This window comes from Mytilus trossulus, chromosome 6 (genome assembly GCF_036588685.1).
Source record: "Mytilus trossulus isolate FHL-02 chromosome 6, PNRI_Mtr1.1.1.hap1, whole genome shotgun sequence".
In the NCBI taxonomy this organism is placed as follows: domain Eukaryota; kingdom Metazoa; phylum Mollusca; class Bivalvia; order Mytilida; family Mytilidae; genus Mytilus; species Mytilus trossulus.
The window spans coordinates 43,090,836-43,224,552 of record NC_086378.1 but is presented as its reverse complement, the minus strand read 5'-3'; the positions used below and the strand labels follow the sequence as shown (position 1 = coordinate 43,224,552).

The 133,717-nt window shown below is 32.2% G+C and overlaps 2 protein-coding genes across 6 annotated transcripts; both read right to left on the bottom strand.

The window, feature by feature from the left end:
- Positions 1-10,540: 10,540 nt before the first annotated feature.
- LOC134721389 (uncharacterized) lies at positions 10,541-27,943 on the bottom strand. 4 transcript variants are annotated; one of them, XM_063584360.1, is made up of 8 exons: positions 27,761-27,943; positions 17,406-18,424; positions 16,706-16,832; positions 15,991-16,156; positions 13,845-14,823; positions 13,457-13,571; positions 12,471-12,625; positions 10,541-11,721 (listed from the first exon to the last, which is right to left on the bottom strand). In XM_063584360.1, exons 2-8 carry the CDS (start codon positions 18,356-18,358, stop codon positions 11,616-11,618), a joined length of 2,601 nt encoding a protein of 866 aa, XP_063440430.1. In that variant the 5' UTR covers positions 18,359-18,424; positions 27,761-27,943; the 3' UTR covers positions 10,541-11,615. The 4 variants fall into 4 exon arrangements, with proteins under 4 accessions (XP_063440430.1, XP_063440428.1, XP_063440426.1 ...); XM_063584358.1 differs by lacking the exon at positions 27,761-27,943 and adding an exon at positions 27,088-27,324; XM_063584356.1 differs by lacking the exon at positions 27,761-27,943 and adding an exon at positions 26,447-26,579.
- Positions 27,944-60,408: 32,465 nt separating this feature from the next.
- LOC134721388 (Fanconi anemia group A protein homolog) lies at positions 60,409-117,341 on the bottom strand. Of its 2 annotated transcripts, XM_063584354.1 has the most exons (40): positions 117,211-117,341; positions 112,560-112,672; positions 106,233-106,299; positions 105,235-105,371; positions 102,781-102,873; positions 101,337-101,410; positions 100,398-100,486; positions 99,862-99,929; positions 99,428-99,461; positions 97,732-97,878; positions 97,536-97,612; positions 96,561-96,702; positions 94,816-94,949; positions 94,213-94,419; positions 93,829-93,885; positions 93,560-93,642; positions 92,960-93,020; positions 87,163-87,212; positions 86,351-86,427; positions 85,130-85,258; positions 84,814-84,941; positions 84,024-84,188; positions 83,551-83,747; positions 82,624-82,726; positions 82,073-82,207; positions 81,087-81,160; positions 78,534-78,662; positions 75,478-75,568; positions 75,066-75,202; positions 72,264-72,363; positions 71,552-71,611; positions 71,026-71,103; positions 68,407-68,492; positions 67,908-67,991; positions 66,296-66,356; positions 64,632-64,685; positions 63,615-63,754; positions 62,808-62,925; positions 61,895-61,987; positions 60,409-60,909 (listed from the first exon to the last, which is right to left on the bottom strand). In XM_063584354.1, the coding sequence occupies exons 1-40, from the start codon at positions 117,236-117,238 to the stop codon at positions 60,850-60,852; spliced, it is 3,960 nt and encodes a 1,319-aa protein (XP_063440424.1). In that variant the 5' UTR covers positions 117,239-117,341; the 3' UTR covers positions 60,409-60,849. The 2 variants fall into 2 exon arrangements, with proteins under 2 accessions (XP_063440424.1, XP_063440425.1); XM_063584355.1 differs by lacking the exon at positions 71,552-71,611.
- Between the last annotated feature and the right edge of the window lie 16,376 nt (positions 117,342-133,717).

The following is a 133,717-nucleotide window of genomic DNA, read 5'->3' as shown; positions in this document are numbered from 1 at the left end:
TGTCCAGGCAGAATCAGTCGACATAGCTGATGACACAGATGAAATAACATGATAATAGGCCTTGTAATATTTGGTAACTTTATTTTAATTTGCTATGATTTTTTCGACGTTTCATTTGGTATGAAAATAAACTCATTTTAGATATCAAAACAGTCATGTCGCAGTTTTTGAATTTGTTCTACAACACGCTTGCACACATTGAGTTATATATATCACTCCAATATATGAAAAGGTATCTTGTACTGATTTTAAGAAAACTCAGTGACATGTCGAATCCTTGAAAACTGAGAGGAAATTTAACTTGACTTCACATTTTGTTTCAGTTATCAACTATGCATTTCGGATACTCTTTTGAAAACTTTTATCATAAAGTATTCAAGAAGTGCTATTAGTCGAGGTCAAATATCTAGGTTATTCTGTTACTGTGTTTTTTATTAGGCTTTATAATTTGTATACCAGTAAACACGGACTACCTTCAAAAAAAGTTAAATAAAACGTTATTCTGACGTTATGTGCATATATGAAAAAGATTTTGTATGAACTAACGCATTTCTACATAATACCGTATAGCGGGTTTTTTTCGCGGGTGGAAAATTTCGCGATTTTCATTGAAAAAGGTATATGAAATATTTTGGCGGTTATTATTTTGGCGGATTAAAAACTTTAATTAATACCTTTGTATGTACACCTTTAATTTGGTGGAATTTATTTTGGCGATTGAGTTCTGTCCGCGAAAATAAGCGAAAATTTGCACCCCGCGAAAATAACCCGCTATACGGTATTACTCATATTATTTATTGAATGGATTATTTTTTTTTAGAAATATCAATGGTATTGTTTTTCCAGATGAAAATAGTATTTTTTTAGTGATGACCTTTGACCTTGATTTTCGGTATAATTGTACCAGAGTTTATATTTATGACACGTCTCCTCAAAAACAACACGATTTCAGCTTTCTAATGAGCTATTAAAATCCCATGAGATGTTTAGGTAATATAAATTTCTAAAATTGTCCTCTCCGCAGCTCCATTAAAATGTAATACAGATCGTTGATAAAAAAAAAACATAATAGAAAACTACCGCCATTAGCGTTACTTGACGAAGCCTGCTAATTGTGTACTACTTTGGGTTCATCCAATGTTACTAAAACCCTCTTCTAAAATCTCTAAAAAAAACTAATTTGCGTAAATATTAAGAAAAAGAGTCTAATGTGCGTGATTTTTCATTCGTTGTTATTGGCTTTAAATTACTGTGGATTCATTAATTTTCTATTGGTACCACTGTTACACTGTCCCCATGTTAAGAGTAGGTACATGTATTCTCTTATTTGTATATAAAAAAAAGTGTACTTGTTTGTGTAAAAACTTGTAATAATCCTATTAACTATTTTGCAATTTGAATAAAACATCTGACCCACAAATGATCATTATGTGAAAAAGATTACTTTTTGACAAATAGCTTAAAAAGTATTTTTGAAGGCTATGCATTTTATGTGTTGTAATTGATGATGTGTGCTGCCTTGAATGCATTAACTTTATTTCTTTTTCATTTATAAGCTTTCATTTTATGGTAATTTTGTTTAAATAGTCAATAAAATGGCAAAACAGAGCATTAAATTTCAATACATCTGTATCAGTAAATCGTTTAGACACCTTATGTAACGATACACCATTCATTCAACAATGAAAAACAATACCGTGCGTGATATAAAGTTACAGCAGTAATTCATGAAATGAGAACTAGATCAAGGCTTCTTCAGGGATACATATTGAAACATATAAATCATTTGTTTGATAGTAAAGGATGCTATAAATGCGTTAAATATTGTCATAATCTTAAATGAACGATATGTTCTGGTACGTTGGTGAATAATAATATATCACTGGGGTAAAGCTGATTACCGTAACTGTATTCACGGTCATCCCAAGATGTCGGACGAAAAATTATATCAATATTTGTTTTGTTTGTTTACGTGTTTCTTTATCATGTTATTTACAAAGCATACATTAGAACGATGTAAATTCATAAAAGATTAACATGGAAATTACAAATAACCACCGAGAAATGAGTATGAAACTGGAAATTTGATTCGAAAAATTCGCTAAGATGACCGTAAATCATGATTAAAATAAGAATTTTCAAGATGACCGTAACATATAACAAGGATGACCGTGATTAGTAAATAAATGACCGTGATTGGTAAATAGATGGCCGTAATTTGTGAAGGATGACCGTAACATTTAAAGGATGACCTTCAATTCTAAGAAATATCTGTATTTGTATTACCCTTTTTTGTATCAAATAGTAAATCGTGTTGGTATTAAACGTATTTATTAAACTGCATTATCTCATAGGATAAAAAAATACATAATAGTTCACCATATGTAGCCTCCAAGTACAAGTCAAAAGATTTTTTTTATTTCTGGGATTCCTATATCATAAATACATACACCTTTAAAAATGCCAATGCATGTTCACCCATTGACATTATCTTTTCAACTACCATTTCAAAATAATGTTCTTTATTTCAGATAGGTACATATTTTATCAATATACCACCTGAAAATTCACGTCATTTAATGTAGACAGCATTTTAATACACACTATATACAATCATGTTTGCCCACAAACATTTAGTTTTAGAAATAATGTTTTCGATGAAAACACTGGTCATTCTGCATATCGGTCTGTACATTTCGGAGTTGAAGTAACTAAACTTAAAATAATACAAGGAAAAGGTTAAAGGCCAAACAAAAAAACTATATCAAAAAGTCAGTGGCAATTATGTAAAAGAAGAGTGTCAAGCGGAATTAGAAAATGAACTTTATTAGGTCGTAAGCTTTTTTTGTTTTGAATTGTTTTACATTGTTATTTAGGGGGTCTTCTATAACTGACTCTGCAGTATGGTGTTTGCTCAATGTGAATGCCGTAAGGTGACCGACCTAGAGTTGTTAAATTCCGTGACATTTTGGTCTCTTATGGAGAGCTGTCTCATCGGCAATCATACCACACCTTCTTCTTTTTATATTTATAAACTATTGCCAAATATTGAAACAAAACTAAAAGAGATAGGGCGATACGATGACTTTATTTCCGTTTTGAAATCCATAAGATATGTTCCAGAAACCCTGGCATTCTGGATCACTATAAATAAACTGTTCAAGGGTAAGGGAGTTAAATTTTTAGGGGTTATAAAGCATAAGGACTATCAGCTGAAAACATACCAGTAAAACCAACTGAATGCAAAAAAAAATTTGCAGGTCCTTCGGATCCAGTGTTTTCAAGGGAATGTGTCATTTTTTGGCAGATGTTTTAAAAATTTTAATGTGCTTCCTCTGAAACCGTACACATGGGCTCGATTACTGGATATTCATATGTTTAATGAACCGGGTTTTTGTTTCTTCAACTTCTCGACGTATTGCTGTCAATCTGTATTCAAATGTTAATGTCGTTATCAATATATATTTAATTATTTACGAGAAATATGCAATTTACTATCATTATAATAAACTGAATATACGGCAAATAGTTAAAGAAATTGATTAAATATATGTATATCCGGTAATCGGGCCCCTTTTGAGACAAACTTAACAAAAAGTTATGAATACAATTATAGATATTTCTTAGAATAGACGGTCATCCTTTGAAAGTTACGGTCATACTTTATATATTACTGTCATCTTTTAACCAATTACGGTCACCCTTGTTATGAATCGCTGATCCTGTTACGGTCATCTCGATTATAATTTACGGTCATCCTAGCGATTTTTTCAAATCCAATTTCCTGTTTAATACACATTTCTGGTTGGTAATTTGTGGTTTCCGTGTGAATCTTTTTTAAATTTACATCGTACCAATGTATGCTTTGTAAAGAAAATGATATAGAAACACTTTAAAACAGACAATAGAAATACTGACCTGATTTTTCATCCGACATCTTTGGATGACCGTGAATGCAGTTTCGGTCATCAGCTTTACCCCAGTGATATATGATAATTAAGAATCAAACGATAGGGGATTTTTAAATTTCTTTGCAAAATCAAAGCATTTATAAATCATCGATGCAAATACTTTCTCTAGTGTTAAAACAATTTACTGGCTGTAAAAGTTTGGCAAGAAATTATGGCTTTTCATGACCACGGTATGCCAAATTGTTTCAAACAATAATTACATTAAACAATCAAACAGACCGTAATATAATACCGAAAAGTAATGTATAAGCACTATCTTCAAATACGCAGTTTTCTGTTCACTTATGTCACCTGTCATGATAGTCAATCAAAGAAAGTTCAGTTGACTTGCCTTATTCGGGAATTACAATCGAGACAAAGGAGGGCATGGACAGGTTGCATTGTCATTGACATTCGTGACAAAAATATTTCATAACGATCAACCAAATCATGATGTCGTCCGTATAATTCAACATTATAGATGTGTGTCCCAAAGACGCATACCAATATTTACTTTAGCTCACATTCATCATAAGTGTAAATAACTAACTCATTTTAAATAGTCCAATGGTGGGACCAATAATTCCAATACTTTACACCTTTGTTGTCAATCAATTCAAAAATATTCATATTATATCTGTTTGTCTTTGTTGCATACTGTTGTCAATATAATGGAATTCTATGAGACTGTCAAACACATTAGAAATGAAGCTAGCTATGAAACTAGAGGAGGTGTTCTGGAAAGTATCCTAAGATTCTTCATAAGACACCTCCTAAGACCAATTTCAGGATGGACTTAGAATCATCATAGGACACTCTTAAGTTGCATCTCGAAACTATATCATACGCATCTTCTATAAAGACGTCCTAAACATATCCTATGTGCGAAATCTTAAATCGTAAAAGGATTTTTTTTAATAAAACATTTATCAATGACGGAATCAATTACCCAAAATGTTTTCGAATTTTATGATAACATTTATATAATTAAATATCTTATTTCAAATGTTATTATAAAATACATGTAACATAAAAAAAGGATTGCTAATCAAACTGGAAAACAATTTGTTTTGAAATAAGAATAATATATGTTGTGTCATCGTCTAATGAAACAAGAATTTCAAAATTTAAAATTATTTACAATTTCTTTATATACGAGTTAATATCCGTTGGTGTTTATAAATAATTGTCTGAGACGTCTCTTAAAGTTAGGATGAAGATTTGATGCCTTAATTTCGAATGAAAAATACGATATATCCTTAGTTCAGAAAGCATAAAGAAAACGAATTATGACAAAGACGTGTCATATGATGGTCTCCGGACTCGTCATTGTCCTAAGATAGCTGTGAGAACATCCTCAAAGGATATTTACAACCATTTTCTTCATAAGGAAACGCCTGTTCCAAGTCAGAAATATGATAGTTTGTTTTCCATTCGTTTGATGAGTTTGAGCTTTTTTATTTGCAATTTGATGAAGAACTTTCCGTTTTGAAATTTTCTTGGAGTTCAGCATTTCTTAAGGTCTACTTTTAAATTAATATTAGAAATAACTCCCTTGTTATAAGTCGATCATAGATTGAAATGATTGCAACTATTTATGACGTCGTGTTATTTCACCTCCGAAATAGAGGTGATAGCGACATCGTCCATACTTATGTTTACTTTTAGGTCAGTGAGTAAACCCTGAACATATTTTGTCAAGGGAACCTCAAAATAATTGAAAATGTAACGCTTTTTAACCTAATAGATATATTATCTCAGCAAGAACGAACTTGAGAAAAACTTATCTGAAGTACTTTGGTTATTCTTATGATTCATTAAAATCCGTAAAGGCGATTAAATAATCGCAAGGCACTTTAATATCAAATTTTATATCCATATAAAACACAGTACCTATCACTGCACGTGCTATCTGTTACAATGTATAGAAAAGCTTGTTGTAGCATCAATATGTAATATTAAGAACTGAATGGTTATATTTTTTTTAGTTTTAAAAGCATTGATCGTGCGCTCATTTTGAATACGAATTGATTCCGCGTTTCATACAAAATGTGCTTCGGTCAAGTCTTTTACACCCCAATAAACTATTATAAAAAGAAGCTTTCAATTCTTAATTGTGTACTTACCTAAAACGTCTGAATTTTTACAAAGATATAAAATCTAAACCCTTGTCATTATGTGCATCTATAGAATAGATTGAATGCATCTAACAATAAGTTTGGAAGGAGGTCAGACAGTTGCTGCATGTTACGTAACATTCAATACTCTTTCGCCATATGCACGACAATAATGCAGTTATAACAATTAGTTTCTACTTAACTGCCCTCGGAATCGTCTTGTTCTCAATGTTTTACATGTAATATATTTCAAACAATCTAATTGTTACTGCTTATTATTATAGCTGGTAGCATTTGGAAACCGACAGAGTAGTTTCCTCGTTTATAAAAACAGTTGTATTTCTTATCCGCTCCGATTTTAGAATGTTTAACATGCCTCAAAAATAATTAGATTATATTATATCAAAATCAGTGGCAGAAATTATTCAGTCGAGATAATTCTAACGCATTTTGTGCTTATGTGAATATTAGCGAAAATTACATTTGATGTGAAGACATGTTCATATATAGGTTACCGAATCCGTGTATAAGTATCTTGTACTTGTGATCATATGAAATATCAGCAAATATGCTTACATTTTTTGTTAATCCTCTCAACTTCGACATCATAATTTCTTAATTTCAACAGCTATGACGACAGATTTGAATCTATAAATACTTGTAACTACTGAAATAGTATATTATTTAAGTATGTAAAATTGTATGTATAATACTAACAAAACTAACAGCTAAATAAGTATGTTTTATTCTTATTTAACCGGTGCGGGACAAGGTACCAACTAACAAATGTACAGATATCAATAAAATGATATAAAATGAGTGACAAAAATTTCTAACTAAAATTCAACTTGAAGAGTTCAGTTTAATACACATATGTTCTGTTTTGAGTAACTATAAACGGTGAAAAAAATAAACATAGTTATGATTGAAATTTTCATCATTACCAAAGTAAGTGTTTTAGCGTGATTTCCATGCAGACGCATCCTATTATGTTGTGTAAATTCCAAGATGCAAAAATAATAGTATTTTCCATAAAAATATAATGTTTTCAGTAGTTCAGGACCTCTTTCGTGTAAAAAGGCGCGTCGATGGTCTCCTTGTTTCTGAAGTCGTTTCCCATAACAAAAGAATTGTCGAGTGCGAAGCATAATGGATATTGCCTATGTTACTTCGTTTTATCGAGTTCCACTATTTTACAGGTTTGCTTACAAATAGGAGATAGCAAATTTTGACCGAGGCAAAAAGAATATGATGTTATTTTGACTGTTCAGGTTTTCTTTGGTTTTGATACTGTTTTAAGAATGTTCAATAAATATGCTCCCCAACATTAGAGGTTTTGGTTGTTCAAGGTACATGTTTCTTATGCACTAAATCGGAATCGTATATTGCACATAAGACAACAAACACTTGGGATACTAGTAAACATATCAAAGTTCTCTTTGTTCATCCTTTTCTTTAAAGCACTCTCATGAAGACTTACATGGACATTTGCCCCGATGTCCTTCGCTAAGTGTTCGACACAATGTCAATTTCGTTGACCAATTGCCATCAATGACGGTAATAGGTATATCAAACACATTTAATTATAATAACTGAGTGATAAGGTATACGTCAATTGGACATTATCCGAACGATTCTTATGACAAATTAGAGATCCAAATGTATTGAAAATGCTATGTAAGTACATTATAAGGATCTTTCGGAGTGTTTTGTATATTGTATATAAGTTCATTTTCACTCGTACACTGTTAACTCAATATTCGCTTGTATCTTAATGATTGAATCTAGCGTACATAATATGTCAATTACAATGCTAGTTGCATAGCTTTATGTCATAAGGAATGCAATCAAACTTATCTTTGCCAATCTACTATTGAGTTGTAGGGAATCCAAAGGTCTTTGATAAAGGATATATCGATAAGGGTCACAGCGTCAAATAAGTTATTCAGTAAGTTTAACCAAACTTTTGATGCTAATTTAGTATTTGTACAAACATTACACGTAGTTATCTGTTCTTCTATAAAATATAAATGGATTTGATCAATATAACAGATGATATAAGTAAACGTAAAAATATACATTAATTTGCAAACAAACTTAAACAAGAGACACACTATAAAATCCTGCTACGGAATCATTGTTGTCTAACTATGTTTATCGAAATCTATTCTTTAACTTATTCCGATGGTTATTGTCATCAAGCGAACAAGTACAAGTCGATGTCATAACACTTCAATTTCATCTATGTGCTTGTATGGAGTCACAGTTATAATATTAACATGTACATTATGCTTAGTACTAAGTTTACTTTACATCAGTTGGGTCGATGCCACTGCTGGTGGACTTTTCGTCTCTTAGTTTATCACCAGCCAAGAAGTCAGCACTTTGGTGTTGACATGATTATCAGATTTATGGTCATTTTTATAAATTTCCTGTTAACAAAAGTATGAATTTTTCAAAAAACTTAGGATGCTTGGCTTTATAACTATTTCAATCTGATCGCCACAGGTTCAACCCACCATTTTTATCTTTAAAATTGGCCTGTACCAAGTCATGAAAATGGCCATTGTTATATCATACTGTGAAAGTACTTTTATTCGTGGGGTACCAATTTTCGTGGTTTTCGAGGATGACTTTATCCACGAATTTAAGTGTCCAACGAAATAAAATGTTTATGGCCTAATTAAGACCTTTGGTGGTCTTTAATCTGTTGATCACTTTATCATGGGTTAATTATTGTTATAACTACGATTTACACGGGTCAATGTTTACTTTGCAATTTCCTTCAATCCATACTATTTGTAACCTTCGTTTCTAAAGGCTTTATCTACGGATTTAAAAACACACGAACATGTAAATATAGCTCAAACCACGAAAATTGATACCCACGAATTAAAGTACTTTCACTTTCAACGTTGTGTTTCCGTTGTGTCGTTTGTTTTCTCTTATATTTGAGTAAGAATTCACATTACTATAAGACGTGTCACGGTATTGTTCTATCCCAAATTCATATATTTGGTTTTGGTGTTATATTTGTTATTTTCATCGGATTTTGTCTAACGCTTAGTCCGTTTCTGTGTGTGTTACATTTTAATGTTGTGTCGTAGTTCTCCTTTTATATTTAATGCGTTTCCCTCAGTTTTAGTTTGTTACCCCAATTTTGTTTTTGTCACTAGATTTACGAGTTTTGAACAGCGGTATACTACTGTTGCCTTTATTTATGAGTCACATGTAAATGCATATTTTGATACAAACTATTGTGATGAGTGTTGGAAAAAATACATGAAGGCTTGGTTGTTGTTGGACATGGAAGTGAACACAAAACAACCAGTACTGATATCGGTACAGGTCTTCTATCATGTTTTATAATAAAAATAAATATGTAATGAAAATAAGTTTAAAGGATTTTAACAACATTTCTAAACAACCAGACTGTTTTTTAAAGATTTTTTGTAATGTTAATTTCTCTCATATTATGAGTTATAGAATAACTGTATTTGGTATGTGCGTACATTGTCCGTCAGACACTTGACATTAAGTGCATTTCATGGATCAGTGAACAAGGTTAAGTTTTTGTGATCAACTTCATATCCCAGATATTATAAGCAACAGATCTTGTATATTCGGTATACGGAAGGACTGTATATGTCCAACTGGCAGGTGTTATCTGACCTTGACCTCATTTTCATGATTCAATAGTCAAAGTAAAGTTTTTGAATTTTAGTCTTTTCTTCTAATACTATATGCAATGTGTCAACTATATTTGGTGTATGGAAATATTTTAATATGTATATGTCAGTCTCGCAGGTTTTATTTCACTATAACCTCATTTTCACAGTTCATTGCTCAGTGTTAAGTTTTGTGTTTTAGTCTGTTTTTCTAAAACTATAAGCTATGTGTGTTGTATTGAGGGCTTGTCAGCTGTGCATGTCGGCCTAGCATGGTTCGTCTGATCTTGACCTCATTTCATGGTCCATTGATCAATTTTAAGTTTTCTTGGTTGAGTCTGCTTCTTAGAAACTATAAGCAATAGGTAATCTTTATTTAGTGTATTGAATGATTAAAAGGTAATTTTCATTTAGTTTTTATTTCTTGTTCGGTTTTTATGACCTTGACCTTTATCTCCTTTTCTTGGATCATATGATAGTTGTAGTAAAGCTTTATATTTAGGACTATCCACATAATAGCAATTATTAGTAAAGAAGTCGATGCATGTCAGAGTTTGCAAATCTTGTTTTTATTAAGCTGTATTTTAACAGAGTTAAAATTTGAATAAATGATAACAAATCTGGTAGTGTATTCAATTTTCTAATTGATGTTTTTTAATTGTCAAATTTTTTTGATTACAGGTAAAAGGTAATGAAGTTGATGCTTATGTGACGTTGTAATTTGAAATATGTATTTTTTTTCTTCAAATCAATCTCCAAACCCTTTAATCTGCAGATCATAGAAATGAAATAAGAAGAAACAAAATTGAGTGTACGTGTTTAATCATTTAGATAAAAACTTGAAGATAATAGAAAAATATATATATATTCTCCAAATATTGGAATTCTCCTCTCATCTCGATATTTGTTTATATACCTTACAGTATAGACATCGATTATCACTTGTATGTTATATTATTTAACCAAAAGTGCATTCTCATGTTTAATTAATCAATTGATATGAATTTATAATTGATATCAACTGCTAATATGTTCATGCAATGATTTATTTTAACATAATAAAACAATGTGAGACAATTAGAAATCCGAAAAATGGGACCATCGGGAATAAACCCTGGAATGATGTTCGATTTCTGACAATAATAATTCAATTAATACAAATCTTAACATGCGATAAGTTGACATTTGAAAAGTCCAGTTGCCATTAGGAAGATATTGGTCAAAACTGGAAACGATAACAAAAACACCCAACTTTTTCTCATTCCAATAAATTAAATTTACAAAAATGAGATTCATAAAAATGGATTTCAAGTCAATGTAAAAAATATAAATATAAAATTTAAAAATAAGTAATTCAATAATACAACAACATAGCACTGTTACAGTCACGTTCTCTCTTGATTAATACAGTTTGCTGTAATAATACTACTTGGATGGATTTCATATATTCAATGTGTTATGATAACATAATTGATTCAGAGTTGTCTTTATAAGACCCTATCAGTCTCCATTTGAGTTACAGGTATATGATCGTTGATTCATCAACCAAAAAGGCATGAATTCATCAATTTTATGTTCGAAGAATTCGCTATGACTGAAAACGTTTTTTGTTCTACTAAGTAGATGAACAAGTGATTATACTTCTATAATGTACACAATCCAATATCAATTGCAGAAATTAAGAATGATGATGCATTGATTACTTCAAAAAAACTAACTTGAATCAATCTTCATAAATTGTCAAAATTGATTTTGAATCAGATGATAAATGCACATTAGTAGATACAACAGTTTGCATCTCCTCTTCATATACATTATAAATGAAAAATGTTCTCGTGTATATCTTTTGTAACGGATGATACATATATGAGTTTTACTGTTTATCTTGACATCATTAATGCCACAAGCATCCCTATTAATACTGAAAAGTAATTCACAGCAACTGCACTGGCGCCTCCTTGTACTCGACATACTAGGGAATCAAACCTACAAAGAGTAAGAGAAGTTTAGAACTTGTTTTTTTATGAAAAGTTTTCTATGCACTGTTTTTTGTCTATTGATCGTTTTTCGTTTTTGCCATGGCATTGTTCAATCCCCCCCTTTTTTTTAGCTGATCATTCGCCTCTCTTCAACTAATTTTATTGTTAATTTTTGAAATAATGCTTTTCATCAAAGGCATGTCACATCGTTTTTGGTGTCTGATGGTAGTGCGTCTATTTCAAATTGATCATTTTGCAAGCTAAGACCACTGCTAGCAAATAAATCGAAATTGTTCAGTCTAATTAAAAGTAAAATCACTGAAATTCAGAACTCCGATGAAATTAAAAACCGAAAGTCCCTCAGCAATTGCAAATTCAAAAGCTCAAACACATCAAACAAAGGGATAAAAATGTATGAAATGTATTTTTCCATTCATAAACCTTTAATAGAAATGTCATATTCATTTGATATGCATCATATATAGTTCAACAACAGTTTAGTTTTGTTTAATACTCTTCTTAATGCAAACTTAACTGAATATTTAATACAAGACGCGAGAACAAATAATACCAACATTGAACATAGATGCCTACTTAAGTAAACAAATGTTACTACTATTCCGACAAAGAAAATCTAACAAAGTCATTGAACAAGCTTTTACAAATGAAAAAAAAAATGAAAAAAATAATAAGGACAAGACTGTATAAAAAGACTATGCTTTAATTCATTTATCAATTTATTTTAAAATGACTTACCGACTGAACAGTCCCTTGACTTTCTTTTCATATTCCAGCTCGACTAAACTTCCTTCTATAAAGTTCTTTCCATCAGCAAACTGGTACTCGTATCCTTGTTTACAATCACATCGGTATGCTCCTCGTGAGTATTTATACCCAGGAATCATTTTACACTGGAAATAAAGTAAATATTAATGAAGATACTTCAAAGGAAGATAAAAAGTGGTGCTACTTGAGGAGATTTTTGTATATCGTATACAAAACGAAGGAGATGAAATGAGTTAGATACGGAATGGAAAAGATACAATTTGTATTACCAAAGTGGAAATCACAAATCAAATGTAGAACTAAAGGGACATATAGTTACAAAAGATACTAAAAGTCTTAAAAATAACGATAGTGACATCCGCTGAAACGTTACACAAAAGAGTAGAGAATGATATGAAAGATGGTGATTTTGTGTCCTTCAATAACATGAGTATTTCAAATCAATGGGCATGTTTTTTTTTTTAAATATGAATTATTAAATTCTCATTGTCAAAATGATTTGTTTCAGAAGGGAATTCAAACGTTTTGCTCCAAATGAAAAATTAGAGTAAAAAGCATACAAAATTGTATCATCTATGTGGATTTTTTTTTAAGATATCATATCCCTGTATGTTATTTCACTTGTGATATCGAAATATTTTCTAAATTTCAAAGTCTGAAAAATTATACCACCACAAAAGATGAAAACTTGGTACCTAAGTAATGATAACGCTTTGATCCTGACAGTGTCTCTGTATATCTACCGATCGATCAATGAATGTGTATTACTAATCTGTATATGAAACTTCTTGTCTATTTCCCATTTACTTTGCAAATAGTGATATTTCTAATTATGTCTTGCTTCGTGAATTATCTTCATCAGTGATGCCCCACTGGACGTCAAGCAACCAACAATCAATCAATCGATTATCAGTAATGCTCGGGACCTTAGAGTGTGTAGATGATTAACAACTTACCTTAGTAGACTTATGACATCTTGCTGTATTTTTGAATGCATTAGCAACACTAAATGCCATTGGACATTGGTTTATTTCCAAATTATCAAGAGGTACATCGACAGTTACAACTCCTCTAAAAAAAATTAAGGAAGACATATAATTATTTCTGTGTTCATAACTATTTGAGAACTTTTAAAAATATGCACTTATGAAATTGCAAAAAAAGTACAAGCTATTTAAAATAAAATGGTTATATACATGTTATTTAAATAAATTGTTGATCGTGGTAAAAAATTATGATATCAAATTGTTTAGATATGTTTTTTCATACATTTCGTCGTTCATTTGAAACTAACATTATCTAGAACTTGGCAAAAAAACCAATGCCATTGTATTTTATACTTACGCGAATTTGTTTTTCTTTGCAACATAGTCTCTTCTGAAGAAAGGAATACTGTATGTCATCACCCACTTATCTGTCATTCCATCGCACTTAAACTTAGGATGAGACCAAAGACCATCTTCATATTTAGGAGCATAGTATCCTATTGGGTAATATTCAAATTTTATTGAGCTGGTCCCTTTTGCGTCTGAGCGAACCAGTTGATTCATTTTATGTTTCTTGAGTTTAGCTGTATTAGTTTCCCAGCTCTGTTTGATATTCTGGTACCAGTCTTCAAATATATATTTTCTTGGTAAACCTGCCATATCTATAGCCTTAGCAACGCCTCGGTCTTTAAAGGCATAAGGACCAAAAAGTTCTTTAGGAGTTCCATCCTGGTTTTCAAAGATGTATGGTTCGAAGAAAATGCCACTTGATAAAATTCTGTGATCTCCCATTACGTTAGCTAAGACTTCTCCAAATAAGTGATCCTGATGAAGTCTACCACCTCCTCTTAGATTACCAAAGTTATCAGTTATCTGAACAGTTTCTAGGAAAATTGATAGAAAATGCGATAGTCTCAGGGCCGTTGCTCCTTGGTATTTAAATTGATTTTCAACGTCAAAAGCAGCGTCTCCTGGCAGATTGAGAGAACTTGCAGGGACACTCTTGCAATTGTCTTTGTTTATACTGACTTTCTGTCTGAAAATCCTGATCATTCTATCAAAGCGCATTTGATCAAATTCTGATCTATCTCCGTAATCCGTGGTTCTCTTTCTTCTCTTTTTCTTCTCCTTTTTCCTCTGATTCTGTTCAAACTCAACCTTGGTAGTTTCCTTTACAGTTTCTCTTTCAACTTTTCCATGTTTTTCACTTCCATAGTGTATGAAATCCGTTTCATTTATTGACAGAAGTGACCTCTTCTTACGAGTATTGATATTAGCCACTCCAAATTCAACTGTGACGTCAGCATTTTGGTCAACAATGGGAAGAACGCGGTAATCTATGAAAAAATAAAAAAAATAAAGCATAAAATTCATTGGCTCGAGTGTAAAACACACTATATTATTAATTGTAGTTCTGTTAATTTTGGAATTCATTGTTTTGACAAAGACATACCGTAAAAATATAGTATAAATGTATTTATGTGAATTGAATATATTAAATAGGAAAATAATTCACGTACAGGGAGTATAGCGTCGTGTATTCATTTGGGGGTTAACATCTATCGTTTTCGTACTGTGACTGGAATGGCTGCTTTTTTAATTATAAATTTGACTTTATTTCTACTGAAGCGCGTATGCTCATTTGAACTAAAAACACAGAGCAATCCGTTCTGATAGAATTGCTAAAATATAATACAAATACATGTTCTTGAAGAACTCTGACAACCAATTTAGGTCAGATTGGTTGAAATACGTTTTAAAAATACCTTAGATAAATGTGGATATAGCAATATATGGTGGTCACAAGGAAATTTTAATTCTAAGTGGTTGTGTATTAGTTTAAAACAAAAGTTATTTGATCAGTTTCAACAGAAATGGAGGGCTGATATTGACTGTTCATCAAAAGGTTTGGCCTACAAATTGTATAAACAAAGTTTTGAATTTGAGGAATATCTGAATATTTTAAGCGATAAAGATAGAATAACATATTGTAGATTTCGAACGGGTAAGCATAAGTTACCCATCGAAACTGGTAAATGGAATAAGATTGAGCGAAACCTTAGATATTGTAACTTATGTCATTGTAACGAGATTGGTGATGAATTTCATTATACTTTGCAGTGTAGTTCTTTGGCAAATTTTCGAGCACAATATTTGGATTCTTTTTTCTTGCACAGATGTAACATACTAAAATTTGAAAAACTATTACAGTTAAAAATTAAAAATAAGTGAAAAAGCTGTGCAAATTTATCAGGGTTATAACTTTTCAAGTGAGTCTTCTTGGTTAATCACCACTCTTCGCTACTAGACTGTTTCTTTTATTTTATTTCATATTTTCATCTCATCTTGTCATGTGTGTTTGTGTTATGTTATATAACTTTTGATGAACTTCTTTGTACCATTGTAACTTTATGGTGTTTGAGAAATAAAGAATCTTGATAGAACATGATAAAATCTAAGTGTTCAATTAACGCATTTCCAATAAAACACAATTTTAAACTTACGGTCGCCACGTATGCAATTAAAACTGTTTGCCCGTTCCTCATTGGTTGACATTTCTATCAGTTTTCCATCGTATGGTCCTTGGATATCCATAGGATATACGTATTTACCCTTACAGTGACAGATGTATCCTCCACGCCCATATCCTTTACCGCTTTTAGCTTTGCACTAAAAAAATTTTAGAAGAAATAAGTAAATATTAAACAATAAAAGATCGGTATAGTCCATCATTATAAACAGGAATCTCCATGTGAGAATAAAATCATGTATTATTACTGTTACAGTGCATGCTTTTATGGTTTGTTTTACTTATGTGACAAATGGTCCAGAAATGTCTTTCGTTTGTACATGTGCATTTGGTGTGGTTCTAAACAACGGCTACAATCGTTAGTATTTATTTGTTCCATCCTCAGTTCTATCCATGTCGAATTTCGTAGATATGAAACATGTGTTAAGATCAATAATAAGTTCTGATTTGAAATCAATTTATTGGCTACATTACATACGCATCTAACACCATATTTTTCTTGACTATTCTCAATACGTTTCAAGCATTTATTCATATCAACAACTACAAAGACATTAACAATGAAACGAAAATCGAATAACGTTTAAAAAAGGGTCGTTATGGTTCTAAGTCATGACATGGTCAGCGACACTTTTGTGTTTTGTATTACATAAACTTTTTCTATCTGTCCCAATTAAGAAATAACTTACTCCAGTGTGATCTTTACACCTTGCTACTCCTGCAAGGTAGCTTGGTCCCGGATTTCCAGCGCTGACTCCACATGGGTTAAAGTCAATTTTCAAAAAATCCGTATCCATCGTTATCACTCCAACAAACCTAAAAAAAGCAAATACTTTCTTAGAACGGATAAAGTAATTGTGTCAATTGTAATATTCAGTGAAAGAAAAATATTCATGAGCCCTTGATATAAATATGAGAAATTAACTCTAAATGTTTAATTGAATCTTGAATAAACACAGCTCAGTCAAAATTTTTTTTTTTAAGGGAGGTCTTACTAGCGCTTATATCGGTGGTACAAAATCAAAACGATTCCTACCTTTCTTCTTTTAATCATTGGACAACATGTATATTGTGAATGTTAATCAGAAATCATTATGATATTCAAATATTGATAACCTTAACTACAAACAAAATGAATTTGACCTTTGCTAAGATGCGTTTAAAAATACCATCTACAGTATGTTTAAAAATTGACATTTCTAACTTTAGAATCTTATCATGCATGAAGTAAGAAATTGAGCTGTGCTCCATCATGTGTCAATCAAAATTTAGCAGAAGAACAATAAACCAACACATATAAAACCCGTACGCACTTTCAGTTATAATAGATATTGAAGTTTAAATGGTATTTTTAAACGCTGAGTATTTTGATGGATGACGTGTACTTACCTCTGTCGTCTCATGTGTGTATAATTTGAATATCTTGGAAAGAAATCAACGATTGGAGCTACGGCGCTTACTTTCCATGTGTCAGATTTTCCACAATCAAAATATGGTACTGTAAATCTGACTGGCATTTTCCCAATGTCTTTTTCGCTCTGACTAGGTAGATTTGGACCAAAAAAATTGAAAACATCAAAATCTTCTTTGATGAATTTTCCCGTTACGTTTGAATATCGAATTCCTACGCTATATGTAAATTTATTAGATTTGTCTTCCTGTCCATCTAGATCCGGTAACCAAAAGTCATACCAAGGGTTCATCTTATATCCGTCATGGGTATAATTTTTATTGTTTCCTGCTCCTATATCTTGGCATTGAACAACTCGTCTGTTAGGTTCTCGAATAAAGTTTCCTTGTGCAAAAGTATTGTCTTTCCGCCAGCCTTTTACACCGAACAATGGAATAGTTTTATTAAAATCCAAATTTGTCAACCAATTCGGATAATAGACATCTTGGTCAAAAATGATGGATGATCCGTTTATGGCATATGGATTAGCATTGATATCTGCCGTTACTGACATATAGAGATAATGAAGATTAGGTTGTATAGAGTAGTCTTCGGTACTATTCATTCGTTGTAATATATAACTCATGAAGAATGCCCTATTAAGAGCCATATTATGCATATGTACTAGCACAGATCTATTTGAATAGAAAACTTTACTGAGAAGCTCGTTTGCCTTCGGAATTTGTGTAACAATATCATCCCTCATCATCATATCAGCTTTCGATCTTGGTGCACAGTTGTGTCCCTTTATAGCATTGATGTATTTTCCTACAACTTCATCAAATCTATCCCTCTGAAGCCAAGTAAACTTTCCTCCAGCTTCCATTCCACTTAAACACACTAGGATAATAAAGCAAGGCGCAACAATGGTGTATAATTGAAATTTTGCCATTGTCTAGTCTTTTTGATTGTCAAGTCTTTTGGTTTGGCTACCAACACATTAAAATATTAAATCGTCCTGAAAAGGAAATTGTAATTTTCAGTTTGAATTTAAAGGATATTTTTTAAAAGTTCACGGTTTCCTGTTTGTTTGATTTTTTTGTGTGTGAATTATAAGACACTTTTATTATTGGAAGTAGTTACATCTGAAAATGAAACGTCATCTGATGTACCGTTACACACTGCATGTAAGTTGGCATTAAAGATACGCCACTTTTGTTTGTTACGTATTATAAACATAATCAAGGAGATGTAGTATGATTGCAGACAACTATCCACCACAGTTCAAATGAAGTCGATGTAAGCAATTATAAACCTATGACCTTCAACAACGAGAAAAATCAATACCGTGGCACTATTTAAACAAAATGAAAGCATTAAGCAACAAAACAGAATTCACCTCTACAAGATAACATAATATTAAACTTATGTTTCATAAAACACACAACTCACATTATTTGAGAAGTCTTGAAATCTATGGCCGATGTGAGCCTCTTTTTTTTGCATTTTGATTTTGTAATAATTATTATTATAGTGTCAAAAAATGAGTTTTAGAAGTGGCAGTATAGCCCCAAAAAAACAGATGCGCAAGTTTGCTAATTAAGAAGATATGGTGTATTAATAATAAAATACAATGGGATGATTGTCGTTGATTTCTTAGTGCTAGAAAAAAAAAAAAAAATTTATGTTACATTGTTAATTAGAAAATCCTGGTATTAGACAAAACCGTGGAAATGTTGGGTAGGCGGACAACAGGACTTGTGGATAAAATGGGTACCAGTTTTTTTCTTCAACTCTTACTTTTTGTATCCTAGATCCTTGAAACTTCACAGGAATATTGCACATATCAAAACATGTGCAACTTGTATTACAGAATTGCTTCAGGAATTTTTATTATTATAACAAACTTAAAAACTAAGTCATTTTCGCAACATTTATGAAACAGGGTACAATTTTTGGTTAATTAACTCTTCCCACAGGTCCCCGAAACTTCACAGGAAGATTGCATATTTATAATTGTGCACCTGATTTTATGAAATATTCTCAAGAACTTTTGAGAATTTGTTTATTCCTATATTCAAATGTTTCGTATAGATAATGATTCAATGTTTAAGAAACGGCCATTTGAGTCTATGGTATCGGCCGTTCATAATCTGAGAAATCTATAGCTCTAAGTAGCAGAAAATGTCTCCTCCAAGAGTGTACATATCTATCCCTGGTTGTGATTGAAAAATCTCCACCAAAAGTGAAAAATATTGGCAGTCTGACATTTTTTAAGTACAGCTGTTCTCATCTACAGGTCAATGAACGTATACGGCCTTTAACACCTTCTTTGTGTTATCAGTCTAGTTTATTTCACACAATGAAGCATGAATTAGCTATTCGTGACTTCATCTGAAATATGAAACCAAGTATGCTATGATTGTGGACACAAAAGCCTTTTATTACAAATATGAAAATCATACAATGGGTTTACCTTACATATAAACATAGCCTATCATTTAGAAAAAATCGTTTAAAAAATCAAAACAACACTTTATAATTTCAATGCTTCAGAAACGCTTTTCTTGATTCATCTTTAACGGGTTTGCTCAAAGCAGAACATTTGATGGCCAAAAATGTGAAAGAACCATAACAGTTAAAGAACTATATGACCAAAAAAGAACTCTAATCTTGCATTTCGGCATTCGGTTCTTGTATATCAAAATGTTACCGCTGTCTGAAATAGGTGGCAATGTCTAAAATAGGTGGCAATTATGGTGTAACTAAAAATAACCACGATATACATGTGACACAAGGTGAAAATACAGATATTTTTTTTATCTAAATTTGCCGTGATAATTTTTTTTTAGAGTATTTTAAATTTAGGAACATATCTTCCTCATGGATTTGGCTATAATTTATGTCCTTTTTTGGTTTGATCCTCTCTTTTATACATTTGTATTAAATTTTGAATATTTAATTTGTTTTGCCTCGAGCATCACTTAAGAGACATTAATTGTTGTAAAGCCCATCTGGTGCATTAAAATTGGTACCGTTTATGATAATTAAGTTGCCTGCAATGAAAAATGGACAAGCACATGTCTTCGGATAATTTCAAAATAAGACATAAAACTTGAGCTTCTACGGCACTTGGTATCTGGTGGAGAGTTGTCTCATTTTGGCAATCATACTACATCTTCTTACTTTCATATTGGGTATTTCTGTATTCTTTAGTGTATATTCGTTTAATACATAACAATTGGTTTTTTTCGTACACCGACAAACACTCTATGTTAATTGAAAAATTGTAGCAGAAAACAGACTGGGGCGCTTGCAGCAAATTCTTTTTACTGAATATCTGAATAACTGAAATTGTGTGAATCTTTTCAGTTGATACATGTTAAAAGCACACATATAATTACCTCTGAAATGACACATTTTCTGCAAACATTTTGTTGTTGAAAATTAAATTAAATGTTTTGAAAATCAAATATAAAAGGCCTTGTAGAAGTGGTTTCAAATTTAAGAGGGGGTTAAAATGATATTTTGATACTTTTCTTTGAAGTGTTGGGTTACTTTTTTCATAATTCAAGTGGTTGTCAATTTCATTCAATCATCTTGTATTTATTCTCTACGTGATATGCATGCATCTAGTTATGAAAATCCTGCTGAGAAAACCTAATAAATCAGTGGGTTTCCGCATGAAAAAGTGCAGCTAAATATTTAAGACATTTGATCAAAAACTTTCATGCAATTTTAAATGTGTTTTGAATCTAATTTTAAACCATTTACCAAGGATTACAAGTTGTAATTTAGATATGTATGAGAAATAAAATGTAATACTTATGATCATCAATAACTAATTATTTTTTTTTCTTTGCGTATAAATTTCCTTTTTGTAGATAGAAGGATAACAACGACCAAGAGTGTAGGCGATATGGTATTATGTTGGAAAAAAAGTGCATAATTTATGTAACACCATAATCTAAAAATACCTGGTAAATGTTTTAATATACAGGAGTTTACCAAGCGCAAAATGAAAAATAAACCTAATGCATTTGAAATAGGAAAGTTGAACAAGTTTATAATTAAAAAAACCTTGAATGACAAAGTGAAATAAATACGACATAATAATATGATAGAATGAACTACGCAACAAGTAAAAACTGGAAAATTGGTGTTACTGTCTCATTTGGTTATTACTGATGTAGTTTGAGTATAAAAAGTACTATATCAAAAATAAAGATACGAAATTTCAGTGAACTTGGCTGATTTCTTAAATCTTTTGTAAATCTTAATACAAATAAAGTTTAAATTTTACAATGATATCAATTACGCCCCTCTAACGAATGTGATTTTTACGACTCAAAGTAAACCAGACTTATGAAATCCACTCCGAATTCCGGTATATTACATTACAATGTTAATCCTGGTACCTTTGATAACTATTAATATGAGCATGCAATATTTCAAAATATAAATAACTTTTTAATAACGAGTTAGGCTATTGAATATAGTGATTAAACCGTAATACCACCTTTTCTTTGGAAACAAAAACTAATTTGACTAACTACGTATTTGAAAAGGAGATTTTAACCAACATGATTCTTTCTGTGAATTTGGATTTTGGAGTTTCTATTTCAGTTTAAGTTCAAATGACCAGTTAAAAGGCATCACTTCCTTTGCAGCTCGTAACTTTATCGAAGATAGAAACAAAAAAACATTTTAAAAAAGTTAATCCTGGTTTTTTTCCCATTTTTTTCGGATGATGTACTTGATGACACAGCTGTAATTTATCTTTTTTACTTTAATTTGATCATTTTTTTTGTCGTGTGTGAAGAAGGCAAATCGTATAAGCATTAACTCGTTTGCTTACTTGAGTTTTCTTAAAAGGGATAATCTTTTGTGTCGTTTGTATTCAAAAGGTCATTTAAAACTAAACAGCGTAAAATCACACTGACCATTCGCACGTAGAACATGGTAGCCTCCAAGGTCAAATGAATGTGTTCAAAGCGGCGTTTTACGTTTCCGCAAATTGGCATTACTTTTCCGCGAAAAAAAGATGACGTTTCCGAAAAAAAAAGTTTACGTTTCCGCAAATAAATATCTTACTTTTCCGCCAAAAATGTAACTATTTCGGAAAAAATAAATTATTACTTTCCCACGAATATTTAAGGAATACCTATTGATCGAAAGCAAAGCTATAATACAAAATAAATATGTATTAAGTTAAAGGTCATCATAACATGTAAGTAAAATACATCATTAAAATTTATGAAAACGTATGTTCAAAAATATCTTGATATGAGTTCATAAGTCAGTTCTGGCAGAATATTTGTAGCCAACACGTCGTACAGAGTCCATAGTAGCACATTCATCGTTTACAAATTTTGTATTTTGTTCAGGAAGGAAGTCCATCTTCTCCTTTTCATATTTCCGAACGGGTGCTTTAACAGTTAGAGTTCTCATCTTTTTTCCTCGGGGTCAGGGGTGATGCCCAAATGGTTGGTGGAAATCTCAATTGCCATCTATATAAAATTCCAATATGTAATCGGCAGACCGCATGCATTTATCGTCAGATGGAGCATCGGCAATTAATTCAACAAAGCATTCATCAATCATGTCAGTTGGCAAGTAAGCGAAACCAAAGATTTCTCAATGAAGTTTAACTCATCCTTACCCGAGTCAGTAGTTTTATCTAGTAAATTGTAGCTATACTGAAATCAGAACATTTTCTTATTAAAAAGAAAAAAAATATAATTTATCATATATGTTCATTCAAATCTTTATAATTTACCAGGTAAATTTGCGGAAAAGTAATAAATACAAATTGCGGAAACGTATATTTTGAATTTGCGGAAACGTAGTATTGGGACTTTGAAAAATTAGCGGAAATGCAATACGCCCGTTCAAAGATCAGTCCCAATCAGTAAAACAACGTGTTGAACTAACGGATTCAGATTTGAATAAAATAGTTGTTTTTTTTTAAACACAGACAGAAACACATGTGTGTGCACTACTATACGACAGTCACATTTAGTTGTGACCACAGAAACACATGTGTGTGCACTACTATACGACAGTCACATTTAGTTGTGACCAGAGAAACACATGTGTGTGCACTACTATACGACAGTCACACTTAGTTGTGACCACAGATACACATGTGTGTGCACTACTATACGACAGTCACATTTAGTTGTGACCACAGAAACACATGTGTGTGCACTACTATACGACAGTCCCATTTAGTTGTGACCACAGAAACACATGTATGTGCACTACTATACGACAGTCACATTTAGTTGTGACCACAGAAACACATGTGTGTGCACTACTATACGACAGTCACATTTAGTTGTGACCAGAGAAACACATGTGTGTGCACTACTATACGACAGTCACATTTAGTTGTGACCACAGAAACACATGTGTGTGCACTACTATACGACAGTCCCATTTAGTTGTGACCACAGAAACACATGTATGTGCACTACTATACGACAGTCACATTTAGTTGTGACCACAGAAACACATGTGTGTGCACTACTATACGACAGTCACATTTAGTTGTGACCACAGAAACACATGTGTGTGCACTACTATACGACAGTCACATTTAGTTGTGACCACAAAAACACATGTGTGTGCACTACCACATTTAGTTGTGACCATTGTAAGACCAACTTTCAACACTTTATGACTTCTGAGTATGAATATAAGAAAGATGTGTAATATGTTTCAAAAAGGCACCAACCAACCAAACAACACAACAAAAAAGAGGTCTAGAGGTCTACACATATAAAATCATCTTATAAACTACCGACGATTTCTATCCAATTAGTTTATAATTTCGATAAATAAACTGCCGCATTCAGGACTTTTTCGAATTTCTTTTATCACTTAAAAAAGATACAAATGATATCAATATATATGCATCTATATCTTATTTATATGTTGTTTTAATATTATTATTGCTTGTATTTGGATCACGCCTCTATTCTGCTCTTTCCAATAAAATACTGAATTGAATATTCTTTGAAGGTGATGACTAATTTTTCTTTTCAACTTGATAATTAGTTTGTTTCTCATGTGTGAAGAAGAAAAACGAAAACGTATATGCATTCGCTCGTATGCTTATATGAGTTTTCTTAAAAGAGATAATTGCAAGTTCACTGTGTCTCTCTGTTATTTTGTTATAGGTCTTTATATGTCATATAATGTCATTTGTGATTTAAATTGATCCCTTTATAGCTTTTATTTATATTGTTAATATCTGAGACTACTATAACACATAGTAGTCTCAGATAATATTGACATTTAAACTCGAATTAGGGATTAATTTCATAACATTTTTTCGAATGATGAACTAAATGATACAGTTGTAAATACGTTTTCAAAATTTTAAAATTAATACAATGCTTATTTGCCAAATGACCTTCGAATGTTTGTAACTAATTTATTTACATACTTAAATAACACTTTGAATAGCCTATAAGATCAATATCTCTTTTGTATCGTTTGTATTCACAAGGTCGTTAAAACCAAACAGCGTAAAATTACTGACCATTCGCACGTAGGACATGGTGGCCTCCAACTTGACCAAGATCAAATTGATTTGCTCAAAGATATCAGTCCCAATCAGTAAAACAACATGTTCAACTAACAAATTTAGATTTGAAGCATGATAAAAAAATCATTCATGGTAAAATTGTAATAAATGCACGGAGCAATACAAGTTTGATCGAAATATCATTGCTACTTTATAAAGCAATTAGGAAAGGATTTTCTAGTCCGTTTGCCACATAACATGTCTGAAATGGTTATGTAATGTAAACAATGTTATTGCTAAATATCTTATTGTTATAAAAGGTGAAAGCCCTTTCAAGTAAAAGACTACTTATTCAAATGGTCTGGGATATATTTATTTCGCCATTTACTCGATATTTAATATGTTTCTTTGTTGTTAGTGTAATCCCCTTGTTATTACAAAAGTCATACCATGTGCAAGATGTTGTCATTATGCATTTTGAAAAAAAAACTTAAATTAAAAAAAGTCAACCATTGGTAACTCACTTCAACGATATAAGTATGAGAAACAAGAGGAAGGGTAAACAATATGCGTATGAGAAAAAAGGGGGGGATTAAGACAAACTTTTAGTAAGAAAAAAATCTATTGAGAACATAATGAAAAGTGAATATACACTTTATAAATTTTGTAAGTTCAAAATGGTTCCTGAATTTGACTTCATCAGGAACGTTTATTCAAAAGCAACACATATTTAGAGCAAAGGAAGGATAAATAATTGAATACTAAGTTTTGGAGATCGCCTTAGTTATGACCGAAAACTACCACTAAGGTCCAGCTAACGTCAACCTTTCCAGGGGGAGTTACAACCTTACTCTCGTTTTAATCATTTCTAAATGCATAAACGGAGAATATGTGTAAGTGTTACTTTTTCCTCACAAATTGAAATTGTTTTCTCGAGCGGCATATTTACTACGATTGAACAAAATATGAAAATTTTCTAATCATGAGTTTTTGGTTTTTACTTTAACAATTAAAACAAGTTTACGCTTATTATTTACAAACTATAGGTAATTCTTTCGTTTGGATAATATTTTGCCGCATTACTTCTAACCGTTAACATAAGCAGCACTTAAGGCATTCTTCTCTTGCAAGGTATATGCAGATGAAAACATAAGAAGTTTTCTTTCGTCCTGATTAGTTTTTGTATAAATATACCATTTCTAAAGACAACGTTGAACATGATTTTTTTTAAATATTGTAAAACGTATATTTTAAAAGATAAAGCTTTCTTAATAAACATGTTTCCAAACCTTTGATTTCCTCAAATAATGGCTACCATACTTGTTCCTCCGTTTTCATTGGTGGACACAAAAATGTCTACGCTGCAACTTGATAGCATTGCCATTTTTTTTCAGAAGTGAAAAACTATTTATCAAAAAATATATCGGAAAATATCACTAGAATTTGAAATTTGTTATTAGAAAAATGATGAAAAAATATTTTAAGATATATAATTTTAAAACTAACCTTTGTCTGGATTTTGTCTGATTGGCGTGTTTTTAAAATAGGTCAAGATTTTCAGACTATGTCCACATAATTAAAATAAAATAACGATTTAAACTTTTATATAGCATGCTAGGAATTGTCATTGTTTGCTCTGGAGGTGTCAACTGTTATGTCATCGGTTTTAATTTCTTTAAAGTTAATTGAATGACGCCTTGGACTTGATAAATCATAATTTAATTATTAAGAAACATATTTTTTAACATTAATATAAGATTAGTTAATTAAATCATTTGGTAGGAAAAGTGCATCAGATGTCAATTAAACAATGTTAACCTGTCATGTGAATCTCGTAAATATTAAAGATCAGTGGTCATATATTTATTTTTTATTTATTTTTACCTATAATTTTTTTGAATTAAATTCTTATTTTTTTATTAACATGCATCGTAACAAAAAAAAAGCGGTATAGGTACTTTACAAGAACATTATCGTAAAATTACAACAACGTTGATTTTTTTATACTTTGAAACCCTTGGCACACATTTTTTTCGTTTTCCCCCTCTCATTTCATTTTTTTTCTTTCTTTCATTTCATTTTTCATTCCTTTTAATTTAATTTTCATCTTTAATCATTTATCTTAATTTATATAGTAAAAATCTTACCTGATCTTCATTTTTTTTAAACATTGTTATACTCCATATGTATTAAAAAGAAAAAATCCAATAAAACAATAAGTATATCATTTCCTTGTGTACAAAAAAATTTAATCCTGATCCACAGCGGTATAACAATGTATTACAAGGTAGAGGTGCTTTAGTGATCCGTAGCGGCGAGTCTCCACTATACACCCGACAGTCACCGTAATTGGACACGACCTTTTGTACTGAAACATTTAAACCCAACTATAGACACGACCTTTTGTACTAAAAAAATTAAAAACCAACCATATTGAATGAAGTCACAATTACGTGATTTATTTATGTAAGATATTTTGGCAATAGCTTTTGCAAAACACATTGCATAAACATCTATGATAGATATGCATGGGCTATTTTGTACGTAATGAAAAAAATACCTCTTGGTTCTTTTTTTTCTCAAAGACCATTTAAATGATTTATTCTTTTATTATTCTATGGTCGGTATGTTAATTTTCATTGTCTTTTACTATGTTATTGGAAATCTACGCTTGCAAATTCGCACCTCCGTACAACAAATTGAATCTGAACCCGAATCTGTATATTTGAACACCTATGCAGCGCAGTTATCCGTTCACATAAGCTCATCACATATATTCAGCAACTATCGACCTTAACAGTAAAACAAGAACATTTATACCATCTATTAAAACCATATAGATTCTTAAGTTGTCTTCAGCAATTTCAGCCCAAATGTTCAGTTCTTCTGTATGACTGTCAAATAATAATTCATATAGAGAGTTGTTTCAGCTTCTTAATTAGAAAAATATCGCTTTTTACAGTTGCACAATATACATGTTTACAGAAATATTTTTCGTAATCTTCCTCTCTGAACTGGGATAAACATGTAATTACAAAACAAACATTTCAGATAAAAATCTCAGTCAATTAAAATAACAAGAATTTATGTCATACATGGGCTAATGTGCTATTTTGCCACGGGACAATTTTAACGGCATCGACACAATAGCCCCAGTTTGCATTGTGAAAACAAAGAAATGACCAAAAAGTGTTTTGATTCTAGAGAGGCAAAAAAAAATATAAGTGAAAAAATGTATTTGAATAAAATTTGATGATTCAACGCAATGCAGCGGACATCTTTTGCTTCGGCGTTAGCATACATAATAGGGATTAGTCAATGTATTAACTTTAAGGTATATGTTTTAAAAAATCGATGTTCGTATATTCAAGTGAATTTTGGTGGATTGAAGCAAGTTTTTTTTTTTTCATCTTATTTCGGAGCGTGAAACCTTTCACTCTTACGTCAGATCTAATCCAATTTCAAATTATAATTGCGTTAATGTCCGATTTCATTTTCGTCAAATAAATGAATGAACAAATGTAAATGAAGTTTCTTCTATAGTTGAATGTACTTATAGCGATTTGTATATAGCTAGCAAGTACTGGATACATGTATTCATGTAGCTCAAATGATGTAATAAATAAAATCATCAAAGATACAAGTATTAAAATTGTGTATTTGCGCAAGAAGCGCGTTTCGTCTTCAATAGACGCGTGAATGCAAAAATGATAAAAAGCCAAACACTATACGAAGTTGAAAAGCAATTGTAACTAATGTTATAAGGTTGCGAATATAACATTCTGGTTATTAATTATCTGCCCTTTCCAGATCTGAAAGTTTTAGAAGTGGTATGGCATACATAGCATAAACATGTTACAAACATTAATATCATATGTCATTTGGGATCTTCACACGAGAGACGGGCTCATATATTCCCTGTCAGCATTATACATGTCCTGACTCGCCTAACGGAAGGGATATAGGGCACCTATAGAGAATATATGAACCTATATCCCCAGAAAAATCCAAAATTGAAAATACTCCATACAGATATCAGACAGTAACTTTCTCATGGCAGGAGATATTAACAGCTAATCTCATAGCTGGGGATACAACACAATAGATAAAAGAGAAGAAACCAGGGAAAATTGGCAAGATGAACACCATCTTATTCTTGTCAATGATCCAACTGATACACCAACCTTCTTATTTCGCCGCTGACACACAACAACTACACCAGACCTAGCTTTTTGTACTGACGATATACACCAGAATATCAATAGAAAAGTAAGTGACCAGCTAGGGGGAGTGACCATCGCCCAATTATACTATCCATCAGAGGAAAAAAACAACTATTATTGCTAAATTACCAAGATGGAATTACAAGTAGGCAAACTGGGGAAAATTTGAAACAAGACCAAATGAACTTACAAAGGACATAGTTACTGAAGGAAAGAACATCAACAATGTGGTCAAGATATTCGACCCAGTCATAGTAAGCGCGACAATACCAGCATCCAAACCTTACGTAAAAAAAGTGATAAGAACAGAAATTAGGAAAAGACAGAAAACATGAGATCATGCAGACTGACATCACAATTTCTGAGAGGAAACAATCTATAAGAAAGCCAAAGAAGAAAGTCACCAGGTCCAGATAACATAACAAATGAGATGTTACAACACCTAGGGAACTCATCACTAAATACTTTGCTGGACATATTTTATCTTAGCTGGAGACAAGGTCAAGTCCCACAGTGCTGGAAGGAAGCAATAATGATGCAAATACTTAAAAAAGGAAAGAACAAATAAAAAGCCTCAAGTTATCGCCCTATAAGCCTAACAACAGGTGGTGTAAATTGTTGGAGCACATAATAAACAAGTGCATGTACATGTACTTAGAGTCAGAGAACATCATTGAACATGAATAAACTGGTTTTAGACAATACAAAAGCACAGAAGACCAGACTACACATCTATCGCAGGTAGTAGAAGATGCCTTCCAATAAAAAAAAGGAGCATTGGCTGTCTTTGTAGATCTCCAAAGAGTATTTGATAAGGTATGAAAAGATTAACATCTTGCAAAAATGTAAGATATGACATAAGTGGAAAAATGTACAAATGAACCAAATCTTACTTATACAATAGATGAGCCAGAGTGCTGGTAGATGGGTAATGTGGACAGAAAGTACTCTTAAAACAAGCAAGAGTATTATCACCAACTCTATTCATACTCTTTATGAATAACCTAGTACCAGAGCTTCCAAAAGGGATACAACCAGAACTTTATGCAGACGATTTTGTTCTTTGGTGCTCAATAGAGTATGCGTTTACAGCTAAATACAGAATTCAAACAGCTTTAGATATGATAGTCACTTTGACTTAGCAGTGGTGTGTTACCATCAACAGAGAAAAAAACAACCGGAACACTCTTCACACTCTCCAAAAACCAAATCTGTCAAATTGATTTTGGACGATACTCCACTTAAAATGTAAGACCAACAAACATACATTGGGGTACCTTTCGAGAAAAGAATGACATAGAAGCAACATATAACATCAGCTGAAGCTAAGGCTAGGAGAAAACAGAACATCATGAGGAAACGTGCAGGAACAAAATTGGGTGCAAATGAAAAAAATCTTGAAAACTGTCTACCAAGAAAATGCACGACCCCACCTTGAATATGGATCTAGCTCATGACTGCATCCAAGTCTCACCGTTATACTTCAGACAAAGTTCAGATTCAGGCACTACGTATAACCACAGGTGCTTTAAAATCAACACCAATAAAAAGTATGGAGGATATAACAAACATACCACCATTAGGTAAGAGAAGGGAGTGCAAAGCCATGATACAAGCCACTAAATATCAATGTTCACAAGACCACACAATAAATACCAGACTGAAATAACTCTCATCTGGCAGACTCAAAAGATCCAGCTTTACATTAGAGATAAGAGCATTACAAAGAAAACACCAGTAAGCTCTACCTAAATATATCGAACCCATAGCTTTCACAATGAATAACAACCCGTGTGAAGATAACCTTGGAAATGTCACCATCCAGACATCAGTTCCGCTCATTACCACCAAAGATGATGAGACTAGCAATATTAAGAAAACCACAACAATGAGTATGCTTGAAGAAGAGTATCCTTTAGCAACCTGGGTAAGAGTATATACAGATTGGTCAGCCACAAATCCCACAACAAAAGGAAGGGCTGGTATATACATTAAGTACCCCAATGGAGATCAACAATCAGAGGCAATACCAACAGGCCTACATTGTTCGAACTACAAAGCTGGAGAAGAAGAAGCCCTAACTCATGATGCACACTCAATCAAAATCAAAATCGATAACACAATTCAAGTAGTACTTCTGACTGATGCCTTCTCTGTGCTACAAGTTTTGAAGAACGTACAGCAACCTCAACTCCAACAAGCTTTATACAACATCAAAAGTCTGACAACAGTAATTCAGAGGATCCCTTCACACTGTGGAGTTTGGGGTAATGAACAAGCCGATAAATAAGCAAAGTATGGTGTTGAACAACACCAGGAAGAAAATCCAGTCTGCTTCTTAGAGATGAAGGCTTACATCAAATCTCTGTTCAATACTCCACAGCAACAAGACAGTTAGCATCAGGTAACAAGATCTGAACAAATCACCATATTTAGACTGAAGACAGGACATAACAGACTCAACTAACATCTACACAAAGTCATGAAAGTTGTTCCATCTCCAATGTGTCCTATTGGAGAAGCAGAGCAGGATACGGCACACCTCTTACAGTCATGCAAGATCCATCAGGAGAGATAAGATATGGCGCTCAGAAACACCACTCGAAGAGAAGCTATACGGACCAGTGGATGCCCTACAGAAGACCACCAAATTGGTTGAGGAGACTGGTATTCAAGTGTAAAGGCGAACGCTAAGAAGAAGTATTGGAGTATCCTGATTTCAACCCTAATCATCACTTTTACATTGGATGTGACCTTTAGGGGTCATACCGGTGTTATGAAGTCGCAGAAATTTCCTGGCGTTTTTGACTGATTACCGAACGTATTTCGTATGATTACGCGGATATTATCGAGTGCAAAATAACTTTCCTTATCGCTTGTTATACATTAATTTTATCAATATATATTCATAAAAATTATTCTTAAAAGCATAGATAAATGATAAGAAAATGTTTTGTCTTGAGAAATATATACATATATCATAACAAATCATGAATACCGAAAATTTGTGGTAATGCATGCTGAAGAATATCTCGAGAACGTTTTGAAACAAAAAGCAGGAAAAATGAAAGTCTTTTTTCAAATCCAATCTGTTAGAAAAACGATTTATTACAGAAGAGCCGAGCACTTGCTTTGCAATATCATTAGAAAGTAGAATAGAATGATGTATAAATGGATGAAAATTTGCCCGTAAATTTATTAAGACAATGCCAATCAAAACCAAGGATTAAACAAAGACTCACAAAACCAATGGACATTTACATCAACACTTATAAATAATAAATAAGATACAACACGAACTCCACTAAAAACCGGGAGTGAAATCAGGTGCTTCGGAAAGGTAAGCATTTCCTGCACCGTTTACGGCACCGTCGTGTTATTTCTTAGTTCAGTTCGGTAATGATGGAAGGTTATTATGACTGAGGAAGAATATCAGATATGATTTCTGACACACTTTTGTCATAATGGCAAATCAGCTCATGGTGGTGGCCGTTAAATTTCTTGAGTGATGACCCTTATTTGATTGATTCATCATAAGATCATCTGCTATATTCTAACTGTTATACAAATATCAATATATCAACAACAAACCAGAGTATAATGATAACAAATGATTATATGACTATAATTACATTACATGTATGTTTCACTATAATACGTTATTCTGATTGGCTAACTACACATCACGTGTTATTCCTTAAGCAATTGCATTACTCAATAAAACTTTCATTCATGATAACACGAGGTCCCACAATAAAGTGTACAGGTGAATTAAATAAAAAAAATGAAAAAAATCATGTTTTCATGATCCTTGCTAAAAAAATGTAATTATAAGTATTGAATGCTTCTTTTTGTAATTTCATAGGGTTGTAAAAACGTTGACCGTGGGCACATTTTTAGAATGAAGCGCTTCCGCGCTTCATACAAAATGTACTTCGGTCAACGCTTTTACACCCCGATGAAGTTACAAAAAGAAGCATTCAATTCTTAAACAATATGATAATTATTACGGTGAGATTGACTTCCCTGTCATTTATTCATCATCCACTCAGGAACTTGAATCAGAGAAATATATATATATACTTTTGGAAAATGTTGTTTGTGCTGTATTTAGACCCTTCTACAACGAAATTTGTTTTACATTTTTACATGCATACGTATAAAAATAGCGGTTTTTATCCAACGCAATCATAGGTTTGAACGTAGTTTTCAATTTAGACTCGTTTATATTTTTTCGTTTGGGCTTGTATCATATTTTCCCTCCGGTTTGTATGATCCGTTCATCCTATATTGACTCTTAAAATTCAAGAGTCTATCTAAAAATGAGGGTACTTTTTATATGGCCTTCCAAATACCGTTTCGATCCCTAACATCACTGAAGAGACATTTATTGTCGAAATCCGGATCTGGGGTACTAAAAAAATATTGACACCGTATGTTTGTGGCATAACATCGTGGCCACAAGTTAAAAAAAAATTCTGTTTAGTATTAAATTTATATTAAGATCCATTTTGTTACATATTGTGATCAATTTTATTTGGCAATCGCCAATGGCAGTCAGCAGGGTTAGAGAACATCAGTTGTTCGACCTGTTAGTCAAATGCGTTTTGTTTAAATATACTTTTTCACTTTTTTGGTCTTTTGGAAAATTTTGTTTGTGCTGTTTTTAGACCCTTCTACAATGAAATTTGTTTTACATGCATATGTATAAAAATTGCGGGTTTTATCCAACGCAATCATAGGTTTGAACGTAGTTTTCAATTTAGACTCGTTTATATTTTTTCGTTTGGGCTTGTATCATATTTTCCCTCCGGTTTGTATGATCCGTTCATCCTATATTGACTATCAAAATTCAAGAGTCTATCTAAAAAAAATGAGGTTACTTTTTCTAAAAATGAGGGTACTTTTTATATGGCCTTCCAAATACCGTTTCGATCCCTAACAACACTGAAGAGACATTTATTGTCGAAATCCGGATCTGGTGTACTAAAAAAATATTGACACCGTATGTTTGTGGCATAACATCGTGGCCACAAGTTAAAAAAAAATTCTGTTTAGTATTAAATTTATATTAAGATCCATTTTGTTACATCTTGTGATCAATTTTATTTGGCAATCGCCAATGGCAGTCAGCAGGGTTAAAGAACATCAGTTGTTCGACCTGTTAGTCAAATGCGTTTTGTTTAAGTATACTTTTTCACTTTTTTGGTCTTTTGGAAAATTTTGTTTGTGCTGTTTTTAGACCCTTCTACAACGAAATTTGTTTTACATGCACACGTATAAAAATTGCGGTTTTTATCCAACGCAATCATAGGTTTGAACGTAGTTTTCAATTTAGACTCGTATACATATATATATATATATATAAAGTGCCTGGAAAATCAACCTAGCGATGTTAGAGTAGATTTGATATATCGGAACCTAACTTTCAGGTATAGAGATAGGATTTTTCTTTGTTCTGAGACAAGTGTTTGTGACCATTGACCAGAACATGGGGTCATCCGATCTCTAGTCTTTCAGTACTTTGATTAGCTTTGATTTCCTTTAGAAGAGATTTTGGCTCATATCCCACGTTTAGTAAGGCAACTACTAGTAATACAAATGCAGAATTGAGTGGGACATTTCACTCCAGTATAATATGATAATAGTATACCACGACTCATACGTTCTGAGCAATTCTCTGTATATTAAAATTGTCTTCTGGATCACTTTTAAAAAACATATGTGTGTAGTTATACTAATTTTTCAAAAATTATTGTCAAATTCAGCAAGGAATTATGCAACTTATATGTAAAAATCTAATGTTTACTGCACAATTTCTACATAATTCAAGAATATGACAGTTGTTTCCATTCGTTTGTTGTGTTTGAGCTTTTGATTTTGCCACTTGATAAGGGACTTTCCGATTTAACTTTCTTTGGAGTTCGGTAGTTTACTTTATATTGAACATAAATCCTTCAGCTGATTCAAAACTAGTTTAAACTAAATATATTAACAAAAAAAAGATAAAGCAACTTTTAAAAACAGAATTTAAATGACTTAGAGTTCATGCACTGCCGGTATTGAATCATCAACACATGACATAAGTGAACAAATCTTGTAAATTCAAAAATTAATTGATTTGTTTTTTACTTAATTATTTTCATTTTTGAGTATGTTTGATGGATTGTTTTTGATTCGAAACGCAAAATTTGCCAAGTTTTAAGCATTTCATTTTAAAATTTTTGCCTTTTTTCAAATTTCATATTTACCACCACATATTAAGTTGGCAAGTATTTTATTGTTCTTTCTTTTACTGCTTAAAAATAATGAAGTTGTATTTTACCCCTATAATTAAATATTTACTTGTTTTAACAACATCTATTGCATTTGTTGGCAAAGGTTGAATATATAATTTTCAAGTGTTGGCATTAGTTGAAGATACCCCTTTCAGTAATCGAAGGGTGTCCTGTTTCAATATTAAATCCGTTGAGAACTGTTAGCATTGGTTGTTATTTTGTAATGATACATAATGGTGGTCACAATTAATTTATGCCTTCATATCTTGAAATATCTTTCTTTGAACTCCTTTATTGGAGGGTTTTGAAGACGATGATTCAGATGATCAGATACCCACCTTACCATTTATGTATAAATCATCATACTTGTTCTCTATTCCTCGAATATGACATTACCGAATTAAACTTTCGCCTGATTTGTATTAACATGCGCAACACTACGGATGTCACATTTTGAATCCGCTTACCCTTCCACAGCACATGACATCACCCCGGTTATTTTGGTAGTGTTTGTGTTGCTCAGTTTTTAGTTTTCTATGTTGTGCTTTGCTGACTGTTGAATGTCTTTTGGTCGTTTTTTTCCGTTTTGGTCAATGCAATGGCACTTTGAAGCTTTACTTCGACTTCTTAGTTTAAATATTCCTTTGGTATAATTCGCCTCTCATTTCAATCAAGAAATTTTTCATTAATATAATAGGACTTGATCTCTCTGGACAATACCAACTAATTTTTTTCGTCCTGATTTATAATGTTCCGCTGTAGTTGTCCCTTGGCTTCAAAATATCTCATCTGATTTATTCATTTGTGTTAATAAAAACAGTTATCCGACGCAAGTTCACAAACGTTTACAACTATAAATGAATGAATGATATAAAATACAATGAATGTTTTAAAATCCAATACTCAAAACAAATGACGCAAACATAAACAATGAGATAATTCACGTTTCACAGACTGTTCGAGTAAAAGTAATTTAATTTATAAAAAAAAATCAACTTATAAAGTTATCTTTGTTGTGAACAACCAAAGATTGAATTTAAAAATGAAATTTATAAACGGTTTCTTGTGTATAGCAAATTTAGTCATACCAAAGAATTGAATTGCGTTGTTTAAACATTTAAAGTACAACCACGCATTTGAACAAGGTTACATTCATCGCTATGCACCGTGCGTTGTTGATGTCATCTTTGTTGCATAAACACATCATATAGAGATTAGTCTAAAGATATTTTTTTAAGTATATGTAATGAGTTATGCAATGATGATTATGGCTTTTAAAAATTCCCACACTTCATGGAATTTTCTAATATTTCGGTAAAACTTCAACCATCTTAATAAGTGCATGCACACATCAAATTACCCTTGACTAATATAAAATGTATCAAACTTACTTCTCTCTTAACTGTTTTTTGTTCTGTGCTCTTTTTCGGACTTGATTTATTTTCAGTTTTTAAAGATTTATTCGATTATTAGGATAACAGGAAGGTACTTTTTAGAGTGGTTTAATTGTCCAAGGATGACGTTTAAAACAAACGATGACTTCGGATTCTGGTGATACCGATTGTCCGAAACTGCAATTTTCTTTGTCAATGGCTCAGCTTTCTTCTTGATTTGTGTATGTATTTTTAGTGTACTCTGAAGTCAAAGCAGTTGGGTTGATATGTCCTAACATTAATTCTTTCAGAAAACATTAAGATCAGTTGTTTTTTCCTTTCTATGTCGTAAGTCGAACAGCGTTGGAATTGCTAAAAGTGTGATGGACTCTCTTGTTCAGTAATCAGGATTCCTTTTTTCAAATGGTCTGATGATTATAAAAATTATATGGCCTCACAAAAATACAGAAGATTTAATCAAATGTTTGATGAGACTCTATGGAAGATGTGAGGAGTCTTATTTCTTTTCCCCACTAAACAGCAGTATCCTGATGATCTAATAAATGCTGCCGCTTAGCTGTAGCTTTCTGTAGTAGTGAACACGTTTTGACCTTACTTTTCAAATTAATGTCCCATTTTTTAGAGGAGTCAGGTGTGGGTGGTTGACGTGGTCTATTTTACGGTGTGGTTTTTGTGACGATTTCTTTTATTAAGTTTTTATGTACAATTGGGTTGAGTGAACCAAAATAAAAAAACTTTATACGCATGGTCATAAAAAAAATCAAGCTAAGTTAATGTTCAGTTAATAGTTCATAGGTTCAGGTATGTGAAATATAAATGGGATTTAAACAATAGGAATCGAATGAACTCCTACAAAAATTAGACCAGGTGCATGGACAGGATAAGCGATTTCTTTTCACACTATGAGAACACAGTTATTTTGTAGTATATTTCTTTTTGACAATAAACGAAAATGCGAAAAATCGCTATGGCGCTTTCTCAATTATCTTTTTACAGTGTGATATACTACTTTAGGGATAAATATTATTATCAAAATCATAGAAAACTTCATCAGGTCTAACTTAAAGTATGGATAATTATATCCCCTTCTTGCTACTAGAGGCATAACATATGAAGAAATAAATTTGAAAGGGGTAAGAAAAAGAAATTGCAAGTAATACACTGTCCTAACTAGGGACTTTACTTACGATAACTGTGTTCCCGGACCCTATGCAAGATTTTTTTTTTAGCGTCATTACATTTTACTATAAAGCTTCGGTTGGTGTATATAACTTTTAAAGGAAGACATTCTATAGGGCAAATTCTGCATAATTATTTAGACGAATTGAAATCATATAAGTAATAAAATATTAAAAATATATAGTCAGTGAAAAATTTATCGAAATTTATCAATACTGACGTAAAATTAAAAAAAACGAACTATTCAGGATATATTTCTGATATTAACATCAATAAATACGCTTAAGTGTTAAAAGCCAAACAGGAGTGTTTTTTACGTTTGGAAAAGAGGGACGAAAGATACCAGAAGGACAGTCAAACTCATAAATATTCAGAAACCGGCAAAAACCAGTGTTGCTTAAATTAAATTATTACCTTATAATATTTTTAGTTCAATAATATGTACTTATAACTTATTAACAAAATACTCACAGTTGAATTGAACGACTTAAAAATGGAGTATAGTGCACTGCGTTTGTTGCGTCGGACACTCTTCTTTTTCCATCACAGAAAAAAAAACCAATTAGGATACTTAAGACATGGATGCATTAGGAGCTGCATAAGCACACTTGGTCTGAAAAGAAAGAGAACAGTCAGCTTTTCTCAAGGGAGATACAACCTTACTTTTGGTCAAATGTACAAAGTGTTTAAGCTGGGAAATTTATAAATAAGCTATATACCATAGACAAGGCAACTGGGTTGATGATATTACATTCAAACAAAAGTAGTATCAACATATACGTCTTTATTCTAAGGGAACGAATTGTTACGGCGTTAACTGTGTATATATCATATGAAGCAGAATTCACACTAAAAAACAAAATGGAAAAGCTACCTTCAAAGATCTTTAATTTCACTTTCAGATGTATAGATGACTTTCTTGTCTATCAATAACTCATATTTCTGCGAGGGCTGGCGTTCTTTGATACTATATATAATATCGAAAGTTAAAGGCCTGCTTTAATTCATGATCTTTTTCATAATATTAACACACATGGTAATCTTTGAAAAAAGGTATGACTTCAAATTGAAATTTCTCAGCAGTACAAAGTAAAAGCACAAAATGGCACATAGACCAAGCATATAAGCAATCATTAAAGACAAGAATACACAAATATACTATAATACAATAACACAATGACGGAATGTATAAGTACAGCAGTTACAACATCTGAAATGTATCAAAAAAACATAGAAAGGCATATAGACAAAATGGCACATAGACCAAGCATATTAGCAAACATTAAAGAGAAGACTACACAAAGGTACTAAAATACAATAACACAATGACGGAATGTATAAGTACAGCAGTACCACATCTTAAATGTATCAAAGAAACATTAAAAGGCAAATAGACAAAGCACATTATCAAAAATGAAAGAAAAGAATACAAAAATGTTTTACAATAGCACAATAACGGGATGTATAAGTACAGAGCCACGTCAGATACATCAAAGAAACACCAAAAGGCATATGGACAAAGCACATTGGCAAAAATGAAAGACAAGAATACGAGAATTACCATAGAACAATAACATATTGACGGGATGTACAAATACCGAGCCACGCCAAAAAGATATCAATAAAAACAGACTAAACAGTAAAAGTTAAATTAATAAAGACAAATAAAAGAATAGTATAACACGTTATTAAAATGACAAACTACGTCAGTACGTAGAATCTATAGTTCGAGACCATCGTGTATAATTTGTGAAGCTGATACGGAATATTTATCAACAAGGTCTTGCTACCTTCCGATGAACTTTTTTAAAGAAAAATAACGAGACTTTCTTTGACATACCCCTGGTTTATCAACTTTCTGTTCAGACACTGGTGACGTTTTACAAAGTCTTGAGTAGGAGCTGCAAGCTCTTGAATACCGAATAAGTTGGGAAATGTATATCCCATATGCAGGTGAAGTTGGTATATTGCTACTAAGGTGAGGAAATTGATAATTTCAAAATCAAAATCGTCTCATTTGTCTCAGATTCTGGTACTGAGATGACCGTGTATGTCAAATTCGAGATATAGGTCTAAAATATGAGGCAGAGGAAGACGTGTCTGTTGTTTCTTTAGTTTCAAGTTCTGGGGAATATATCAATGGAACCCAATCAGAAAAAGTTTGGATTGTTTATGGAAAGAACATCATCAATATACATGTATCTGAAAGTGAAATTAAATGAACTGGCTTCTTTGATCTTCTGCTTATATGTTCGTCGTTTACATATCCCAATTAATACGTTACGCTCGTGCAGGCTCACCCTAGATGAACTTCATTGAAAGCCTAAACAGTGTTATGAGGAAAAAGGACTGGAATTGACACTTCATGAGTTTTTCCGGTCACTATAACAAATTTATTGACCAATACGGTGTGTCCGTGTGGCATGTTATGCATAGCAGGAGATGTCTATTCCGTCAACGCATCCGTCTACCTCGTATGCAGTTTGTTTGATAAACTCAGGCTGTCTTTTTATTTTTTATTTTTTTTTATTTTTCTTGGTTTGATTTCTTCTAAATAAATGTTTGAAATCATAACTATGGTAAACTACTACTGGTTGTATTTTGAATCAAATTTCTAAATTGTTATTTACAACCAAAAATCAAAATTGAAGACAGCTGACGGATGATAAATACACGTTGAGCTAAAATACTGAAAGAGGCATAACATGAAAGTCAAATGTAAGGTATCTTTAAAATTGAGAAAGGAAATGGTGAATGTGTCAAAGCGACAACAACCCGACCACAGAGCAGACAACAGCCGAAGGCCACCAATGAATCTTTGAATATTTTAGTTTGATGTGAAAAATCAATTAAAGCTATGCATAAATCATGCCCATGCTAATTTCAGTTCAATTTATAATCTGCAGATTCTCCATGTTTATCATTTGGAACAGAGTGTTAGACTTGAAAAAAAATAACCCACTTCTTGCAAGACAAAATGAACGTTCTTGTAAAAATCTATCACCTTTTTACCTTCTTAAAACATCCTTTTGAGTAGATTTTTATGCGATATGATTGAATTATGATGACATTTTCACGCTTGAATTATGTCGTAATTTTTTAACTGAACATGAAATAGCTTTTTATAATTAGAAATTGTATACTACACACTTCAGTTCCCAGGTTTTGATAGTGTATGGTCATTTGATCATATTAACTTTTTTGTACTGTAGTACCATTTATATTTTACACAGATTTGTACACAGATTCAACAGTCTTCGTTCTCAATAATGTCATAACGTATATCCAACTTTGTTGGTTTGCTCATTGACTCAATGGTCACATACTGTAATATCATATTGTACTTTACGTCTGCTGCTTATTTCAATATTGAAATGAAGCTTCAAGCTATTTATGCGTGTATGTATGTATGTATGTAGGTAGGTAGGTAGGTAGGTAGGTTAACAAGGACAATCCCCATCCCAAAACAAAGGAATCGCCGAATTACTCCAAGAGAACCACCGGCAGATTCATCGGGAACAGACACACCGAAGAGATTTCAGCAGTTGTCCAGATCAAAGAAGGGGACAACTCTGACCAACCGAGGCGGCCCCCAAAGTAACCATTCTAGGCGCAGGTACCAGAAAAGTGTGTGGAAGGATGAAAACCACCCTTCTGATGTACTGAAATTTTAATGTCAATGCGACTGTAAGTTATCTACTTCGATATTAATTATGAATTGCAGACACGGTTTCTCTATCTTCAACCAAACATAAGGGTACTTTTATATGAAAAGGATAATGCGAGAATACCAATTTCAAGTATGGTTAGGAATATAAAACTATTGTAATTTAACCTTTCAGCTGTTCACGTTGAAATCGAATGATTATGCTGCTGATTGACAATCAGTCCCGCAGAGTAGTAGGAACTTAGTAGTCAGTGCCTCAGAACTAGTATAATTATGACGTTACGCGCGATGTTCGTACCTCATTGGAAAATCGGCTTAGTTGGCAAGATACAAGTCCAAAATATATAATTTTGTGATGTCATATTCATAGCTTTGTACGTATTTTAAAAAATAATGTTTTTAAAATAAAAACGGAAAAAAAAAATTATTGAAACTATGTTTTATGCTGCCTGCGACAGGCTTCGATTTTAAAAACCGGCTATGTTTAGGCTGTCCCGCGTAACGTATTTCATTAATTGTAACCACTAAACTATGATTTTCGTCTAAACTATTTGATATTTTGAAAAACGTTTTTTTTTCTTCTTAAACAGAAAGGTTCCTTCTGTCTTTTATGCATTTTTTATGACGTTATGATGACGTCATAGGAAAAAAAATGTGTTCCATACTACAAGGGCAAATCTGTCCCACGGGAAAAAAAATGGGATTCCAGATTTGAGAATCAAAAAACCCTTTATCTAAAATGAAAAAGGTTAGTATTTGTATTTACTACTTCAATGTTAATTTGCTTAATTTTATGAATTTAAAGACAAATATCCTGAAAAATGATATACGGTAATTTATGAGCGATTTTTCAAAGGCTTACAAGGTTGTCGCACCGCCAGTTTTTGACGTAAAAACGAACTCAGCTCAAATTTACGCCAATTGTTCGCTTATCACAGCTCCTATAATGGTAGAATTTTATGATTTTTTAAAATGTTATTTTTCTTAATTTAAAAAAAATCTAAAATACATAAATTTTCAATAAGTAGTTAAAAAGCACCATCGATTTTGCGGAGTCTTACAAGAATGTCGCACTGGCTTAAAAACAACGCTTCAGTCGAAGTTTTTGTTAGAACGTTAAGAAATATTCGCGACGTTGTGTTACGCTTACATGTACGAACATCGCGCGTAACTTCGATGCAAATTTCTATTTATTGAATAATGTTATTGTACTGACACTTAGGTTACAACCCCTTCAAGCAATTAAAAGATGGCATTGAAATTGATATGGTTTTATTTGAACTGCTGGTGGGATGCAGTAATACATAATGGGGTAAACTGAATCTGTATCATTCGTTTACATCTCAAATGCTCATTCAATAAAATTGAGAATGGAAATGGGGAATGTGTCAAAGAGACAACAACCCGACCATAGAAAAAAACAACAGCAGAAGGTCACCAACAGGTCTTCAATGTAGCGAGAAATTCCCGCACACGGAGGCGTCCTTCAGCTGGCCCCTAAACAAATATATACTAGTTCAGTGATAATGAACGCCATACTAATTTCCAAATTGTACACAAGAAACTAAAATTAAAATAATACAAGACTAACAAAGGCCAGAGGCTCCTGACTTGGGACAGGCGCAAAAATGCGGCGGGGTTAAACATGTTTGTGAGATCTCAACCCTCCCCCTATACCTCCAGCCAATGTAGAATAATTTGTTTTACTGAATTATTATTGGTCGTTATGTATATTTTCGAAAGATATAAACAGTAGTTAATAGGCTGAAGTCTCTTGTTTTAGGTAAAAGCTTCCTCTATGAGTATACAAGCACCTTAACACTTTCTACAACTATTTTGTTACGTTAGTGGTTTTTTTCGGGAAATGACCTAACTTGTGTTCGTCAGCATATCACCAATGCAACATTTATTTTAGTCAAATGTAAGTTGATTATCAAAATATCACTAATATAACAACCGGTTCAACCATTCTAAAAAAGATTTGTCATTTAGTTCCAACTGTTGGATATTTTTTTCCAATGTAGTATATGTGAATTCTAAAGTACTGTTGACTTTACAAGGTCAGTTTACTGCATAATTCGTAGCCATTAAGCATGAAAAACATCGTGGATAAATGATTTATTCAATATAAAGTGTATTTTGTACATTAGTTGTCCTTTGGCAAAAATAATTCCTAAATACTCTGAATTGTTTGTATAAGAATGTTTACAATTTTCAAGATCTAATAAGTGCATTGTTATGAAAAATGCATTTTATAATTCTGTCAACTTAATTATATATTTTCTAACGTTTGAAAAGACGAAATGAAATGAAGTAATATAAGTATTACGCCCGAGAAAGTAAAATCCTGAAGGATGATAATGTATCTTAGAGAATAACAATAATTTCTACATTATTTTTTTTAATTTTTTTTAAATACACAAAATTGCGATACTTATGATTCATGTAAACAAAATAAAAACGTTGAATACTAAGCGAACTGTCCTGTTAGCCTGTTTTAACCTCCGTCCACATTTGAATCTTTCTATCATTCTGTTTGAGAAAACCAGAACAATATTAAGATTATTCATATACATTTGAACAAGTCTCTCGAACCTTTGGGAAAGAAGTGTTGTTTTTGTCTTGGTCCATATACTTATTGAAATACACATTATCTTACAAGATATCAATAAACTCCTAATAGATAACTGTCTTTCACGTTTTTTACACCAGACACACGTTTCGTCTATCGGTGACGCTAGAATCAAAATGTTTAATAGACAAAATATAAGTACAAAGTTAAGAGCATTGAGATCACAATATTTTTCATGTCAATACGACGGGGCGAAATAAAACAGTCAGAATCATGGGGCAGTTTATATTTATTCTTATTGAGGTATTTTCAAATCTATCATCTTTAAATATTTTAGATTTAATTCTTTTAGTATTCGTTTTGAATCTAAACTGGTAGATCGTCTCGAATCCGAATCCGGAAATTATACCTCTTATCAAAAGGTCTCTTCAGGGACTCGAACCACCCGGGACCTCTGTGTTACAAATAAGGCGAATGAGCAAAATGAGTACTCCTCTTACTCAACTGCTGCTTACGACTGGCTAAGTATCTACTATGCAATGGAATTAGTCCTGTTACATCGTCCAAAAGTCTTTAATTGTCAATGTGCTATACAGTTACTAGTATTCAATCACTACACCTCTTGGTGTGTCAATGTCTATGTGTCAATAATTGACATGACATTGTAGATCATTTATATATTTATATATATATCTGTGGAAGAAAATGTGAAATAGCAGAAAAGATTTTGCAAACGAAGGGAAATTTAGAATTTAGCTTCGTTCGAAATCAATGTATCAATGACAAAATTAAAAAAAAAAGTACTCTAACTTCGTCACATGATTCAAATTCCAACCCGAAATGATCGGATATCAAAACTTCCCCAAAGTTTAGCGTCCAATTGCCGAGTATGAGAGCTTTGTTTTTCTTGCTAAGAAGTTGAACAAATAGAGCGTTTGTGTATTATTTTGCTCTTAAGTTGCACAATTCCAAGTATAACGATTGCATATTTGGTTTTCTATGAATTTGAACGTGACATGTGATTGTCATTATCCTTTCGTTATGATTGTCAATTATGTGGGATATTACATGATACCGAGTGTGTATTTTCAGATAATCACTAGTTTGCTCTGAAAAAGTTATTTCTCCAGGCCACTGAATATACTTACGAAAGCTTTATCAGTATACATGCATACAAGTTTTGTTTCTGTCGTGAAAGTACTCTATCATTCTGTTTAAGACAACATTTAACCGGCCCATCTCATCGCAAACAAAAAGTTTTATAACAGAAAAAGGACGACTCAGAAGACATAATAATGTCACGTCAGTATGTTCTTAAATTGTTTTGCCTTTATGTAAAATCATTATTATTTATCTTTTTATAAATTTTTACTAACATAATCTTTGTCATACTGTCAATGCGAAGGACGGGGAAAGTTTGATTTATCTACTAGTACAATTGAGGTTAGAGCATACGTATTCTATTCAAACGTTACTTTTATCTTATCTTTGATTTATTACATTAATGTTAAAAGTCTCATATTCAAAAATAAATAAAGATTTATGCATCACATATCCTTGATTTTTTAATATTCTGCATTCATTTATGTAATACATGAATACGAAAAAGACTATAATCAAATAAAATATCAGTTTCTTGTAACTCTTTTACCATCGGATATTGAACTTTTATACATCACGTCTTTAGCTTTCCTCATAAAGGACTTTTCTACATGCATTAACAGTATACAAGTAAAAATCTCAACACAATAAAATAAAAGGATTCATCAAACTGTATGGTGCGATAACAAGAAGATTATTCACGCAGGATACAACGATGCAAGCAAGTGTGCCGCTTAAGCAATGATGCGGCTGTTATTAAATAAAATCTTATATATTCTAGATTAAATATAAGGGAACAAAAAAAATATACAGTTTGTTACAGAAATTTCGAAGAAATAGCGTATCTATTGAATGTCGAATAGAAATGTCTTCTAAAGTCATTTATCCAGTATTACTTTACAGTTCAGAGGTTTTTTTCAAATTTGGATAATTTAGAAAAAAGTAGACTTGCGCTTTTGCACGATCTTATTGAGTTTGAAGCAGACAATATCAAATAGTTTTTTTTTATGGTGAACTCGGACTATTTACAATTTACAATTTAACTTACAGTTAAAATGCGAATGATACCAGACTGGGCCGTGTCAACGAAGCTATCCTAGGACTAGGACATGTCTTAGGATGGTCTTCGGACATCTCTTAGTCCTTAGTCAGGTTAACGATAGTCTCCTAAAACAAAACATATTCTAAATTTGGTCCTAAAGTTTGGATATATGCATAGGTGTCTTAGGATAGTCTTAAAAGTTATGATGTCCTAAACTGAAAAAAAACACATCAAATATAGCATAAACTCAATAACAAAATACTCATTCAATATTAAACTATTAAACTGTTATTAGAATTAAACTAATAAGACAAAATATTATATAATATTTGATAGCGATTCAATTGTGATACATTATTTTCAATTTGTAGACAAATTGGATTCATAAAATACTTCCAGATACCAACATAGAGCGTTTATAGTAGTATTCAGTTTGAGTTTTTTGGAATAATAAGCATACTGCAATAACTTTCTGTTGGTGTTCTAGAACTAACTTGATGCACATAACATAATGCATTGAGATAATGTGGAATCATTTAGTGAAATGTAAATTAATCTGAAATGGGCATCAATACTAGTAGTAACTCTCCAAAAAGTATGTTTGACGATGTCACATTATTACGCTCATTTTAAATAATTCTTGCTGCTCGTTGTGAAGCTATAGGTAATGAATACTATAATATTCTAGTTTGTAACTTTCTAATTAAGGAAGTAGAAAACTATTACCGCAAAACTTTAAAAGAAAAAAAAAAGGAAAAAAATATATCACTGTAAAAGAAATCAAAAATAAGAAAATAATAGCAAAATTTATTAAACATGTATTATCGAATGTCGTCTCGCCTAGTTAGTTTAAATAGTGTCAAATTTCACAATTAAATATACTGTCTCTTTTGTGAAAATGAACTGTTTTTCATATTTGTTTTCTATTACATTTTATTGTATTTTATATCAATTTCTCTGCAACAAAAATAGATTGCTGGTGATATATAAATGCAAGGATTACTATAAGACGTGTCACGGTACTTTTCTATGTTATCAACTAATTGAGATTTATCATAATTTGAATAAATTAACTTAGAAACTTATTGAGATATCTTTTCAATAAAATAAGATGTATAATGTTTCATTTAACCGTTTCTAAAAATCTTAGTTAGGTTATGATAAATTATATCTTTTAACCGTATGGAGCAACATATATGGTAAATAGATATAGGAAGATGTGGTGTGAGTGCCAATGAGACAACTCTCCATCCAAACAACAATTCAAAAATTAAACCATTATAGGTTAAAGTACGGCCTTCAACACGGAGCCTTGGCTCACACCGAACAACAAGCTATAAAGGGCCCCAAAATAACTAGTGTAAAACCATTCAAACGGGAAAACCAACGGTCTAATCTATATAACCAAACGAGAAACGAGAAACACGTATATATTACATAAACAAACGACAACTACTGTACATCAGATTCCTGACTCAGGACAGGTGCAAACATTTGCAGCGGGATTAAACGTTTTAATGGGCCCAAACCTTCTCCCTTTTTCTGAAACAATGCATAGGCTTTATAATTAGTTATCAAATGTACCAGGCTTATAATTAAATACGCCAGACGCGCGTTTCGTCTACATAAAACTCATCAGTGACGCTCAAATCAAAATAGTTATAAAGCCAAACAAGTATATATGTCTCACACATAAGTTGCCTAGTCCAGTTGTTTCCCCCTTTTTCAAAATCCCGGATCTGCATCTTGTATGCTCGATCTGAATCAGCTTACATTGTTTAAAAAACCACTTTTCATGATTTGTCTGTTTATGAGAAGAAAACAAACCAGCAGCTTTAAAATCTTTAACTTACTTGCTTGTAATCGGATGGATAATCTGTTTCAATATCACACTTATATTTAACGATCACGTTTATTTTAGGAAAGCCCCGAGTAAGCAGACACTGTAATTTATTCTGATTTGGGCATCGAGTCTGTAGGTTATCAGAAATCATTTCACTTTTTCAAATGATTTAATAGATGTTACCTTCCTGTTTGTTTTCTATCGCTTATCATGATTTTGTAAGATCATGTCAGTAATTTTCAACCCGGACCAGGGATATTAAATATTGAAAGACAAAGGTCGATCTAAGCAGTTGTTTTTCTTATCTCTAGTGATATATGTACCATTGGCGTTTATCCAACGCCACGTTATAATGATATGGTAGTTCTACAAATTATTATCGAACGGGTGGCGCTCTTAATTTGCTAATTTTATTTTTAGTGTAACCATAATGAATATGTTTCGTACAGGTTTTTTTTTTATGACGGACGTGATATTTGAATCGAAGAAAGTCAATTATTTTGAATGCAATTCCCTACTTGATCTGATTTTCAGTCAATTTTAGTTCTGTTTTACTTCTCATACCATGCATGCATGCAAGTCTGCATAAACAAAAACCTACAGAATTATTATTGAAACTGTGACAAATATTTCATTCACAAACACATTCGTGTGCTTCTGCAAAAAACCAATCAGGCAAATGAAAGGGAAAAGTGGAACCTTTCGTGATGGATTTCGCGCATGATAATTGCGAACTGATGCGATTATTCTTAAACCACTAGTCCAGTGGTATTGGCATTATCAGCGAATAATCATCGAAGCAAAAATATGCAAATTATAGAGAAATCAATCATATCAGCTTGTATGAAATTTATAAAAGTTATATAAGCACGTATAAAGTAAATACGATATATTATGTACTTTTACAGATATCTTATAAACTGCACTAGATATCGTATGTAGTTTTTATTTTTATTTTGCAGTTGAATAACTATAAATACTGTGTGTAATATATACATACCGAGAGAAACTATATCAGTTAAACATCCCTTTTGGCGTTGACGATCATCGAATTTTTCTGACCCCAATAGCACCATACAAACACCTGGGTTGAGTTCAATAGCGTAGCAGCTACGTGGTACTAAGTAGATTTTGACTATTGAACTGTAGCTATAGACTAGTTGCTACATAGATTTTGATGGCAGCTACGTACCACGTTGCTGCTACGATATTGAACTCAACCCTGATATTCTTTACAGGGCACACTTATTTTGATAATTTCATCGAAAACCTTTATGAAAAAGGAAAGGCCAATTTGTTTTCTTTCAAATAGCATGTAATTTCATTGTGTTACTTTGATTTAAACATTTAAATTAATTTTCACATTTTTACCAAAAAACGAACACAAATTTGATAGAAAACAATATTAGTAAACGACGAGGAAGATCGAATGCACTCAATATATTCGGTTAAATTTATCCAAAATGTTCACAATTAAAGAGTTCTATGTTCTTTTGTTAACACAAACACATAATTGTGTTAAATGATTCTTAAATCTCTACTTACTTTTCATTTCTGTGTCTGTGTTAAAAAATTTGAAATATCCTTGAAATTTAAATCATATGCACATAATTTGTGATACACATAATTTGTGATAAACTTTTATATTATATAATCATAAATTGTTTAAAATTAGCTATCAGATTTTCTGAGAATTCCGATGTTTGATCTACCGGATATAAAAAATATCGAACAATATAGGGGATAGATGATCATTTAAGAAGAGTATGGGTAGATGTTTAATCGGGAGATAGGGTAAAGGGGGATATATTTTAGGCCTTTTCTTTAAGGTATCTTTCAAAGTATTAATATCGTATTAACAATATAATTCATCTTATTACCTCTATTAGATGACATATATGATTGTACATAGTTTGTACATATTTTCCTTCGATCTGTAAGTACTAACTGATTATGTCAGTATCTTATGACTGGTGATGATAAAACGAATTGTCTGTTCATTTCACAATTGGAATCACGGTACGAAATTCGTCAAGCAAGGATCTACTTTTTTCTTTTATTCACAAAAATCGTAACTGATTTGTTTTCTCAGAAGCACTCGATTGTGTGTGTGTGAATGACATTTTTTTTTTCAATAAAATTTCTGTAGCTTCTTGTTTAAGCAGACGTGTCTGCATGTTTGAAATGTACATGCCATATTATGTCAACCTTCAGATGTTCACGTTGAATTCATGTGTACGTAACCACTACAGGTTCTCAGTGAGTTCCAGAGAGTACTAGTAACCCAGTAGCCAGTCCTTCGGAACTGGTACAATTGATGCAATACAATAAAATTAACGGTACCAATTTTTCTGCACCAGATGCGCATTTCGACAAAACAAGTCTCTTCTGTGATGCTCGTGGCCAAAATATTTGAAATCCAAAGTTTATATAAAAGATGAAGAGCTATAATCCAAAAGGTCCAAAAAGTATAGCCAAATCCGTAAAAGGAATCAGAGCTTTGCATGAGGAGATACATTCCTTAATTTATAATAATTTCTAACAATTTGTAACAGCAACAAACAATCCGTATTTTCATGCCAGTACCGAAGTACTGGCTACTGGGCTGGTGATACCCTCGGGGACTAACAGTCCACCAGCAGAGGCATCGACCCTGTGGTAGTAATAACATTAACGGTACCAATTTTTCTGCACTAGAAATTTAATTTACCGAAACCCAGATTAACTAAGAAATTGCATTCAAAATAATTAATTTTCAACAAATTTAATATCGTGTTTCTCGAAAAGCCTTGTACAGAGCATAGAATACAGGCATAATAATAGGTTTTCATTTTGTGTAAACAAAAGTCAGGAAAAACTAAGACAGGTCCGAATAGAGTAAAATATAAATAGACAGGACAGAGATTACAACTATAAAAAGCAGGTCTAAAATTTTCATCTTTTTTTATTATTATTATTATTGCTACTTTTAACTGCATAGTGAAACGATGGATAAATAATAAACCTCTGAAGTGTTGAATTTCATGCTTTAAAATCTTCGACTGATTGCAAATATTACAAGAATTAAATTATACAAATGAACAAGAATACCCTCAAACTTGCATAAAGTCAAAATGTCTAAGATTGCAATTTCGCATTTTCCCCTTTTGGAATGAAGTGGTGCTTTTTCACAGCTTCATACACCCAAATCATCTGAATTTCTTTCGATATTTACCTGATTTTAAATAAAATCATGCTCCGAATTTCACAGGACCACATTTATTATTTGTTCAATATACTGATAAAAAAAAAGATTTTGTGTATGTATTTGCCAAAGTGCATATTGAAAAAAATCAATGATATTTTCTACGCTGAATACAACCTAGTTCAAAAGAACGACAATATATGTTTCACCAACATATATTTTTTAGGAAAGGACTTGCAATTGGAGATATGATGCTTTCAATACAAACTTAAGAACGTTTACTCGCAGATTTTCAGCTTTCCAATTGTGAACTTTCCATTTCTAAGTAGCAACATTCCAGCAGCACCTGCATACGGGGTATATATCTCCCAATTGATACGATATTCCCGTGCTTGCATTTCCCATCATGATTTTCTTGATAGAGGGTTGCTGCTCACAAGGAAGCTATTAAACCAAGAGTTCCAAATGGTGAAGTTGAAATCATCCCTTCGTAAATTTTACGGACGCCATCACGAGTTGGTTGACCTTTATGGAATAACCGTTTCACAAATGATATCGGATATGTTCCTTACGTCGTAACTACAGTCCCCTTCCCTTTCATGAATGTGACCTACCGAATTAGACTATTTACTGGATTTGTAATCACATAAGCAACAAGACGGGTGCCACATGTGGAGCAGGATCTGCTTACCCTTCCGGAGCACCCGAGATCACCCCTAGTTTTTGGTTGGGTTCGTGTTGTTTATTCTTGAGTTTTCTATGTCGTGTCATGTGTAATATTGTTTGTCTGTTTGTCTTTTTTCATTTTTAGCCATGGTGTTGTCAGTTTATTTAGATTTATGAGTTTGACTGTCCCTTTGGTATCTTTCGTCCCTCTTTTATGTGTTATGTGTACAAATATCCCCGGATCTTGCAAGAATTCCGTAATATTCTCATGAATATTACGGAATTCTTGAAAAAAACAATCAATCAGCATGCACCTATAAAGTCTTTAGAGGGTTTATAAATCGTCACTTTGTTGAAGTTTAGATTTTAAAAAAATCAAAGATTAAAACTTGAAATGTTGAAAAACTTGAAGAAAAAAAAAGAGAGAAATGAAAATAAGAATAACTACCTCGCAATGCTGGCTATATTTTTATTTCGTCTTGGATATAACAATAAAATATTTCATACAAGACCACCCATTATCAATATAAGGTATGAAAATAATCAATTTTAAAGCACTTTCCCATATGTTCGAGAGATATTTTGTAGATATGATTAATCTAAATACTGTCCTGGTTTCAAAGATTTGTTTCCACACAGATTGATAGAGAGATGCAAACTTGCATGGTGGGTGGAAAAACGTATTAGTAAACTCATCATAAATACCAGGCTTTAAATTTGAAAGCCAGACGAGTGTCGTTTCGTCTACAAAAAAAAACATAGCACAGTGATGAACTAAAAATATATGGACAAATAAAGTTCGAAGTTGAAAAGCATTTAGGACTAAAATTACGAAAATTATTGCCAAATATGTCTAAGGTGATATATTATTGTGGTACAAAATCCGAAGTATTTCGCAAAAGTTAAAGTTTTGTAAATAGTGATTGTTACCATGTAAATGATAACTCATGTCAACACAGAAGGGCAAAATGTAGGGTTGGTTAAATCCTCGGGGAGGAAAGCTCCACTAGCATTAACGTCGACACAGTGGTGTTAATAAACGCATCATAGATATTAGGCTTAAAACTTTGTACGCTCGAATAAAAATAATAAAGGACGAAATTGAGGTTCCCTGAGAACCCAAAATTTCGATCGAGAGAAAACAGTGCGCTTATATCAACTTCTTATTCAGTCTTTTTTTCTTAATCTTTAGAATTATGTATTTAAAAAATAAATTCCATAATAGAAAGGTACATTTTTTTAGATTTTCTCTACGAGACATTATCATCCGCCAGTGTTTGGTTTTCCTATGTGTGTACTTCTATGACGCCTTTTCATTTCTTTCTTCTTTCAAAACATAAATACATGTGACAGAAAATGAATAGTTGAGTTGACAGATTTATACATCATATTTTAATGACAATGCACTCACAAGATCCCAAGTATTCAACGTTCAACAATTATACCAACAATTCAGATTATTTAAGACTTATTTTTGCCGAAGGATAACTTATGTATAAAATGCATTTTATATTGAATAAATCATTTACCACAATGTTTTCCATACTCAATGGCTATGATTTATGCAGTAAACTGACCTTGTTAAGTCAGCAGTACTTTTAAATTCATATATATACAATAATTGGAAAAAATTATCGGAAAATTCGAACTAAAAGGGCTTCAATTTGTTCGGACTGATGAACCGGCAGTGATATTTTGATCATCTACTTACATTAAACTGATATAAATGTTGTAACACAGATTTAACATACTCAAGTTAAGTTCTTTTTCAAAAATAAAATAAATACATGCCCGAGGACACGAATGCCTCCCATCAAGCTGCCCAAATTCAAACTCTATTCATTATGTTTAGTTCTCAGCATTGTGAATGAGTTTCATAAAATTTGAATGAGAAAAAGAATAAAATAAAGTGTGGAAACGAAATGAAAAAAGCAAGTTTCCAAATTTTAAAGAGTCATATACCCGGGGGAAAAAAGCTGCTACTCAAAGTTGATTGAAACAACGAACTTCAAACTTGTCAACTACAATTTAAGTGTTTTCAAAACGTCTACAACGACCCATAATAATTTACATAAAAAACATGTAATTAATGAGATGTAAAACAATGATAATTATTCAGTGTGCAATATCATTTATTTCTGGGCAAATCTTTAATGGTTCGGAAGATGTCAAAATAAAACCGACATAATTTCCTATGCCATCTAGAAAGTATTATAAATTAAGGAATGTATCTCCCTCATGCAAAGCTCTGATTCCTTTCACGGATTTGGCTATACTTTTTGGAGCTTTTGGATTATAGCTCTTCATCTTTATGTAAGCTTTGGATTTCCAATATTTTGGCCACGAGCATCACTGAAGAGACATGTATTGTCGAAATGCGCATCTGGTGCAAGAAAATTGATACCGTTAATTTTATTGTATTGCATCAATTGTACCAGTTCCGAAGGACTGGCTACTGGGTTACTAGTACTCTCTGGAACTCACTGAGAACCTGTAGTGGTTACGTACACATGAATTCAACGTGAACATCTGAAGGTTGACATAATATGGCATGTACAATAAATTGAATTACGAACCATAACAAAATGAACTTATCACATTCTCACTTATTGATTCAATTACCATATAGAGGGACCATATCGGCTATTCGTAATTTATTTTGAAAATAGCTAAGTTACAGTTGAGATTGAAATTCAAATTTTTCTCTAGAAAAGACTGGGAACAGTTAACAAAAACCTTTTATACAAGGTTTGTTTTTGTTGGTGTGAGAATTTTTTTGTAACATTTACAGCAAACAAAATAAACGACCTAGTGAATGTGAGTATGATTATATGGATTAAATCTTCAATGTGATGTTAAACTAAAGAACGGGAGCTAAAGTTCTATATGCGATAAAATCTTAGTTAAACAGGGACAAAAGTACAATGTGCGATCACAATTCTTTAAGCTTCTTTTGTTTGCACTGACCAAACCAACTAACATCATTCGAGGAAATTCTAGATATCTGTACGTATTGAAAAGATAAATGAGGACAAATCTGGCTTAATGTATGTTCAAATGTATTGTCAAATATTAACGACACTCCAGTACAATAAAATACCCCCAAAAATATATCTAATTACATAACTCTATCCAAACAAGGGAACTGGAGTGTGCAGTGTACAATTTCGTATATAAATAGAAAGGTATGTCATGCTCAGTTTAAAAACATAAATCAACCTTGAAATTTTTAATCTTTAACACTTCAAAAAGGAATAGTGTTGCAACTTTGATTTCAATTTAAGTAGATCTTGATTTTTAAATTATTTTTGCCCCGTGCATTTCATGTTACCCATTATTTCTTTTTTTTACAATTATGTCGCTCAACTTGGTTGATAGTCATAATTTACAAACAGAAATTAATACACACTAACTCATACATGTCAAGTTTTGTTTGAATAAGTATGACTTTCGCCTTATAATACTCAGAATGACTTGCAAACGCTTATAACGGAGATGAATCAAGTCCAGTTTGTAAGTTAATATACAATCATCTAAAATTGTTTAAAATCGTCGTTTTAAGATAAGGTAGCACAATACAAAGATTATTTTACTTCCAATCACTAACCTTTGAAATGCTTTAACTGTATTATGAATGCATAGAAAATAATAAAAGAGGTATATATAGATAGATAAAAGATTAATCTTTTTAATGAATGCAATATTTTTATTATGCAATCATTATTGATTGTCTCTATGGTATTCCATTCTCTCATAAATCTCTAATTAGTGTAAACATCCTAACAACATATAAAGATAATGTTTAAATAGGTGTCAAATTTGTTCTATACATTCTATCTGAAATCTGAGACACCCTTTTGTAGAAAATGGCCATAGGAACAACATATAATAAAATCAACCATCAAGAGATAACTATGCAGAAGCTAATTTCATATAAAAGTGGAAATTTGGTGAAAAATATTTTTGACACAGTTAACATTATATTTACATAATTGTTGCATAATACTAACATTGCATTAATTTGAAAGAGTAATCTGTTAGCTTTCCAAAACTACAACATTTATTTTATATAAAAGTGACACCTAACATCCACGTATTCCAACATCTATCCGAATTCCGATAGCAATCAATCTTATTCGGAAGACTCCGTATACATACTATAAGTATTTTATTGAAATTATATTACAAAATATTAATCACATGATGCTAGTATAACTAGACTTGTAATTGCTTTAAATCAATCCATTACTTGCAATTGCTTTAAATCAATCCCAATGGATTGATTTAAAGCAATTGCAAGTCTAGTAATATTAGCATCATGTGATCATTATTTTGTAATATAATTACAATAAAATACTTATATAGATATAGGAAGATGTGGTGTGAGTGCCAATGAGACAACTCTCCATCCAAATAACAATTTAAAAAGTAAACCATTATAGGTTAAAGTACGGCCTTCAACACGGAGCCTTGGCTCACACCGAACAACAAGCTATAAAGGGCCCCAAAATTACTAGTGTAAAACCATTCAAACGGGAAAACCAACGGTCTAATCTATATAAACAAAACGAGAAACGAGAAACACGTATATATTACATAAACAAACGACAACTACTGTACATCAGATTCCTGACTTAGGACAGGTGCAAACATTTGCAGCGGGATTAAACCTTTTAGTGGATCCAAACCCTCTCCCTTTTTCTGAAACAATAGCATAACATCACAACATAGAAAAACATACGATAAAATATCAATTGGCAGACTTAACTCAATCAATAAAACGTATGATTACACAATGAACGAATAAATTTGATCTGCGATATCTGAATACAAATGCACAGTTAATTAAATATTAGAGACAAACATTTATGACCAAAAAGCTAACAAACAAATTCGAACACAGGACATCACTGAGAAATATTTAACCAATCAATGTTCACTTTAGAAAAAAAACGTTTTTTTATAATCTTGAAGTTTATACAAATGTTGTAAGAATAAGTGAAAAATTGAAGATATTACAGATAATCAAAGCTGGTGTACAGACAAGATCCATATAAATAAAAAATAACAAAAAAGCCTTATAAACAGTGTCAACAGGTCGAATTAACAAGAAAATACGATTTGAGAGTACTCGCAGTTATAGTATGTATACGGAGTCTTCCGAATAAGATTGTTTGCTATCGGAATTCGGATTGATGTTGGAATACGTGGATGTTAGGTGTCACTTTTATACAAAGTTTACAACTCTTGTATGAAGTCATTTGATGATAATTTTCTTCGTAAAATAATAGGCTTACAAGTGCTACTAAGATTTTTCAAAAACATCGGGTGTTCGACCTGCTAGTCAAAAGCGTTTTGTTAAAATATACATTTCACTTTTTTAGGTCTTTTGGAAAATTTTGTTTGTGATGTATTTAGACCCCTCTACCATGAAATTTGTTTTGCATGCACATAAAAATTGCGATTTTATCCAACGCTATCATATGTTAAAACGTTGTTTTCAATTTAAACTTGTTTAGCCTAACAATGTTAGGTCTGTCTTCCCTTGCCGGGATTCGAACTCCTACTCAGATATCGTGGCACTCAATGTGCCAATGTTATGTTGAAGTAAATATAATACATAGATAAAAAGAAAATGTTAAACTGTCTACATGTTCAGCACGTTAAAATCACCAAATAAGTCAAACTGACCAAAATCAATAATTGAATTGTTGAATTTAAAAAGAATCAGTCCTTGAGAGATGCTGTTTATCATCTTATTAACGTGTTATAGTATTCTTTAATTTGTCTTTATGAATATCACTTTTCCTGTTTAGTCAGTTTTGGGTGATATCCATTTGGCGTGTATCTGTACTTTTTTGTGTTATAACACAATGTTGGCTGCTGTATACATACGTTTGAAATTTGTACCTAGTACGTCTATTTGTTATGTTCACACATCGTTGTCAATATAATGGAATTTTATGCAAACTGTCCACCACTTACTACATAAAAAAATGTCTGTACCAATCAGGAATATGAAAGTTGTTGTCCGTTCGTTAAAAGTGTTTGAGCTTTTGATTTTGCTATTCGATTTGGGACTTTCCTCGGAGTTCAGTTTTTTTTTAGTTTTTAGTTTTTGTTTTGCATACACTGTGATATACACTATGTTGCAAAATTTTCAGCAGTGATATAAGTTATCACGACCAGGAAGATAAAGGAAGTTATTGCCCTTGAAAATTTTTAACAGAACTTATGATTGAAGCATATCAACATTAGAAAGTTCATGTTTTGCAAAGACTTACAAATAAGTCAAAGATTCGATCCCCGTTTCGGAACTGAATTGTCGGCTCTCTTGAAACCATTTACGAGTATGATCTTGAGATAGTCCCGTCTGATTAGAACGGTGATTGTGGCTGATCTGTTTTAAGAGTCAAATCTCTTTCACAAAAAAAAGACGCCCTTGTAGATTTCGAAAAAGAGCAGGATAATGCCGCTACAAGGCAGAACTCGCACCAGTAAAGTGCAAAGGGATTAATATAAGTCCCAATAATTTGTGTCTCATTCCACTATAAATATATGTTTAAACTAAGTCATCATGACCGAAATTGTCAATTGACCTCTTATTAGAAGTAGCCCTCGAAAGTCAATTCGTACCAATTGTTTTATTTTTTTGCAGTAACTATAGTAGATGGAGAAAACCTTAAAATGGCAAAGCTGTTAGTAGTACCGATACACCCTGATTCACGGCAGCTCAAACTTGACATCACAGGCTGCATTATGTCATTTAAAATTTCGTCACAATGTTGTAAACATCACATTGATCTGTAACAGCAGATTGATAACTGTTTTGTAGTTTATCAGAAAGCACATTGCTTGTAAACATCTAATTTATTTCAAACATTTTAATGGATGTAACTCAACTTTTGCTATTCATGACTTTTGCAATCATGTGATGTCAATTATTTTTCAATCTTGACCGATATATGAAATATTGAAGCAAAATAGTAACCTGTAATTTGTTAACATATTTGCTCTTTGTCTATGAATAACTGTCCATCTACTGACATTCAAACCACATCTCCATCTATTTTTATCTGTTTAATGTGTATTTGTTTTCTTGTATTTAGCTTCTCTCGTGTAATGGCGGCACCTCTTTAGTTACTCTTTATATGTTGTGTCTAAATTTAAATTGCAACACTTCAGAGTGACTGAACAGGTTTAACAAAATCTTCACAAGAAAGAGTAATGGAAGACACATTGGAATAGCACCAGACAATTTAGAATTCAAGCTTTTAAATGTATACTCAGATCTGTATATGAATGTAAGAAGGTTTTTTACAAACATTTTCTGTTCATATTTTCACACCCACTTTTAGTAAGCTCAACTAATATTATTATAGAAATGCTGTTTTTGAGAAGAAAAAAAAGTACATTACTGAATGAAAAGGAAAGTAGATAATTGTTGTTTACTCATGGATTTCAATTGTGAACTAACAACCAATTTTTGTTCATCATGACAAGTAATCTCACATATCAGAAAAAATGTACTAAATGGACAAAATTACAATGTGCATTCACAATTCTTTAAGCTTCTTTTGTTTGCACTGACCAAACCAACTAACATTATTCGAGGAAACCAAAAGGTCCAAAAAGTATAGCCAAATAGTTGAAAGGAATCAGAGCTTTGCATGAGGGAGATACATTCCTTAATCTATAATAATTTCTAATAGTTTGTAAAAGCAAATTTTAATTTCAAATGTATTGTAAAACATTAAAGACACTACTGTACAATAAAATACCCCCAAAAATATATCTAATTTCAAATTACTGATAAATTATATTTTTGCCCTGTAAGATCCTGTAAAAGGGAGAAAGCCGGATTGTGGATCTGATAGTAGTAAGTATGCTGCCAGATATAGACATAATTATGATACCCTGATCAGGGCTACATAATATGAGGGTTTTTTTTATTGACTATTGACTATAAAGAACCTTTGAGAGCATGCTCATATGTCCTAAGTCATAAATTATCACACTTTTGAAACAAAATTTCACAGTTCCTTCAAAAGTGAACTGATAAAAAAATTTTGTGGATATTACCATCTACATAGTATGTCCTTATTATATACATAGTTTCATTTAATTCTATAGTGTGGTTTCAGGGGAGTTGTAATGACAAACTATTACATTTTTATGTTAAGGTTAGAATTCAATGTTCAAAGAGGTTTAACTCCTTGAAAAAAAAAAAGTAATCATAATATCTTGTCGATATGCACATCTACATAAGATGTCCTAAGTAAATGAAAAAGTTTCATGAAATTCTGTTTTGTGGTTGCGGGTCAAAAACAGTTAATCCTAAAGAACTTTGTTTTGTAGGGAATAAATATGATGATTGTGGATTGGTAATCAATCCATTCATAATAAAGAACAGATTTTAATTCATACCATTTCATTTCTGAGCATATCTAGTTGATGAATGGGAGGCAACTCCTGTCTGTTGGATTCATTCATGGCCTTATTTAGACAATGAACAATGTAAACATTGACATATTGTATTTATTATTAAACCTTTCTTTGTTGAAAACTTTATTTTGACCTCAAATGTATTTCAGATATTTGTATCATTGTGTTAATAACTCTTTAACATATACCCCACACCATCTTATTCATATGCCATGCTATATCTTTGAATTTTTCTAGAAGAGCAACAAATCTAAATAAGTTTTCATATCTCAATTTTTTTCTTGTTTCTTTATTAATTTATAAGATCTGATGATCTTATTTGTATCTTTCTTGAACAGCTAATGTTATTTCCATTCCGCATTTCTTCAATAAGTCCTAAAACAACAAAAGATAACATATTAGCATTCTTTGTTAAATATTGCCACTTCTAAAAATAGGTAAAGTGAAATCTAAATACAGAATAATTTTTTCTCACAGAAATGCATAACACACTTCTGAACTATTCAGGAATGCGTAAGTTTGAAAATGCAATAGCAAGAGATGTACAACTCATGGAAGATACCATTTTGTTCCAACTAATGATAATTCAAGCAGTTTCTTGCTTATATTTTCACACAAATATTTTTTTTCGCTTTAAAAGTCTTTTATTACTGAAATTGTTTTACAATTTTCAAAATGTTCTACCATGTAAATCTTATGGGTGCTAATGCACAGTACAAAAAAACAAAACTTTTAAATCAAGCTTTTTATGGAATGAAACAAATGTGCATATACGGGAACACATTTTCTTACAAAAACTTGTAGTTGCATTTGGACAATGTTTCTTAATGATCATCTGTATGTTTGAAGATTAAGTTTGTGTAAATTTAAATCAAGGATGAGTTTGTTATTAAAAAAATATGAAATGGGAGATAATTCATATATGTGAAGGGACCTTTTTGTCACACCTACATATTCTAAATTTGTTAGGATGTTTTCGCACATGAAAACTTCTGACAGATATATCAGAAAAATGTTAAAAGAGGAGCTTTTCCTGCAGGACTTTCAATGATTTTAATTTAAACTTTATAATTATTGAACCAGTAAATTCCTTTCATTTACTTTTTGTTCATTATAAAACTGTCAATATGTTTCAGTTACTTCTTCAAGAAGTTCCTCCATATCCTTTAATCAAATAATTTATCCCTTCTATCAGTTAAAACAATTTTCAGGTGTTTTCGTTTTTGGAACTTATATTAAAGAACTCTGCTAAAAAGAAGTACTTGTACTGTGTCCATTTTGAGGAAAACATCTTAAAAGTGATCTTTTTCTTGCAGCTTTATTTCAACAACTATAGTTATGTTTTAATGGAAAAAAATACCTTGTCTATATCTTTAAGAACAAAATCTGGTGATCTAGCAATACATTTCTGTACAAATCTGGATACTTCTAACTCTGACTGAAGATGTGGACACTAAAAAATAAAAAAAATAAACGTACATAAATAACAAATATTAAACTAACAATGTATAATTTCAAAATATATAACAGGCTTTCAGATAGCCTATTAAAAAAAAAATTCTTAATGTTTACTTGTTCTTACACATCTTCTTGAAAGTGTCAGTGCGATCGTAAATAACCAGATAAGTAGGGAACAAAACTAGATAAACAACTTGTCTAGTAGTCAAGAATCTTCTGAGACAGAGACATTCAAAAGACTTTTTAAATTTAGCTTTATGAAAAAATAAGCAATATATTATAGGTTCTGAACACTCAAATTAACTTTCTGTAGAAACATTAATTTTCGTTGGGTTAAACTTTCATGGTTTTGTATTTATAAGATTTCATTGGGATTTAATTTCGTGGTTTACATGTTTTTTATGCGTTTTGATATTTGATTTTGCCATGTGATTATGGACTTTCCAAATTGATTTTCCTCTGAGTTCAGTATTTTTTTTGATTTTACTTTTTAAATGTAGGTAAAATTTTTGTGGGGATTTCAAATTCATGGATATATTCTTACCACGAAATAAACAAAATAAAATCCTCCACAAAAATGTCTGCCTTTACAGTATCTTGCACTGGTTCAGGATTTATTTTAGGAATAGGAGTGCCATAAAACAATTTTTGAATAATTAACTCTACCCCTGTCCATGCCAAATTTTATTAAGGTCATCCTGATGAACACAACCTGATAATTTTGAGATATATATATATATCATATACAAATATTTTGTTTATCAGGATTTTCAAAAATGATATTTAAGATAATAAAAAATCTATCTTATACTTACAGACCCACTGTTTTCCTCATCACACAAATTAACAACCATGCTATATAGACTTAGAACTTTTCTTAAGAAGTCAGGAATTGATTTGTAGTGATTATAAAGATGTCCTTTAGAAATGTACCTGAAAATATAACAACAAATATATCCACTGGTTTCAAACGATGCCTCAATTCTCACAAGACTGCCTAAAGACATTTTATATTCCTTAAAACCACCTAAAAAGTCTGAAATTAATATAAAGTCTTTTAAAATGTATCTGAAAATTCATATTATTTACAACTGTTTAATATGGTGTCTCAATTCTTATTTTTTTACCTTGAAAGAACTCATCATTTGTCAAATAATTACTGTTCCAGGAAAATTGAAATAGACACAATTTTTCTGTATTGTTTCAGTACTTTACAGGTCAATATGTCTTCAAAATATACCAGTGTTGCTTAGAATAAGAAAATTAATATCTTTTAATTGAAATTGTCTATTTTGGGGAAGATTCAGTTCAGCAGATGTTTAGTGCCATAATCACAGTATATCAGTTAGATCACAGAATATCGTTTCTTTTTTTTTTCATGTACACTGTCTATTCCTATACACAAGAAATGAGAAAAGATCATTCATAGTTATATGTTAAATGTTCTCCAATTTGAGCATGACAGTCAAAATACAGTAACTTATTCCTAAATGAATGAAAAACTATCTAAAAATATAAACCAAATGGTTAATATTCTGCAGATAACACATGAACCTACAATATTGACCTATAGTATGAATTTGTTATTTGTGAAATTTCTATGTTTAAAAATAAAAGCTTACATGAGCAACCTATATGGAATTATTGACTGTGTTGAAGATGAGCACATCTGTTTTATTATACTCTCGTTAGGAAGAGTGAGTATTATATCTGGAGAAGACTTTTGAATAACATCTAAAACTTTGTGGAATCTTGGTACATCCTGAAAAATACCATTATTTTAGTTCTGTTGTTACAAAATAGCAACCTAAAAAGCCTGTTTAAGAATTCATAAAACGTTCATAAGAAGTTTAAAAAATTGGTAACCAGTATATACTAATAATCACTGAACTCACCCAAGGTTTTCATAACTTAAAATTTGCAACATAAACTGAAGGAAATTGGATGAGAAACTAAAGCATTATTCTGGTACAAGAATAATATTTTCAAGTCCCACATTCTCCTTCTAAAAAGAGTTGTCAAAACCAAATGTTTTAAGACAGTAAACTATCAATGTAAGTGTTACTTTAATGCCAACAATTTTGTAGCAATTTTGAATACTCACAAACATTTAGAAAAAAAAGTATCTTTGAAATAAAATTTAGAATGGCAATGAGGTATATATCAAAGAGACAACAACCTGACCAAAGAGCAGATAACAGCCGAAGGCCACCCATGGGTCTTCAATGCAGTGACAAAATCCAACAACCAAAGGTGGGCCTCAGCTGGCCCCTAAATAAAAATGTGTTCTAGTTTAGTGAAAAACTGCATATCTATGTGACAAGTCAGGAACATCATCACTGATCTAATGTTGTAATAACTTTAAGAGAATATGGTGTTGATGGCACATCTTTGATAGTTTGATTTATACAACATATCTTTGTTCACCTCCTAAATATCATCTACCAATATTTACTGCTGGTCTTGAGATACCTTGAGACAAATTAATAACAAGTGATCATTAATTGAAATCAAAACAGTTCTTATAAAATTGTATGCTGCTGCTCAACCTTTATATTTCCTAATGTTAATATACATGAAGCCTAATGTCAAATTACTGTCAGATAAAAAGTAAGATAATTGTCTAATACAATACTTACCAAGTGCTGATATGCTGTATGTGCAATCAATATCACAACTAATTCCTTCAAAATCTGAAATAGATTATAGCAGGGCTGTTTTAAATTTATTTGTGTAAAGGTGCAAACCTTTCAACTTTTCAGTAAATTTCAAATTTGTCCTTCTTACAAAGAAATCATTACATCATGAAAATTTAATCAAATGGTGGAAATGTATAAATTGAACTTATATGGTTATCCTATTACTCACAACATCATGTGACAAAAAACACAATAAATTTGCTATTTAAGTTTTGTCATGCAGTGACACTGAAGTAAAATCAAGTTGTCAAGAACAATGGACATATATGTGAGACAGAAAATTTCAGACCATAAGACATCTGTATACACACACACTCTGACCAGGGTTTCCCCTGGGTCAATTATTTTTTTCGCCACCTCTTTAGCCAAAACAATATATTTTTCGCCACTTTATTATTTTTTTCGCCAAATATATTTTTCTAATAAAATTTTATTCCCCCCCCCCCCTTTTCCGCTAAACAAGAAGTGATTTTTACAGCAAAACGAAGAATCTTATCACTTGGAATTGATCCCTCGTGTAAGGTGTAGTCATTACATTGAAGGGTAACTCTCATGACAACCACTTGAATATATTTCTTCATAATGACAGTTTTCTTTTCTAGACCATCGTAAATAAGTAAAACTATATGCTTGAAACACGTGTGTAACTGAAACGACTTTGAAGTACCCACTCAATGATCTATATGAAAGTTAAATGATAAAGTTTTAAATCAGCGACCTTTCTAGCTTTTGAACATTTTTCGTCATAACAACAATTTTCTTTTCGAAAGAAGTAGAGGAAGCGTAAACTTTGCTTCAAACACGTGCGTCGCAAAGCGGTAAATAAATCCCTTTTATGACATGCAAAAGAAGCCATTTAACCATATCATTTTGTCATATCATACAATCAACACCTTTATTAGTTAGTCCTTTGATGTCGATAGCTATAAATGCAATCAGCTGATTATTGATTTTCTGTCAAAATCTTAATGAGTTCAAGGTGAAATCCGAGTATTGTCTGATCGGTAAACATGGTAAAGTCAGAGAAACCCGAAAAAAGTAAATAAACAAGATGGCTGAAAATAAATCGTCATATATATTTCTTTCGCCAATGACGAATTTTAATAGCCACAATTATTATTTTTTCGCAAATTGCGAAAATGGCGACCGCCAGCGGAAACCCAGACTCTGACAATCATTGTTAGTTTGACTTAATTATTCATCCAATACATGTCATTTGTTTTGTTTATAAAATTTTCTCTTACTGCAAGGAATGTTTGCCATAGGAACCATATCTACCAGTGGCAACTCTTGCACTGCAAATACTATTTGTATAAAGATAGATTATTCCATATCATGTTTTCTGCTGCAGTTAATTGTATCAAAAAATTCGTTCAGAACAGAATACTCCAATCACTTAATCATGAAATTTTAATATACACTTACAAGTTGTGAAAATAAAGGTCAGTGAGAATTGATATTACACCCAAAAAATCAGTATTTAACAATTTGGTCTGTCAAATTTTGAGGTCCTGACAAACATATAGGATTGTACAACTTCTCTATGACATTGTTTCCACAGGAATACCATTCCAATGTTTTGCCTTTGTGAAATAAATACTTACCAAGCTGTTTTTGTTTGTTTTCTGTGACAAGAATTGTGAAATCTTATCTTCTACTTGGTCCCTAAGTGAAAAATTCATCAGAAAATTTACATTCACAATTGAAATTAATAATATCTTTTATTCAAAATTGAATAGAAATGCCTGAAAATATGTGAAAAATAAACTTGAATAAAATGAGATGAGGTAATGCTAATACAATTGCATACCGAATATCATTGACCTATCATTACCATTTCCCTTTAACTGACCACATGTTTTACATTTTTGTGTCTAGTGACCTATAGTTGATTACATCCATGTGCTTTGGAATCAGGTGGATAGTTTTCTCATTAGCAATCATTCCACATCTTCTTATCTTTATACTTTATACCTTTAACATGTAATCAATGAAAAAGTTAGAGAGCCGTGGTGTAGTGGTTAGTGCATCAGACTACTAACACAAAGGTTCCTGGTTCGATTCCCGTTTGGGATGAAAATTTCAGGAACTCAATTATCGGCTCTCCCTTGACACCATTTGCCAGTATGGTCTCGAGGAAACGATGATAGTCCCTCGGACGGGGACGATAAATGGCTGACCCGTGTTAAAAGAGAGAGCCATATCTCTTGCACGTTAAAGACACCCTTGTAGATTTCGAAAAAGAGTAGGCTAATGCTGCTACAAGGCAGCACTCGCACCCGCAAAGTGGAAAGGGATTAATATAAGTTGCAAAACTTGTTTCCCAATCCACTATAAATAAATATGTTTAAACTAATGAAAAAGTTGATACATGTAGTCAAAAAACAATGACTGAGCTCTGAGTGAGGGACTTGGACCAAATAATATCAACAGAAATAAGACAGGCAGATGCTAATACAACAGCATACCAAATATCATTGACTTAACATTACTGATTCTTCTTAAATGTTAATCACAAACTTTCACAACTTACAAACTATCCAAAATATCATGGTCAAATGAAATCGAGACTCAATCAGTAATTTATAGGTGAGGAAAAGTGTGATTCTTTTTTTGCACATTGTAATTTTTAGAGTTATTTGTCATTCCTTGCATTTGAAAAAAATCAAACTTATTATATCACTTACAGCGGATTCCATTGAGTGTGTAGCCAAAAGGTGATATCTTTGGTTAGCTTGCTTGTTAGCTGAACCGTGAAGTCATTATTAGGTCAGGTACACTAGCCTCCTTTTGAAGTAGCATAGTCCAACAGACATATTGATTGGTTTTCTGTCGGACAAGTCTATTCTTAAATAGGGTAGTTAATCTAACCTAGCAATGACTTCACGGTTAAGCTAACAAGCAAGCTAACCAAAGATATAACCTTTGGCTACACACTCAATGGAATCCCCTGTAAAGCCATTATGTATACAGTATTACCCAATAGCATTGTTTTATGAAGCAATGTAAATGAGAAGGTATAATAATAACAAAGAAAACTACAAATTTTGATGGATTGTAATTTAAGATGTCTTAAAGAAAATATGAAAAGAAAAAAGTGTTAATGATTCTAATTTTTAAAAGCTTTTAAATCCTAATAGTCGGAACAATTCCAAATAATGAACACAAGAAAAGAACATAACCAGCTAACAGAAAATCTGTGTAGCAATTAGATACCTGTTGATACAAAGTGACAATAGAGCTGCTGCATACATCCATGGAGGGCAGTCATCAAAATTAGGGAAATGGCCTTCTAATGCTCTGCAATAAAGCAAATAATTAAGGATAAGAATAACTTGATACAATCATCAAAAGTGGAGAAATGGCCTTTAAATATATAACAATAAACTGTTGAATCCGAAGTTTTTATTCTTTCAACAGGTTACCTACGAACTCCTGGTACCAAGTTAGGTTAGAGCAACATAAAGAAGTAAAATCAAGCTTTTAATCTGTAAAATTCTTTGGGAAAATATACTGCGTCAAGTTTTCTTTACACGACAAACTCATTGGAAAATAGTAAAATGTCCCCTCAAATTACACCAATATGACTGCTCCTGATTGACAGAGTACCATGATGTTGTAGGTAACCTGGCAAAAATTAACATAAAGTCAGTCAAAAGTTGGTAATATGAAAAGAAATACATTAGAGATGAGGAGGAAATATAGCAAAAATTACCTTTTTAACCAGCCAATTACAGACACCAGATTGCTGTTCTTGAAAGTTACTTGTGCTATCAGATATTTAGTTGTTGGAAGATAAACCTGAAATACAGATTTATTAATTTGTTCGGATCTAGTGCAGTTTTCGTGAACAGATATATCATGTTAAGGAGGGGTATTTGCGAAAAATACCAGTCGAGAGAATGTTAAATTTCGCAAAGGAAATTCATTCTCAAGACTGGTATTTTTCACAAATACCCCTCAAGAACATGATATATCTGTTAATGTACTTAAACGCATTGATGATCGTGATTTTACAAGCGTCCAGTCGGATAGAGTATTTTTTGGCAAATACCACAGCAGAGAGGGTAAAAAAGGCATATCCTTTTAGCAAATACCCCAGCGGCGTTAAAAATGAACGATATTCATTTGATAACAGTAAATTGGTGAAAAATATACTGGCTATCAACCAATCATAACCCCGGATTCTTACATAAGGTGTAATTATAAATAAAACAACATTGTGAACATTTTTTCTAAGATTTCTTTTTGATACTTAGAAGATAAACCTGACAATATATAGAAAACTGAAGTTGGCTCTAAATGAGAAGTTTTAAAGACACAATCAAATTGTTTGATATCTAGTGCATTCATTTATTTACAATCTGGAAGAACAGGTGTTACTGTATAATTAATTAATGGAGAAAGATGCCAGCATTTTATTACAAAATACACCATTGTATAAAAAGAAAGCAATCAACTTTAAGGATTTTAGAGAAAAAAACATTGATATCATGCCAACTGGACTTTTTTTTATACATTTCTGTCCTTGAATATTGCTTTATAAATTGAAATAAAACACAATAATTTGTTTCAAAATTATATATCACTTTCTTAACAACAAAGATGCATCTTTTCTTCTGGCTGTTTGTTTTCTTGTTTTCTTGTTTCACATTATTCATGTTATGCCTTTTAAATGGTATGGCTTTTTTTTTGCATAGTTGAAGACTACAGAGGCCTCTAAATACATACAACCACTTCATTTGAACTCTTTTGGATACTTGTCAGGGGCGTAGCTGCCGTTAGGCACTATAGGCACGTGCCTACACATAATTTTTTACAAATATTTTTTTTTTATTTGAAAAAATAATGAATAGCGTTATCTGTAAATGAACTCCAGTGAGTTGTCAAAACTTTGGTTATCGAATGTCATGTGCACACTAGTCTCTCGTTCTTAGTGAATGAAATATTGGATAGAAATGAATGTTATTATGATTTTACCTTATATAGAATCTATAAACTAGAACTTTAGTTGATTTAGATCATTTCACTTCTATCAACAAAAATTTGAATGAACCTCAACTTAGTGACAAATGAGTTTTTTATTTTTATTTTAATTAGTTGTTGTTAGTTTTCAACCAGCTTTCAACTTTGCCTTCCCCGACTTGCCAATGTTGGTTGTCCCGTTTGGCTGTGCAGGATGTATAAATACGCAGTCACGTCAGGTCAGAATGGGGACATTACATCCGATGCCTAGTTGTAGAGAGAATGCCACTCTTTGGGTAGTTCCTAGTTGGTCTACTGAAAGGAAAAATTTCTGCTCCTATCTAATAATCCCTCATTTTACAATGCATGGCATTTTCAAATTTCCAGACCTTCGTCCTGTACGACACCTATCACAGGACCTAGTTCCCTGTTGTATTTATTGTAAGTAGTTAAACGGTAAATATGTTTTTGTTTGTCCAAGTTCCTAAGCAATTAGGGATTTTACAGTTTAGGATATAAAGAAATACGAATTTCTTAGTGAATTTTGTTACGATAGTATGAACATAACAGAACTGTGTGTATGTGTTTGTGTGGCCAGGTTGAAGATTTAAAAATAAAAAAAAGATTGATGTTTTTTTGTCTAGCCATAAGGATAGTTCTATTATATAGCAATGTTTTCGTGGGTGCCTATTTTTTTTTAATGAAGGATCGTCACAATATTTACTATTAATTAAGTTATACGTATATATCAATCAGAACGGAATAGATATGAAAATACCAAACAGGTTGTACTCACTGTAAAATGATACGCTGATATACGCTGGGCAGTGCATATTGTATTTTTTTTCTTTCATATTTCCGATTGTACTGCATTATCTAATTCACTAGTCAGATGTTATGGTGACTTATTCATAATTCTTCGAAATTTTCACCATCTATATTATAATTATCATGAATAAATAACCAGTAAATTTAATATTTTGTACATAAAATTATGCAGCTAAAATGCTGAAAACCGTTTTCCGTCGGGGGGCTTCGCGGAATTCGCCCCCCTGAACCCCCTAACAGGGCTTTGCCCTGGACCTACTGGGGGCCTTGAGCGGCCCCCAGACCCCCTGCCGATCGGTGCCTACAGTTGGCTGAATACCTAGCTACGCCCCTGCTTGTCTCATTGGCTATCATACCATCATATATCCTCAACTATATATTTCAACTATTTTTCTTGTTTTTTTCTATAATTAGTGATAAATGCTATGAAACCCTTATTGAATGTTCATAAGATGACAATCTTATACACGAAAATCATTATCACGTTTTCTTTAAGACATGACGAAAGCTTACAAATAGTTTCTAGTTTGGCATTACTTACCAACAAAGATGTCAACATAATGGGACAAGCAGTAAATATTTTATCAATATCAATAGCCTGCTTAACCTGGATCATGCCCTGAAAAAGACATTACACAATCAAACTATAAAATTTAGTCTGTCAGCTTTTTATTAACTTAAATGCATATTGGAACGGGAGTACATAAATGTCAGTTTTGCTACTATATACATAAATATAATGGTAAATTGTGTTAAGAAAGATCATTCCCAACTTTCCTTGCCATATTCTTCTTACATTTTTAGTTTACCAACTTAAACAATGTTGTTTAATACTAAATTTAGACAAACTATCTTAAATTGTAAAGGTCTCAGTTCTTTAAAACATTCATTATAGTTTATTTCAATATTTTACAATGAGAAAATGAAAATATGAAATGGTTAGAATTTTCCAGTCTTTTTTAAACTCATGATCAGACAATAATGGGCGCAGAGTTGCTTGTAATAACTCATAATGGTGTTCTTATCCATGTAAATTATGTAAACTAAAACATAGACAAAATTTATACCTGCACAAGATATGAAAACACATTACTAGGAAAAACACAGCCATCTTCTAGACCTTCTCTCTAAAAAAATAAATGTTGTTGTCAAGATATTTAGTTGTCCTTGTAAACCCAGAGTTGTATAGAACTTGATATAATGTGTTGTCAATAGCTAAAGGTCACTGTACAGAAAATGGGTTATGTCACAGATTTAAAAAAAAATTTGCATAAATTTATATTTGAGTGCAAACAAGAATGTGTCCTAAGTACACGGATGCCCCACTCGCACTATCATTTTCCATGTTCAATGGACCGTGAAATTGGGTAGAAAATCTAAATTGGCATTAAAATTAAAAAGATCATACCATATGGAACATGTGTACTAAGTTTCAAGTTGTTAGGTCTTCAACTTCATCAAAAACTACCTTGACCAAAAACTTTAACCTGGAGCGGGACGAAGGAACGGACGAACGAACGAATGAAGGCACAGACCAGAAAACATAATGCCCCTCTACTATTGTAGGTGGGGCATAAAAATATGTTTAGTGACTTACATGGAGGAGCCCATTTGTCTTATTCAAGTGCAAATAAGTTACTTTGTGATGGAATTAGGTAAAATTGGTTTCTGCCACTACAAAGCACATAGTGGAAATAAAAATAATACTCATCTATTGCTATGATTTCACTATGATTTCATAATCTGCATAATGTAGCTAAGACACCACAGTAAACTCACCATTTCACCATTTATTGTTGAAAGAATTAAATCTTCATTAATCATCAGATCTGTTATACTGTCAGAGTAAAAAAGATGTCTTGGAAGACAACAAACTGTCCTTTAAAGAAGAACATACATATAGTTGACATGTTTTTATTACTTTTTTTAACATATTTTTTAGGCAGTTTAGTAACCATAATTGATACATAATGTACACGATTAATGATATATGGATATTATTTTTTAATCAATGGTTTTTATCTTAGTTATTAATTAAATCCATTGCCCAACAACAACAGACTGAGGATTAGTGTGAAATGTATTACTTGAAGTGTACTTAAGCAATACATGCAAACTTACATTTTCCTTTGAAAAAGATCTCACCATTAAAAATAAGTACAAAGGACATTACCAGTTTTATTTAGACACAAACGTTCTTTTAATAAGCTTAACAAGTTTAAAATACTCAATAGACATAAAACTTCAATAGGCATTGATCTTTCCATCTTGCAATGGTATTCAATCAACAAGCTTGCATACTTGAAGTTTCCACAATTTTAGTTTTGTTTGGAAAGCGTCACCATAACCATGAATCAACTTCATGATAAGGACAATGGAATAAATGTATTTACCTTTGCTCTAAAATTGCATTTTAAGAAAATAGTTTTGAAACTTTTCAAATTCATACCCTTTAATAAGTAAAATTGAGAATGGAAATGGGGAATGTGTCAAAGAGACAACAACCCGACCAAATAAAAAACAACAGCAGAAGGTCACCTACAGGTCTTCAATGTAGCGAGAAATTCCCGCACCTGGAGGCGTCCTTCAGCTGGCCCCTAAACAAATATATACTAGTTCAGTGATAATGAACGTCATACTAATTTCCAAATTGTACACAAGAAACTAAAATTAAAATAATACAAGACTAACAAAGGCCAGAGGCTCCTGACTTGGGACAGGCGCAAAAATGCTGCGGGGTCAAACATGTTTGTGAGATCTCAACCCTCCCCCTATACCTCTAACCAATGTAGAAAAGTAAACGCATAACAACACGCACATTAAAATTCAGTTCAAGAGAAGTCCGAGTTTGATGTCAGAAGATGTAACCAAAGAAAATAAACAAAATGACAATAATACATAAATAACAACAGACTACTAGCAGTTAACTGACATGCCAGCTCCAGACTTCAATTTAACTGACTGAAAGATTATGATTTCATCATTTGAAGATCAGGCACAATCCTTCCCGTTAGGGGTTTAGTATTATACCATCATAACATATATGAGAAGAACATAACCCGTTTCATGCCAACAACTGTTTTTAGAATAAATGTGTTTAGTTCCCATGCAAAGACCTTATCAGTGACTCAATATTAACGCCAAAATATGCAATCTTTAATGACTTAACAACAGTATTGTAATTATATCCCTTCTTAATAAGTCTATTCAAAGGTTTTGTTAGTTTCTGAGGTGAATACATAGGTGAAAAAATTGGATGTGAAATACCTGAACGTATAAGAAGTCATAAGGACTACTTTTCATGTTGCATGCTATGCATACCTGCCAACGTTCATGTTAAAGGCGTGTACTACACAATTTTGACCTCTTATCACTATTGCACAATCATGATTGTGAAATTCCCTCTAAAACATGATTTTGTATAACCTACATGAAAAATATGATTGTTCCCGATTTTGAACAGTGTCCAATTAAATACAATTGTGTTCAGCCGATCAAATTCTATGTTTCTCATGATTAAATTAATTAGTCTATCAAAAAAGTTTTCTCTCAAGAATATTTTAACATCCTAGATTTTGAACTTGTGTTGTATTCCTCTGATTGTTAAAATTGTGAACATGGCAAATGGTTTTTCACCTGCAAGGAGGTTCTTAACACAGAATAAGAATTAAAAAAAAAAAAAAAACTTCAATGATGCAGTACTACCATAAAGATAATAAATAGCAGTTTATTCACTAATTTATTGATATTACACTTGCTGTAACAAATGTTATAAATTTATGTATTCAATTAAATTACCAAATTATTTAAAGTACAATGTACTATTCTTTATTTTTCACATGGACAAAACAAAACGCCCAACATGAGGAATCTCTGAAATGAGGGACTTCCCTTAGTCAAGGGGTCATTTTACTCTTGTAAAAAATAAAATAGAAAAATCATTAAAGGTAGACTTTTAAACTTAAAAATGGGAAATTCTGACATTATATTTAGAACAACTTTTCTAAATGAAGGGTCCAATTATTTTGAAAAATAAAGAAGATATAAGGACAAGAACATATCAAAATTCTTGGACATGTGTTGACCATATAATATCAGATAGATCATAAGATGGGGATATAAGATGTATAGTTCTTTGGGAAAAGTTTCTTCAAATAATATGAATATGTGCTCATTTTTACTTAAACAGAGGGTTTTAATGTCCTAGCTTACATTCAGGGGTTACCCCTAGGTGTTGTTCCCAACTTGATAAAGGTCCTTCTTTGTGCATAATTTTAAATTGGAAAAGTCAACAGTTATTTAATATCCTTACACATGAAATTAATTCCTGGTTTTGCAGCCACATGTTCATCTTTTCTACTGATATATAATAACTAGAATCATACAAATAAACTTAAGAAAAAGGCATGTAAGCTCATCTTACAAATATGACACTTTTTCTAGACCACAAAACAGCAAATGCATAATAGTCGTTGCAAAGTATTGTAACCTTTGAAATTGTTGTCGGGCACTAAAACCCTCATGGGCACTTTCAAAAGTTGGCAGGTATGTGCTATGCTAATACATATTTGAGGCATTTACCTGAAAAATGTTTTAATAACAGCCTCTAAACTCCAGGAAGTACTGTAGTTCTTAGATAATGATTGCAGGTGAGACATTAACCAAGGTCTACTATCATCAGCTGAATATATAGATGATGGTAAAAACCAACTTAATTCCTACAAAACACAATGCATGAAATGAATTTTTACTAATTGAGACAAATCACAGCAGTCATAAGAAGACAAATAATTTGAATTTGGATATCTTGTGATCACAAAATACCCTAACCAGCAGCATAACTTTTGGATGGTAAATGTTCACTACCAAAATCAATCATGAGGTTGTTTCTCACAATTGTTTAGTTAACTAAAAGAATATAATGAACTAAACCTTATACATAACATATCTCTGGATCATCACTTTATAAATATAAATCTAAACTAGTCAATACCTGAAGATACTGTATAATGATCACTTTACTGTTTGTCATCTTACATCTTTTTAAACATAAAGGACAGTACATGTCATTGTTATTGTGGGACCTGAAAATAAATTTAAATAAAAACTTTTGAAACAAATAAAAACTTTAAAGTCATAAGAAAACTAATTAAAAGAAAATAATGCATATGTTTTTTATTACTTGGATAGTTTTCATTATAAAACCTATGTACATATACTTTTTTTCTGAAGATACTTCTTTAATTTGTTCATATTAAGAAGAAGTTTACTTTACTTTAATGCTTGCTTCCAGGAAGCAATTCCCTGACATATTTTCTGTATGCAAAGTGACCTCAGTGTGACCCATTACGTAAAAATCTGGTGATCCCAATACGCATGGATGTCCTTAAAATAAACTATTATCTGATTGTACATGTTAAACACTTGCTCAATATCCATGGTATTTTATTGATTGTTGACAAACAGGTGACAATCATTAAACTTCTGCTTTGAAACATGAGCTTTAATTACCTGCCATATTTTCACAACAACACTGACTGATTGAAAAACTAGAGGCTCCAAAGAGCCTGTGTCGCTCACCTTGGTCTATGTGAATATCAAACAAAGGAAGCAGATGGATTCATGACAAAATTGTGTTTTGGTGATGGTGATGTGTTTGTAAATCTAACTTTACTAAACAGTCTTGCTGCTTACATTTATCTCTATCTATAATGAACTTGGCCCAGTAGTTTCAGTGGAAAATGTTAATAAAAATTTACAAATTTTATGAAAATTGTTAAAAATTGACTATAAAGGACAATAACTCCTTAGGGGCTCAATTGACCATTTCGGTCATGTTGACTTATTTGTAAATCTTACTTTGCTGAACATAATTGCTGTTTACAGTTTATCTGTATCTATAATAATATTCAAGATAATAACCAAAAACAGCAAAATTTCCCTAAAATTACCAATTCAGGGGCAGCAACCCAACAATGGGTTGTCAGATTCATCTGAAAATTAAAGGGCAGATAGATCATGATCTGACAAACAGTTTTACTACCTGTCAGATTTGCTCTAAATGCTTTGGTTTTTGAGGTATAAGCCAAAAACTGCCTTTTACCCCTATGTTCTATTTTAGCTGTGGTGGCCATCTTGATTTGATGGTCGGGTCACTGGACACATTTTTAAAACAAGATACCCCAAAGATGATTGTTGTCAAGTTTGGATTAATTTGGCCTAGTAGTTTCAGAGGAGAAGATTTTTGTAAAAGATAACTAAGATTTACGAAAAATGGTTAAAAATTGACTATAAAGGGCAATAACTCCTAAAGGGGTCAACTGACCATTTCGGTCATGTTGATTTATTTGTAAATCCTACTTTGCTTAACATTATTGCTGTTTACAGTTTATCTCTATCTATAATAATATTCAAGATAATAACCAAAAACAGCAAAATTTCCACAAAATTATCAATTCAGGGGCAGCAACCCAACAACGGGTTGATTGATTCATCTGAAAATTTCAGGACAGATAGATCTTGACCTGATAAACATTTTTACCCCTTGTCAGATTTCCTCTAAATGCTTTGGTTTTTGAGTTATAAGCCAAAAACTGCATTTTACCCCTATGTTCTATTTTTAGCCGTGGCGGCCATCTTTGTTGGTTGACCGGGTCACGCCACACATTTTTTAAACAAGATACCCCAATGATGATAGTGTCCAAGTTTGGTTAAATTTGGCTTAGTAGTTTCAGAGGAGAAGATTTTTGTAAAAGATAACTAAGATTTACGAAAAATGGTTAAAAATTGACTATAAAGGGCAATAACTCCTAAAGGGGTCAACTGACCATTTCGGTCATGTTGACTTATTTGTAAATCCTACTTTGCTTAACATTATTGCTGTTTACAGTTTATCTCTATATATAATAATATTCAAGATAATAACCAAAAACAGCAAAAATTCCACAAAATTACCAATTCAGGGGCAGCAACCAAACAACGGGTTGACTGATTTATCTGAAAATTTCAGGGCAGATAGATCTTGACCTGATCAACAATTTTACCCCTTGTCAGATTTCCTCTAAATGCTTTGGTTTTTGAGTTATAAGCCAAAAACTGCATTTTACCCCTATGTTCTATTTTTAGCCGTGGCGGCCATCTTGGTTGGTTGACCAGGTCACGCCACACATTTTTTAAACTAGATACCCCAATGATGATTGTGGCTAAGTTTGGTTCAATTTGGCCCAGTAGTTTCAGAGGAGAAGATTTTTGTAAAAGTTAACAACGACGACGGACGCCGGACGCAAAGTGATGGGAAAAGCTCACTTGGCCCTTCGGGCCAGGTGAGCTAAAAAAGGTGATTATCTGAAGTTAATGCAAAAAAAATGATAAAATCATGCACAGAAGACGAAGTTTATGATGTTTGTATGAAATGGTTCAAGAATTGGAATAACATTGTTTTTTAACGGTCACTCATTTCATATGATTTTAACAGTCAAACAGAGACTTCTATATAATCTTGCTTAAATTCATTGCTGTTTAATTCGCCTTGAGACACATTTTCAATTTTTACTCATATATTTCATTTAGACAGTAAAATTACTTTAAGACACAACCAACTAGTCTGCAATCAACTGTTGTCTGTAGTCATATGTCTTAATTAAACACCCCAAAGCAAGAAGAGTGAACTCAAAAGTGTGATTTATATATTTCATATTTTGTTTAAAAAAAGATTCTTGTAAAGAACATAAGAATCATAACTCACAAAACTGAAAATATCATCATGATCTAATTCAATTGAGCTGTGATGTTGGTCAAAGTTTTTTATGTGGGGTGTCTTTGGACAAAGAATGATAAACCCATAAACCAATATTTCAGATAATTTGATGTAAAGCAGCTTCTTTAGGACAAAAAGTTTGTCTGTGCAAGTTTTACCTCATATCTGAATGGATTACAGACTCCAGCATGATGGAACAGGTATATCTGTAGTCATAGTTACAGCCAATATTTCAGATAATTTGATATAAAGCAGCTTCTTAAGGACAAAAAGTTTGTCTGTGCAAGTTTTACCTCATATCTGAATGGATTACAGACTCCAGCATGATGGAACAGGTATATCTGTAGTCATAGTTACAGCCACCATCTTCTTTTGTTGTTACCATGTAATGTTTGTGTATACAGTCATTTAGATATTCCTGTCTGAATAAAAAATAACAAGCATGTTTAAAAGTGTTGTATGCAGGGGTCGAAATTGGCACTAGTCTAGGGGTCCGAGACCAGTAGAATTTGTGTCGGACCAGTAGATTTTGTCAGCTGGTGGTCCGGCGAACCAGTAGACATTTTCGTTAAAATCACTGAATGCATCTCTATCTTGGTTTGTTTACAAAAAAATAAACATGAGAAATTATTTTTAGGGTACTGGGGGTACTATTTTAAAAGTATTTAATTAATATCTCAGCTAGGTGAGCGAACTACACAACAACACAAAATGTGATAGAGTTAAAACGCCAGCCAACACAAATGAATTAATAAAGCCACATTCAAAAGGAAAACTTTTCAAACCAACAAAAGGAAAAGTAAATATAAAATATCCTGGGAAAAATAAAGTTGATTGTAATGTAATGAATGCATTGTAAAACATGCGAACAATTTGCAGTGACATACCTAGATGAGCAATGTATTTTTGTAACGGGATCTTCAAATTTTAAGTAAGATTTTGTAATTGCTCATGAACAAACAGAACAGCACAAAATTCTACTGGAATAAAGAAGATGAAAGCAGCTGAAGAAAATATCTTTTAGTGGTCATCAAATTAATGTCATTTTTGCAGGACCAGTAAATTTTGAGCCAGACCAGAAGATTTTAAGTTCACTGGTCCGGCTGGCCAGTACTCTAAAAAGCTTAAATTCGACACCTGGTGGTATGGCAAGAATAATCCCTTATAGATGAAAAATTCATTGTACTGGAAATAATTAACAAAAAAGTCCTGAAAACTTTTTTTGTGCATAAACCATAACTCTGAAACAAAATGTTTTGAACCAAACAAAATTCAAACTTGATCTGTAACTAGTCAAGGTTTAACTATATACCAAAAACTAAATCAATATTGTCAAGCATGGCGAAAAAAGTGTGGAAAACTGATTCCTCACTATGCTGAATGTCAACCGACAGGTTCAAAACTCAATTTTTTTTTTTATCTGTAATTGGTCATGATGAACCAATTGATCAAATATCAAATTAATACCTTCAAGCATGTGAAAAACTGATTTGACAAACAGACAGACAGAATGTAAACCTTAAGTCTTCTTTGGCTTTTCCCATAGGGACTACAAAGTAATTGATGAACAGATATTTAGGACACATTTTGCCTTCCTGGTGAAGAGCCATTTGAAATGATTTTCAAAAGAAAAACAATAAAATTTGTAAGGGTTCCGCGGAACCCAGTGTCTCACCTACTTTTGCTGTAAATCCCAGGCTCAACAAAAATGAGGAAAAAAATCTATAAAAATATTCCTCTTGATACTATCTTTTGATTGTAAGAAGCTTCTGTCCAAGTTTTGTAAAAATCTAGGATAGTTAATGAATCTATTAAATATTTTGAAAACTTTAACTGCAGACTGTATGTAATGTTAACTGGAAGAAAATCTAAGTCCATTTAAAAGTAAAATATAGAAAAAATGGAGTTATCTTTTTACAAAATTTACTTCTGGATACTATCTTATGATCATAAATAAGCTTCTATCAAAGTTTGGTACAAACCCAGGATATTTTAAGAAAGCTAATTAAATTTTAAAAACTTTAACCACAGAGTGAATGTAATGTTTCACCACAGAAAAACTAAGTCCATTTAAAAGTAAAATATGGAAAAAATGGATTAATTTTTTTTACAAAATTTACTTCTGGATACTATCTTATGATCATAAACAAGCTTCTGTCCAAGTTTGGTACAAACCCAGGATAGTTTAAGAAAGTTATTAAAATTCTGAAAACTTTAACACAGAGTGAATGTTATGTTTCCCCGCAGAAAAAAACTAAGTCCATTTATAAGTAAAATACGGAAAAAATGGAATTTTATTTTTACAAAATATACTTCTGGATACTATCTTATGATCATAAACAGGTTTCTGTTCGAGTTTGGTACAAACCCAGGTAAGTTTAACAAAGTTATTAAAATTCTAAAAACTTTAACCACAGAGTGAATGTTATGTTTCCCAGCAGAAAAAACTAAGTCCAATTATAAGTAAAATACGGAAAAAGTGGAATTTTATTTTTACAAAATTTACTTCTGGATACTATCTTATGATCATAAACAAGCTTCTGTCCAAGTTTGGTAGAAATCCAGTAAAGTTTAAGAAAGTTATTAAAATTTCAAAAACTTTAACCACAGAGTGAATATTTGTGGACGCCGACGACGACGACGGAAAGTAGGATCGCTTAGTCTCGCTTTTTCGACTAAAGTCGAAGGCTCGACAAAAAACAAAGTATAAGCATTTTACGGTAATGTGATTGCTATAGAATTTTTTGTTTTGTTTTTCCTTATGTGCTGTGGTTAGGTCTTTTGCAGTACTATCCCAGTCATGAAAGAAATCCATAACCACTTAAATACTGTACAGATTAACTTACCTTTCAAAATCTGATAACATATCTTGGTTAGGACAAACTGCCAACTCCATTTTCAACCAGACTTCAAAAGTAAGCTTTAAGTAGATATTTTAAAAATATTAAATAAACATAAAAAGTTAGCACAGCTAGCTTATATACAGTATATAGTAATATATTAATGTAAGATATCAAATAATCATAAATTGTTTTGTCACAAGCCTGTGGAAAAAGGAAGAATATGCGGCTTTGTGGATTAATATCATAGTGACATTTCATCTGATTTCTGTCAGAGGTAGACTCTCTCTGTGTTGAAGACCTATTGGTGGCCTTTGTTATATTTTGTCAGCTTGTTGTCTCTCTGACACATTCACCATTCCCATTTTCAATTTTATTTAGAGGTTTTCATTTAGGTTTTACTCTTCCTTAATGTTAGGAATTTTCTTTTGTAAGCAAAACATCACTCCTATGTTACTGACAAGGTTGCAATTTAAAGACCTATCAGTCCTGAAGACATTAGCTTATGTATTAGATATCAGAGTGCAAGTTCTTATTATTGCCATACTAACCCAGGCATATTTTTCACATGGTTACAAATTTTTTTGGTCCTACAGCAAAAACAAGCACATATATACATATATTTTTTTGGTAGTTTTGATATTTTATACATTTTCTATTGAACAATTTTTCTTTATAATTATTTTAAAATTCAGCAGCACACATCCTTGAATGATATATATATTCTTATGTATCTTTATGTTCAAACCAATTGAAATCAAGGTGAACAACTACAGTTAGACCTATATGATCCAGTGCGCTATGAGAGCCCGTTTTGACAATTGGTGGGTTCAATTCAGGTTTTCATATTGACAAGATTACTGATTTGTTATGCACCATAAATATGACTGCTTTTAAACTAAAAGACAAGACAATGTCAAAATAAAATTTCTCCCCTCACCTTTTGTTAAACACATCATAATTAAAACATTGTCTTTACTATAATAACACACCTGCATGTTGTGTTTAATCTCTTTAAATTGTTTAGATTTATAAATGTACAATGCTGTCAGTAATTCACCAGATGTCGTCTGCTGTAGTGGTCTTTGCTTTAATTCTGGTATCAATCTTTCACAAAGAAACATAAACTGAAAGAAAAACATAATAAGAATGTATGCATTGTCATGGTAAGAATAGTTCAATTAAATTATTGTAAAACAAGATGATGGTGTTTTACAGATCTGAAAAGCACTCAAAACTTGCAACTCATCGCAGCCAAGCTACTGACCAAATGTGATGTCATTTAGTTCAGTAGTACTGGAAAATTGTGATGATAATTTTGTTTGAAAAACAAACAATGTAATTGCTATTCTCTTAAAGTGAGAGACTAATAAACAAGGCTTAAAGAGGTTCTTTTGATGCAAAAAATAAGTCTAAAATGATTATACACAGGCTATAACTCATAAAAACAAAACAGTATAGTACAATACAAACAATCTTTTTTAAAAACATCATTGATCATTGCTTAATATCTTTAAACTAAAGTTTAAATATTACTACAAACCTTTTGGATTAGAATATGTGGGAATATTCTGTTGTAATCTTCCTCTAATAGACATGAGTTATCCACAACATTAAATACACAGAATAAATAAGATGACACTAACCTACAAAAAATATAAAATATAACTAATATCGGATAATAATTATAGATGATCACTATTGACACAATAATCAAAGGTTTCATTCATAGGGGTATTTATAGTTAAGAAATATATAGGAGGTATTTGCTTTAAATATGTAAAAATTTTTCAATAGAGGTACATGTAATATCTATCTAATTTTTCTTGATGAATTGCCTTATACATGTAACTACTTATCTGTACAAGTTATTCCTCTTTGGGTTTTTTTACCAGAATAATTTGCTTATACATGTATGTGTAAGTGTTTTATTTTCATCTAGATCTAGACAATAATGTATATGGAATCATTTGTGGAAGAATTATTATAACTCTATGTCTTTGATTATTCACATTACATTTTTCAGGCATAAAATGTATGCACGTCAAACAATTTTTTATAAGGACCTTCCTTTCCATCCAAGATCATGCCCTCTTTAAATTCCATTCTTAAATGCCATTATATTGTTCATTTCTGGAACATTCTAGTTCTATATAGAAGTAAATATATGTTTTCATGGTCCTTTATTGTTAATTACCAGAAAGTGGCAACTGGTAGAACACCAAAGTGAAACAATTTCAGATAGATACAAGTCAAAGGCCATGACTTATCTACTAACACAAAATTTAAACCTCAATAGCATGTGCCTGCTTCAATTTGGACTTTCAAATCTAATCAGTTAGTCATGCATAGTATGTAGATTAAGGTAATCTAATTATAATGTGACAAAATATGGTTCATCTGTGTTAAATGAAATAAAACAATACATTTATGATAGTTTACTGAAATTGTATGATTTATGTGTTTGTACCTTAGACAAAATATCATCTGCTGTGCTGTCTGAAGAGGAAGACAGGTCCATAATTTTTGGGTAAAATACTGTTTTTCTTTGCAGTAAATGCTTGTACAAGGTGAAAATTCTACCAAACCAAAGATTTGGCTTTTCATTGCCATGAAGGTCAGCAGTGTTGATAGGCCAGCTATGTGATGAGATTCCATTTCATTGATCTGAAAGAAGATTCTTATTTTATATAACAAAGGTGGAAATAAGTCAGAGCTATTGAAAAGTTTTCAACAAAAAATTGGCTCAGTGTCATTACTTCAAATCCCAAAAAAAATCCAGCATTTGCTCCTTTAAGAATTTCTTTCTACCTTAGTTTTTTATTTTGGATTTTAGATGACTGAGGTTACTGACAGTGCAACACTGATATGTTTTCTAAACCTATTAAAGTTGAATTTCTGCAATGAACATGAAAATTGCCAAAATATTTCTATATAATATACCTGATATGTTACCAGTCTGGTAATAACTACAAACAAAGTGTGATGAAGAGTTGTAAATTCTCCCAACATATCCACTAACTGTACTGCCCAGGACAGGTCTGGCTGATCCAGAACCAGACAGGCTTCACTAACTTTACAGAACAGGTTAAGTAAACCATTTACTATCTATAAAGAGGGTGAAAAAAATCTATAAACAAAAACAGTTTAGTATTTCTGAACATTTATATTTAAATATTAAAGTACTGCTAATGTCACTTCATAATTTTTAAAGTCTTGTGACTTCAAAATCTGAAATGGACTTTAGTTGTCTCTTGGAAAGAGTTGTCTCATTGGCAATTAAACCACATTTTCTTCTCTTATATATGAATAAATAATTTTGCTTGATGCATCTAAAAAAAACTTATATAAGACAGATGTAATAAGTGTCACTGAAATACATATCTTTTGCTGCCAAATTTTGGCCTGTAAAACACAGAATTAAATTTGGAACTTTGATGAAATAGTATAGGAACAGGTTTCAATACCAATTTATTAAATCTACTTCATTTAGAGTCAAGTCAATTCGTGGCAATCATTACTAATAATTATAAAAATAATCATCTTGCTATAAGATAACTTCTGTATTATTGCATGCATTTTGAACCCAAAAATAAAACAATAATTTGTGAATGGAAAACAATGGATATATTTTTTTTCAGCACCAAACTCGTCTCAAATTTTCTTCAATATAGATAAAAAAAAAATGCACAACATTCTTTTCTTTATCTAGGTTGATCTGATTTTTACTCACCTTAAACTGAAGTTGGTTTATTTTAGTGTTCATGTTTATTTGCAGTAAATTTTTGGTACAAATTGATTCCTCGTGATTGGTAAGAAGTACATTAATCTTTTCTTTAAGTACAGATATCATTTCTGGCACTGAAATAAATAAATTTGAGAATGGAAATGAGGAATATGTCAAAGAGACAACTCCCTATCAAAAGAGCTGAAAATAATTATTTCTATTAAAAGTTCAAAATTGTAATATAAGTAAACCTTCAAGAAATAATTTAGAAATAAATATACGATACAAAAAGTTACTTCCCTTGCTTTACAATGTAACTTACAATGTTTCTGCCATTGTTTATTGATGATTTTATCCATCATCTGATTTAACCTGTGATCAAACTGTTCCATTGTTGTCATTGTCATTTCAACATCATCATCTTCATCATCATCTATCTCCATAAAAACACCTATGCAGAATATTCAATAAAATGTATTCTAGAATTATATTTAAAAATGCCTGATGTAAAGATGGATAACATTTATTTTTGTTTCCATTTTACCATAGAAATCTTGGAACAATATCTGTTTGCCAATACAGGATATAAAACATTTACCTATAAATAACAAAAGAGTGTTGCATGGTAATACATAGTCTCATACCATTTAAAAATTCATTGCACTAGAACAAAATGCTAACCTGTTCTAGAACTTATCATGGTGTAAACTATATAGCAATTATCAAGACAGTATCTTTAAACATCGGGAAACAAGAATGTGTCCATAGTACATGGATGCCCCACTTGTACTATCATTTTCCCTGTTCAGTGGACCATGATATTGGGTGCAAAACTTTAATTTGGAATTAAAATTAGAAAGATCATATCATAGGGAACATGTGTACTAAGTTTCAAGTTGATGTGACTTCAACTTGATCAAAAACTACCTTGACCAAAAACTCTAACCAAAACTTTAACCTGAACATCGGACTATCATTTTCTTTGTTCAGTGGACCATGAAATTGGGGTCAATTCATTAATTTGGCATTGAAATTAGAAAGATCATATTATAGGGAACATGTGTACTAAGTTTCAAGTTCATGTGACTTCAACTTGATCAAAAACTACCTTGACCTGAAGGGGGACAGATGGACGGACGAACAGATGAAGACAGACCAGAAAACATAATTGCCCTCTACTATTGTAGGTGGGGCATAAAAAGTGTGAAAAACTGATTAATTGAGTGATTTTTTTAAGTCCATGGAGCTTAACTCTGCACAAAATCATCAGATCGAAACAAATGTAACTTTAACAATACACCAAATATAAAATCAATATTTTCAAGACACAGACAAACAGACATTGTTTCAAGCAAGAAAATCAATCTCGTTTTGATAATCAACAATAATCTATAAATATTGGCATTTTAAATACTGTGCATTTAATCCCTATTGCAATAAACTAGTTAACTAAACATCTAATGATATATGCAATTTAAGAAGATATGATAAGATACCAACAAAGAATATGAAAAAATCTTGAAAAATATATAATACTCTATACCTTGTAACAAGTTTGCTGCTTCCTTCTTACAATCAATTTCGTAGGTCTTGTACATATTTGGTGGAATTTTCTCTACTCTTTGTAAAAAAGAAAAATAAGTTATCGTTGAGGAACCTATACCAATGATGCAACTCAATAGAATATTGCAAACAAAATGTACAACAAGACAGTAAATTGTTTGAGCATTACAATGACAAACAACCTTATAAATCAGTTTGACTATTGTTCATATAAATTGTTTGCTTTCACTCTTTTTAAGTTTTTTTTTGCTTGCATATGTGCGTTAGTCAGTATTTTAGTGAGTTATAAGGGATATTTTTTAATATGAATTATCTACAAATATATTGTTTTATAAAGTAGATTCAGTTTTCTAAAAAAAAAAATTGCTTAAAAAAATGTTTAATTTTAGTGTGTCTTAAGTTTTAATCTTTAATAAGCAATATCATAACATTTCATAGTTTCTGTTGAGTTTTGATATTTTTTCTATTGAACTGAGTGTGCAAAGTATAAATACTCCATAACTCTATCATCCTACACATTTAATACATTGAAAAAAATCCCATTATCATATTCTATTGATTAAATTTACAGTAAATTCTTTTAAATGTCTCTTGGGCACTGAAATAAATAAACATTGGGTTTATTTTCAAACACATACATTCCAACATTACTTCACAATTTACTTTAGAGACCCCTAAAACTTTTTGATAACCTCTATATCTGATAAAATAAGCTTTACTGATTAAAAATATATAGCAAATTGATTTGTTGAAAACAAATCAAATTAAGAATTTTTCAAGCTGTATACATACTTCCTGAGAGCTTCTATAAAAATCATCCTGGCATCTGGAATATCTGGTAGCTAAAAAAAAAATCACAGAAAGTCATTATTATTATTATAAATGTGTGAAAGTATGTAAAACATTTAAACATTCCACATTTTAAACAGGATTTCCCGAAGAATTTGTGGATATAAGGTTGGCGACTGTCAAAAAGTGTTTACGCATTTACTCATGAACCGCTCAGCCAAAGCTTTTCAAATTTCAATATATTGTTACTGTTAACAAATAGCGGTCAAGTTCAATAATGACGATTTTCACTTTCACTTTCAGGAGTTGTGGTTATTGTGATATTGAAAAATGCCAAGAAGACACAAATAAATGTTAAGCCTCTTGTTTACCATGTTGTGCTCATGAATCATAAAGTTGAGGATAATTAGTTGACAACTTACTGTGTTTCATTCATGTCAAGTTTGATGTACATTGGCCACAAAGTATAAACTAGTCTCTTAATAGCCTGTGTCGCTCACCTTGGTCTATGTGCATTTTAAACAGCGGACACAGATGGATTCATGACAAAATTGTGTTTTGGTAATGGTGATGTGTTTGAAGTTCTAACTTTACTGAAAGTTCTTACTACTTACAATTATCTCTAACTATAGGCCGTAGTTTTTTTATTTTTAGTTTTACGAACCCTCCTACCCTAATTCTTGCCAAATAGGAAAAAAAATAAAATTGAAAAAGATGGATTTTTATTATTTTTTCTCCTCCGACCCAGTGTTTTTAATGAAAAAAAAAAAAAAATTTAGTTCATAACTGCATGAAAGAATCTAAATTTATGCTCTTGGTGATTTAGTAAGTTGTTGCACATTGATTTTCAATTTAAACCTTGTCAAGAAAAGAAAAAATAGTTGTTACACTAGTAGAAAATCTCCTGGTGAAATAAAAAAAAATAATTTTGATATTGACGGTTGGTATTAAAAAAAAAATCAGCAGCAGCAGTTTTTTTTTTTTTTTTCGTCCTCCTACCCATTGGTTTTGTCAAAAAATTTCGTAAAACTAAAAATATAATAACTATGGCCTTAATGAACTTTGCCCATTAGAAACAGAGAAACTTATTTTGTAAAAATTTGCAAAAATTTACGAAATTAATGAAAATTGTTAAAAATTGTCTATAAAGGGCAATAACTCCTTTAGGGGTCAACTCACCATTTTGGTCATGTTGACTTATTTGTAGATCTTTCTTTGCTGAACATTATTGCTGTTTACAGTTTATCTCTATCTATAATAGTTTTAAGATAATAACCTAAAACGGCAAAATTTCAATTGGGGGCAGCAACCCAACAACTGGTTGTCCAATTCATCTGAAAATTTCAGGGCAAAAAGATATTGACTTGATAAACAATTTTACCAGATTTGCTCTAAATGCTTTGGTTTCAGACTTATAAGCCAAAATCTACATTTTACCCCTATGTTCTATTTTTAGCCATGGTGGCTATCTTGGTTGGTTGGCTGGGTCATCAGACACATTTTTAAACTAGATACCACAATGGTGATTGTGGCCAAGTTTGGTCAAAAGGACTAGGGGCTATAAGGGCCATTTTTGGCCCCACCCCCAAATTTCTTTTAATTTGTCATGTTGTTAGTCTATAGACCTTCTGAAAATAATTGAATTTTGGGTCTAGCTCGTTTATTCTGTTGCCTAGCAACCACTATAATGGCGGAGTTAAAGTCATCAAATATGATTATTATACAGCTTAAATATATCTATATTTGAAATTGAACCTGTTTGGCATGTACATAGTGAACTTTACACTTGTACACTATTTAAATATTACATAATTAATTGCACATTTTTGCCAAATTCACTGTTGTTTCTCCCTAGCAACACATCTGTGCCCATGGCAACCGTAATTTGTTTTCTATTTTACAAGATTTAATTTTAAATATATTGCAATAGAAAGGCAATTTAAGATGCAAATTGTAAAAAGAAACAAACTCCAAGGTAAATATTAAGGGGGAAAGCAATATTGAAACATCAACAAACAAAATAAAACACCGGGTATTGCTGATATATACAGATTGTGCATCTGATGCTGGGCGGGGTCTCACTTATCAGCGACAAGAAGAATAATATAAAGACAAGACACATTTATCGCTAAGAAATCTTAAATGAATAGATACAGACACATGCATTAAAGGGTGTTTTCAAAAGTCAGTGTATTTCCATTAGTAGTTATGTTTCAGGAAGGGGTTGGGGTTGAAAAGGGCACTTCTATTTACACCTTTTTAAGCTTGAGTAAGTGAAAAGTTAAGAAAACTATCAGATATATATGATAAAGACAATAAAGATCCCACAACTTCTTAGACTGTCAACTTGTTTGGTGTTCCCGCTGTGTCTTTATCAACCAATTTATTTTTGACACTTACATATTACTCTTTTACATAAAACCACATGAAACCAAATCAATATGGGAAAAGGTAACTTTTTTTCCTACACAATTTATGAAGAGGTATATATTTTTAAAATGTAAAACTGGGTGAGGTGACAAAACAACGGCACCCCTTATCATTTAAGTATTGAAGTACACCCCAACCCCTAGACATATGTAGAGGATCGTTAGGGTTGACTTTTCGAAATTCATCTTATTTTTATTATCTATTTCATCTATATTTATAACTGTATCATTCTATAGCATTACAAAACTGGAACATGCTACCATATCGAATAAATCTGTATTCTTAAAATTTTTCTATATTCATTATATATATATATACATGATATACATTATTTGTTTTATTGTAGTTCTTATGAATGTGACTAGTTTACTTTTCGCCTTCTCTAATCTTAGTGTCATATGACTTGATCATCATGACAATATTCATTATATATTCGTCAAAATTATTGAAAACAAGAAAGTGTCTTTAGTACATGGATGCCCAAATTGCAAGACTAACAATGGCCAGGAAATCCTATATTGGGACAGGCCCATAAAATCGGCAGGCTTAAACATGTTATTTTGAGATCTCAAACCCCCTCTCCCTTTACCTCTAGCCAAAGTAGAAAAAAATCAAACACACAACAATACACACAATAAAATTTACTTCAAAAAAAGTCTGAGTCTGATGTCAGATTCAACTACCTTGACCGAAAACTTAAACCTGAAACGAGACACAAGGACAATTGGACGAACATACTCACGGACGAACAGAATAAGAAAACATAATGCCCACAAATGGGGCTTAAAAACAAAACCGGGTCACATTTTAAAATTTACACTTTATTTTTATGCATGATTATAAAACTATTCAAAACATAACCTTTAAAAAGGTAACAGACATGTAGTATGCTTACAGACTTCAGGCTCTTGTTTCTATGCATGGAAAGGTAAATTATCCATATATATATACATTTGCGAAAGCAAATTTACAGATCTTACATTGTTGGGTTGATGTTTAGACGAGTTGTATAATATACATAATGTTACTTTTGTACACAGCCATGTATCACCATCATTGATGGTGATCTGATGGATAAATCTGTTGTAGAGTTGTCACTGGCTCAGATGTACTTATTTATATGTACATGTATATATGGATATATGGATAGTCTTCTTTATGCCGTTTCTGTTTTCTACCATCAAATTTTATAGAACTTGTTCTCTATGCAGGTTACCCACAAAGAAATATCCAATTGGAATATAGGTAGAAAGTAAAAACACAAAAATACCGAACTCCGAGGAAAATTCAAAAAGGAAAATCAAAAATCAAAAGGCAAAATCAAAAGTCCAAACACATCAAACGAATGGGTAACAACTGTCATATTCCTGACTTGGTACAGGCATTTTCTAATGTAGAAAATGGTGGATTGAACCTGGTTTTATAGCTAGCTAAACCTCTCACTTATATGACAGTCGCATCAAATTCCATTAAATTGTCAACGATGCATGAACAAAACAAACATACTCAAAGAGTAAAAATGTCAAAAATAGGGGTACAACAGTCAATATTGTGTTATCATCTTAATATCTCTACATAAACAACAAATGTAACAAAGAAGCACAAAAAAGCATACATTAATTTAACATTCTCATTTTGCTTTTCTTATACGGCTGAATTTATCTATGTAAAGTCTACCCATAATGATAGAAGGTTTCATTACTGGTTTAAAAATGCGCGTATGAAATTCGCACAGGTAGACATAAAAATAATTTTGTCGTATGACGGCATACACAAATGAAGACTTACGTAAAGTTTATATAACAAAAACAGACTTAACAGTAAAAGTAATAATAATAGATAAAATAATGGTGTGCTTTAAAGTATGACGGGATACATAAGTACAGTTTCACGTCAAATATGCTGAATTTATCTATGTAAAGTCTACCCATAAATGATAGAAGGTTTTCATTACTGGTGTAAAATAGCGCGTTTGAAATTCGCACAGGTAGACATAAAAATAGTTTTGTCGTATGTCGGCATACATAAATACAGAGTTTCATTTTCAAAATTAATCTCGTGTTTCTCGCCAAATATGGAAATTTAAGCAAAATAATCTTTTAAATTCGCCCCACCCACCCCCTTTTCGTAACATAAATCATGGATCCGACCCTAATACCAGAGAGAGAAGATTGACCCATTCAAACAACAGATTTTGAATTGATAATTAGCAAAAACATCAGAAATGTACAGATTTAGTTATATTGAAGGTCTATTTAAAATTTCATAATTAAAAAAAAATGTCCTCAAAGTTGTTATTGACTCCCTTGCACATGAAGTTCATTGCTTTCGGATTTTTTAAAGAAATTTAGCTAGATATACTTACGGAAATAAGATTAGGAATACACTTTGCATTTATAAACAAAAAAATAAGTTTCTATAGGCATAATAATGTATAAACTAAACTTTGTCAGATGAAAACAGCAAATTTGGACGGCAAATTTCAGCTTTTTATTGCTCCGCTGGGCTATGAAAAATATAAAATAAACTATCGCACCAATCTTGCACCAAAAATATTTTTTATCCGAAGTTTGATACGTATGAACTTGTCAAAATGTTAAAATTTCTAATTGGTGCAAGCATGGTGCGGTGGTCAAAATTTTGAAAAACCATCAAATTTTCTGTATTTTTGCTTATTTTCCCAATTATGACGTCATTTGCACCTACCCTTGTGACGTCATTGAACCTTTTTTTGTTAAATAGAAACATCTTTTTTAAATCATTGACTCATATTCTAATAATTAATGGAGAAAAATCTGCTCTGTTAGAATTTTTATTATCTTGTAAATATGGGGCCATTTTAGGCCATTAAAGCCCCTACTCCTTTGGCCCAGTAGTTTCAGAGGAGAAGAATTTTGTAAAAGTAAACTAAGTGATGAGAAAAGCTCACTTGGACCTGTGTGGGCCAGTGAGCTAAAAACAAGAATGTGTCCCCAGTACACAAATGCCCCACTCGCACTTTCATTTTCTCTGTTCAGTGGAACATGACATTGGGGTATTTACTCTAATTTGGCATTAAAATTAGAAAGATCATATCATAGGGAACACGTGTACTAAGTTTCAAGTCGATTGGACTTCAACTTCATCAAAAACTACCTTGACCAAAAATTAAACCTGAATCGGGACAGACCAGACAGACGAACAAATTAATGGACTGACGTATGAAAAAAAAAATGGATGGATGCACAGACCAAAAACATAATGCCCCTCTACTATTGTAGGTGAGGCATAAAAATTCAAACTTGATCATTAAAACTTTTATTCAATTTTTTTTCAATAAAACGATTTTTCAAACATTAACATATATATATATAAAGAGCTTTAATCTTACTGGTCTTGGTTTCAGTAATGCAGGAATAAATTTTCCAATAAAGTAGGACTTCCTAAAAATGCTGAAAATAAAGTGATTATATATATATTAATAATTTTCTTGTACTTCAATATCAGCCAGCAAAAATCAATGGTTGAAATTTGGTTATCAAGTCATTTTCAGGGTCTTTTACAGCTGACTTTGCAGTTTGGTATTTGCTCATTGTTGAAGGCCATATGGTGACCTATAGTTGTCTCATTGGCAATCACACCACATCTTCTTATTTTTATATCCACAGTTAGTGATTCTTGTCTAGCAACAATACTCTGTTTTCCACCTTGTGTCTTTGGTACTTGAACAGATTAGGGAAAAAGACATGAAATCTTGTATAGGTCCATATCAATAACTGAGGTAATGGTAAACATGAAAACAGCTTTCAGGCAAGAATTGATCTCTTGATTGGTGTGACATTTGCAGATTAGAATTTTGTCCATATTTTGCCTCATAATAAATAGTTTAGATGATATAAAAAGGACAATCCATTTCGAAATTCCAACAATATTATAGGTTATGTATATCATTCTATAATTAAGGGGATACAAATCAAATCATGAATAATACCTGGCTTCCATCACTGCTGATGGCATTTTGTTATTGGTTTCAAATGCTGCCAATGCTTTCTGAACATCTTCTTCTATCTGATTCTGAAATTTTTACAGATATCACATTTATTTATATAATTTACAATTAAATAAGGCTTATTGAGTACAAGATATTTAGAGATCTACTAACAAAATAAGTTAGCTCACAAAATGAAAAAGCACAACTCATATCTTATTTCCACAACCTAGGTTTTTGCAAAATTCCATATATCCTGTATAAATCCTTACCTTGAAAGAAGATGATCCGCTTGATGTGTCAAACATTCCAACTTGTTCTAATGGTTCCTAGCGTAAAATAAACTTCACATTAAATTTAGAAAAAATAAAATTATAAATGAACAAGAGATTAGGTTCCTATCTTTGGAATTAAAAAAAAAAAATCAACAGTACAACGAAGAACATTTTAGTTAAATACAACAATGTTTAATTAAAATAAATATAGAATCAGAATAGGGAATGTGCCAAAGAGACAACAACCAGACCATAGAATAGACAACAGCAGGTTACCAATAGGTCTTCAATGCAGCGAGAAACATGCAGTTTTTAGTATTTACTTCTTTTAAAAGTCTTTTAAAAACTAAAATCAGATTAAAGTTATAAAACAAAATGTACCTTTAGATCAGCTAGTCTAGTTTTTCCAAGGACAATGTAATCTGATAGTAGATCTTTACACTTTGAAGGTACAAATGGTGGTCTCAGGATATGAACCTTTAAACAAGATGGCTGATCATATGGTACCAGATCTGTTAACACCTTCATCAGGTATGTAAATGTCTTCTTTGAATTAGCTAAAGACCTTTGGCTGTCACCAAATAAATTCTAGTAAAGGGAAAATATATATTTAACATGACACTATACATGGCAGAACCAAGAGGTCTGTAAAATATTTTTTTTATCACAACATTATAATTTTCAATATATATCATATGCATCAAAAAGGATGAGGCTGCACAAGAAGTGTAAAAAATGCTAACTTGCTACAACTCAACATTATCCAGACAAAATATTTATGTTTTCCATTCAATAAAAGTCAAAAAAACTTTGTCAAAAATTTGATGACGGACAGTAGAGAGGTTACTAAACATGATCTTGTCTTCTGCATATGTCTAGCACTTAATACTAGATCTGTTTTTGTCTTTTGCCTACCTCAATGCATTTAAAAAAATTGTGTGAACAAATCATAAAATATACTTTAATTCTCAGCAGGTGACTTACCAGAAACCAGTCTTGGTATGAATGGAAGACATGTGATCCCTCATTGCAACATTGCCGACAAATCAAAAATACTTTCAAAATATGGTCAGTCCTGGATTCTTCAAAGGCCATCTTCAATAACTCCAGCAAAACATCTGAAATATTTCTTGAAACTAAGTGATACTAGAACAGGCTAACTTTATAATTACTTCTTTACAACAATACTAAATTTCTTACTTATCTGCAATCTTAGCTACAAGATAATGATCATTTTAAACAAGTTTATTTCAAAGTCTTCTTTCATTAAAAGGAGTCTTACCTGGTAAATGAATTACATGAATTTGTGAAATAATGACCTGGTCTTCAGATAACAAACACATAAAATTGCCACATGCACTGAATCAGAAAATCATGCAGCCATGAAGATTATCAGACACAGAAGGAGAAAATTGTAAACATTATATTTATCAAAGTTGTACATATATCGATGCAAGTTTGTTTTTTTGGTAAGGTACACATGTGTATGCTATTTATAGATAGGTCTGTTTGATTGGATATATAAGGAATGCGGGTAGCATGTCATGCAAGGGTGGTTTTAAGGTAGTTCAAGTCATTCAAGTCATTGCAGTCAAGTGTTCCAGAGGCTTTTTTCTAAGTAAATAATTATAAAAAAATAATTATTTACAGGTTGATAGTCCAGGATGGGTCGCAAACATTGATGTGCTAGTCCGAGACAGACAATTAATTAATCACAAAACTCATTGGTATTAAATGAATTACGTATCTATAATACTAAAATTACGAGGTCCAATTTGTCAGCCGTCATCACGTAAAAACGATGAATCAAAGAATTCAACTTTATATATAACTAATATAGTACAAAGGTGTAGATTAAAAATTACACCACTCCAGGCCCCTTTGGTTTCCACGTAATTAATATTGCCAATAATTAAGAAGTTCCGGGTTGAGTCCGATACCGATACCAATAGTATATTCATCTGTTACATATAACCTTATCTGTACGTTCCGCATTTGACAGGCGCACCACCAAACGGTGTATTCAGGATATGCTATATACACGGGTCATAATCACAGGGTTGACGCTACTAAATTGTCAAATTGTTACCTATTGTAGCATTTTAATCAGTAAGACTTTATAAGATAACAATACGAATACTAAAAATAAGGCGTATAGGTACAGTTTTCAATTTGTTAGCGGGCATGACGTAAAACAGCGAATCAAAGAATTCAACTTTATTTATAACTAATATAGGACAATGCTGTTGATTAAAATAATACTCCATCCCAGGACCTTTTGTTTTCCAAATAATTGATATTACCAATAATTGATAAGTTTCAGTTAGACGGGTTCAAACAGAAAGATTTGAAAGCAGAGAAAACTATCTTATAATTGGCATGACTTTATCAGATGACAATACTAATACAAAAATAAGTCTTGCGCATAGTTATATACTCTAATTCTGTCACAGACCCGCGATATCACAGGTGTGTTCTAATATTTATTATCTGAATAAAATGCACTTGACTTTTGCAAGTGGCTACTCCCAATTGAGAGTTTTGTATTATATAGATAAATGCTTTATGTTCGGTTGAGGTTATGAATTAGAACATAACTGTTCATTTTGAGTTTCATTTCTTTGTGATTTTTTTCAATTACAACATGATTCAATCTGATCTTTTATACAACAAAATATATTCATTTATGTGATCTGGTAATTTGAGGTATTTTTCTTCTTTTTCCTTACCTTCAGCAAGAGTTCTTGACTTCTGCGTACAGATAATAAATACAGACCAGAATGCACAGTAATGATGCCAGTTTACGTCTGCTGTATCTAATGTCTGCTTTAGCATCTCCAACACATCTGCTGTATCCAAAACTAATATAATCTGAAATCAGTTTTTAGTACACAGAATAGAAAATTTGACACTGTATGACCTTCAAAATCATTATAAGTATACTTATTTCAGACGCTTCTCTCCTAAACAAAATCTTTGTAAAAAGGTGGGGTTTTTTTTCTGTTGTCAACAGGGGTTGTACCAACTATTGCCTTAACTGACACTGATTGCAAAATTAATCATACCTTTAATAGAACCCTTCCGTTTAGTTTTAGTTTAAACATATTTATTTATAGTGGATTGGGAAACAAGTTTTACAACTTATATTAATACCTTTCCACTTTGCGGGTGCGAGTGCTGCCTTGTAGCGGCATTAGCCTACTCTTTTTAGAAATCTACAAGGGTGTCTTTAACGTGCAAGAGATATGGCTCTCTCTTAACACGGGTCAGCCATTTATCGTCCCCTTCCGACGGACTATCATCGTTTCCTCAAGACCATACTCGCAAATGGTGTCAAGGGAGAGCCGAAAATTGAGTTCCTGAAATTTTCATCCCGAACGGGAATCGAACCGGGAACCTTTGTGTTAGTAGTCCGATGCACTAACCACTACACCACGGCTCTCAACCCTCCCGTGTTGCAGAAAACAAAAGTTCAAATTATCTTTTAACATGACTATCTTCTATTGTTGAATTTATTTCCAATTAAAGCAAATGTCAGCTTTGTAAACCTGCTTTTTACAAATTTATCTTTTTTTTACTCTTTATCTTTCTATGTGTTTGGCTTCCTAAATATATTATCAAAACAGAAATATATTTCATTTACAACAAAGCCAGTGTCTAATTTTACAAACCTACAACCTAATATGCATTCATAAATTATTCACCTCTTTACACAACTCGGTAAACTGAATTGGCAGTTTGGCAAATTTCCAATTCTTCTGTAGGCAAAAAGATTCAGCAACTTCAAAAGAAAAAGAAAACTTGATTAAGTCAGATCCTATATTTATAAACTGTTTGATAAATACATCCCAAAAGCAAAGGAAGTCTTCACTCTTAACTAGATGATGTAGTAATACATACCAGAAATAGTGGGATTGTAGGTAAATATCTGTTGTAATAAAAAGCATCCATATTTCTTCAAGGATACATCTGAGCAAATCATATGATCACATGGAACCAATGAAATGAGGAGTGATTTTTTGTCATTCTTCATGTTGTTAAGATGTTCTGAAATATATATAACACTATCTTGTTCTGAAATATATATAACACTATCTTGTTCTGAAATATATATAACACTATCTTGTTCTGAAATATATATGACACTATCTTATATTTGAAAAAAAAGATTTGATGACACTGATAAACAATCAGCAAAGAATCACAAGTCCCATTTTTCCCTTTGCATTTGCACTTAGCAATTGCAAACTTTCTAAAAAGAGGTGTTAAAGATAAGGTCATAACATATAGAAAAGATGTGAACAAAAAGTCAGGAAGATTGTAATTCAATAGCAGTACATTTCTGAAAATTTAAACAAGAGTGCACACACTGAAATGTCTCGCCTTCTTTACTAATCATTGATATTATGTTGATACTCCTAAATATAAAGCTTTATTACATCTGTCACATAAACTTACATTAACCAAGAAAACTAAACATTGATCAATGAACCATGAAAATGAGGTCAAGGTCAGATGAACCATGTCAGACAGACATGTACATCTAACAATGCTTCCATACAACAAATATAGTTGACCTATTGCTTATAGTTACAGAAAAATAGACCAAAACACAAAAACTTAACACTGAGCAATGAACCGTGAAAACCAGGTCAAGGTCAAATTAAACCTGCACGACTGACATATAGATCATAAAATATTTCCATACACTAAATATAGTTGACCTATGACATAAAGTATTTAATAAAAAAAAAAACAACTCAAAAACTGAACTTTGACCACTGAACCATGAAAATGAGGTCAAAGTCAGATGACATCTGCCCGCTAGACATGTACACCTTACAATCATTCAATACAACAAATATAGCAAACCTATTGCATAAAGTATGAGAAAAACAGACCAAAACACAAAAACTTAACTATAACCACTGAACCATGAAAATGAGGTCAAGGTCGGATGACACCTGCCAGTTGGACATGTACACCTTACAGTCCTTCCATACACCGAATATACTAGACCTATTGCATATAGTATCTCAGATATGGACTTGACCACCAAAACTTAACCTTGTTCACTGATCCATGAAATAAGGTCGAGGTCAAGTGAAAACTGTCTGATGGGCATGAGGACCTTTCAAGGTACGCACATACCAAATATAGTTATCCCATTACTTATAGTAAGAGAGAATTCAACATTACAAAAAATTCTGAACTTTTTTTTCAAGTGGTCACTGAACCATGAAAATGACAATGGACATGTAACTGACGGAAATTTCATAACATGAGGCATCTATATACAAAATATGAAGCATTCAGGTATTCCACCTTCTAAAATATATATCTTTTAAGAAGTGAGCTAACACTGCCCCCGCCATAGCCACCGGATCACTATTCCTATGTCAAGCTTTCTGCAACAAAAGTTGCAGGCTCGACAACAAAATAAAGAATTTCCTTTTTACAGCATATAAACATATTGTCTGGTATTTATCTGTTTTTGTTAAATTTGATTGATAATATGTCAGACAGAGCTAAATGTAAACTATTTAGATGTCTCATTTATAATTTCTGAACACATAATATTTGTAAAATAACTCACGGCATATTGTCTGTGTTAAAACAGTTGTACAGACCTACAGTAAATAAAAAAACGTTTTAATATGTAAACATTGGAGAAAAAAGACACATGATTGAAACATAGGATAAAACATTTCAAAAATTCACCATAGACTAATCCTATCACAAAGGAAAAGAACGTGCACTGTTGTTCTTCATCTAAAACAATGGGACCAGTTTATGCCACCATCAATATTAATAAAGTCACTTTTAAAGTTTTAAATAAATCTTCCAAGACTGTTAAAACCATACACCCTAATTTTCATCAATATCAAGGATTTTTTTAAGTATCAAATGTAGGCAAGGTTTTTTTTGTCATACAGTACCTTTAATATTCAAATGGATTAGTTTATTTAATTAACTGTAAAATGTTCAGCAACAAGACCACAGGTTTACTCTAGCTTTATTTGAAATTACCTTTTTTACAGAATGATCTGTTTCAGACTTTTCTGGAAAACTGTAGTTTACTAACAAACTTACAACACCTGAAATAACATTAAAATGTTTGTTTTCATACATGCTGTGCAACTATTTCTATTGCATGTTTCATAACATTGAATAAATGAAGAATAATTTAAGCATCTTCAGAAAAATGTAAAATCTGAAAACTACTGTTGTTTATAAACCTTAATTCAATGTTAAATATTTCTTATATTGAGGTGATAACGGACAATTGATTTCGACCAATCATGGGTTATATACAATCCTGGCAATTATTTTATTATAAAGAAGAACCTTTTAATTATCTACACTTCTTTCAAACTTATACCTAACAATACCTTAAACCAAACAATACCTTAAACCAAACAATAAAACAAATACTTGTCTTGTACGACAATCAGAATGAGAGGATGAACCTAAAGTGTATATGTTCACCTGATTGATGCAAGCTAGCTATAAAATATCAAACAGAACAAATAGTCAAATAGTAAACAGTAAATGTCATACAATACCATTAAAATATGTTCTGTCTTTATTGGTTTCTCCAGAGTTTAGAATTTCTTCAGCAAACTCAGAAATGAATTTAGAATCTGTCTGTTTGCTGAAAATCAAACACAGACATCCAATTGAATTAAAACTCTTAAAGAAATCCTCTTGATTCTAATACACAATTGAATACCCCATTTGATCATAAGGTTTGAATGTCATATCTTCTTTAAATTTTGATTTTGCCTGTCCTATTATATATATTCTCTCTGCTTGATGAGGTCTACAAAGCTGAACACACATGAAAGGACTTAACAATGTCCCTATGAATAGAAATTCATTTTCTTCTATAAAACATATCAAATCTGCTATAAAATGAACAAGAATGTGTCCAACGTACACGGATGCCCCATCTGCACTATCATTTTCTATGTTTAGTGGACCTTGAAAATGGGATAAAATTTCTAATTTGGCATTAAAATTAGAAAGATCTTATCATAGGGAACAAGTTTGCTAAGTTTCAAATTGATCGGACTTCAACTTAATCAAAAACTACCTCGACCAAAAACTTTAACCTGAAACAGGGCAGACAGACGAACAGACAGACGCACAGACCAGAAAACATAATGCCCATAAATGAGGCATAGTAAATGGGGCATAAAAATTAGCAGATATCTGACCAACTTATTTCATGTTAGACAAAACGTTGTTTTACATTCAAATTGCAAAAATTAACACTAACTTGAACAAATGCACTGTTCCTATGCAGTTACTTCCCTTATTTATGGCACAATTGTCTCAAATACAACCTATCTTCATTCAACATGTCAGAAAAGTACCTTTCTAATGGTTTACTTTTGCAAATAGTGACTTGGATGGAGAATTGTCTCATTGGCACTCATACCACATCTTCTTATATTTATTTTCAAAAAGCTCATTAACGTTACTTTCAGAGTTATACTTACAATCTTAGATATGAAGCCACAGACATTATGTTTTCCTCATGTAATATATACATAATTGGAACTGGTAAACAGGTCTACAATAATAAGAAAAAAATCAGATTTACAAACATCTTGATAATATAATTATATATAATAATTGATAGAGAATGAGACAACAACCCATTGACATACATATCTTTTCTTGTTTAAATACCCATCCCATAATGTACTTACTGAAGATTACGGTTTTATACTGGTGTAAATTAATATTTATAAGCCTAGTATAGTTGATGAGTTTTTAAACGAGAAATTTGGAATATTGGACATCAATTTCAACAAGTATTCTGAGAGTATTGCCTACCGGTTAAAAAAAATTGTACTGGAACAAAATACTAACTTGATCTATAACTTTTCATGGTGTAAACTATTATTTAAATATCACGTCAATATCTTCAAGCATAATAAATAAAAAGTGTGGAAAACTGATTATTTGATTGACATTTACACGTCCAAGGACCAAATTCATCAGACCAGAAAAAAATAATACTTAATCTGAAATTTGTCATGATAAAAGAATATACCAAATAACAAAAAAATATTTTCAAGCAAGAAGAAAAAAGTGTGGAAAAATGATTTGCTGGACTGACAGATGGACAGACAGAGTGCAAACCTTAAGTCCCATTCAAATTTTTCTTTGGGGATTAATAAACAACTGCACTAAGAGCACACAATACTCCCTTAATGTGCATATTGAAATTATTTTTGAGTCTTGATGGTAAAAGTTCTATAACTCTGAATTAACGTATCTGTATTTTTTTTTTTAAATCAGTCTTGTCTGTTGTGATGCTTTTTTTTTTTGCTTTGTATTTATTTGGTGAGTTGAGGCCTGTTGGCAGCCATACAACATCTCATTATTATTATTATGTGTTATGAAAATAATTATGAAAAGTTTCAAGTAAGGTCCAACATTTGAGAAAAATACTTAAATCTGACATTTTAAGTCCTGAAACTTAGAAATTGAGAATCAGAAAGAAAAAAAAACTAAAACGAAGCTTCCTTTTTGACAATCCCAGCAATAACATGAAGTTTTGAGGAAATAATCCAGGTATGATGGAGAAAGTGTCCAATACTGTGGATTCATTATTATTCGTTGGATACCAATTTTCGTGGATTTCGTGGGCACAGTGAAACCATGAAATTAAATATTCAACGAATGATAATTTTTCTATAGGTTTGTATGCAGACTTCAGCAAAACCACGAAATTAAATATCCACGAATATGTTTTTCTTAATCCACAAAAATTGGTACCCATGAAAATAAATGAATCCACAGTATGTGAAAAATTGCCTAAATTCAAACAATCAAATTACCCAAATAGATCGAAAATGTCAGAGAATATCCTGTTAGTTAATTTGTTACAATTTTTTGGTTTTTTTTCTAATTCAAATAATAATGTTATATTACCTCATTACATAATATATTGAGGAATCTTGGTCTGTTAAAATATTGTCCTTTCATCAGTTCTTTAACCACACTGATATACATTTCTATAGACTCCTACAACAAGAGCATGTTTCTAGTTTCTAGTAGAGTGCATGGTGTAAGCAAGAAATATGAGCTTAACTTAAATATTCAATGTAAACAATTAGGTCATATGCAAAAATAATGCAAAAATTATGACCTTAAAAATCTGTCCTCATATTAAATTTCACCTAGGGGATTTTCAAATGTTGGCAGGATTGCAACAGAAAAACATATTAGCACCAAGTGATGGCGATAGCTTACATTATCCCTTTTGGCCACACATGCTATAAAAAAGAATCACTGGTATTATGAACTGCTAATTTCATAAAAAAATTTATAATTTCTTTAATCAAAAAGAATTTAAGTATAACCAGATGCTCCGCAGGGCGTAGCTTTATACGACCGCAGAGGTTGAACCCTGAACGGTTGGGGCAAGTATGGACACAACATTCAAGCTGGATTCCGCTCTAAATTTGGATTGTGATTAAATAGTTGACACAGCATAGGTTTCTGACACAGAATGAATGTATTCAAATGAACTTAAAATTTTTGTTTTCTCTTAGAGCAATTCACTATGCTGTTGAATATTAATCCTCTCAAAAAAATGTTTGAAGAAATTTTCTTTTTATTTATGAAATTTCAAATGAGAAAAATTGAACCCAATTTTTTAATCACACCCCCCTTTCCCTTATTCCAAAACTAATTTCACTTAAAATATTCTAATGGAGTTTGCAACAATTACTACTCATTTAAATACATCATAAAATATTAAGATGTAAAAAAAAACTGCTTGTTATCACTGAATGGTAAAGATTATTTAAATTTATCAGTTGGTAGTAAAAAGTGAATATACATTGCATATTGTATATAACAAAGATTTAAGTTGATTCTGGACAAAGAAAGATAACTCCAATTAAAAAAAATGTTTGCAGATATTTCTTGCTTACTATACTGGACAAAGAAAGATAACTCTTAATTAAAAAAAAATTTGCTATTTCACAATATTGTGAAATTAGATATTTCTTGCCATTGCACAATACTGTGCAATTGAAAAGACTTGCTATTGCACAATACTTAATATAATAATTTTAGATCCTGATTTGGACCAACTTGAAAACTGGGCCCATAATCAAAAATCTAAGTACATGTTTAGATTCAGCATATCAAAGCGGCCCAAGAATTTAATTTTTGTTAAAATCAAACTTAGTTCAATTTTGGACCCTTTGCACTTTAAATTAGACCAATTTTAAAACTTGACCAAAAATTAAGAATCTACATACACAGTTAGATTTGGCATATCAAAGAACCCCAATTATTCAATTTTTGATGAATCAAACAATGTTTAATTTTGGACCTCGATTTGGGCCAACTTGAAAACTGGGCCAATAATCAAAAATCTAAGTACATTTTTAGATTCAGCATATCAAAGAACCCCAAGGTTTCAATTTTTGTTAAAATCAAACTAAGTTTTATTTTGGACCCTTTGGACCTCAATGTAGACCAATTTGAAAACGGGATCAAAAATTAAGAATCTACATACACAGTTAGATTCGGCATATTAAAGAACCCCAATTATTCAATTAACAAAGTTTAATTTTGGACCCTTTGGGCCCCTTTTTCCTTAACTGTTGGGACCAAAACTCCCAAAATCAATACAAACCTTCCTTTTATAGTCATAAACCTTGTGTTTAAATTTAATAGATTTCTATTTACTTATACTAACGCTATAGTGCGAAAACCAAGAAAAATGCTTATTTGGGTCCCTTTTTGGCCCCTAATTCCTTAACTGTTGGGATCGAAACTCCCAAAATCAATAACAACCTTCCTTTTGTGGTCATAAACATTGTGTTAAAATTTCATTGATTTCTATTTACTTTAACTAAAGTTATTGTGCGAAAACCAAGAATAATGCTTATTTGGGCCCTTTTTTGGCCCCTAATTCCTAAACTGTTGAAACCAAAACTCCCAAAATCAATCCCAACCTTTCTTTTGTGGTCATAAACCTTGTGTCAAAATTTCATAGATTTCTATTAACTTAAACTAAAGTTATAGTGCGAAAACCAAGAAAATGCTTATTTGGGCCCTTTTTGGCCCCTAATTCCTAAAATGTTGGGACCAAAACTCCCAAAATCAATACCAGCCTTCCTTTTATGGTCATAAACCTTGTGTTAAAATTTCATAGATTTCTATTCACTTTTACTAAAGTTAGAGTGCGAAAACTAAAAGTATTCGGACGACGACGACGACGCCAACGTGATAGCAATATACGACGAAATTTTTTTCAAAATTTGCGGTCGTATAAAAATTCGACAAATACTAATTCATACACTTTTTCTACATGCATGTAAATTGTAATTCACTATAAATCTGTAGATCAATCTTGTTAATAAATACCATGATGCTAGCATTATCTTCCCTTTGTTTTCTGTTCAAACTGTTAACCATTTTCAAAAGTTCTGTAGCACATTCTTCTGCAGTGTGCAGAACTGTAGAACCACTTGTACTGTTTTGTACACATTCTTTTAAAATTCCTAAAAATAGACAAATGCTTTAAACACATTTAAATTCACAAACATAAAAGATACAATAGCAAAATAAATGGTATCATTTTTCAAATTAAATATTTTCCCAGATAATGTATTATCAAAATAATGTGCAATTTAAGAAGACAGCATAACATATAACATATAAAGGCATATAATGGAAACATTATGCATGTGGTGAAAAAATAGGTATGATCTGTTCAGCATTCCCCAAGTTATTTGTGTAAGGTAAAAATGTACCTGAAATAAGATCCTAATCATAAATATATAGCAAGTTCTTAAATATACAAATCCTCTCTCAAAGTTTTTTAAATATGGATAATATAAAAGAAGATGAACCAGCAATTAAGGCAAACAAAAAGTGAAAAATATTGAAAAATAAAGGACATGGGTAAAACATATGGCCAAACTTTTCATATTGATGGGAGGGTGAAAAGGGCATTACATAGCATTATCAAATAAGAAAATAAATAACTGGTAATTGTTAAATAAATATTTTTAATTACATAACATGTGAAAAAAGTGACATTACAACAATAGACATAAATCACACTCATACGGTATCATTGGTATGTATCAAACAAAAAACCCAAATCATAGGAACATAAGATAATTTTCTTTCCCCCATTTAATTTCTAACATATATAAATCCAATCAATTTTCATCTTAAAAAATTACTATAACCCAACATACTGACCTAACCTGACTATATTTTGATGCAGCTGATTTTTACATTGAATTTTCAGATGTATACAGGGAATTAATATATCTTGAAAAATTGCCTCTGCCTGCTTTGTAAGATACATATTATTACAGACTTTTAATGATATTTCTAAGATTGTTACTTACTAGCTGTGATAATTTTATCCTCTCCACCTTGGATTTTTTCTGCTTTTGTTATACTAATACTACTAGCCTGAAATTATAGGCAACATTATACAAATCTAAAGTTACTATCATTTGATTTGTCATAAAACATGTAAAATTTTATTGAGATCCATCATCCCAGATAATCTCATATCTGTGCAGCAGGTGTTTTTTTCATTTTTTTTATTGAAAATTGGGGTGCAATAAGATTTATCAAGGACCCAACTCCCTAATACCTGAATGGAATATGGGTGTTTTTCTCAGGGTTTCAAAAACAATAGTTTCCTCAAAATCTGAAAGCCTTTGGTTTGACCTTTTTTGCAAATGTGTGATTTTCTCCTTGTATCAAAAGATTACCTGGCTATGTTCTTGTCAGAACCCAATTTTTAGATTCAAATGATCACATGTTCACACAATTGCTGGGGACTTAAATAAAGATTTAATGATTTAGTTCTAATTAAGGAAGGCTATACTCCCTTAACTTGAAACTGTGAATCGTCGAAGTATAGATATGTTTCCTATGGCCATGTTAGTACAGGGGTCCTCAATATCGTCCAGGACAGAGAGGTTAAAAATATTGGACAAAAAAGGGCCATCTAAAATAGATTGGAAAGAGTGTCGTCAAGTCACCAAAGATAATATTTCCTCGTTGGTAAAAAGTGGTGTAAACAGGAAAAATCTGATAAAAAAATCTCTCTATTCATATTTGAATAAATATATCAATGTGGTAAATGAGAATATCACATTTTAAAAACAATTTAGAAGTAAATAATAGAGTACATAATACACCTATTTCCAGAATAAGAAATAAACTTCAAGAACCTTCAAAGTGGTTTGTGTTTGTACTGGCCGATAAATCAGCCAACAATGTGGTGGTGGTATGCCATAAATACTACCTGGACTTTCTTAAGAATGAAATTTTAAATTCATCTACATTCTAGTCCATCCGCTCCACAGAGAGTCATATAGTAAACAAATATATCACAACCACATCTATTCTGAACATTTGAAGGTCCATACTATGTATTGACAACCTTAAATTACACAAAAAAACATTTAAATATCGTTTCATCTCGGCCTCTAGTAAGTGTTCTACTTATCTTTCAGTGCTTTTAACAAGTTCATTAACTTCTAAAAGAGCTTATCATAAACTATTGTAATAAAATATATGAACATACATGTACTGGAATAAACTATTTTTGGAGTGTAAAAAATTCTTTGAATGTTTTAGACAAAATACATGCTTTTGATGGTCCTTTAATTCAGTTGACAGTTTTGATTTTTCTACTCTTTACACTACACTTCCACACTATCTTATCAAACAAAGGTTTTCCTATCTAATTAAATGGTTGTTTGGAAAATCTGAATGAAAATATATTTGCTGCAACTCATTTAAAGCCTTCTTCTCTAATAAGAAAATATATGTTAGATATACTTACTGTAGGTGTAATGAGATGATTGAAGCTATTAACTTTCTCCTTGATAATATTTATGTACGTTTTGACAACAAAGTTTATCGACAGGTTGTAGGTATCCCTATGGGCACTAATTGCGCCCCTTTAATAGCAGACTTGTTCATGTACTGTTACGAATCATAGCTCATGATGCAAGTCTGTAAAGACCCGCCAAAATTGCATTTAATTGATAAATTCAACACTTACCGTTATCTTGATGATCTTTTTAAGTTAAATAATCAAGAATTTTCTCAATATACTGCTGAAATTTACCCCAAGGAAATTACTTTAAACAAATCAAAATTAAACGGTAATAACTGTCCTATCCTAAATTTAGATATTTCGGTTTTAAACCGGAAATTCCACACTAAAATTTATGACAAAAGACAATTTTTATTCTCTATTGTTAATTTTCCATCTTTAGATGGAGATGTTCCTTCGGCACCTTCTTACAGTGTTTATATTTCACAGCTTGTTCGCTATGCCTGTGTCTGTTGTGACGTTTTTGATTTTAACAAACGTAATCTATGTATACTGAGCCAAAAAAGTTTAGCAACACTTTTTTTATATAATTTTTTTTTTTATTGTTTTTGGAAAAAAATATTTAAACATCATTGATATTATCCTTAGTTTTACTTTTAATTTAAAACAGTTGCACTTTTTTCCTGCTGATTGATTTCGCGCCATTTCAGCTTTGCACCTGTAAATAATGTTTTACCTTCTGTACCTGTACTTTTAAAACGGTATTAAAAATTTCTTTTTCACTAACGTTCAGAAACACAACATTGGTAAGAAAAACACAAGCACCTTTGAAAAAATTGCATGGGGCGTCAACCAGGCATCCCCGAAAATGACAGTCAGAAAGGTCTTGAAATGGTTGATGCCGGAATGAGGGTTGCTGACATCATGGCTCGATTTAATGTGCAAAAGGCAACAGTTAAGAGACTAACAAACAGATATCGACAAATTACAACTGCACAGGATAGGTCGATATCTCGTAGACAAACAAAAACTATCGTCAAGGGAGGAGCGATTCCTTCGCTTTAAATCAACACGTGACAAGTTTTTTCCGGCTAAAAAAGTAGTGCATTGACTAAGGGAAGCTGCTGATGTGCCTGCCAATCCTTCATTGGGGCACTTAGGGCATGGCTGAGAAATTGATTTTGAGAAACACTTTACTCATTTACGCATTTTGACCCTCCCGCGCTCCATACAAAGAAAATCCTAATGAATGTGAGTGATTAACATTCATGTTGCTTCTGACATATCATAATTCCATTTTTTTATTATTAAAATTATATGTTGTTATGATTTTGTAATAAAATAAAATTTCACATTTTTGTTGCTAAACTTTTTTGGATCAGTATATTTCTGGTAGGTTATTAAATCAGGAATATTGTAACAATAAATAACTTAACACCTTTACTAAATTTTTCCAAAGATATAAAGATTTGGTTTTATAGAAGTTTGGTGGTACCTGTAAAAAACTTATTTCAAATGAGATAGCACATCCTCATTGTTACAGAATGTTGTTAACGGTGCCCAGAAATATAGAATTGATACTTGTTAACTTATTGCTCCTTTCAAATAAACTTATTCTCAAAGGTTACCTATTCAACACTATAATAAGATCATTGAATATTGTTTCTATTGATATAAATATTGATTAAGTTATTAGTAAATTAAAAGCAAACTAAATATTACTAGTATGTTATATACATATACACATTCTTGGATCTACAATCTGTCGATACCTGTCACTTGGCATTGCACAAGGTCATGATTTTCTCTGACTGTTTATGACGTCTTTACACTAAATCCATTGGATGTTGGATGTGTACAGATTGATAATTTAGTCTTAGATGCATGATTTTTTTATTAGTTGTTAGTAGCTTTGAACTAGCTGTCAGTTAACTGTGAGTACTCTCAGATCTGTTCCTAGTGTCTGTGTCTTTTTGTTGTTGGGATGTACAAGTACCGGGCCACGTCCACTTGTATTCTTGTCCATCTGATGAGTTAAGTGTACTATTGTTTGTCTGTTTGTCTTTTTCATTTTTAGCCATGGCGTTGTCAGTTTGTTTTAGATTAAGGAGTTTGACTGTCCCTTTGGTATCTTTCATCCCTCTTTTTTAAGCCTTTTTCAACTGATTTTTATGGTTCATTCTTATGTTGCACTGTTATACCACTGTCCCAGATAAGTGGAGGGTTGGGATCCCGGTATCATGTTTAACCCTGCCACATTATATATGAATGTGCCTGTCCCAAGTCAGGAGCCTGTAATTCAGTGGTTGTCGTTTATGTGTTACACATTTGTTTTTAGCCATTTATTTTTTTTTCTAAAATAAGGCTGTTAGTTCTTTCTTTTGGATTGTTTAACATTGTCTTTTAGGGGCCTTTTATAGCTGCATGGGCTTTGCTCATTGTTGAAGGCTGTACAGTGACCTATAGTTGTTATGTCTGTGTCATTTTGGTCTCTTGTGGACAGTTGTCTCATTGGCATTCATACCACATCTTCTTTTTATATATATCTTGTCTTCTTACTGGATAGTTAGGAAATCATACTCTTTACATTAATAAAAGTAATTAAACTCTGTACCTCTGACAAAGAAAAATAAACTCTGTACCTCTGACAAAGGAAATTAAACACTGTACCTCTGACAAAGGAAATTAAACTGTGACAAAAGAAATAAAGTCTGTACCTCTGATAAAAAAAATCTAACTTAGTACAGTACGGATAGGGACTTATTTTTATGGATGTCTTAATCCGTCTAGTCGGATATGAATAATCGGACATTTTTATGGTAGGTAGTATGGTCATTAATCAACAGATCCAGGTGTAATTGGCAATATATTTGTCCTTTCATCTTAATCCGTGTTGCTAGAATTACGGTTCACTGATTTCAGAATCAGGTTACCTGTAATTTTAACCTCTCAGTCACTTTATTGATTACATCGTTTTTGACATAAAATATTTTTACAGGTGAAGTACTGGAGAAAACTGTTTTAATAAAAATAGCCTATTTTTTTAATTATGGTTTTTATATTTCAACTGCTATTTATTTTCTAATTTGTTCCTCAAAATTATTTTTGTTCTATGTTCCTTGTTGTTTATTTTTTTGTTTTTTTGTGTATCTTTTTCTTATTTGTTTGCATAAAATTTCAAAAATATTTTTACATGTATTCTATTTCGGGAAGCTTACGGTTATTTTTGTTTTACTCGTAAATCCATTGATTAGCAGAATGCTGTCTCAAGGGTTAGTTTGACACGGCCACATGCAAAATATTTCTATAATATGTATTTAATATTCAGTCTGTGTTGGGTCAGTTCCGAGATAAAATAAAAAAAAATAATTACAGTGAGCAATACTTGTTTATTATTTAAAAGCTTGCTGATTCTTTGTAGTTTTTACTTTTTAATACTGTAAACAATGTATTGTCCGAAACTTCAAAGTTGGAGATGTATAACTAAGATCGAACGCAAATAATAACACTAGAAGAAGATATTGATTCTTCCCGGACATAAGTTTATTTTAAGATTTACGTGCTTGTTCATTATGCTAAATTTATATAATTGATCTGCATTTGGGGGTAGGGGAAAAATAGGGTCCGGATCTCGAATCCCGGGCTTAAAAACACGAAGTCCCAAGGTCCCGAATTTAATTAAATCAAAATCCTGACATCGCGAAAAAAAAAGAATTCCCAGATTCCGAAAGTGTTAATCCCGAAATTAAATTAATTGCATAATATTAATTTACGCACAATCCATGTAAAAAAGGAAACTTGTATGTTATATATTTTTAACAGCAATCTGTTAAGAAAAATTTGCCGTGAAAAGATAATTCCATGATACACATATTAGTGATCAACAGCGTGTATATGTGGTTGAACTTTTAACTTGACTCCACTCTCAATATTATTGAATGCTAATAAAGGATATTAAAGATCGATTTTGTCCACTGCACGAGATTTTTATATGGCGGGAAATGTCGTAACAGTAAACTCAGGTGACCTTACTGACGACCGTGGGAAAATCCATTCATGATTAAATTTGATGTGGAATGATTGACAATATAATTGTGCGTTAGTTTTGAGGCTCTTGATCGATTGACCAGGATAGAAATTTAATCGATTTACATACATGTAAAATCAAAACAAGATTTAGTCTTCTGTAACTATTTTTTGTTTTATTTTTATCAGTCATTTCCCGGATTCCCATTTAAATAATCTACTTTGGAGAACTCCTTTAAATTTCGGAAATAATACAACATCGATTTAAAAATTCTTACAGACTGCGAGAGCTATAGAATGACTAGAAGTACGACAAAAAGTAAAGACAGCTGATCATGACTAGTACGATTAGCCTTCAACCCCATTTGGGTATAAATGTGCATTTATTCAATAAACTATATAAGGTTAATTTTTGATTTTCGTGTATCGATTCGTAAAATATATTTTTAATAAAAACACCGGCGATTTTCTTAAAATAGTCGAGACATGAAAATAGAAAGGCAATATCTCGAGTGTCCACAATTTTTTGTAAAATAAAAAATAGGAATCGAAATATGATCACGGCGTTATAAATATTGTATTTACAGAACCAATTGTTTGACTTTCAAAAAGATAAACGGGAAATATGTCAAAATAGAAAGCACGAGTGATCTGTCTGACCAAAACGTTTTACCTGCGAGAAATGATTGACAGGTGTGAATTGATGTAGAGGCTCCGACGGGGAAAGTTGTATGAAAAGGAAAATAACTGTATTCGCAATGCCTATACCTATTTTATAAATATGATATGTTGGCCTTATACTTAGAATTGTGTTTCTAATAATAACATATCAAGGAACAGGACGTACCTCTGACAAAATGACTTTGACATCTTGATGATATGTGACTAACTGTAAAACAGCATCCTTCAGCACAGATTTACTTCCATCTGACCTATTATCTTTTACTATATGTCTTGACTCTACAATTAAAAAGAAAACATGAACATATATGAAATACATCAAATAAGAAACTTAATATTTCGGCACATAACTTTCACACAAACATACCTGACATCCAAATATTTCATATGTCTACTGTCTAGTTTGATCTTTCTGTTTGAATGAATTTTCACTAGTAATTTTAAAGGCAAGTTTTAACCTGCTGTTCGGTGTGTTCCAAAGCTCCATGTCGAAGACCTACCTTGACCTATAATGGTTTACGTTTCTAAATTGTTACTTGAAAGGAGAGTTGTCCCATTGGCACTCCAACCACATCTTTCTATATCTAGTTACAGAATAAGCTAGTAAATTGAGAATGTAAGAAAAAGTTTGTGCATAATGAAACTAAAAGTGTATCTCTCAGTACCTTCTAGCTTTATCACTATCAGATCAAAAAATGGGGATTATACAAAATTTATGCAAAAATGATATAATCGTGCACAGAAGATTAAGTTTGTGATTTTTGTATGAATTGGTTCAAGAATTGGAATAACATTATTTTTCACAGGTCACTTGTTTCATAAGACTTTGAACACTGAGCAATGAATTGCTAAAATAAGGTCAAGGTGGAATAAAACCTGCACGACTGACATGTACATCATAAAATATTTCCATACACCAAATATTGTTGACCTATTGCATATATAGTATTAGAAAAAAGACCAAAACTCAAAACTTAACTTTGACCACTGAAACATTAAAATGATGTCATAAGCAGATAACACCTGCCAGCTAGACATGTACACCTTACAATCATTCCATACACCAAATATAGCAGACCTATTGCATACAGTATAAGAAAAACAGATTAAAACAGATTAAAACACAAAAAATTAACTAGAGTATAACCACTGAACCATGAAATTGAGGTCAAGGTCAGATAACACCTGCCAGCTAGACATGTACACCTTACAATTATTCCATAGACCTATTGCTTATAGTATCAGAGATATGGACTTGACCACCAAAACTTAAGTCAAGTGAAAACTGTCTGACGGGCATGAGGACCTTGCAAGCAATGCAGATACCAAATACAGTTATGCTATTTATTAACATTACATTACATTACAAAAATTCTTAACTTTTAAGGTCAAAAACAATGAACAGACAGACACTTCAAAACACGAGGCATCTTTATACAAAGTATGAAGCATCCTGTCTGGTCTTCCAGCTTCTAAAATATAAGTGAGTCTCATTGGGGTCTAAGCTTGACAAGGATTTGCAGACTTTTAGTAAGCGTGACACATGAAAGTCAAACTATTGTGCTAGGAAAACGGGAAATGATGTCTAGTGGGACAGGGGAATTTACCAAAAAATTTGTAAGGGTTCCGCGGAACCCAGTGTCTCGCCTACTTTTGCTGTAAATCGCAGGCTCAACAAAAATGAGGCAAAAAATCAATAAAAATATTCCTCTTGATGCTATCCTATGATTGTAAGAAGGTTTTGTCCAAGTTTGGTAAAAATCTAGGACAGTTAATGAATCTAATAAATGTGTTGAAAACTATAACTGCAGACTGTATGTAATGTTAACTGGAAGAAAATCTAAGTCAATTTAAAAGTAAAATACAGAAAAAATGAAGTTATCTTTATACAAAATTTACTAACTTATGATCATAAATAAGCTTCTGTCCAAGTTTGGTACAAATTAACCCAGGATAGTTTAAGAAAGTTTTTCAAATTTTAAAAACTTTTACCACAGAGTGAATGTAATGTTTCCCTGCAGAAAAACTAAGTCCATTTAAAGGTAAAATACGGAATAAATGGATTTATTATTTTTATAAATTTTGCCTCTGGATACTATCTTATGATCATAAACAAGCAACTGTCCAAGTTTGGTAGAAATCCAGTACAGTTTAAGAAAGTTATTAAAATTCTAAAAACTTAAACCACAGAGTGAATGTAATGTTTCCCTGCAGAAAAAACTAAGTCCATTTAAAAGTAAAATACGGAAAAAATGGATTTATTTTTTCATAAAATTTGCTTCTGGATACTATCTTATGATCATAAACAAGCGTCTGTCCAAGTTTGGTACAAACCAAGGATAGTTTAAGAAAGTTATTAAAATTCTAAAAACTTTAACCACAGAGTGAATGTAATGTTTCCCCGCAGAAAAAACTAAGTCCATTTACAAGTAAAATACGGAAAAAATGGAATTTTATTTTTACAAAATTTACTTCTGGATACTATATTATGATCATAAACAAGCTTCTGTCCAAGTTTGGTAGAAATCCAGTACAGTTTAAGAAAGTTATTAAAATTTCAAAAACTTTAACCACAGAGTGAATATTTGTGGACGCCGCCGACGACGACGACAGAATGTAGGATCGCTTAGTCTCGCTTTTTTCGACTAAAGTCGAAGGCTCGACAAAAATGAGAATTGCTTACATACATAGTGTAAGCGGGATACAGGAATCTGACAAAACGGTAAGTGAAACGAGGGATTTGACAGAATCCCCCAATGAGACCCCCATATAAAGTTTTCAATTTTAAGAAGTGGCTCATGCCACCCTTCACAATTATTATCAACAACTACAATCACTATTCTAGTGATGCATATTTTAAGCAATAGTCATTAATGGTTTTTAAGAAATGATACAACATGTGAAAAAACCCTCTTAAAAAGTTTAAATCTTATTTTCACCAAAAAGTATATACTTGATCATCATAAGCATGATAAGAAACAACTATGTTAAGTGTCATGAAATTTGGATAAGGAGTTCTCCAAGGGCACTGTCTGCGCGTACCCGCATAGTCAGATTGCCTTTCTAGGCTGCGCGTACCCACATCCGGTTTTATAATAAAATGCCGTCGGATCGGGAATGAAACGTGAAACATATACAGAATGTGTTGCAATTAGTGAATAAATTGATTAAAACTACTCAGAATTGTTATAAATATATAGTTAAGTGAACAATTTTTTCTCAGTAAATATTCTAAAATGGAAGATAGTGATATTATAACTGTGGGGAAGACATTTCAGACTTATAATGAATTAGAAATATTTGTACAGAACTATCAGGCGTTAAATTTCATACAATTGTATAAAAGAAATTCGGAGTCTATTATATAATAGCAGTCGCAGAAAAAAAGAAAAAACGGGAGCAGAAAAATTAAAGAAGATTTAAAGTACAACAGAATATTTTTTTCCTGCATTCATGGTGGGAAAAAAATTTCAAACAAATTCGACAGAAAAAAGGCCTAATACAAGGTACGTGTTTTAAATTGTATAAAAAACCTACACGATCAGGACTCTTTGGCATGTGATTGCTGTTTAGACTGGCAACATTTGAAATGTGCAGAGTTGAAATCTGTGCCAAAACAATCATATTGGATATGTAAAACTTGTTCCAAATCTTAATTAGTTACATGAATCTTTCATAATTGGTTTAAATTGGTATTATTACTTGCTTCTTTAATTCAGTTTATAAACTCGAAATTTAATTTTAGTAATTTTATATCTTTTAAAATTTCAGTTTCTGTTTTACATTTTACTAAAACATTAATTTAAAATATATGGGTATATTTATGAATTATTAAAATTTTATTCTTTAAATTTTTTATTGAAACTTTATAAAAGTATTAATTTCTATCATGTTTTTCTTTTACATGGACTGTACCGTTTTATTTTCCATCCGGCATTGTGCATTTAATTTTGCAATGTTTAATAAATATCATTATTTTATAAATACAATTTGAAAATATAATATTTCATACTCTTCACTCTTTCTACACGAAATCCCCATATTATCGATAATTTCCGTATATATTTCACGTTTCATTACCGATCCGATGGCATTTTAAAAGAAAATCGGATGTAGGTACGCCCAGCCTAGAACGGCAATATTGACTATTCGTACCCGCATGCGGGTACGCGCAGACACTGCCTTCTCCAAGTTAGGCTGCAACATGTGGACGCCGAACAGACAGACGGATTCCGGACATTTGTATACCATAATATGTCCGGTCAAAATTGGGCATATAAAAATTGCTAAACTGGTCAGTTTAACTAAATTTGTTCTCACATCTTTTTAAGCAACTTTGAATATGTTTTTAATTCAACAATTGTCAAGACAGTGTTGAGGGGGGATATGGGGGGTCCTGTTCCCGAAATCCCGGACTTGCCATTCTGCAAAACCAAAAGTAGTTTGAACTTTAGGTTTTCCCTCAGAACCGGAGAGCTTTTGTTTTGAATGGGTTAAACCAGTGGATCTGAAGTTAATTGTGTTTACTGTGACGTGATAATAATAACATAAACATTGCGAGTGTTTACTGTGACGTAATTATTATAACATAAACATTGTGAGTGTTTACTGTGACGTAATAATAATAACATAAACATTGTGCGTATGTAATAATAACATAAACACTGTGAGTGTTTATTGTGACGTAATAATAATAATAATAACATTAACACTTCGACACGAGTTGTGAAATGTACGAGAAAATGCTAGAAATTGCAAGTCGTCTTTAAATCAGTCACAACCCATGGTTAAGTCCGTTTCTTGACAATATATCTTACTGGTTATTTGAGAAAAATTATATGACATATTTTTTGTCTGTGATAATATATTTCCCGCAATTTTTTTTGGCCAATGGTGATGGGTAGTGTAGCCGGCACTCTTGAGACATCTCGTCCCTTTTCACTCTGTCGGTTCGCGGATTTATCCAAAAGTTTTAATAATCTTATTTTGTGAATCGGTGGTTGGCCATAATGGATTCGACCACATGATTTCAAAATTATTGATATTTGAAGTACAGCTCTTTGTAAAATTCAGGCAGAGGGTGATTCATGACCCTTTCAAAAATTTTATCACAGTAGTAGGATTAACCCCTGAAAAAAAAAATTGGAACTTTTTTTCCAAAAATTGTACTGGTTGCTATGGTAACCAGGGCAGTACTTTTACCTAAAATGGAGGTCAAAAATCAACAAATTTCAAATGACAATATATTTTATTAGGATTGACAATAAAAATAAAACAAAATATGTTTTGAGCAAACCAATTCATAAATTTTCATATTATATTATCAACATTTAAGTAATCGATATCAATAAAATGAAATAATAGATGTGAAAATGTGAAAAAAATGCAAATATGATACTATCCAAAGTATACTTGTTTAACAAAAACTTTTAAAATTTTGAGATCTGTGCCATTTTTTTGTTGCAATGGCAACAAAAATCTCTTATTTTGAAAATCTCAAAAATGTGAATTTCACTACTTTTCCAAGAAAAGCTATATTTTGTCACAAAATAATAGTATAAAAATAAGAAGTGTGCCTAATAATAATTTAAATATAGATATCACAGAAAGCTCTTAAAAATGTGATATATTACAAATTTCTGTTGCCGTGGCAACAAAAAACTAATATTTGAAATAATTGTAAAAAATAAAGTGAAATTACCTTCTATTTTCAGTAAGATTATATTTTGTCAATAGATAATATTATGCAATTGGTGGTGTTCATAATAATGATTTAAGTACAGATACTATTTGAAATTTATTTAGAAAAAATAATTTTAAAACCATTTCAGTTTCCATGGCAACAAAATCTATGTTATCAAATGTTGAAAGACACATGAATAACACTACTTTTCCTGGTAAGATTTTACTTTGTCACAAAATCATAACATGAAATTGGTGTTGTGCCTTAAATTGATTAAACTTTAAGACATATATGAACCCACTACAAAAGGTAGAATATACAACCTGTTTTTGTTGTCATGGCAACCAAAACCTTAAATTTTGAAAATGTAAATGAAATGAATTTAACAGCTATTTCAAGTCACTAATATCTAAAACTATGCTTAATGACAATCAATATAATAAACAACAACGGTTTCAAAATGATTTTTGTCTCCTACTGATACTTTTAGAGCTTCTGCTCTTCACAAAAGAACCCCTAAGGGTGACTGGGGAATAGAAATATGGTCACTTGGTCTACTCCCGAACTACTCTTACATTATCAACAAGCAATTATATTTCCTCTATATTTACATTTGATTTCATGGAAGGGTCATTTGGCAGGGGCGAATCCAGCCATTTTAAAAAGTGGTTTCTAACCCAGGACAAGGGGAGGGGGGGGGGGGGGGGGGTCTAATTACATGTCCCCATTTAAATGCATTGATTGTCCAAAAAAAAAGGGGGTTATATCATAAATTTCACGCATGTCTGTCATTTTCTAATTTTAGTTTGCCTCAACCAAATGTTATGAAACATATACACAATGCTTATTACCACAAAACAGAGAACAAGTTTGAATTAAGTTGGCGTCACTTTAACTGTTCCCGAGATATGCCCGTTATGCGTTACTTTTCTTTGTTTGATACTTTAAAAATTGTTAAAACCGAGAACCAGATCAGTTTCATAGGCGGATCCTGGGTGGCCCGGGCCCCCTTTTGTGGGAAAAATTTGGTTGATTATATAGGGAATCACTGAAGTGTGACTGGAGCGTCCCCCCCCCCCCCCCTTATAAAAATTTATGGATCCGCCACTGAGTCTAGAACTCTATAGTTTACCTTAAATGACCTGATTAAGTGAAGAAATTTCTAAAAGTGACCATTTGATCTTGAAGGAAAAACTTTCTTGACAACGATTTGGACTAACTTGAAAACTAGGCCAATAATCAAAATCTAAGTACATGTGTAGATTCAGCACATCAAAGAACCCCAAGAATTCAATTTTTGTTGAAATCAAACAAACTTTAATTTTGGACCCCGATTTGGACCAATTTGAAAACTGGGCCAATAATAAAATATTTAAGTACATGTTTAGATTCAGCATATCAAAGAACCCCAATTATTCAATTTTTGACTTAGAGTTTAATTTTGGACCCTTTGGACCTTAATGTAGACCAATTTAAAAACAGGACCAAAACATTAAGAATCCACATACACAGTTAGATTCGGCATATTAAAGAACCCAAATTATTCAATTTTTGATGAAATCAAACAAAGTTTAATTTTTGGACCCTTTGTGCCCCTTTTTCCTAAACTGTTGGGACCAAAACTCCCTAAATCAATCCCAATCTACCTTTTGTGGTCATAAACCTTAATGGTGCTAAAACCAAGAAAAATGATTATTTGGCCCCTTTTTTGGCCCCTAATTCCTAAATTGTTGGAACCGCAACTCCCAAAATCAATCCTTACCTTCCTGTTGTGTTCATAAACCTTGTGTTTAAATTTCATTGATTTCCATTTACTTATACTAAAGTTAAGGTGCAAAAACTAAGAAAAATGCTTATTTGGGCCCTTTTTTGGTCCCTAATTCCTAAATTGTTGGGACCTCAACTCCCAAAATCAATCCCAACCTTCTTTTTTGTGTTCATAAACCTTGTGATTAAATTTCATTGATTTCCATTCACTTATACTAAAGCTATTGTGCAAAAACCAAGAATAATGCTTATCTGGGCTATTTTTGGCCCCTAAATCCTAAGCTGTTTGGACCAAAACTCCCAAAATCAATCCCAACCTTCCTTTTGTTGTCCTAAACCTTGTGTCAAAATTTCACAGATTTCTATTTACTTAAACTAAAATTAAAGTGTGAAAACCATGAAAATGCTTATTTGGGCCCTTTTTAGCCCCCTAATTCCTAAACTGTTAGGACCAAAACTCCAAAAATCAATCTCAACCATCTTTTTATGGTCATAAACCCTGTGTTAAAGGTCATAGATTTCTATATACTTCAAAAGGTACTTAGGGACTGGGAACATTTTTTTTCCTCCCCCTATTTTTCAAAAACCGGTTTTTATACCTTCTGTTTTTCTGTACTTTTTGAACATATTATAGATAACCATTGGAATTTATAGTAAATTATAACAAATACAGTTATTCATATAATTCATAGTAAATGTATGTAAGCATACAGAAATATATCCACAGTGACAGCCGTTGATCGGATCCCAGGGGAGCCTGGGGGTCCTGTTCCCAATTTCGTTGAAAGAAAATTGTTGCTTTTATGGGGAATCACTGAAGCATAAGAAGAACGCCCCCCCCCCCCTCTTAGGTCAGTCAGCGCCCCCCTCCCTTATGAAAAGTTCTGGATCCGCCACTGTAAACTAATTGATAGTGAATAGCAAATATTATTCATTTTCGTTTCCCTCCTAAAATAACCCAAACTGAAACACATTAAGCAAGGATGATACATGCTAGAACTCAAAATGATAGCAGAAAGCAAATTTATATACTTTATTCATAGTCTTTGTATGTCAAAGAACAGAAAAACTCAAACTGGAAGTCTAATCTGGCTTAAAGTTTTGTCCAATGACGGGAAAATATTCGGACGCTTTCTTTTTCGTTTTTATCCAAAATTACGGTACCCAAACTGATTGATCATAAGAATGGATGACAAATGCGACTATAAATGTTACCTTTAGGACACAGAGGCATGATGATTAATTTATTGTGGAAGGAGGGGAAGCAACACACGAAATTCGTTAAGTAGTAAAGATGACACTGAGAAGTTATTATTCTTAGAAAAAGCGACGGGCGTAACATGCGCTGTTTATTTTTATTTTATGGAATTACACTGTTAGGATCAGTTATTAAAGAGTACATTTGAACTTTGCAGTATATCTGAGGTAGTTAATGATTATTATGTACACCTTAGCTGTGCATGATCCTGATCTATGAAAGATTCAAACAAAAACGACTCAACCTCCACTCCTCCCCCAAAATGCAACAGGGTACATATTTAAATTTGTTGAGTCTTTTCAACAAGCAAAGACAGTCATGACAGTACTGAGAGTGAAACAAAGCAAAGCATGCAGTTATATTCCCCTTAGAAAACTGAATACTATTAACAGAATTATATGTAATTTTTTACATAAACTATATGATTAAAATTTGATTGACTGGTATGGGTGATATGTGTTACCATGGCAAATGTTGTAATAATACTTAACGATTGTAGTTTAGAGCTTTTATATGCTTCAATGCATGTCTTTTCATAAAGGTTTGGAAACAGTTGAGAACATTGAATTCCCTATACTGCAAAATTCAACAAATAATAACTCTGTTTCCAAGGAGAAAATACGTTAACATGGTGATAAAATTTAAGAGAGCACCACGCAATGTTGTTTTTTTGTCAGGTAGTATTCAAACTTGTAACTATAATGCTAGCTATGATTTACATATTTTCAATTTTTGGAAAAATGCATGAGAAAATTTGACAATTCCACAATACTTCATGATTCCGAAAAAAAAGAATGTTTTTTTTTATTATTTTTTAACAAAATATCTAAAAGTCGGGGTTGAACTGCAATATTAACTAACTCTGAAGCTAAACCAAAGCTATATAGATGAATTATTCATGTATATGAAATTTCTGAAAATAAAATTGATTCTATTCATAATATAATCATTATTCTATTCATAACCAGGCTTTCCGACCAAACGTTATCGTTTCAAGAATCTACATGTATGATTTTTTTTAAATAAACCTACCCCCCCTCTTTTTCCTAACCTTCGGTTCTAATCCCAATGTTTCATTATATATTACATATGTTGAACCTTCTGAAAAGAACAGACAAGACTGTGAGTGAAGCAAAGCATGCAGTCATATTCCAACTTGATAATAAACAGCGTCTATAAATAATATATGTATTTTTTTACATAAATTTCTATTGATGCATTTTAAAATAGATGTTGCTATGGGTAATGTGCATTTCCATGGTAGCTTTTGAAGTCAGCAACTATTAACGATGGTAATTTAGAGTAAGCTTATGCTTAAATGTAATGTTTTAATCAGTTATGAAACAATTCGGTACATTTAAGCTCTAAAACTGCAATATTTTGCAAATAATAAGTCCGTTTCCAAGGAAAAAATCGGTTGCTATGGTGATAAAACTGAAGAAAGTCCCAAGCTTTTTTCTATTTAATTTGGTAAAGTAGTATCCAAACTTCATAACTATAGTGCTAACTATGCTATACACAGTTGCTCTTTTCTGAAAAACACCATAGAAAATTTGATAATTTCGCAAAAATCCCAAATTCAGAAAAGTTGAAAATATTCATTTTTTGGCAAAATTTTTCAATTTACATGCAATCTTAACTAAAATGAATGTATGTGAAGTTAGCAGCCGGTTCGTTATTCGATATTCGATATTCAATATCCAACCGGCTGCTAGCAGTCGGTTGGATATTCAAAAATTTGTTGAAAATCTTGAAAAAAAAGAAATACTTGATAACATTTAAAACATGATTTTCATAGTTATAATGTCTGATAAGATAAGTAGGAAATAGTAAAATGACCTCTCCAAGCTGTTGTAAGTTCTCGTTGTCCTCGAATATAAACCCTTTTCTATGTTGCATATTTGTCTTTATATAATATAGATTGTTGTCAATAAAACAACTTCAAAGATTTACTTTTATACATGTTATTCCTAAAACAAACAAAAAAACCACTAACTCTAGAAAACATTATGAATTATAAATAGAAATATTTATGGAATGCCCAAAAAAGAAATATATAGACAAGTGAAAACCTATCTGAGACCGCTTAAATGAGTATGAGACCCCCCCTGGTCATTCAATGTCCATAAAATTTAATTAAATTATAGACTCTGTATATAAAAAGGTTGTATTAGAAGGATTTCCCAGGTTATTGTTATATTCGATATCTATGGAGGGCTTATATTGTCACTTTTCAGTTAAAAATTATCAAAATTTTAGGACAAAGGGCACAGGGCAATGGTGATAGCCCCCTGATCTTTCAATCTGCCTAATATTAAGCAGACGTCTAGTCAATAGGTAGATACAAACGTGACTAAAAGGAATTTGGGTACACTTCATGTCTTTCATGTTTACGGAGCGCCCAAAGTGCCAGTTGGATATTCAAAATATATAGCGAAAACCTACCCGAGACCGCTTAAATGAGGTTGAGACTCCCCGGGTCTTTCAATGTCCATAAAATTCAACCAAATCATTGACTCTATATATATAAAGGTTGTATTAGATGGATTTACCAGAATAACGTCATCTTCTATATCTACGGAGGGCTAAGATTGTCACTTTTCAGTCGAAAAATGTCAAAATCTTAGGACAAAGGGCACAGGGCAATTGTGATAGCCCCCTGATCTTTCAATCTGCCTAATATTCAGCAGACATCTAGTAAATAGGTAGATACAAACGTGACTAAAAGGAATTTGGGTACACTTCATGTCTTTCATGTTTACGGAGCGCCCAAAGTGCCAGTTGGATATTCAAAATATACAGTGAAAACCTACCCGAGACCGCTTAAATGAGTATGGCACCCCCCTGGTCATTCAATGTCCATAAAATTTAATTAAATTATAGACTCTGTATATATAAAGATTGTATTAGAAGGATTTCCCAGAATATTGTTATTTTCGATATCTATGGAGGGCTTATATTGTCACTTTTCAGTTAAAAATTATCAAAATTTTAGGACAAAGGGCACAGGGCAATGGTGATAGCCCCCTGATCTTTCAATCTGCCTAATATTAAGCAGACATCTAGTCAATAGGTAGATACAAACGTGACTAAAAGGAATTTGGGTACACTTAGTGTCTTTCATGTTTACGGAGCGTCCAAAGTGCCAGTTGGATATTCAAAATATACAGTGAAAACCTAAATGAGACCGCTTAAATGAGTATGAGACCCCCCCCTGGTCATTCAATGTCCATAAAATTTAATTAAATTATAGACTCTGTATATAAAAAGGTTGTATTAGAAGGATTTCCCAGGTTATTGTTATATTCGATATCTATGGAGGGCTTATATTGTCACTTTTCAGTTAAAAATTATCAAAATTTTAGGACAAAGGGCACAGGGCAATGGTGATAGCCCCCTGATCTTTCAATCTGCCTAATATTAAGCAGACGTCTAGTCAATAGGTAGATACAAACGTGACTAAAAGGAATTTGGGTACACTTCATGTCTTTCATGTTTACGGAGCGCCCAAAGTGCCAGTTGGATATTCAAAATATATAGCGAAAACCTACCCGAGACCGCTTAAATGAGGTTGAGACTCCCCGGGTCTTTCAATGTCCATAAAATTCAACCAAATCATTGACTCTATATATATAAAGGTTGTATTAGATGGATTTACCAGAATAACGTCATCTTCTATATCTACGGAGGGCTAAGATTGTCACTTTTCAGTCGAAAAATGTCAAAATCTTAGGACAAAGGGCACAGGGCAATTGTGATAGCCCCCTGATCTTTCAATCTGCCTAATATTCAGCAGACATCTAGTAAATATGTAGATACAAACGTGACTAAAAGGAATTTGGGTACACTTCATGTCTTTCATGTTTACGGAGCGCCCAAAGTGCCAGTTGGATATTCAAAATATACAGTGAAAACCTACCCGAGACCGCTTAAATGAGTATGGCACCCCCCTGGTCATTCAATGTCCATAAAATTTAATTAAATTATAGACTCTGTATATATAAAGATTGTATTAGAAGGATTTCCCAGAATATTGTTATTTTCGATATCTATGGAGGGCTTATATTGTCACTTTTCAGTTAAAAATTATCAAAATTTTAGGACAAAGGGCACAGGGCAATGGTGATAGCCCCCTGATCTTTCAATCTGCCTAATATTAAGCAGACATCTAGTCAATAGGTAGATACAAACGTGACTAAAAGGAATTTGGGTACACTTAGTGTCTTTCATGTTTACGGAGCGTCCAAAGTGCCAGTTGGATATTCAAAATATACAGTGAAAACCTAAATGAGACCGCTTAAATGAGTATGAGACCCCCCCCTGGTCATTCAATGTCCATAAAATTTAATTAAATTATAGACTCTGTATATAAAAAGGTTGTATTAGAAGGATTTCCCAGGTTATTGTTATATTCGATATCTATGGAGGGCTTATATTGTCACTTTTCAGTTAAAAATTATCAAAATTTTAGGACAAAGGGCACAGGGCAATGGTGATAGCCCCCTGATCTTTCAATCTGCCTAATATTAAGCAGACGTCTAGTCAATAGGTAGATACAAACGTGACTAAAAGGAATTTGGGTACACTTCATGTCTTTCATGTTTACGGAGCGCCCAAAGTGCCAGTTGGATATTCAAAATATATAGCGAAAACCTACCCGAGACCGCTTAAATGAGGTTGAGACCCCCCGGGTCTTTCAATGTCCATAAAATTCAACCAAATCATTGACTCTATATATATAAAGGTTGTATTAGATGGATTTACCAGAATAACGTCATCTTCTACATCTACGGAGGGCTAAGATTGTCACTTTTCAGTCGAAAAATGTCAAAATCTTAGGACAAAGGGCACAGGGCAATTGTGATAGCCCCCTGATCTTTCAATCTGCCTAATATTCAGCAGACATCTAGTCAATAGGTAGATACAAACGTGACTAAAAGGAATTTGGGTACACTTCATGTCTTTCATGTTAACGGAGCGCCCAAAGTGCCAGTTGGATATTCAAAATATACAGTGAAAACCTACCCGAGACCGCTTAAATGAGTATGGCACCCCCCTGGTCATTCAATGTCCATAAAATTTAATTAAATTATAGACTCTGTATATATAAAGATTGTATTAGAAGGATTTCCCAGAATATTGTTATTTTCGATATCTATGGAGGGCTTATATTGTCACTTTTCAGTTAAAAATTATCAAAATTTTAGGACAAAGGGCACAGGGCAATGGTGATAGCCCCCTGATCTTTCAATCTGCCTAATATTAAGCAGACATCTAGTCAATAGGTAGATAAAAACGTGACTAAAAGGAATTTGGGTACACTTAGTGTCTTTCATGTTTACGGAGCGTCCAAAGTGCCAGTTGGATATTCAAAATATACAGTGAAAACCTAAATGAGACCGCTTAAATGAGTATGAGACCCCCCCCTGGTCATTCAATGTCCATAAAATTTAATTAAATTATAGACTCTGTATATAAAAAGGTTGTATTAGAAGGATTTCCCAGGTTATTGTTATATTCGATATCTATGGAGGGCTTATATTGTCACTTTTCAGTTAAAAATTATCAAAATTTTAGGACAAAGGGCACAGGGCAATGGTGATAGCCCCCTGATCTTTCAATCTGCCAAATATTAAGCAGACGTCTAGTCAATAGGTAGATACAAACGTGACTAAAAGGAATTTGGGTACACTTCATGTCTTTCATGTTTACGGAGCGCCCAAAGTGCCAGTTGGATATTCAAAATATATAGCGAAAACCTACCCGAGACCGCTTAAATGAGGTTGAGACCCCCCGGGTCTTTCAATGTCCATAAAATTCAACCAAATCATTGACTCTATATATATAAAGGTTGTATTAGATGGATTTACCAGAATAACGTCATCTTCTATATCTACGGAGGGCTAAGATTGTCACTTTTCAGTCGAAAAATGTCAAAATCTTAGGACAAAGGGCACAGGGCAATTGTGATAGCCCCCTGATCTTTCAATCTGCCTAATATTCAGCAGACATCTAGTCAATAGGTAGATACAAATGTGACTAAAAGGAATTTGGGTACACTTCATGTCTTTCATGTTTACGGAGCGCCCAAAGTGCCAGTTGGATATTCAAAATATACAGTGAAAACCTACCTGAGACCGCTTAAATGAGTATGGCACCCCCCTGGTCATTCAATGTCCATAAAATTTAATTAAATTATAGATTCTGTATATATAAAGATTGTATTAGAAGGATTTCACAGAATATTGTTATTTTCGATATCTATGGAGGGCTTATATTGTCACTTTTCAGTTAAAAATTATCAAAATTTTAGGACAAAGGGCACAGGGCAATGGTGATAGCCCCCTGATCTTTCAATCTGCCTAATATTAAGCAGACGTCTAGTCAATAGGTAGATACAAACGTGACTAAAAGGAATTTGGGTACACTTTATGTCTTTCATGTTTACGGAGCGTCCAAAGTGCCAGTTGGATATTCAAAATATACAGTGAAAACCTAACTGAGACCGCTTAAATGAGTATGAGACCCCCCCTGGTCATTCAATGTCCATAAAATTTAATTAAATTATAGACTCTGTATATAAAAAGGTTGTATTAGAAGGATTTCCCAGGTTATTGTTATATTCGATATCTATGGAGGGCTTATATTGTCACTTTTCAGTTAAAAATTATCAAAATTTTAGGACAAAGGGCACAGGGCAATGGTGATAGCCCCCTGATCTTTCAATCTGCCTAATATTAAGCAGACGTCTAGTCAATAGGTAGATACAAACGTGACTAAAAGGAATTTGGGTACACTTCATGTCTTTCATGTTTACGGAGCGCCCAAAGTGCCAGTTGGATATTCAAAATATATAGCGAAAACCTACCCGAGACCGCTTAAATGAGGTTGAGACCCCCCGGGTCTTTCAATGTCCATAAAATTCAACCAAATCATTGACTCTATATATATAAAGGTTGTATTAGATGGATTTACCAGAATAACGTCATCTTCTACATCTACGGAGGGCTAAGATTGTCACTTTTCAGTCGAAAAATGTCAAAATCTTAGGACAAAGGGCACAGGGCAATTGTGATAGCCCCCTGATCTTTCAATCTGCCTAATATTCAGCAGACATCTAGTCAATAGGTAGATACAAACGTGACTAAAAGGAATTTGGGTACACTTTATGTCTTTCATGTTTATGGAGCGCCCAAAGTGTCAGTTGGATATTCAAAATATACAGTGAAAACCTACCTGAGACCGCTTAAATGAGTATGGCACCCCCCTGGTCATTCAATGTCCATAAAATTTAATTAAATTATAGACTCTGTATATATAAAGATTGTATTAGAAGGATTTCCCAGAATATTGTTATTTTCGATATCTATGGAGGGCTTATATTGTCACTTTTCAGTTAAAAATTATCAAAATTTTAGGACAAAGGGCACAGGGCAATGGTGATAGCCCCCTGATCTTTCAATCTGCCTAATATTAAGCAGACATCTAGTCAATAGGTAGATACAAACGTGACTAAAAGGAATTAGGGTACACTTCATGTCTTTCATGTTTACGGAGCGTCCAAAGTGCCAGTTGGATATTCAAAATATACAGTGAAAACCTAACTGAGACCGCTTAAATGAGTATGAGACCCCCCCTGGTCATTCAATGTCCATAAAATTTAATTAAATTATAGACTCTGTATATAAAAAGGTTGTATTAGAAGGATTTCCCAGGTTATTGTTATATTCGATATCTATGGAGGGCTTATATTGTCACTTTTCAGTTAAAAATTATCAAAATTTTAGGACAAAGGGCACAGGGCAATGGTGATAGCCCCCTGATCTTTCAATCTGCCTAATATTAAGCAGACGTCTAGTCAATAGGTAGATACAAACGTGACTAAAAGGAATTTGGGTACACTTCATGTCTTTCATGTTTACGGAGCGCCCAAAGTGCCAGTTGGATATTCAAAATATATAGCGAAAACCTACCCGAGACCGCTTAAATGAGGTTGAGACTCCCCGGGTCTTTCAATGTCCATAAAATTCAACCAAATCATTGACTCTATATATATAAAGGTTGTATTAGATGGATTTACCAGAATAACGTCATCTTCTATATCTACGGAGGGCTAAGATTGTCACTTTTCAGTCGAAAAATGTCAAAATCTTAGGACAAAGGGCACAGGGCAATTGTGATAGCCCCCTGATCTTTCAATCTGCCTAATATTCAGCAGACATCTAGTCAATAGGTAGATACAAACGTGACTAAAAGGAATTTGGGTACACTTCATGTCTTTCATGTTTACGGAGCGCCCAAAGTGCCAGTTGGATATTCAAAATATACAGTGAAAACCTACCCGAGACCGCTTAAATGAGTATAGCACCCCCCTGGTCATTCAATGTCCATAAAATTTAATTAAATTATAGACTCTGTATATATAAAGATTGTATTAGAAGGATTTCCCAGAATATTGTTATTTTCGATATCTATGGAGGGCTTATATTGTCACTTTTCAGTTAAAAATTATCAAAATTTTAGGACAAAGGGCACAGGGCAATGGTGATAGCCCCCTGATCTTTCAATCTGCCTAATATTAAGCAGACATCTAGTCAATAGGTAGATACAAACGTGACTAAAAGGAATTTGGGTACACTTAGTGTCTTTCATGTTTACGGAGCGTCCAAAGTGCCAGTTGGATATTCAAAATATACAGTGAAAACCTAAATGAGACCGCTTAAATGAGTATGAGACCCCCCCCCCTGGTCATTCAATGTCCATAAAATTTAATTAAATTATAGACTCTGTATATAAAAAGGTTGTATTAGAAGGATTTCCCAGGTTATTGTTATATTCGATATCTATGGAGGGCTTATATTGTCACTTTTCAGTTAAAAATTATCAAAATTTTAGGACAAAGGGCACAGGGCAATGGTGATAGCCCCCTGATCTTTCAATCTGCCAAATATTAAGCAGACGTCTAGTCAATAGGTAGATACAAACGTGACTAAAAGGAATTTGGGTACACTTCATGTCTTTCATGTTTACGGAGCGCCCAAAGTGCCAGTTGGATATTCAAAATATATAGCGAAAACCTACCCGAGACCGCTTAAATGAGGTTGAGACCCCCCGGGTCTTTCAATGTCCATAAAATTCAACCAAATCATTGACTCTATATATATAAAGGTTGTATTAGATGGATTTACCAGAATAACGTCATCTTCTATATCTACGGAGGGCTAAGATTGTCACTTTTCAGTCGAAAAATGTCAAAATCTTAGGACAAAGGGCACAGGGCAATTGTGATAGCCCCCTGATCTTTCAATCTGCCTAATATTCAGCAAACATCTAGTCAATAGGTAGATACAAATGTGACTAAAAGGAATTTGGGTACACTTCATGTCTTTCATGTTTACGGAGCGCCCAAAGTGCCAGTTGGATATTCAAAATATATAGCGAAAACCTACCCGAGACCGCTTAAATGAGGTTGAGACCCCCCGGGTCTTTCAATGTCCATAAAATTCAACCAAATCATTGACTCTATATATATAAAGGTTGTATTAGATGGATTTACCAGAATAACGTCATCTTCTACATCTACGGAGGGCTAAGATTGTCACTTTTCAGTCGAAAAATGTCAAAATCTTAGGACAAAGGGCACAGGGCAATGGTGATAGCCCCCTGATCTTTCAATCTGCCTAATATTCAGCAGACATCTAGTCAATAGGTAGATACAAACGTGATTAAAAGGAATTTGGGTACACTTCATGTCTTTCATGTTTACGGAGCGCCCAAAGTGCCAGTTGGATATTCAAAATATACAGTGAAAACCTACCTGAGACCGCTTAAATGAGTATGGCAACCCCCTGGTCATTCAATGTCCATAAAATTTAATTAAATTATAGACTCTGTATATATAAAGATTGTATTAGAAGGATTTCCCAGAATATTGTTATATTCGATATCTATGGAGGGCTTATATTGTCACTTTTCAGCTAAAAATTCTCAAAATTTTAGGACAAAGGGTACAGGGCTATGGCGATAGCCCCCTGATCTTTCAATCTGTCTAATATTAAGCAGACATTTAGTCAACAGGTAGATACAAACGTGACTAAAAGGAATTTGGGTACACCTCCTGTCTTTCATGTTTACGGAGCGCCCAAAGTGCCAGTTGGATATTCAAAATATATAGTGAAAACCTACCTAAGACCGTTTAAATGAGGGTGAGACTCCCCTGGTCTTTCAATGTCCATAAGATTGAGTGAAATCATAGACTCTGTATATATAAAGGTTGTATTAGAAGGATTTCCCAGAATATTGTCATATTCGAAATCTATGGAGGGCTTATGTTGTCACTTTTCAGCTAAAAATTATCAAAATTTTAGGACAAAGGGCACAGGGCTATGGCGATAGCCCCCTGAACTCTCAATCTGCCTAATATTAAGCAGACATATAGTTAATAGGTAGGCAAAAATTATAACCTTATGTTGGAAGGGGGCAACTGTCCCCAATTGGGATTGTGAGAGATTAAACAAGCAGCTGACCAATTGAGCTCTGCAAATTGTGAGCTTTGGGATGAAAAAACCAGGCGCACCGGCTATGATTACCACGAATTTTATACTTTTTGAAAACCCATTGAATTGGGGATACTAGTAGTTGTTTTGGGTGACCTAAAATGATTTTATTTTGGATGGTTAGGATAAAGACATGGATCCTATAGCTTAAAATAGCTGGAATTAGTTGTTGAAAACGTTAATGCCCTGAGAGGTATTGCCAAAATGAACCACCTCCGATTGTACTCCCGGATGAGGAAGGATCAGTTGGTTCAGTTGATCGAAACGAAGATCAACATTATTTGAGCTTTGTCCGAACCCTATACGAGGAAGGATATTATCACCCAGACCAAAAAGGATGAGTTGATAGGGGTTAGCAGGATGTCGAAAGATCAACTACTGGAGAAGTTACAGGAAAATTCAGAGAAGATAGGAAAGCCATTGGGGATAAAATTGAGGTACATCCACCATTTGTCCACTGAAGAAGGTATTTTTAAAACTACATGAAAAATGACCCCATTATTGACATGGATGTGACGACCTACCTTGAGGTCTCTCGGATGTCAAGGGTGGAACTTATAGACGATTGAGCATTGAAAGGATAAAAAGGATCAAAAAGTCAATGTAATGCTGCACAGTGAAAATTAACCAAAGAGGTAAGATGGATGATGAGAACGAGGGATACTTTTACTCGGGAAACCAGATTTTCACCTTAACCACGGACTTGCTTAAAACCTAGGCCTTGAGGAGATGGATGAAAAGATCGGAGAAAAGATTGCACAGTGGACCTCTGAAAAAAAGGGCTGGACATCGAAGGCAATTGTAAAACTTCAAGTCAATATTAACAAACACCGACCGCTGGGTGAGTCCTAGTAAATTGATTAGCCGGTGTGGATCAAAGCCAAGAAGACTGTAATCAATGTGAAAAATAGGCAGAAAAAAAGGTAGACCCAAAACAAACGGACAAGGTTACACAGAGCTCAATCTTGTTAGCCTTAAGGATATTAATGAATTTGAGAAGGCCAATTCCACCCTGGCGGTTACTGTATCTAGAATAGATGATAGTGAAGTATACCCGCTGCACATTTCAAACGTTGGTAAACAGCGGGAGAGAGAACTCAACTTATTGCTGATCGAAGGCTACAGGTGCTCGAAACACTTTTATAGCAAGAAAGTCCTGGAGACCAACAAAGAGTGTTGCGTCAACCGTAAGGCAGTCAAGACCGAGCTGCCTAAAAAGGGAAATACCAGCTGACCTTTGTCAACACCACCTATTCGATGAGAGTCTCTTTCGTGGTGTACGCGGACTTTGAGTGCTTTAATTTACAGATAAGGTTGAAACCAAAAACGATACGGTAGCAATACACAGTTAGAATTTTAGTTACGCATTATGGACATGGTGAATTTTTTTAAAATGAAAGTTTTTGTACAATAAAATAGATTTTTAGATAATTGAAGAATAATATAGCCTTCATAGTGGGGTTATATGAACATTTAGATTGTTTTTAGCATGTTTTATATGGCATTTATCTGTTTGACAGTCCGTATTTTGCTATTCCTACCACCCATAGGTCCATAAATTATTGTAGTGTTTATCAACAAAGATTTATCGGTCGATCTTTTCAATTCAATTTTATCGAAAAACGTATTTTTTTATTTTTTTTACCTTTCGATAGATTTTTGCCTATGGTTTCAGGAAAGGTATCACTGTTCAAACCAACGCTTAGGGACGTTAAAACAAACGCTTAGATGTGTCCAAACCATCGCCTAGGGGAGTTCACGTCAACGCTGTAAATAAATAACGTTTATAAAGATTACAGACCCTAAACAGTGTGAGGCGCTCGCCAGGGAGTTGCAAGAGATCAAGCGAAAGATTTAAGCCAGTAACATGCAGCATCGCCTCGAGAAGATTGAACTCAACCGGGACCTTTCCAAGGTGTTAAGCATGTGGTTGAGGCTCTGCGAGAGGCAGCTTCACCGATCACCAAAACGATCGTATACCTTCCTGCAGCAGTGACAGCCATCCCTCCTACACAGCCCAAATTTGACTACCCACTACCCATAGCACCACATACAGACAT

Bases quoted from the DNA above. Each gene is read 5' to 3' on its own strand.
- LOC134721389 (XM_063584360.1), bottom strand. From the start codon at position 18,358: ATGGCAAAATTTCAATTATACACCATTGTTGCGCCTTGCTTTATTATC. The intron at 16,833-17,405 runs GTAAGTACACGT...TGCTTTTTTTAG, and splicing joins ACACACATGAGACGACAGAG to GTTTGTTGGAGTGATAACGA. The intron at 11,722-12,470 runs GTAAGTCATTTT...TACTCTTTGTAG, and splicing joins GTCAAGGGACTGTTCAGTCG to GTTTGATTCCCTAGTATGTC.
- LOC134721388 (XM_063584354.1), bottom strand. From the start codon at position 117,238: ATGTCATATAATTTTTCTCAAATAACCA. The intron at 93,021-93,559 runs GTATTATTCATG...CTTTATTTTCAG, and splicing joins TCAGCAGTGATGGAAGCCAG to CATTTTTAGGAAGTCCTACT. The intron at 86,428-87,162 runs GTATGTATACAG...TTTTTTACAAAG, and splicing joins TTTATAGAAGCTCTCAGGAA to AGTAGAGAAAATTCCACCAA.